The following is a 134,265-nucleotide window of genomic DNA, read 5'->3' on the forward strand; positions in this document are numbered from 1 at the left end:
CACTTGCCAGGGGTCAAGGTGGCCCCCAGGGACCAAAACAAAGAAGTAGGAGTCTCACCTGCATGGATGGCATCCTGCTGGTGGAGATGCAGGTGGGAGTGGATGTGGGAGTGCTGGTGGTGATGGGGGGTCACATTGAGCATCTGCAGCCGGGCCAGCGGGTCATTGCCCAGGGCTGCCACCCTTTCTGCATGCTGCCTCTCAGCTGCCAGTCGCTCCGCGTAGGACATATCAGGCCGCAGGGCTGGCCCAGCTGCCAGCGCTAGACGTTCTCTCTCCAGGGGCCCCAGACTCGGATGAAAGGGAAAAGGGTGCAGGCCAGGTGGGCCAGGCTGCAGAGCCAGGCCCCCATGTCGCGGGAAGGGATCCAGGCCCGGCCCAGGGACCCCGTGTAGGGGTTCCAGCTCACTGGGCTTCACCTCAAAGCCAGGCTTGAGGCGGTCACGGAGGTCTCGTTCACGGGCTTCCCGCTCCCTCTCCCGGGCTGCTGGGTCACTGCTGTACAAGGCCGGGACATTGTAACCCAGGAGCCCCGGGTCCACTGCCCCTAGGGGCACGTAGAACGGGTGGTTGCGATTGCCAGGAGACATGACGTGGGGCCGGGCATATTCACTGAGCGTGCGCAGGGCCGGAGTGTCAGGACCCAGGTAGGGGGGCACTGTAGCCACAGCGCTGCCCGGCTCAAATGGAGGGCGATGGGGCACCGGGCCAAGAGATGGGCACTCCACCGGCGCCCGGCCCTCCTGAGCCAACTTCTGTGGGATACAGGGAGAAACAGAGTCAAAAGGGCAGGTCTGGAAAAAGACGGCTGGTCCAGAGCTGCTCATTTGTCTCACCAGCTGAAGGCCAAAATGCCTCATCTTACTTGAATTTCCCTAACCCTTTCTCCTGGATGTTGGCTCTCCCTACCATCCATAGGCACTCGGATCTGAATTTGCCTTCCCCCAACCCAAGAATGCAAGGATTTCTCCCGCTGGAATCCTTCCGTCTCGATTTCCCGGGCTGCCGTGCTTCCTCCTCTCCGATAGGGGGCGCAATGACACCCACCCCACCAACCCCCACCCCCACCCCCCCGCCGCCCCGGCCCTCCCTGCGCGGCGCAGAGGGCCAGACAGGCGGGTGGGTGGCGCATGTGGTGACGCACTCACCACGCTGCGTTCCAGCTCGCGCTCCTTCTCGCGTTCCCGCTCCTTCTCGCGTTCCCGCTCGCGCTCGCGCTCCTTCTCTTCGCGCGCGCGCTGCTCGGCCTCGCGCCGCACCTTCTCCACCAGGTCGGCCCGCTTCTTGGCCAACTTGGAGCCCTCCAGCGGCACGAAGTACAGGTCGCTGCGCGCGCACGAGTTAAAGCCGCGGTCCAGGTGTTTGTTGAACCTGCCGGGCGCGAGGGCGGCGCGCGCTTAGCCCCTGCGAGCTGCCGGAGCGCCCCGCGGTGACCCTGCCCCCAGACCCGCCTGCGCAGACTGTGAGGGCGAGGCGAGGTTCTGGAGTACTTCAAAAAGCACCACGAGAACGCAAGGTTCCCTCTTGCGCCTGCACCGGTCTCTCCGTTACCCCCTCCGTCGTTCCCCATTCCAGGCCCAACCGCACCCCGCCCAGGGCGGCTCACCTGGCTGACTGGCTGGCATGGCTGGGCACGTCTACCACCTTGGGAGGGGGCGAGGGGCTACGGGCCGGGGGCACTGGGCTCTCGGGGGTCTCATACTCTTCAGCTGGCTCTTGCTTGATCTGCGTGGCGTTCAGGGGCGGCCCTGAGGCGGGGGCTGCAGGCGGTGGTGGCAGGGATGACAGGCCTGAGGGCCCGGCAGGTGGCAGGGGCCCTGGCCCCACAGTGGGCGAGCCCGGCTTGAAGGTCCCTGGGCCCGCGGGCGGCGAGGCGCCTCGGTAGCCGGGTGGGGTCCCTGTTCGGAAGGAGGGAGGCGACCCCGGCTTGTATCCCGGCGGGGTGGCTGTCTTGTAGGCCCCTGGGGACGGGGCTCTCTTTCCATACGGCGGGGGCCCAGGTGGGGAAGCTGTTTTGTAGCCTGCTGGCGAGGAAGCCACTGTGGCAATGACCGTGGAAAGCGTAGCCGAGGAAGTGGTGACCGGAGGCACCGGTGGGAACGGGTAGGGCGCTCCTTGGGGGCCCTGGGAAGGGGAGGGGTGTGAACATGGGTAGGATCCTTGAGAGGAAGAAGAGGAAGAGGAGTTGGAAGAGGAGGAAGAGGCAGGAGGGCCGCTGGAGCCTGCTTGGCTGTAGGACACCTGGCTGTGAGGTGGGGGCAGGTGTGCTGGCCCTGGCGGGTAGGGCCTCAGAGACCCCAGAGAGGGAGACATGGCGTAAGGATGGGCATGGTGGGAGCTACTGCTCTCCAGGGGGTGGGGATATGCTCCAGGTGGAGGGGGCCCAGAGCTCCCATGATGCTGCTGCTGCTGGTGGTGATGGTGATGTGTCGGCGCTGGTGGGTGGCCTGTGGACTGGCCTCCAGTAGGAGGGAAGGGGCCTGGGTGGGCATTGCTGTTGGCTAAGAGACGGCCATAGGGCGGAGGTGGTGGGGGTCCCTGGCTCCACACAGCCTGGGATGGAAGGGAAGGCTGAGTATACTTGGGCGGTTGATTGGAGACAGACAGGCTTGTCGGGGGAGGGAAGGAGTGGGGATAACTAGGCAGTGCCTGGGAAGCTGGGTACTGGGAGGCAGAGGCAGAGGCAGAAGAACTGGAAGAGGAGGCTGCTGCAGAGCTACCAGCAGAGGACGAATACGGATACCTCATTGGAGGGGCTGGGGCAGAAGAGGAGGAAGCTGGTGGCAGAGGATGGGGTGAGGGAGCAAGAGTGGGGCCCTTCTCTGGGCCAGGAGGAAGTCCACCCATACCCTGCCCCATGGCATGGGGAGACGGCAGATGCCCAGGTAGTGGCTGGGCCCCCAGGCCAGGAGGAGAGGCTGAGGCATTGTTAAGGGGTCTCAGAGCAGGTGGGGGAGGCAGGTTTGGTGTCACATGGGGGAAGGTGGCTGGTGGTGGAGCAGAGGGTAGGTTTCCACCACCCACTGGAGTGTTAGGTGGCTTTGTTGGGGGAGCACCACCAGCCCCAGAGCTTGATATTGAAATGGGGGTGGTGGGTGGGGGATGCTGTTTACCCCCAGTAGGGGCCCCTACTGAAGAGGCAGCCCCTCCCCCCTTGGGACCCATTGGGGGTCCAGACAAAACTCCTCCACCAGTGCCCCCAGGGTAGAGCTGTGGATGAGCGGGAGGGGCCCCAGGAGGAGCCTGGAACATTCGAGATGGGGGGGGCTCCATGGGAGCATGATATCCAGTGGGTGTCACAGAAGGGTGGGGTTCAAAGCCAGGCTCTGGCTGTCGGGGGGTGCTGTCTGGCGGTGGAGGGGAGGGAGGAAAGAGTGGAGGTGGGTGGTAGGGGCGGGCTGGGCCCTGGGACAGGCCGGAAGATGAGTCGGAGTCATTCTCCACGCTTCCAGGGCTGTAGATGCTGGGAGACGTGCTTCGGTTATCCTGGTCAATATCCCTAGGGTCACTGCTGCCATCATCATTGAGGCTCCGCCCATCTAAACTATCCAGATCGGAGGGAGACTGTGGCCGAGGGAGCTCCTGCTGCAGAAAAAGGAGGACCATTTTTTTCTCTTTTCTTTTTCCTTGCTTCCCCTACATTTGGGGCCTCCCTTGCACAAAATCCTTTTCCCCTCCCGCACACCACTGTACCATGTGATGAATACTCTTGCTCAAGCCCACCTCCCTGCCATGTCGGGGTTCCCCCTCTCTCCCCACATTCTCAGCGGCTCCCTAGCAGCCAGTCTTGTTTCCCTCCCTGGAAAACTCCATTCCTTCCTCAAGTGTTCATCTCAAGCACCTTCTCCCCATCCACAGCTAAACCCAAATCCCTGTCTTCCACCAGCTCACATCCACGCCTCCCATCTCCTTTTACCCCATTAACTACATGTGCCAGAAACCCTTGGTTCTTAAAAAGACCACTCCTGCATTCTCCTTATGATTTATTTGTTCCTTCCACTAAGACCTCTCACCTTTAACCTCCTCCCCAGCCCCTTCATGAAAACCAGGATGTGGAAAAGGAGAGGCTTAGAATCCCCCACATTCCCAGTCCCCTCTGGCCCTGTGTGGTCATCTAGTGGTCTGGCTACAGCCCTAAAGATCTGACATATTATAGACAGGACTCCTTTAATAAGCACCAGGATATGACTTTTCACTCATATCCCAGGCGAGATTAAAGTAGGAATTGTGAATGAAAGGAAGTTTTTGGGTAAGAGTGGTCAGAAAATGGGTCAGGACAGCTGCTAGGGTCTCCCACCTCAGTTTTGGTCTTTTTTGGTGCATTGGCCTCCTCACTTTCACTCTCTGAGATCTCCTCACTCCGGCCCTGCTTGCTGACCTTTGGGGTGGAGGCTTCCTCTACGCGGGCCTTCTGTTAGAGAGAAAAGAGAAAATTCCTGTCTTCTACTTCCCAAGCCTCCACTGTTACCCTCCGCCAGACAGGAAGTTCCCCCACAACACACAGACATACACCCTCAGCCCCAGTGCCTGGGCATCCTGTGGGAGGACTTGAGGACAGAATACCTTGGCCGTCTGCCTAGACTTCTCGGCTTTGCCATCACTGCTGGATGTGCTGACCCCTCCAGGGGAGGCCCGGCCCCTCGATCTCAGTTCTTCCCGGGGCCCAGGGGCCTCTTTCTTCCGTCCACTCCTCATTGACATCTGAGGGAGAAGGAAGGAAGCAGGTAGTATAAGGGGTTTTTTTTTCACACAGCACCTAACCTTATGGTGTGCCTTATTTCTGTTCTTCCTCTCCAGGCCCTCACCCCTAGTTTCTCTGCCCCTCATCTTTCATGTTTCTCATCTCAGCTATTACTCACTGAGTCTTTATTCTGTCGTGTCTTCATTCTTCAGGCTGTGGAGACCCCATTCTCCTCTGCCTGGGCAGCTGAATACAGAAACTTCTCTGCTTCACCCCAAGTTCCCCACAGCTGTGGTCTGGGAAGCAGGAAGCAGGATCTCCAAGTTTCCAGTGCAGGCACCTGGAACTTGCAGAATCTGTTTTCAGTGAAGCCTGTTAGGAAAGACCATCAGAGTCTCCAAATGGGGGAATAGCGTCTGAAGGGGATACCACTGTGCTTATCCAGGGGTTAAGTAAGCGGTCCAGCCCTAGGCCTTTGGGCCAAGAAGCACGAGCTGCATAAGACATTGCTGGCTGGCCCCACGGGCTGCCCCCGCTATCTATAGGTGAAGGAGCCTCTGCTTGCAACATCATCTCTTTCATCTCTGGAGAAGGCAGAAAATTCAGATGTACCTATGAGCTCACATTATTTACCCTTCACAATACCTAGGAAATACCTGTGTGTCCACGAGTTCCACCAGAGCCTTACCAGGGAGCATAAAGAAATGTAGCTGAGGTATTAAGTAATTTATTGAGTGTGGTCTTAGGTCAAGCCCTTACATCCAATTTCATTGAATACTTACAACCAACCCTGCAGAGTAGGTATGTATTCTTATTTCCATTATATAGGTGGGGAAACTGAGGCTCAAAGATTGAGATTGTGACTTGCCCAACTTCGTGTGATGAATACACAGTGACCACACCAGAATCAAACCCACGTCTCCCTGACTTCAAAGCCCATGCTATTTCTTCTAGACTTTGCTACAGTCTCATCAGAAGCTGGTGGGGAGAATTCTCAGAAGGCCTAGATCAGTCCGAGATAGGAAAAGAATCTTTTCACATCAGAGTAGGTGGGAGAAGAACGTCCCATGCTGTAACACAAATGCACACAATCCTACCAATCCCAAGCCCAAACCTGGGTAGCCCCCAAGTGCAGAACTTCATTTTTGAGAGCCCCATAGAGGCCCCCTCTCCAGTGCCTGGGTTCCCTAAGGCTAGAAAGTCAGGACTTTCACTTTGAAAGTCAGGACTTTCACTTTACCAACCAAATCAGTGAGTATCAGTGAGCACATAACACAAAGTTACACATTTCTGAGCCCTCACTTGGCTTAGACAGAGACACGCACCTCAGGGCCTGTCTATATCTGTATCTATATCCATAGTCAGCTATTTTCATTTGCACTGGTTTGTATTTCTTGCTAAGTGTCACGTCTCTCCAGATTACTGACCATGAGATCTTCTGCAAGCAAAAACGGTATCTTCCCACTGTTTTCTTCCTTTCTGTATCTCCCACTGATGTCACGTATATATGCGTGCTCTGTTCTGTCCTTGTCATTGACCTGTAAGCCCACTCACTTCAGTAGGTCTTTTTGAATAAAATGCTGCTGGCTTTGGTGGGAACAGGGTAAACTTAGCCACCTATTCTGAGGTAGGAGGCCTGGCTACGTAAATGGCATTTCCACAGTCGACAGCATGTTTTTCCCAAAGAATACAGAGTAATTATTTCTCACTCATCTCCACTGAACCCTACTGAGACAGGTGGTGAAGAGTGAACCTGACCTTTCCAGGAAACTTAAATAATAATTTACTTAGAGTCACAAAGAGCTGAGACACAGCTCCAGGTCTTCTGAACTTAGAACCAATGCTCTGTGCAGCAAATCAGCCATTTTTCTTCAACCTCAACTATTACCACATTTTGGAATTGTTGTGTAGATGGGTTTTAAAACATTGTCAACCCTCCCCAACTCCAAAGAACAAAATCCAATATAACAGAAGGGGAAAACAATCTCAACGAAAGCACAGCAAAGATGACTATTTGTGACTGGCGTGTCTTTGCCAGCCCCTGTAGAGAAGAGTGCCCATGTCTCATCCCAATCTCAGAATCCGTCCACCAAGTCAGTTAGAGTGAGGAGATCCAAAAGGTCAGAGAAATGCATGAATGGAACTGAAAAACACAGCAATCAGTATGCCCCTCTCCCTCCCCCTCCCGCAACTGTTTTAAACAGCTGAAATCTGATAAAATTATCAGTGAGTAGCTTTGAAGGAGAAAAGCAGTCATAAAAGCATAGGTAATCCTGGGAGAAAGGAGTGGCAAGGGGGAGAGGAGTTAGGGTTGGGCTGTACATACGTTTCTGAACTCGGAGCATGTTTTAGCATCAACAAGGTGAGCTATGCTCCATCTTGCCCTAATAGCCAGTCACTGCAACTAATACTGCTAGAGCACCTACTGTGTATCTGGCAACACACTAAGCACATACCCCTTCACAGCCTTACTGCAAAAGAAAAAGGACAAAAGACCAGAATGGGGCGATGCAAAAGTGAAAAACAGGGAAAGAGTCTCTAAGAACAGGAAAAGAAGGGAGAAATATGAGAAGGACGTCAGAGGGAATACACAATCGAGGCACAAGGCTTTCTGGGAAAGGCTTGCAGGGTGAATTTCAGGATCGCGGCCCAGCCCCCATCGTCATTCCAGACCTGCCAGACTAACCAACCAGTCCAAAGTGACTCCTAGATAACAATGCAGCCCAGACCAGCAGATAACAATGCACCAGTCTAAGCCTTCTGAGAATCGCGGGTTGTCAGAGGAGCCTCAGAAATCATCTTATCTATAACCCCTTCATCTTACAATGAAGCCGAGACTCAAAGAGAAGTGACTGGCCCAAGGCCACAATTAGAGGTACAGCCAGGACTAGACCCAGGTATCCTGGCTTCTGTTCCAGAGTATTTCCACAGCCTTCTCCCCTGGGCCGCCCTCACGAGGAATGGGCTTGCTGGAGAGCCCAGCTACTCCCACAAGGTCAGGGAAATAGAAGGTCGAAGGTTAGCTGAGGGAAGGGGTCACTGTCGCTATAGTCTGGGAAAGAGGGAAAGGGAGACTCAGGAAGGGAGACTCAAGCTTAAGAAAATGGAAGAATATCAGTGCAAAGAAGCAAAAGGACTACCATATACAAAAAGTTCCTAATAATAAGGGAGGTAGAGGCCAGAAAGAACTGCCAAAAGATGGTGTGACCTGAACAGGAACATTTCCATGCTCTCTCAGGCCTAGGGGGAGAAACTTGGAGCAACATCTATGACCTGCAAATAACATGTCTACCTGTTCCAACAGACTGCTGGATGGAAGGCGGGTGGAACCCCTGGGGAACCTCCTATCCGCCAGCAGCACCAGAAACACCTTTCAGAACCCAGCCAAGAGTCCCAAGGACATAGCCAAAGGCTGAGGTCCAATCAAGATTCTGAACCCCCACCTATAGGACATCCCACTGGATCATTGCTATGGCAACAAAATGGTAGAACCTGCCCCTCAAGAGTCTATCCCAGGAGTCCATCTGCCAGCCACTCCCCCTCCAGTTGCCAAAGCAACTCCTACCCTCCTCCAGCACTCTCAGGGAAGGGAGCTTGAGAGTACCTACCCCCGTGGAAATAAGCCCATGCACAAAGGGAAATCTTTGAGCCCAAAACAGAAATGAAGATATAACACCCCCTCCACAGAAACCGCAGCTAGAGGGGCAGCAGGGTGCTCTAGGGATTTGAGGGAGGAGGTCACAACTTGCCTGGAGTGCCTATACGATCTTCCAATTCTCTCCTCCTCTTCCACCCTCCCAGAAGCCCTTTCTCCCTAACTCTCCCTTCAATGTTCCCATCTTCCTCCTCAGTAGTTTTAGGGAGACCACACTCTTCGGCCCCAGTGTGCCCCTCTCCAAGAAGTAACTATGGCTGGGATTGAAAAAACAAGGTCAGAGGTGGCCTGAAGTAGGCGAAAGACAATCCAGTCACAAAGGCAGCCACTTCCCACTTCCACCCTGTAACACCTCTGGTTCTTCTTCTCAAAGGTGGATCTCTCCTTGGCCTTTTAGAGCCTCCCTTTCCCCAGGTTCCATTCTCACTCATCAGCCTACAATCCCTCTCCTTCCACCTACCACACCCCTTCCCCATTTCCCACTTCCCTTCGAAACCTCGCACCCCCGACCCCGAGTTCTGAAACCCGGGCTCTGGGCCTTTTCCTGGAGCCCTAATGCCCCACCTCGCTGCCATATCTCCATTCCTTTTTTGCCTTCGCCCGAAGCCCCCTCGCGAGCAGCCCCCCTTTTCTTCTGCCAGCCCTCCACCTCGGGGCTCCGCTTTTGGTCCCGGGGTCCTGGCTACCCTCTTGCCCCATCAGCCCTCCTTCTGAGACCCTCCCACCTCCCTCCACCTTCCCGATCCTCCGGGTGCCCTGGCCCCCATCCCTCCTCCGGGGCCGGCCCCACCCCCGGAACCCCCCACCCCCAGCCTCAGGCCGGGGCAGAGCCCGCAGTGGGGGTACCGGATCGGGAAAATAACAAATGGAGGCGGCGGCGGCGGGAGGGGGAACTGGGAGGGGTGGGGGTGGGGAGCCGCGGGGCCAGAACCCGGGCGGGCCCGAGGCCCCGGGCGGCAGCAGATCTTACCTGGTCCTAGCTCGGGACGGCTGGCTGGCTCCGAGCGGGATTCGGGGCTCCGGAGCCTCCGGGGGGCGGCGGCGGCCGCTCCCCCGCCCCCCTCTCCTCTTCCCGGCTTCAGTCGCCGCCGCGACGGCGGCGGCGGCGGCCCCGACCCCCCCGGAGGGCGGCCCCCATCCCCCCTCTTTTCCCCCCAACCTGGCCCCGATCGCCCGCCTGCCCCCGGAGCAGATCCCGATCCCCGCTCGCGTTCAGCCCCTCCCCAGGCCCGCCACCTCCCCCCGGCCGCCGGGAATGCCCGGGCCGCGCCGCCCGCCCCCGCCGCGCCGCTCGCCCCCGCGGCCCGGCCGGCCCTCCGCGCGGCTCTGACCCGCCGGCTCCCGCCCGCCGCCCGCGCCCGCCCCGCGCAGCCCGCACTCGCGCGATCCCCGGCCCCCTAGGCGGCCTCCGCCCGCGGCCCCCGCCCCTTCCCGGGCGGTCGTCCCCCCTCGCCCCCTCCTAGCCCTCTTGGAGGCCAGCGGTTCCCCCCTAAATGGGTCCCGGCCCGAGGCCCCGGCCCGACGCCGGGCTGCGGGCGGGCTGGGCGGCGCGTCCGGCGACTCGCACAGGAAAGCGGACGGCGAAGGGAGGGAGCTTGGGAGAGGGGGATGGGAGAAGGGAGGAAGAGGGAGAAGGAGGGAGCGCGGAGGAACGGAGGAGAGAGGGGCCAGGAGGGAGACGCGAGGGAGGGAGCGCGAGGCAAGCTGCGAGGGGGGAGAGAGGGGGATCCGGAGAGGGGGAGGCGCTGTGCGAGTTGGCCGAGGCCGGCCGAGGGGGCTGGGGCGCGGGGAGGGGTTCGCCGAGGCGGAATGTGGGGAACCGGAGAGGGCTAGGTAGGAGGGGCTGCCGGTTGTAAGGGCAGAGAAGGGGGAGACTGGAGAAGTTTGGGGGCAGGGGGGTCTGAGGCAGAGAGGAAGTGGGAGTTTGTGAGTGTGTGGCAGAGACTGGTCTAATGGGGGTACATTGCGAAAATGGAGCTACGTGGGGGCTTTGGGGGCAGTGAGGTATGTGACAGGGAGGGGTGACTAAAGCTTAGGGTGACAGCGTCTGTGGCAGACACGTAGCGGGAGAGGTGGGGGCGATGATGAGGGAGAATGGAATGGAAGCGTGGGGTCATGGGGAGGGGAAGAAACTGAAAAGATGTAGACATATATATGTGGATGGGGTTTCTGGATGAGAGTAGTTTGGAGGTGATTGGTGTTGGGAAAAGAATAGGGAACATAAGAATTGGGGGGGGGGGGATGATGGAAACCTGGAGAGAGTCCAGAGATGTCAGCATGGAGAAAAGGGGAAAGGTGAGGAACCTTAAAAAGGGATTAAGGAGGTGGGGCCAGAGGCATATTCTAGGAGACCTGGGGTGCTGGGTGGGAAAGGAGTGAGGATACACGGGATGGCTGGATTCTGGAGGTGGGGGGCTTCCAAGAGAACTGAGGAGGGTTTAGACAAAGGTGGATAGAATGGGGTGGGGGCGGCAGGCGAAGTGGGTAAATAAGATTGGAAGGAAATGTAAGATAAACAAGGCCTTTGGTGGCAGTATGGAGGAGGGACGTCAGAGATGGGAAAGACAAGAGTGGAGATGGGAAGGGAAAGCAGTAGAAGGAAATGATGGAAGTGGGAGAGGGCAAACCCCCGTGTAGGGAAGGGATTAATTTATAGGAGTGGGACACCATCTTCAGGCCCTTCTGTCTGGTGGTGTCTCCATTTTCCTTCTCAAACCTGTTTGAAGTCATCACAGACAGTACTCTGGGCCACAGGGAAGGGGTCCGGTGGGGATTAGGCTCAAGGTAGAGCCAAATCCCTAGGTGCCCTAGTTCCCCAATCCCAATCCTTCTACTATGGAGTCAATCCCCACCCTACCCCCAGACCACAGGTTCTTCCTTCAACCCTCCCCGCTCTCCAGGAAGCCAGATTGTCAGCCAGCCAGCCATTTCCAGTCTTCAGCCTGAAGCCAGCACCCCCACCAGTCCACCACCATTGTCTTCTTCTGGGCTGTCTCCCTGGCCCCACACCAAGCAGCAACATCTCCCAGGACAAAGGACACCAAGACACTGGGTGATTTTTGGCAGCTGAGATTGGGAAGGCCAGAGAATGGGAGGGAGGCAGGCTGGGAAACTGGAAGAGCTGGAGCTGGAGCCTGGATTGGGAGCCCTTACTTAGCTCTCCAGATTGAGGGTGGGAGTAGGGCATGTTGGGGCCAAGCCAGCTAGAGGCCAAGGATGGTCCCTGAATGGCAGGATCCCACCCAGGCTTCTGGGAAAGAAGGAGGTTGGATTTGTGGCAACTAAGTGGGTTTTGCTTCATTATTTTCTTGGGCCAGGCTCAACCAAGTTCTGGGACTACCCAAAAGCTCTAACAGATTCTAAAGCACTGGAGAACCTGAGCAAGAAGGCTTCCTTGGCCTAGCAATGAATCACCACTCTTTGTAGCCTCTGAATTGGTTGGCCACACACTTTTCTACCCCATGCCCACCTTTTTTATCCCTAGGGGCCCTCCAGAGACCTGGCCAGCTCCCTGTCCCCCTCTCCCTGGTGATCCCTGCCCTCCCTTCCTCAGTGCCCTAGAATGGCCCCTGCTCCTCCTCCCCACCCCCCCACTCCCCCAGCCCTGCAACTTTGTTCCAAGACTCCTCCTCCTCACTCCCCATTGCATTTCCTCTCCTTCTGCACTTCTCAGTTTAGTCTCCCACTGGGGCCCCGGGCCCAGGCCCTTCCCAGCTCCCTTCTAGGCTGAGCTGCTCTCTCTGTTTTTTAACCACTGAGGGATGGGCTAGGATGGTGACATGCCTGAACCTAAAAGAAAAATTTAACCATAGGTAGGAACAGAAGATAAGGAGAGTCAGAGAAGCCAGGGCCTACCCCCTCCAGTTCCTCCCCGACCTGAGGACCAGGCTCACCATTCGGCTTTGGGGTGCATCACACACACACACCCCACCATCCCACACCCCAGCTCCATTTATGGCCCAGCCCCCCGCAACCCACTGGTCTCCAGGCAACGGCACAAAGAGAAAGTGGAGAGAGGGGCCTGGGAGGCCCAGACAGAGCTAGCTGTAACCCAATCCCCCCCAGTACCTGGGGGGCAGGGGGGTGGGGGTGGGCATGGCTGCCAGAGAAGGCCACCGAGCAAGGAGGGAGGAAAGGGCAGAGGGTAGGAAATGTGGCTCCAACCAAAACAGTCTTGGTCAGTCCAGGAGTTGGGAGAAGAAAGATGGCTATCGTGGACCCCAGGGAAAAGTACAGTGTGCCCCAAGGGGAATGGAAAGGGGTGCCAGGAGACAGGAGACAAGGAAGGGAAAGATGAGATGCCCACACTGAAATTAAGAGGCATAGAGGAGCGGGGGCAAGCAGCTCTTTGAACTGAAAATGGCTGAAGTGTCAGTGACACAGGAAGAGCAGAGAAAGGAGTCCTGCCCATACAGGATGCAAATCCTCTTCTAGTCCTGGAGCTGGGCACGGTGGCAGAGAGCCCAGGACCAGAACTCAGAGTAGAAACGGTTGAGGAGGCCCACAGAGGGGACAACCTTGAAATTCCTCCCATCCTGCCCCTAGCTCGGGGTGAGTCTGGTGTCCCGCGGAACCTTGCTTCCCTCTAGTGGCCACAGCTCCCCATGTGTAGCCCCTACCTGCTGGGCTCTGCTCTGTATCCCAGCCCTATGAGAGAGGGTCCCCCCCCCCCCGTGGGGGCTGGTTCTTGGGCCCCCACGTCAAAGTCAGTCGGGGCTCCACTGGAGCTGAAGAGTGATGGTGGGTCTCCAGCCGCACACGGGGGCCCTACTTGCAGGCCAACCCAGCACTTGTGGTTCCGACTCTCCAGTTTTCCTGGAAGACTCTGTTTCCTCAGACCCTAATCTATGTGCCCTGGTTCCACGCTTTGCTCCCTGGTTCCCCATCTCGCAGGAGGGGATGCCCACGCAGTGCTGCTACAGCCCAGAACGGCCAAGACAGTGTTGGGGAGAGGCCTAGATGGGGGCTGCTCCAGTTCACAGCTTTATCCCCTCTTTGCTCAAGGCCCTACGGGAATCTGAGAACGCTTTGAACCCCTCTTCCTAAAAATGCACACACACAAAATCTTTGACTCTTCTAGGAATTCTCAGACTCCAGGCTGAGGTCCCGGGGCCAGGCTTGCTGCTGAGAAGGCAGGGGCAACAGGGTCCCCCACCTGGCCAGGGAGGGGTAGGCAATGCCATCGTCTTAGCCATACTTGCTCAGCTTCTTCCTCTTTTTGTGTTCTCCCCAGCTCTGCTGTCCAGGTTCACCAACTTCCTGGTGCTCCATCTTCTCTCCCCTCACACGGACTACAGTAAGACTCTTCAGACACAACAACGCACTGTGATTCAGACTTTAATGGTGGTGCTCATTTCCACGCCACAGAGGGGGTGGCAACTGTGGAACCCGGCACAGGGGAGTGAGCCATTGCTCTGGTGCAGCTGGAGGAGGAACAGGGGAGCCGGGGGCTGAGGAGAGAGTTAGGGGGAAGCGTCCCCAGGGAACACAGCCCCGCCTCTGGACCGAGCGGCTTCGGTTAAGGGCTGGTAGACGCAAGGGGGCCGATGGGCAAGGCCCTTTTCTGTCACCCTTCCCGTTCCAGCAAGAGCTCCCAGCCCCAGGCCATCTCCGATCTCCGGCCACGTCACACACACACACACACACACACACACACACACACTCACTCACTCACTCACTCACTTCCGGTCAGGCCAGGTTTACACTCTGGAGTTATGGAGAAATGATGAATTAATTAAGAGGAATGAACAATAAATAACTGAATAAATAACCCACTAAAGGCCCAGGCCTGGCACGCGCACGCAGCCGGCACGCCCTCCACCTCGGGGCGCCGCTCATGGGCAACACGGAAAACAGGAAAACAGACGCACGGCCCCCCGGACACGCCTCGCCAACCAACCCTGATGCACCTGTCCCAGACCCTGACTGTTCTTCCATGGACTCCCTTGTAATCCTCAGTCCCATGGCCGGTGTTTGAGGAGACAGAATAGAAAGGACAGAGAAGTGGAGAGTGTGGAACCCAGAGAGGGGAGAGCACACAGCAGGGGCTGGACAAGCCAAGGAACAGCGCAGCAGGTCAGCTGGGGGGGGTAGGGGGGCAGGGGGGCGGCTGGCAGGGTGAGATGTCACAGAGCAGGACAGGAAGAAAGAGGTTCCAGGAGGATGGGAGAGGGGTTCCAAGTCTCCGGGTAAGGAGAGGGATCACAGCACGCTGGGATTGCGGAAATTATGTCCGGCGAAGCGGGCTTCGTCCCCCAGCTCTTCTTCAATTCTGAGAAAGAGGAGCCAGAGAGGAAAGAGTCAGGGAAGCGGGGAGGATCCTGCTTCTCTTTCCGGGAGGCCCCTATCCTCCAAACCCGTCACACCAGCTGCTTCGATGTCCTGGCCCAAGCGTGGGCATGCCCTGGCGTTCCCACGTGACCTATGGGAGCCCTGGATCAGGCCATCGGTAAAGCTGTCGTTCAAAAACAAGTATTTTCTGGATAGCTACTGTTTTCCAGGCCCTGGGTATCGGAGATGGGATGGTGGGCCAACAGAGCTTTTAACCCTCTGGGCCCTGGGCTCCTATCCCCCAGGTGTCCTCACCTCATGAGCTGGTTGTACTTAGCCAGACGCTCCGAACGGCACGGGGCTCCAGTCTTGATCTGAAACATGCCCAAAGATAAGCAGCTCAGTGGCTGCCCCTTCATCTCCTAAAAGAAAACTTACATTCCTTTGACATTCTCCTGACACCCGCAAACACCCGGAAAGAGAGACCCACCCACCTGACCAGAACCCAATTACACAAAGATCTCCCTTGCACTCACCTGGCCTGTGCACAGCCCCACCACCAGGTCGGCGATGAATGTGTCCTCGGTCTCTCCTGAGCGATGACTCACCATGACCCCCCAGCCATTCTCCTGGGCCAGTTTGCACCTGCAGCCACACACCAGCACTGACCCCCAGCCCCTCACACCAGGCACTCCCTTCCCAGCCCCCACACTGGTCTATGTTGAGAAACACCCGGCACGAAGCTCCCTGGGAGGAGCAAAGGGCATGGGGTGAAGGGGGACAGAGCCAAAAGAGCCGGGAAAGTGATGCAGGTTCCCCGCTCTCTTCAGCATCTGTGCCAGGAGGAGGTTGGGAGCACTTGCCGGAGGTGTCCTGTAGAAACAGGCTGGGTCGGGGACAGCCAGGGGATACTCACGCTTGGATAGCTTCAGTGACCGAACCGATCTGGTTGACCTTGAGCAGCAGACAGTTGCAGGCCTTTTCCTCCACTGCCCGCTCAATACGCTTTGGGTTGGTCACTGTCAGGTCATCACCCACAATCTGGATCCCTACATTGGCTGTGAACTTCGACCAGGCAGCCCAATCATCCTGGTCAAAGGGGTCCTCAATGGAGACCACTAGAAGGAGAGCAGGAGGGGCTGCTGACCCTCCCTGGGGCTCTGCATCAGGCAGGAACACCTCCTGGGTGGACAGATCCCCTGGCTAACTAAGCCTGCCCATCCTTGCTTCCCTGCCTCCAAGATAAGCCTGCCCCAATTCTTATTTCAGTTCTTTCAGAAAACCTACCGGGGGCGCCTGGGTGGCTCAGTAGGTTGAGTGTCCAACTCTTGGTTTCGGCTCAGGTCATGATCTCGGGGTTGTGGGATCGAGTCCTGCGTCAAGCTCCATACTCAGCATGGAGTCTGCTTGGGATTCTTTCCCCCTCCCTCCCCATCTGTTCCCCGCTGCCCCGCCGCCCCCCCCCCCCCGTGCTCTCTCCCTCTCAAATAAATAAAATCTTGAAAAGAAAGGGAAAAAAGAAAATCTTCCAAAAACCAAGGGTTCACAGTCTTTCTCAAAACTACTTTTGCATTTTCCCACTTTCACTACTGGGAGGCCTTTCCTCAGTGCTATTCTACATCCTATTTATATGCTATTCTGTATTTATATCTACTTTCTCTTGCTCTGTCTCAGGGAAATGGAAACCAGCTTCCTCCATGCAGGGGTCCCAGCCCTCGGTAAGCTTGGAGAGGGTAATTCGGCTCCTCGTCAGCCTTCCTATTCTACTCCCACAGCGCTTGCAGCTCCACTCAGCATCCACAACTTCATCAGTCAAAAACACTGATATGTACAAGTTCCCTGCTGGGCCCCATCACTCTCTCACCATCGCTGCTTCCTTCAAAAGCCCTCCCCGTGATCCCCATAGCTTTGGAACACATGACTTTAATTAGGACAGAAGTAGATAAAACAGATTCACTATGGGTACCTGCACATTTAAACTACCTACAAAGCTTGTCTCTGCAGGAGGCTCCTCCCCCTGCCCCGCCACCTCCCCGCTCCCCCCTCTCATCCTGATTCTCAGGCTCTTCTTAGACCTCTACCTGGCACCTGAGTCAGCACCCCATATGGTCCAGAGTTGCCCCACACGCCCCTGCCTGCCCCTTGACCCTCGCGCTGCCCTCCCTCCCACACCCCTTGTTCTCACCAGGATAGTCCCTGACAAAGTCCTGGTAGAGGGCCCCTAGCTGGTCCCCAGTGATGTATCGGGAAGGATCAGCAGGAGACTTGAAGTCCAAGTCATATTTGCTGTCACGATGAAACTCCGAGGCAGCGACATCCATGCCAATGACAATCTTTTCTGTGTAGCCAGCCTTGTCGATGGCTTCCTTCACCAGCTCCAAGGCTGGGGATGGAATACAGTGAGATTACCAGCAGAAAGGGTGGGCAAAGAGGAAGGAGAGTAAGAAAGAAATTCAGAGGCCAGGTGGAGGGCAGTTGCTGGGGAGAAGCCTGACTACAGTTGCTGGTGGGGTTTTCCCCAGGGCTGGGAAGAGCAGACCATCTTCTAAGAGGGCAGAGGAATGCAATTCTGTTCATAACAGGTTGTTCATAAATAGCTATCATTTATTGACGCCTAACTATGTCACCTAAGTACAATGATGCTAAGAGGTAGATACTGTTATTATTCCCATTTTACAGATAAGAAGGACAAGCACAGAGAAGTTAAGTAAGAAAGATCACCAGCCAGTAACTCTTCAAGTCAAGGTTCAAATAGAGGCAATTTGGCCCCAGAACCTGAACTCTCAGCCACTTCCTGTTATTGTTTTTTTTCTTTTTTCTTTTTTTAAGATTTTTTTTATTTGACAGAGAGAGTACAAGCAGAGGGAGAGAGAGAGAGAAGCAGGCTCCCTGTTCAGCAAGGAGCCCGATGTGGGACTCGATCCCAAGACCCTGGGATCACGACCTGGGCCGAAGGCAGCCGCTCAACCGACTGAGCCACCCAGGCGTCCCCCTGTTATTGTTTTTATTCATCATACAGCTCCTGCCAAGGCAGAGAAAAATTAGGGATCTTAGAGGCCTGAGAGGTTGGGGTGGAAATGGGATTGACTTAGAATAGAATCCCTAGAGTACGGTATATCTCATCAAACTGAGAGTCCTATCAAGTTCAAGTCCAGGATGGATCCTACAAGTCACGTAGACCACTTCCCCGCATTCCCAGGGGCTCCAGTAAGAACGTATAGTTGCTAACAAGGGGCACCTGGGTGGCTCAGTCAGTTAAATGTCTGCCTTCAGCTCAGGTCATGATCTTGGGGTCCTGGGATCGAGCCCCACGTCCTCAGGCTCCCTGATCGGCGGGGGAGTCTGCCTCTCCCTTTTCCTCTGCCCCTCCCACTGCTCATGCATATACTCTCTCTCTCTCAAATAAATAAAATCTTAATATATATATAGTGCTAACAAATCTGGCTGGGCAGGTGAAGACTGTCCTCTTAGGCCTGCATGTGAATGTGGCAGGCCTTCTGGGATCCGGTCCCAGTACTGGTACCTCTTTGAGCTAGCTCAAGGGCCTCCCACCCATACTCCTCAGGACCTGGTGAAGTGTGTGGCCCTTCCTGATGTCCCAGGACAGAGCGAGACTTAAAGCAGGGAGTGAGGTTCCCGGTCTCACCCTCACTGTTCTCCAGGATGTTGGGGGCAAAGCCACCTTCATCTCCCACATTGGTGGCATCCTTGCCGTACTTGTCCTTGATGACCCCCTTGAGTGTGTGGTAGACCTCCGCCCCGAGTCGCATGGCATCCCGAAAGCTCTCAGCGCCCACTGGGAGGATCATAAATTCCTGCATGGCCAGCTTATTCCCAGCATGAGAGCCACCATTGATCACGTTGAAGGCCTGGGGGCCACAGGACAGAAAAGTCACAGAGCACTTCCCCCCTCCACCCCCAGGAGCGTTAACCCAAGAGCCCAAATCTGCCCCAGCTTCCCAGACTCAAAGTCTCCTGTCCCCATCCTTTCTCTGTAGCTGCCTCAATGCACTTTCCCCCCATCATTCCTCACAAGGTTTCATGCTCCCCACCCCCCACCCCTGGGAGAGGCCCAGGCAGGGCAGACAAGGCTCACCGGCACGGGCAGGATGAGGTCGGAGTTTCCGGCCAGCTGAGCAATGTGGCGATATAGAGGCAATTCCCTCTCGGCCGCCCCTGCCTTACACACGGCCAGGGACACACCCAGGATGGCATTGGCCCCAAACTTGGCTGGGAGATGATAGAGGAAGGCACTGAGCAAAAATTTCCCCCATCTGTTCGAGCCCTGGCCTCTACCTGTACTCCCCAGAAGGAGCCAGTAAAGGAGACCCCCTCCTCCCTCTCCACTCCTGCAACACCTCATCAGTGCTCTCCTGAAAATAGCAGGGACACGCACGCACACACGCACGACATGATGGGAAAGGGCAGAGAGCTCCACTTATTTCTAAACATCCTGAGACCATAGACTATCTCTCTTGCCAGATCACCCTCTTCGTGCTGCAAAGTTCTTCCTTCTGTCTATCTAATGTCACTCCCTCCCCTGCAGTTAAATTCATCTTCTCTTATTCTGGCTCTGGGAGGGGAACGGAAGATGGGCTAAGTCCCGACAGTCCTTCCTAAGGAAGCCCCCACGGCACTCCATGCTGTCTGCTCCACGCGTCCTCCCCCTCCCGCCTCCCCACGTTCTCCCAGACCCGGCTTACATTTGTTCTCAGTCCCATCGAGCTCCAGCATCAGGTTGTCCAGCTTCTCCTGCTCCACCACAGAGAGACCCTGTGGGCAGAGCCGCCATCACCACAGGCAGAGGCTGGGCCTCAGGGCAGAGGGCCCCACCCAATTCCCACACAGGGTCCCCTTTGGCCAGGGTTCCTGGGAGAGCAGCCGGTCTGGATGAGGGGACCTGAACCCCATAGGAGCAGGGGGCAGTAAAGGAGTCTTCCCTTGGTAACCATGATTCCCAAGAGGTGGACCTTTCTCCCTTTGCTCCCTCCTCCCCTAATCCAGGATTCCTTCCAGGACCCTGGTCCTGCCCACCAGCACCCCTGCCCACCCGCCCCCTCCCGGCCCCCAGCAAAGAGTGGGCCTCACTGAGCTGATGAGGGCAGGAGCGATGGTGGTGTTGATGTGGTCCACTGCCTTCAGGACACCTGGGGAGAGGCAGGGAGGCCAGACAGGGTGAGGGTGGAAGGCGCCAGAAGTGGGGGGCATGCAAGAAGGGGGCTGAGGACTGGTGTAAGGTATGAGTATAAAGCTGAGGGATGGGAGTGCCTGGAAAAGAGAAAGGGCCTCACCTTTGCCTAAGTAACGCTGTTTGTCCCCATCCCTCAGCTCCAGGGCCTCATAGATACCAGTGGAGGCTCCACTGGGCACCGCAGCCCGGAAAAGACCTGGAAGAGGAACATGAAATAAGGAGGGGCATAGAAGGATACTACAGGGCCAGGGATTCCTTCAGCCTTCCCGCTCCAAACTGCCTGCCACAACCAGTCCCATCCCCACAGTGCTCTCTAACACACACACACACACACACACACACACACACAGATGCCCAGGCAGTGGCCTCCTCATGCGCCCAGCTGAGGTCCCACATACACAACGAGGAACCCACACACATGAAGCTACGCAGGCAGCACACACATGCACACATGCACGCAGGTGCACACACAGACGTGCAGAGGCACGGTGTAGCCCATACACTAAAATAGGACACAGAGATTGGCCTATCCTGGCTCCCCTGGACAAAGAGGACCCAACCCCCATAATCCAGGCTTGGAAGCCTGGCCCAGCACCCCATCCCCACTGGGAATGAAGGCAGCTGCCCCTCCCGGGCCAGGGGAAAGCCCGCCCGAGGGCTGTGGGAAGCCCCCTGCCCTGCTCGCTACCTTTGGCAGTGTGGAGATCCACCTCCACCGTGGGATTCCCACGGGAGTCCAGAATCTCCCGGGCCCAGATCTTCTCTATCGACATGATGGCTGAGATCTTGGGTGGAAGGGAAGGAAGGAGAAAGATAAGAGGTTTAGAGAGGCGGAGCCTGATCAGTGGGAGGGGCTAGAGGCTGGGAGCGATGGGAAAGAGGTTACTGCAGTGGGTGGGGGTTGGGGAGGAGGTGGCTGCAGTCCTGGCTTTAGAAGGGATCCCCCCACCCCACGGGGAGAGAAGGTCAATGCAGTGAGGAAGGGGAGGTCACTGCAGTGGGGGGAAGGGGAGGATCAAAAGGTGAGAAGGGAGGACACCGCAGTGAGGAGGGAGGGGCACCGGCAGAGGTTGCGTTGCCCCCCCCCCCCCTCAGTAGCTCCGGCAGCTGACTGGTGGGGTTTCCCCAGATCTCAGAGTATAATGGCTCAGGCTTGCATTTCTCCTTGGAGCCAAGAAGAGGATGGGCTGTCTGGGCAGCTGGGGCCTCTCCTCCGGAGCCCCCATCCCACGCCAACTTAACACCCCAACCCCCACTCCAAGGTCCCAGTTCCTCTCCCAAACATACGTCCCCCTTCTTCCCAAGAGATGTACAGTAGAGAAGTCTGGGGCGAGGGTCCTGGGGAAGCCCTCAGTCCCTGGGGGTTGAGCGGGGAGGGAGAAGAGATCTGGGGGGAGAGGCAAGGCTGGGCCCATGCTCCCCCCCCCCCCCCCCCCCGCTTCTAGACAAATTCTCCCCTACTCCCATCCCTCCCCCGTGCAGCCGCGGGAGGTAATGTAAAAGGAGAGAGGCAATGTGGGGGAGGAGTGGGAAAGAAGGGAGTCTAGAAGTCTAGGGATGCTGAGGAATGGGAAGAGAAGACATTTCCCCAGATGCAAAGCCAGGGGACGTGCCAGGATAAAAATGCACCGCTGGGGGAGACCCCGAACTTAACATCGACAGAACCCGAGGCGAAGAGGGGCGTGGGGAGAGGGTCAGGCAAGGGTAGAGAAAGGCGCAGTTAGAGAGAAACAGGTGCGGAGAGACCTGGCGCCCCAATGAGGAGGGGGCGACAGCCAGAAACCGAGAGGAGCGGTCCCAGAAGGCCGGGGAGGGAGGGTGCCCGGGGGAGGTGCGGATGACGGAGCAGGTGCGCAGCGCCGGGGGGCGAGGGATGCGCGCAGGCCGGGGGAGAGGGCGGGGGGCGCGGCGGCTAGGGGAGGGGGCCGGAGGGGCGCAGGGGCCGGCCGGGGCTTCACCTCGGGGCTGCAGACTCAGCCTGTGGCGGCGGCGGCAGCGGCGGCGGCGGCGGAGCAGAGAGAGCGGGAGTGGTGGCGGCGGCGGCGGCGGCTGCGGCTCCCTGGCGGCGGGTGGGGGGCGGGGGGCGGGCGGGGGGAGGCGCCGATAGGGCCGGGCGGGCGCATGTGACCCGGAGCCCCCGATGAGTCAGGAGCCTCCGGCGGAGGAGCACGTAGGAGCGCGGGTGGGGGGCCGATGGGGGGGTAGGGGAGTGGGGGGGGCCGGGAGGAGAGCGATGGGGGAGGGGCTGGGGGCGACCCAGGACCTGAGGCCCGGCACCCACGCGCGCTCACACCCACGCCCCGCTCCCCTGGAAAGTAACAGGCACAGCCTCACACCAGTGAAGCCCATGACAGACTTGGACTCTCACAACCCCGATCAGACACAAGAGTATCAAAATGTCTCTTTATTTGAAAACCAAACTGTTCCTAACACACCCAGCCGCCTCCGCAGCTCTTCAGCAGCCAACTCTGCAAGCATCCTCTGGGCCCATCCGGGCCTGATTCCCCTACACCTGCCTGAGGGCGCCCCCCCACCAGCGCGCGCGCGGGCGCGCGCGCACACACACACACACACACACACAGGTTCCAGGCAGGGCTCAGGCCCACCCAGACGCTGCCCAGGTGCCCATCACAGAGCCTGGGCGGCAGGCAGGCTGTGATGAATTCCCAGGTCTGGGGCAAGAGAAGGCATGCTCTGACTCAGGATGAGGGATGTGAATGTGGCAGCACCACTACCTGGAAGTCTTCTCAGGTCTTGGGGCCAGTGTCTTTGATCTCCTGGAGGAAGAGGGCAGAAGTAAAGCCCCTGGACATTATTGCATTCCCCTTGCTGCCTGTGCCCCCATCCAGAGTGCCCAGCTGCCACACTCCCCTGGGCTGGTCTCCCCAGTCTTCTCTTTCTGCCTTATCCTGCCCTCCTTTCTTCCCCCCACCCGTTTCCCGTTATTTTTAGCTTCAGATTTTTAGTGCAAGATCTTCCTCCCCTGCCTCCTCTTCTAGGCCCTGCTTCCATCCTCAACCACCTCCTCCACCCTCCACCCCCACCTCCCACACCACACCCCAGACCTGTCCTTTCCAGCTGATCTTCACCGCGTGTCGCCCTACGCCAGCATCTCTGCCTGCCACCCCAATTCTCCTCCTTAGTTTTCCTCTCCTAATGTATTCTCCTAAGCCTTTTCTCAGCTCCTCCCAGGCCCTTCTGGTCCTTTCTCCTCACCCTGAGACACCCCCTGACTCCTAAGCCCAGTGTCTCCAAGGGTTCTCCTCGCCGTATCCCTTCCTCAGCCACCTCCTCCTAGAGCAAATTCTCTTGCCCCATCTGACAGACCCTTGGCCTCCTCTTCCTGCTTCTCTGTCAGCTTCCTTACTGTCCCCAGAGGCTTGAAGAGCTACATGGATGGCAGCTCCAGTTCGGAGTCGTGCTCAGCCTCAGCCTCCTGCTCCTGGGTCTCCTTCAACCTCTGACGGATCTCGTCAGCCTCGGCCCGCTCCTCCTCCTCGTAGAAATCTTTATCCAGGCGCTCGAGGTGTGCTATCTGCACCAGGGCCTCCTGGCGGTAGTCATTCTCATCTGTGCACGGGTTGTCCAACAGCACCAAGGCTCGCAGCTTGGGCAGGTCCCGAAGCTTGGCTAGCTCCCCAAGGTGGGTCACCATGTTGCCCCTGCCAGGTGTGGTCAGGAGGGATTCACACAGGGGAATAATGGGCTTTGGGGGCCCCACTTCCAGGAAGAAGGCCCCTGGGGGAATCTCCTGCTGGGTTCCAGTTTCACTGCCTCTGTGGATTGGCTTGCTCGGCACAGCCATATAGCCTAGCCGAGCCAGGGCGGTCCAACCCTACTCCAGTCCTGCCTCTGGCCTTCCAGGGCACCGTGAGGGCCACAGTCTGTTCTGTAACATGCTGGTCGTATTTCTCCTTTTGGAGCAACAAAGCTAGGTCACCAACCCTGTCGTGTAGCTGGAGAGAAGGGGGGAATCCCCCTTGCAGGGTCAAACTTCTTATGTGTCAGTCGTACCTAATCAAAGGTTAGAAAGGACCACCCAGGCCAGTGCAGAAGGAACTGGGATCTGAGCTCATGGAGGTGGGTGCTAGGTTGGTGCTCCCCCCAGGAAGGAGCCTAGAGCTAGGGATGGTCTGGGGCCTCCTGGCCTGAAGAACAAGCTTCATCTAATGTGCTTCATTGTATAGTATGTTTCTTTTCAGGTTCTTGCCTCATGCCTTTGAAATCAGGTTTAATTGTTTCCGCCTTAGCCTCAGTGGAGGTGACTAAACCTCACATAGAGTTTCTCACTGAGAGCACTCCATGCACTTTGTGCTGGACTGTCCTGTGCATTTCCCGGGGGTGGGGGGTGGGGGCTTAGCATCTTTGGCCCCAGAGGCATTTCCCAGTCATTGAGAAACTTCTCCCCACCCTTACTTCCAAACAACCCCAGTTAGTAGCCATTGAGGAGCGTCTATTATCTCTGTCTAGACCATTAACAGGAAAAGAGCACCACCACCCCAATCCTACCAGACTAACAAGGAAGAACTAATTAGCAAGAGATTTCTCCAGGAGCCATGGCAGGAATTGGGAGCTCCAAGGTGCAACCATCTCTCCCTACTTGGAGGTTGTCTTTCCATTACCAGCTTTGAGGATTTGGCCGTGTTGACTAAGGAGGCAGTTACCTTACATCTTGCTTAAAGAAACAAGCATAAAATCCTCCATCAGACAAGGGTTGCTGAAAGAAAATATCCCTCCCTCCCCCATCAATCCCCACTGCCTTTCAATCTAGAGATTTTCTTTCAAATACTCTTCTCTCCTCAAATATGAGCACATCTTGCATTTTTAAATCAGTAAAGAAGCCATCCCTTACAGGTGGGGCTCAGGAGAAGAGAGGCAGGAAATGGGAAGGGAAATGGGGGTCCAGGAGATGGAGAAGGGCAGAGGAAATTTACATGGAATAGGACCAAGAAAAGAGAATTGGAGCCAGACTGTGAGTCCCTTGAGAACAGGGACCAACTCTGATTCCTCTAGATGTTACCAAAATACAGCACCAAGCCTGGCACCTAGCACATTCTCAATAACTGTGGATTGAGTGAATAAAGATTCAGGGGCCCCAGGCTATATACAGTAAGGAAAGGGGGGGTAAAGATCAGGATGGAGGATGAAGGGAGCATCTAGGAACAGACTAGGATTGGGAGTTTGGGGCCAGGGAAGAACATGGGGTCAGAAGCTGCTCCTGGTCCAGGGTAGGGACAACGTAGGATGTGGAAGGGTGCATACCTCAGGTTGAGATACTGCAGCGATGTCATTTCCTTGGAGAAGCCACTCAGAGTTTCAATCTGGTTGTCTCGAAGATGCAAGGTAGTGAGATTGCTTAGGTGCTCCAAGCCCTCCACCTTCTTCAGCATGTTCTGGGCCTAGCCCCCAGGGTACAGCACATAGATCAGGAGAAGGTAGCAGGGACAGGGAAGAGAAGTCAGAGATGCAGGAAACATAAGAGTGGAGACAGAGGGGTGCAGGAGGGGAGTGGAGGTGGGGAGAGATGGGTGTAGACAGTAAAGAAGTCTAGGAGAAGCTACCAGTCCAGAGAAAGGTCAACAGGAACCCCCTGCTGCTCATCCTACCAAAGCCACCGCTGATTCAGGAGGAGATGATTCAACCCACCCAAGGTCCATAAGCCCCCACTGCTCCACTGAGGAGAAATGGCTTCAGCACCATCCTAGAATGAAGAAGCTCAAGAGCCAAAAAGACTTAACATTCAAGTGGCTTCCTTAGCCTGATATCTGTCCCTCATTTACAGCAAATTATGCTACTACCTGTATTAAAGCAAATTGTCTCTATTCCCATGTATTATGTATTATCAGTCCTGCGAGGTAGGAAGGGCTCAATAAATGATACTAAATGCTCATGATGATGATGAGGTTAGTAGTTGCCCTCTTCCCCGCACCAACCACCCTCTAACCCAGTGAGCTACCAGGAAGAGGTTCTTCAGCTTAGGAAGGTTGATTCCCAGGGTGCTGTCCAGCTGGTTCCCCCGAAGCTCCAGTGTGTGCAGGCTGATCAGCTTTTGGGGGTCCAGACCGGTCACCCTGCGGATGCGGTTCCCTGAGGAGCAGGAGGGTGGTAAGAGCTCAAAGGCTACTCCAAATGTTCAACAGTAGAGCCTGAATGTCGGGAGTCTCTGCATCATCCTCTCACTCTAATGCGAGGTGGCGATGAGGGACAGCTAAAGACTTGACACCTCTGGGGCCCTGGGAGTCCAAGGGCCAAATGGACATGTCCGTCCAAGCCTTTGAGGAGTGAATGAAGAGTGCCCAGCATCCAACATGCTTAACTCCTTCTCCTCCCTCAAATCTTTGCTCAGATGTCAGCTTCTCACTGATGCTTGTCCTAACCAACCTGTTTGAAGTTACCACCTGTGCCTCTACCTAGTCCCTTTATCCTAATCTGTTTTCCACAGCACATATCTCCTCTTCACATCGTACATAAATTTACTTATTTATTATGTCTATTGGTAGCTGTCTGTCTCCCCTGAAGAGAATGTAAGCTACATGAGACTAGGGATTTTGTTTTGTTCAGTGCTACCTCTCCATCCAGCACATAGAAATGTCATAATGAATCATAGGGACTGTCTGAATGAATGACTGAATGAATGAATGAATGGAGATCTCTGTGTGGCACAGCCAAAGACCACACTGCCCATTCTGTTGCTCCAAGCTAAGAAGGAGAGAATCTTGTGTAACCTGACCTAAGGACCCACCTTTGAGATCCAGGCTGCCCAGACGAGGGTGAGAGATGCCCTCAGTGTCAGTGATCTGGTTATAGGCAAAACTGGCAATCTGCAGGTAGGGCAGTTCATTCAGGTGGGCGCTCCGCAGATTGTTGCCATCAGCCTTGAGCCAGAGCAGGTGGGTAAGGTAATTGAGTGGGGACAAGTCTGTCAGGTGGTTCTCAGAAACATCCACATAGCGCAGATGGATGTAGGACCGCAACAAGTAGATGTCTGTCAGATCCCTAGGAGATGGCAGAGGCCAGAGGTAGGGTTAAGAATCCAGCAAGTAGGGGCACCCGGGTGGCTCAGTCAGTTAAGCAGCTGCCTTCGGCTCGGGTCGTGATCCCAGGGTCCTGGGATCGAGCCCCAAGTTGGGCTCCCGGCTCAACAGAGAGCCTGCTTCTCCCTCTCCCTCTCCCTGCCTGCCTCTCTGCCTACTTGTGCTCTATCTCTATCTCTCTGTCAAATAAATTAAAAAAAAAAAAAAAAAAAAAGAACCCAGCAAGGACTTTTAGAGATGCTAAAGCAGAGGGCAATGTGGAGATGGCTTGTAATGGAGAGAAGAATGGGTGACTGATGGGAGTGGTGAGGAAGGGGGAGAGAAGGTAGGTGGGTTCTTCACAGGGAGCAGGGACTTCCGTCTGCGGAAGCTGAGAACTGACCCTCTGAAGGACAAGAGGAGGAGTCCAGTAGGAATCCCCCTGACAGACCCTCATAGGCTCCAGTTCCCCAGGCCAGCTCTGATGCAGGGAATCACAGGCCTCCTGAAAAGTAAATTCTATCCTTCCCTCCACTGGCCAAGGTAAGAGAGATCCAAACTCCCCGCGGCAACAGCCAGGCATGAGGGTGAGAGAGGAGATTGGGCCCTACAACCTCAGCCCTCTTCTGGTCCCCCATAAGCGCACCTCTCTTTAACCTCCAGCTTGACATAAGCGTGAGCCAGTCCATTGCCCGTCTTACAGAGCAAAGAAAGTCCTTCCTTCATCATGTCCTCCGTGAGGGGGCTGGGCATCCACTGCAAGAATAAGTGGAGTCAGGCATCCCTTTCCTGCCCAACCCCCTCCCTTAGCCTTAGGACCCCACTGTTTCCACGCTCTCACTTCCTCTGAGTACTCTTCTCCCTCCTTCCTGTAGTTCTCCCACTCCTCTGTCTCCTTCTCATCATCTTCCTTTTCCAGATCATCCTGGTCTGGCTCGAAGTCTTCCAGCTCTTCATCTGACATCTTTCTTCCCTGCTGAAGGCTCTGGAGTGAGAGATCAAGCTCAGTGACCCTCCCAAAAAAGAATGTGTCCTCAGCTCTGGCCAACCCTCAGCTCCCTCGCCTCCATCGACAGGGTACCCTTCCCATCACCCCTGACCTCTTCCCAACCGCGCTTCCCTCCTTAGCCCTGTGAGCATCTCATTTTGACTCCCAGCCTCCACTTCTGACGTCCCACCAAGGACCTCTCTCCCTTCAGGATGCCTTCCCAGGCCTTTCCTGCCCTTCACAGGGGCTCCAACGGTCTTCTAGCAGCTCCGCCTCCCTGCAGGTCTTCCCACCTCCCCCTTCAGCCACGTTCTCCTACCAACCTCCTACACCCCTCCCCTCCCCGCCATCCCTAACCCCTGCTCCACTCATTTCTTCCCCCCTTCCCACCCTGTCTAGTCCCATTTCCCCGTCCCCTCTGGGGCACCAGACTGACGCCGTCTCCAACCCACCCACCCAATCCTTCGCAACGGGGCGCAGACCCTGGTTCTGCTCTACTAAAAATGAGGTTCCGGAGAGGGTCTTGGCCCCGACAGGGAAAGAGTGTTTTGGAAGAGGGGAAAGGCGCAAGGAGGCGTTGTGTACTGCTGTTATGGCAACGAGGGGGCGGGACACTTGGCTGCTTCTGCGGCGCAACCGCTGAGGGGGGCCGCGAGGAGACCGCGACAAACTGACGCGACAATCCGCCTCGGAGAAGCGGACCCCTAGTGTCCCCGTAAGGAGGCCAGCTTCCCAATCCTAGTAAGTAAGTGCGTTAACTGGCCACGGGCCAAAGGCAGTGGGTGGGGCTTGGAACTCCGCAGTGGGGAGGGGAGATGGGTGGGGCTAGGCGGAAGTCACTCAAAACGTTAAAGGGACCGCACATCCTTAAAGCCAAAGTATTGGGACTTCAGAAGAAACATGCTCTGAAGCTGAAGGAGGATGAGGAGCAAGAAATACCAAGGTATGCGGTCTGGTTTCTACCCCCACCCCAGCCTTGCACTTAGCTGACCTCTGGAAGGTGACTTGGTGGAGTGGAAGGAGCCCAGGCCAATGTATCTTAAGACCTGGGTTGGAGGCTTGGCAGATCTGCAGTGTACTAGCAACTTACCTGAGACTCTACTTTCTCGTCTGTAAAATAGGCTTAGCTACACCAACTGACGGGTTTCGAGTATGTGTGTAATCTATGCTAATACACTGTAAATTGCTAAACCCAGTTTGGAACATTTCCCTTTTCCTCATATCCTGGACTGGTTTGATGCAAACCTTTTAGGGGCTAGTAAGGGAGAACATCCAACAAGTGCCCACTGAAAATACTCCTCATCCAACGTTGTTATGTAGACAAGAAGACCTGATTGAGCCATACCCAGGCACTCCTGACTTGCGGAAGGAGATGGAAAAGAAGTTAAGATTCAACAAGTATTTCCGGACAGTTTGTGCCAGATACTGTGTGAGATGCCTTCACAAGTGATTTAATGTTCACACCAGTCCTGTGGGGAGATAGATATTTGAAAGAAGAGGAAATTAAGGCTCAGGGCAGTTAATATTTATGACACAATACCTGCCAGGAGAGAGATAGTACCAAATCTTATGGGATCTAGTATAAATAAAACAGGCAACAAGGTAAGATACCATGATTAATTATGAAATTGTGTGTTACAGACCTTATATAACATGCAAAGTGATCCGATGGAAGATGTGGCGGGCTGGAAATCAGGACCTGTTACCTCCTGCCCTGTCCAGCTTGGATAATACAGTTACTAGGCAAATCTGGTCGCTTGATGTCATGGAACTAGCAGGGGATGCAGAGGCAGAGACACCAGGTTCAAAACCCACTCTACCGTTTAATCGCAATGTGTTCCTCGGCAGGTTATATAATTTTCCTGAGGTTTAATTTTCACATTTGTGAAATGGGGATAAAGACATCCACTTCCATAAGAATTCTTAGAAGGTTAAAAGAGACAATGTGGGTAAATTGCCTCACACTTAGTTGACCTTCAGTCAGGATCTCCCTGCCCCTCCCCACCTCTTGCCTGTTTCCCCGGTTCTGGGATTGCCATGAGGAATAAGAAAGAAAATGTGAAGGTTAGAAATGGGAGGCCAATGAACCGGACTGTATTGTTGGAGTGGGAAAGGAAAATTCCAGGTGGTTTGATGTAACCAGAGGGAAAGGCTGTGATTTTCCTTGGCCCAGAAGAAAGAAGAAGACATATTAGGTGGGAAGAAAAGACATGACAGAAGGATTAGGGAAGTATCATTGAGCCTACTTTTATTAAGGGCTTACTCTGTGCCAGGCTGTAAGTGCTGGGCACTCAAGAACAGTAAAACAGTTCCTATCATCTGGAGCCTCACAATCCACTGACAGGGTTAAGTAAACGAGTAATTCAATATAATGAGACAGATGTTATACTAATGATACCCGACACTTGCCTAGCTTTTACTGAGTGTCAGGGGATAATTTTATAGTACACGTATCTAGATAATATCATATATTCAGGGCAGAGATTCCAGACAGAGGAAGCACCTTTGGTAAGGTCTGGACGAGAGAGAGCCCAATCAGTACCTGTGCAAAGAAAATAGATAGTTCGGGGCACCTGGGTGTCTCAGTGGGTTAAGCAGCTGACTATTGATTTCGACTCAGGTCATGATCTCAGGGTCGTGGGATCGAGCCCTGTTGGGCTCCGCACTCAGTGTGGAGTTTCCTTGTCCCTCTCCCTCTGCTCCTCCCCCTGCTCTCTTTCTCAAATAAATAAATACATAAATAAAATGTTAAAAAGAAAGAAAGTAGGTAGTTCTGCTGGATGGAACAGTAGGTGCACTTAGGGGAATGAGGTGGGAGCCGCAAACAGAGCTGATCACACTAAGGAATCTGGACTTTATCCTAAAAACTGGGAGGAACCACTAGAGGTTTTATTTTGTGTTTCGTTGACAAGCACTGAATCTACCCTGTGTAATGATAGCTAGATACTCCATGTCATCTCTGATGACATCCTTCCCTCTAGAATGGTCTAGATAGAATCTCCTGGAATTATAAAAGTAATATTTAATTAAACATAAAATGCAATAGAGAAGTGTATATAGAGAAACATACAAGTTCATGAACTCAGCATCACTCTCATTTATGAGTAAAGATACAGATTTTTGGGAGTGTGGGTGGCCCAGTCAATTAAGCATCTGCCTTTGGCTCAGGTCATGATCCCAGGACCCTGGGATCAAGCCCCACATGGGGCTCCCTGCTCAGCGGGGAGCCTGCTTCTCCCTTTCCCGCTCCCCCTGCTTGTGCTTTCTCCCTCACCCTGTCAAATAAATAAAATAAAATAAATTTTAAAAAGGTACAGATTTTTATTTTTATTTTTTATATTTTTTATTTTATTTTATTTTTTTAAAGATTTTATCCATTTATTTGACAGAAAGAGAGAGCACAAGCAGGGGGGAGTGGCAGGCGGAGGGACAGGGAAAAGCAGGAAGCCGGATGTGGGACTCCATCCCAGGATCCTGGGACCATGACCTGAGCTGAAGGCAGATGCTTAACGGACTGAGCCACCCAGGCGCCCCAAGGTATAGATTTTTTAAAAACAAAAATGCCGGGGTACTTCTTCCTCTCCCACTCCCCCCTGCCTGTGTTCCCTCTCTCGCAGTGTCTCTGTCAAATAAATAAATAAAAATCTTAAAAAAAACACACAAAAAACCAAAAATGCTATCAATCATACACACTGCTCACCAACTGGATTATTTTCATTTAATAATATGTCTTGGACATCTTTCATATCACTAAACATAGACCTACCTCTTTCTTTTTGATAGTTGTCTAGCCTTCCATTATATGGCTATATGGTAATTTTTAACTGTTCCCTATTGATGGATATTAACCTTAAAAAATTGTCAACAGTGGGGCACCTGGCTGGCTCAGTCAGTAAAGCATGAGACTCTTGATCTCAGGGTTGTGAGTTCGAGCCCCACATTGGGTGTAGAGTTTACTTTGAAAAAATCGTTTCAAATCGTTTTTCATGTTCCTGCAAAGTCATTAATTTTTTAATTGATTTTTAGGAGCTCTTTATTAAAGATTTGGAGATTAACTGTGGCAAAAACTGCTAGTTGCCTACCTGATATTCAGTCTACCCTTCTTCCTTACTAACGGAACTGTTTTTGAATAGTGTTATTTTATTTTTTTAAAAGATTTTATTTACCTCTGCTCCTGGCAACCACTAATTTACTCCCTGTCTCTATAGATTTGCCTATTTGGCATATTTTATATAAGCGAAATCATATAACGCATGGTCCTTTATGACTACCTTCTTTCACCTTAGCATCATATTTTCTTTTTTTTAAGATTTTATTTATTTGACAGCGAGAGAGGGAACACAAGCAGAGGGGAGCGGGAGAGGGAGAAGCAGGCTTCCTGCTGAGCAGGGAGCCTGATGTGGGGCTCGATGTGGGGCTCGATCCCAGGACCCCGGGATCATGACCTGAGCTAACAACTGAGCCACCCAGGTGCCCCGCCTTAGCATCATATTTTCAAGGTTCATCTAATTGTAGCATCTATCAGTACTTCGTCCCTTTTGGTTGCTGAGCAATGTTCCATTGTATGGTTTATGCCACATTTTATTTTATTCATCAGTTGATGGATATTTGGGTTGTTTCCATTTTTTGGCTATTATGAGTAATGCTGCTGTGAACATTCATGTACAAATTTTTGTGTGGCCATATGTTTTCATTTCTCTTGCTTACATACCCAATTAATATCAATACAAAAATAATACTCTTAGTATCAAAATACTGAATTCTTGGGGCACCTGGGTGGCTCAGTTGTTAAGCATCTGCCTTTGGCTCAGGTCATGATCCCAGGGTCCTGGGATCGAGCCCCCCATCGTGCTCCCTGCTCCATGGGGAGTCTGCTTCTCCCTCTCCAACTCCCCCTGCTTGTGTTCCCTCTCTTGCTGTCTCTCTCTCTCTCAAATAAATAAATAAAATCTTTAAAAATATATATTGAATTCTGTGCTATAATGAAAGGATTTCAAAGGAGGACATGATCCTTTGCCACATGGAGATTTCATTCTAAAAAATTTACAGTATCAACATATTCATTCATTTAGTCAAGTATATATATTGAGCACTTGCTATGTATTAAGCCTTTTGCTAAGAGCCTAATAAAACAATATATGCAAATTCTCAGAAGGAAACTATTTTCATTTGAAAAATCTATTACAGGGGCACCTGGCTGTCTCAGTCAGTGGAACATGTGACTCTTGATCTTGGGGTTGTGAATTTGAGCCCCACATTGGGTGTAGAGATTACTTAAAAATAAAAAATCTTTAAAAACTGAAAAAATCGATTACAATTACAACCTGACCTCAGACATTTCAATTTAGTTTATTTGCAAATTTTTCCTTATAAGTGAAATTGTAAGGAGTGGAATTGCTGTATCATATGGTAACTTTATATTTAACCTTTTAAGGAACTGCCACACTGTTTTCCAAAGTGGTTGCACTATTTGACATTTCCACCAGCATTGTTTGAGAGTTCTAATTTCGCCACATCCTGGCTAACAGTTGTTATTATCTGTGTTCTTGATTATAGCCATCCCAGCGGATGTGACGTGGTATTTTGTTGTGGTTTTGATTTTCATTTCTCTGATGGCTAAAGATGTTGAGCATTTTTATGTGTTTATTAGCCATTTGTGTATCCTCTTTGGAGAACTGTCTATTCCAGCTGTTGGAAGGGGCTACAGTTATCTGAATGCTTGACTGAGGCTGGAAACTGCCTCCAAGAAGGCTCACTGCTATGACTGCTAGCAGGATAGTTCCTTGCCATATGGGCTTTTCTATAGGGCCACCTGAGTGTCTTCACAATATGGCAGCTGGCTTCCCCGACAGCAAGCAATCCAAGAAAGATACCAAGAGCGAGCCACTGTGCCTTTTGGAACTTAGTCTCCAAAGTCATGTGCCCCTTCCACTTTATTCTATTCTTTAGGAGCTAGATGTTAAATCCGGCGCCCACACTCAGATGGAGGGGAACTAGGTTTCACCTTTTGAATGGAGAATTTGTGGGCATATTTTAAAACTTTACACAGTGTTTTGTCTTTTTTACATGCTGAAAATCTTTTCCTAATTGTCCTTATACTTGGTTTATAGTGCTGCCTTACAGAAATTTGATATTTGTATGTACTCTTTACTGTCCATCTCTTCAGTAAGGCTTCTGAATTGTGTGTCTGGTTTAGGAAACCCTTTCTCACCCCCCAGGTTATGAAAATATTCTCTTGTATATTCTTCTGGCATTTATATTTTTTAAAGATTTTTGTTTAATTATTTGAGAGAGCGAGCTAGCAAGAGAGAGCAGGAGCAGGGGGTGGGGAGAGGGAAAAACAGGGTCCCTGCTGAGCAGGGAGCCCAGTGCAGGGCGGTATTTACATTTTTTGAAGTCTTTAATTCATCTGTAATAATTTTTTTAATGTTTTATTTATTTATTCATGAGAGTCAGAGAGAGAGAGGGAGGCAGAGGCAGAGGGAGAAGCAGGCTCCCTGCCTAGCAGGGAGCCCGATGCGGGACTCGATCCCAGGACCCTGGGATCATGACCTGAGCCGAAGGCAGATGCTTAACCATCTGAGCCACCCAGGCGCCCCATCTGTAATAATTTTTGTGTAGAATGTAAGGTAGGGATATAACATTTTGCCAAAAGGGCAGCCAAATTTCTCAGCATCAGTCATTGATTAATCCCATCTTTCCCTACTGATTTGGAATGCCATCTTTATCATATATCTATGTTATATATGATATATATGTTATATATATTGTTTCTGGACTATACATATTTTCCATTAATATATATCATATGATATATATCTCACTATTTCAGCTCACACTGTCATAACTATTGATTTTTCTCTATATGTCACATATCCTGCTACCTTATGAGTTCTAATAATACAACAGTCTGTCTATTGAACAGAGAAGTGGAGGAATTCAGTGAATTTGAAGATAGTAAGTTCTTAAAACAGAAAATACAGATTTTATATATATATACACATATATGTATATATATGAGCTATATGTAGTTTATCATACACCATACACCATATATATATATACATACATATGTATACATATACATATATATGTTTCCCATTTTTCAGATTCAAATTACACTCTAGAGACTAAGTAACCCATATAGTTGTGATGTGTGCCTTCCAAATGTTGAACAACAGGCACTCCAGGGAGAACAAAAAGCCCTCATTTTTACCATTTGCTGATTTCTCTGGTATAAATACTCCCGCCATGACTGATTTCAAGAGGTAAATAACTTCAAGAGCATAGATAATAGTAAAATTGTTAGAGGCTGAATCTGCCCCCCTCCCATCCATATTTTGAAGCTTTAACTCCCAGTACCTCAGAATGTGACTGTATTTGGAAATAGGCCCTTTAAAGTGATGATTAAGTTAAAATGAGGCCATTAGGGTGGGCCCAAATCCAGTCTGACTGGTGTCAGTTTGGGAAGAGGAAATTTGGACACAGGAGTGCAGTGCATAGAGAGAAGGACTATGTGGACACAATGAGAAGGCAGTCATCTGCAGGAAAGGCCTCCGAAGAAACCAAACCTACTGACACCTTGCTCTTGGACTTCTTGCCTCCAGAACTGTGAGAAAATGAATTTCTGTTGTTAAAATACCCAGTGTTTTGTTATGGCAGTCCTCAGCAAGCTAATTTAAAAATAGAGTAAAAATAATTAGAAAGTGATGACTTGTATTTTTTATTTTTAAAAATTATAATTTATTTAGGGGTGCCTGGCTGGCTCAGTCGGTAGAGTGTGCGACTCTTGATGTCGGGGTTGTGGATTCGAGCCTTATGTTGGTTGTGGAGATTACTTAAAAAATAAAATCTTAGGGGCGCCTGGGTGGCTCAGTTGGTTAAGCGACTGCCTTCGGCTCAGGTCATGATCCTGGAGTCCCACGTCGGGCTCCCTGCTCAGCAGGGAGTCTGCCTCTCTCTCTGACCCTCCCCCCTCTCATGCTCTCTATCTCATTCTCTCTCTCAAATAAATAAATAAAATCTTTAAAAAAAAAAAATCTTAGGGGCGCCTGGGTGGCTCAGTCGTTAAGCGTCTGCCTTCGGCTCAGGTCATGATCCCAGGGTCCTGGGATCGAGCCCCGCATCAGGCTCCCTGCTCAGCGGGAAGCCTGCTTCTCCCTCTCCCACTCCCCCTGCTTGTGTTCCCTCTCTCGCTGTCTCTCTGTCAAATAAATAAACAAAATCTTTAAAAAAATAAATAAAATCTTAAAGAAATAAAATAAAATTTATTTAAATTATGTCTAAGCAATTAAAAAAAAATGGCTGCCTTTAACAACTGGCTTACAGAATTCATGAAAAATTATCCGCTCTCACAAGCCCGTGCACCCCAGCTTCAGCATATACCCAGTGCTTGTTCTGCTGAATTCCAAATTTCTATTTTCAACCAAGAACTCTTTCTCAGTGCCAGGCTCATACAGCTAACCTCCTACTTCTCCATTTATGTGACTCACAGACATCTCAAACTTAACATATCCAAAAACAAGTCCTGTATCTTTTCCCCTAACTCTGCTTTTCTTTAGTGCTCCCTATGTCACCATTCGGATGTTCAAACCAGAAACCATGGGGTCATCCTTGTCATTTTTTTCTCCCTCAATAACACTTTTCCCCACTGGCCTCCTAAGGAGGAATGTGACCCATCCACTTCTCTCCATCTCTTATGACACCTCTCTTTCACTATTGGCCCCGAGCCACACTTGGACCAGATAGCCCTCTTTTCAAAAGTCTTCCCACCATGAAGCCCCTTCCTTCTTCGGGGGATCTCACTCTTCTGTGTGGAAGCCCTGCTCATCATCCCGGCCTCAGTTAAATGTGACTTCCTCAGAACGGCCTTTCCTGATCTGGAATTTAAATTAGGATCCCCTCTTACAGTTCCCTGCCTTTCTCTGATAGCGGTAAACACAGTCTGTCTTTGTATAAGAATTTGTGGATCCTCGGGTTTGCTCCCTTCTAGATGTCATCAAGGACTCCTATGTTGGCTTCTTCTAGCTCCGACAGACCTTGAGTCTCACGCCGCTTCCTACAGCCTGGCACAGTGCATGCCACATAGTCAGTGCTTAACAAAAACTGAATGAACTTCAGATGTGCTTTTAAAAAGTAATCGGGGACACTCTCCCCTCGGTTTGGATGTGCCCATCTAGATAGAACGTCCTTCCCTCCTCCCTGCACTTTGAGAATCACTAAGGAGGAAGGAACCGAGGATAAGCCAGGGAGATACCTCATTAGGATTCACTAGAAGGAGTGGAGGCCCTGAAGGAAATAAAGGTGGACAGAAAAACTGGAAAAACTCGAGTCCGTCTTTTTAAAAATTAGCAAGGATAAACAAAAGCGTATTAGATTTGGCAAGCAAGACATTTGATGACTAATGTAGGTGAGGTTTGCAGAGCTAAAGGGGTTGTGGTTATTATAATAGGTGTGTGCGCTCCTTTATACTAGTTCCTGACATAACAGGGGTGTCTCCTACTTCCGGCCTCCCTCCTCCAAGGCGAACAAAAAGATTCTCTTCCTGCAGAGGGTCCCTAGACCTCCACCCTGATAGCGGAAGAAAACAGATGGGGAAGCAAGGCAAACTTTTTGAGGCACGGACGAAGGGGACCCTTTACATGTAAAGAAACTGGGGATGTAAGCCTGGATTCGGAAACTGGCAGAAGCACTAGTCCCTTCCACTCCCTTCTAGAGCCCTGGACCAGAACCGCCCCTCGGCAACCGGGTTAAGAGGCCCTCGCCTCCAAGCACGTCTTTCAGCTTCGGACCCTCGCTTCCGCCCTGGGGCCTTTGTTCCGGCGCAGAACGTTCCAGACGCGCCGGAAGGCGGTTGGCGGGGGCGGGAGCTGCCGTGCAGGGGTGGGCCCTAGCTTGAGGGCTCCTGCCTCGGAGGTGGCCCGCGGGTGGGACCGGCTGCGAGCAGCCCCCGGCCACGAATGCGGCCGCTGGGGGGCGCGCGAGGCCCGGCTCAGGCCGCCGGGCTCCCCCGCTACCCCCGCGCGCCCGCTCACGTGACCGGGCACGTGACCGCGGCGCGGCCGCGTGTCCGCGTCCCCGCCCGCCGCGGGCTCTGCCCGGGTGACGAAACGAGCGCCCGGGGCGGCTGCGCGGGGCGGGGCGTGTCGCCCAGGCGGGCCGAGTTTCTGCAGTCGCCATTTCGTCGCCGCCCTTGTGTTTTGCGAGTGGCTTCTCTCTTTTTTTTTTAAAGATTTTATTTATTTGTTTGCTAGAGAAACAGCAAGAGAGGGAACCCAAGCAGGGGGAGTGGGAGAGGGAGAAGCAGGCTTCCTGCAGAGCAGGGAGCCCGATGCGGGGCTCGATCCCAGGACCCTGGGATCATGACCTGAGCCGAAGGCAGTCGCTTAACGACTGAGCCACCCAGGCGCCCCTGGCCTCTCGTTTTTAAGTCCTGATTTTGCCCTTTACCAGCTCTGTAGTCTTGGGCGGCCGCGGTTTATGAATCTGTAAAAATTGGGATATCTTGGTCTGGAGGACTTAATGAGATACAGTGGGAGTTTCGTCGTAGACGCACTTAACGTGAACTTGTTAAATAGGGCAGAAGGTTGCCAGCCACCATTCCGTGCGAGTGTCAGACGGGAGACTAGAGCAGGTCCCCTTTGGCTCCAGTTCTCGGCCTCTCAGTGCCTTGTATCTTACGAGGCTGACTGCGATTCTAACACTGTGTTTTTAAAACTAGGTTCTAGAGTTCCAGATGCCTCTTGTGTAACACGACCCATGTGAAGGCAATCCACCCATTTTATCAAGGGGTGGTATGTCCGCCTCCAACGTGGCATATAAATAGGACCTCAAGAAATCCACAGGTGCAGGGCGCCTGGGTGGCTCAGTCGGCTAAGTGTCTCCCAGGGTCCTGGGATCAGCCCACGGGACTTCCTGCTCAGTGGGGAGCCTGCTTCTCTCTCTCCCTCTGCTGCTTCCCCTGCTTGTGCTCGCTCTGTCGCGCGCGCGCCCTGTCAAATAAATTAAAATCTTTAAAAAAAGAAAAAAAGAAAATCCACAGGTGCAGTCAAGATTCAAAAAACTTGGGAAGCCGGGTCATCAATTTCTCCGATAACTGCTATAGTGGCAGCAAAGTACATGTCATAAACCTTCAATGAAGACCGAAAGAGCACTAAAACTTACTCCTGGAAGAGAGGGACCAGGTATGTGAGCCTAACAATGGCAGTACATGGCGGAAAAAGAAAAACTCTAGGTCTCAAGTCAGAGTTCGAGCCTCCTGCCAGAGAAGACAGCTTCAGATGGAAGGATTTCAAAACCAGCCAAGGATGGCATAACGTTTAGAAACCACTTCAGCTTTTAAAATGTGCAAACCATTGGTGGGCCTGTATCTGTGGAGAACAGGGAGTTAAACCCACCCAGAGCTACTAAAAACAGTTATCGACCAATGGCTATTTTCTAGAATATGATGAGGCTGGTATCTTGGGGGGGGGGGGGGGGGCGGGGCGGAGAATGCCAAACTGCTTTTATGTTTCCAAACTAGAAATGCAAGGCCCTGGATTGAAAACAATTAATGAGCTTGTGATCACTTCTCCTCTTCCATGGTGGCAGTGTAGCTCTGTATTTAATAAAGCCAGACAAGTTCTACGGGAATACAAATGCCAGTGTCCCAAAAAACAAAAACAAAAAATCTGCTTTTACTGCAGCAATTAAATGCAAAGTGCTAGGTGAATACAGCACTTTCCACGATTGGGATTTATAGTTCTACATTCTAGAAGTCAAGTAGGACCTCACACAGAAAGGCCTTGGCTTTAGTGTGGATCACAGACTGCAATACCATCTGAAGTACCACACTCTTTAGGAATGTGCTCCTAAAGACATCCAAGGCTACCTCTCCCCAACATCACCCCTGTCCTTCACTTTGCTGACCTAAGCAGGATTTGCTGTTTCCAAGCCACATACAGGAGGCTGAGTGAGATTCCTCCCTGACTCCCAGAGCCATGAGTGCTGACCCTAATCTAAATGTGGTAATGAGTTGGAAGAGTCGGACATTGTTCAGTATTGCCAGTTACATCACTTATAGTGAATAGTTATGGCAACAATCAAGCTTAAAACAGTCCATGCATATGGAGAAGAATGTGTTTAGGATTTTAAGGGTTTTCTGTTAACAAAGAAGTGAAACACATTTGTTCAAGTGGCCTAGCAAGTGGATCGTGTTGGCTTTGTGGGAGAAATTGAAGAACTTCTTGAGAGCCACAGAGAAACACTAATAAAAAAGATGAGGAACTGATAAAATCATCCCAGAATACAAAGATGTGAGAAACTGGAAGGGAAGACCAGATCACATCTTCATAAATATGTTAACATTTCTGCAAAAATGCTGAAATACCTGATTTAATTCCTTTTTTTTTTTTTTAAGTAGGCTCCACACCCAACATGGAGCTGGGGTTGAACTCACAACCCTGAGATCAAGATGTGAGCTGAGGGGCGCCTGGGTTTCAGTTGGTTAAGCGTCTGCCTTCAGCTAAGGTCATGATCTCAGGATCCGGGGATCAAGCCCCATGTTGGGCTCTCTGCTCAGCGGGGAGTTTGCTTCTCCCTCTGTACTCTCCCCTCCCCCCGGCCAATAAATTAAAAAAAAAAAAGACCTGAGCTGAAATCAAGAGTTGGATGCTTAAGTGACCGAGCCACCCAGGCACCCCTGAGTGACTTAATTTGTGAATACAATCTCTCCGTGGAGAGAAACCAGAAAATTAAATGTGGTTCACACTGTATCTTTATAACTCAGCAATTCTCCATATAAGTATGCACCCAACAGAAATGCGTGCCTAGGTCTGCTAAAAGACTTGTATAATACTGTATGTACATAGTAGCTTTCTCTATAACAGCTAACAAACGAAAACAACTCAAATGGCCATCAACAGTAGAATAAATTGTGGTATGTCCATACAATGGAGTAATGTAAAACAATGAAAATAGGGGCACCTGGGTGGCTCAGTTGGTTAAGCGACTGCCTTCGGCTCGGGTCATGATCCTGGAGTCCCGGGATCGAGTCCCGCTTCGGGCTCCCTGCTCTGCAGGAAGTCTGCTCCTCCCTCTGACCCTCCCCCCTCTCATGTGCTCTCTCTCTCTCATTCTCTGTCTCAAATAAAAATAAATAAAATCTTTAAATAAAAAAAAAAACAATGAAAATAATGAGCTACCATTTCATGCAACAAGATAGATGACTCACAGTCCTAATGCTGAGAAAAATAAGTCAGGCACAAAAGAATATATGCTGTATGGTATCCTATGAAATTGAACAGGCAAAGCTAATCTATACTGACAAGAGGTCAAATAGGAGTTCCCGTTAAGGATGTAGTGTCAGGGAAAGGGCAAGAAGGAGCCTCTGGGGATGCTAGAAATGTTCTGGATCTTTTTGGTGATGATCACACAGCATACGTAAATATTCATTGAACAATCTAAGATGAATTTACTGTATAGTGGCTACATCTCAAAAAGTAGTAAGATAAAACTACTTGTAGCATTATGTAACATTTGAGCAAGTATCAACAAATGTTTGAGCAGTTCAAGATTTAGTGGTAACAACTGGTGAATACCATGTTTTAAACAACCAGCAGCTGGGCAGGTGCACTTCTCAATCTTGAACTAGAGTTGGCCATGGCTGAGGCTTGCTCTTTGTCCCCTAAGCCTTCACCCACTCGGTTATCATACAGCTCCTGCACTAATATTCATCATAGGCCACTATCTACAGTCATGATGTCATTTTTGTTGTCACACTGGCAAGAATGTCCAGGTTGGGGGGTGCGTGGGTGGCTCAGTTGTTTAAGCGACTGCCTTCGGCTCAGGTCATGATCCTGGAGTGCCAGGATCGAGTCCCACATCGGGCTCCCTGCTCAGCGGGGAGTCTGCTTCTCCCTCTGCTTCTCCCTCCTCCCGCTCATGCTCTCTCTCTAATAAATAAAAAATAAATTAAAAAAAAAAAAAGAATATCCAGGTTGGGTGGATGACAGGTTTTAAGGCTTACATCTTTCTTTTTGTTATGTTTTCTTCTTTGTCTTCAATTAAAATTATGAAATTTTATTCACCCATCATTGAATGATACTGCTGCATATTGTAATTTACACAAAACATATGCTGTATCTAATAGATAGTGTCAGTAAAGGATTTTCAAGGGTAATTTTGACTATGAGCATGGTTGTCACCTTATCTCTCCCAACTCTCTATTGTCCCAAAATGTAAAGCTCGTAGCATAGTGTCTGCCATACAGAAACTGCCAGTTCAGCCCCTTTAGCCTAGACTCCCACCTCCCACAACCCACATGTGCTCTCCCACCAAAGTTGCCAATGACCAAAAAAATCTTAAGTAGTCAAACTTGTATTTTCTGCTCACTGTGTCCTCCTTAACTTCTTATTCTACACGCTCTCTCTGATTCTCATAGTTCAGCTTCTGACTAAAGAATGTCACACTTCCCAAATTTCTATCTCCAGCCCAGGCCTCTTACTACCCCCGCAGACCTGCAATTTTCATGTGTGTTCTCGATGATTTCATCAGGTTGTTGCTCAGGCACCTCAAAAACATGTCCTAAAGTGAATTCACCATCCCTCCCCCACTCCCCTGCCCCTTTCCAGTGGCTTGTCTTTCTGTCACCTCCATCGTCATTAACATAGCACCTTCCAACAGTGTTCCAGGCTAAACCTCCTTTTCTGTCACCTCAGCCTCTAATCAGTCACCATATCTTGCAGTTTCATCAGCGTTTCTTGAATTTTTTTCTTCCTTATTTCAGGCTCTTGACACTGGTCCCTCGGGCTGCTGTAATAAGTCTCTTTGCTTCTAGTCCTATTCCCCTTGAAACCTCCTTGATGTTGTTGTGCCAGGATGGTATTTCCAATTTTCTTTTTTTTTAAATAATCTCTACACCCAACGTGGATCTCTAACTCATGATTCCCAGATCAAGTGTCGCATGCTCTACCGACTGAGCCAGCCAGGTACCCCCAGGGTGGTTTTTCTGAGATGAGTATCTGACCATGTTTCTCTCCTGTTTCCTTCGTATGTGTCTCCCCATTACTGGCCTGTCCTACAGGAGAACATCTGCATTCCTTAACTTGGCCAACAAGGCCACTGTCATCTAGAACTCACTTCTCTAGGCTTGTCTCTCGTGCTTCCTTTCTAGCTGCAGGAACCCTGAAGTCTTCAAACTTCCCCAAACCCAGCTCCTGCTTCTGCCTTTTTTCATGCTGACTCCACCGTCTGGAATGTTTTCTTCATGTAGCAACCCTACCCCAACCCCCATCCTGCAGAACTACCTCACAGGCCAATTCCTAATCATTCTTTAAGATTCAGCCCAGTGTTACCTCCTCCAGGACACCTGCCTAACTGCTTGATCCCTGGTTAGGAGTCCCATTCTTTTGACTCCCATAAGACTTTCTTTATCTCTCCATAATTTCATCTACTACATGATAAACTGTTTTATAAATGTCCTCGTAACCTCCTTGGGGATTCACTGTTGTATCATCCGTGGTTAGCACAAATGATTAAATTTGAACCCGAAACTGCTCTGAGTTCACGTGTATATAACCTCACTGAATCCTCACTATATCCTATGCAGTAGGTCCCAACAGTATCTCCACTTTAAAGAGGAAGAAACAGGTATTGGGGAAGTTAAGTAATTTGCTCAAGGTCACACGCATACTGGCCTTCAGGTATTCACACCCAGTTAGCCTGGCTCCACATTTGACATCCTTCATCACTATATTACATTGCCTTTCTATAGAACGGACACCTAGTAAATGTTAACAATAATAGTTATGCTTAGTGATTGTATAATAGGTACCAGACTCTGTGCTAAGTGCTTTACCTAGATTATTTCAATTCCACAACAATCCTATGAGTTAAGTACCATCATTATTCCCATTTTACATAAAAGAAAATGGGTTTGGGGCGCTTGAGTGGCTCAGTGGGTTGAGCGTCTGACTCTTGATTTTGGCTCAGGTCATCATCTCAGGGTCCTAGGTTGGAGCCCCCAGTCCGGGGGCAGTGTCTGTGCTCAGCAGGGTTGAGGTTCTCTCCCTCACCCTTTGCCCCTCTCCCCGTCTCTCTCTAAAATAAATAAATAACTCTTAAAAAAAAAGAGAGAAAACAGGTTTAGAGAAGTTTGTCGAACCCTCCCCCAAGGTCATAGAGCTTCACTCACAACCAAAGTCTAACCACTGTACTCCACCATATGAGACCAACGGCTCGGGAATGGACTGACACCCAAGATGAAGACTAGCACAGCATGGAGCCTCAGGACACCTACCTCCAAAAACAGAGTTCAGAACCTCAGGCATAGAACAGACCGACTCACAAGTGGGGCAGAAAGAGACCAGTCCAGAAACAGTCGCCCAGAATCAAAGGGACATAGAGATAGATTTCAGCACAGTGGAAGCCCCTCCTTGACCCCATGCCCTTCGTCTCTAGGAGCTCAGGGGTTGGTTGCCCAAGCGGCTCAAAGGTCTTGACGATGGAGAACACACTTCCTGGGATCCCAAAGAGGTGATACTACCAAAGAGTTCATTCTGAGCCTCAACAGCCCGGTGCAGACTCCGTGGCCGTCAAGAAGGGTTAACCAGCCGGGAGGGCCCCCACGCGGGGCTGAGACCTCGAGTCGGGGGCCACAGGTTAACCGTCCGGGAATGGGCTCTAGGGGGGCGGGTCTTCGGGGCGGGGCGTGCCCTCCACAGCAGCGATCGGACTGGGGTGTTAACCGCCCGCGAGGAGCCCCCCGTGGGGGCGTGGCCACGGGGCGGGGCGCGACCTAGGGCGGCGACGAGAGGGTTAACCGCCCCGGCGGGCCCCCGTGGGGGCGGGGCCCGGGGCGGGGCGAGACCGGGGGAGGTGCTGGAGGCGGAAGCTGCCGGCAGTCTGCGCCCGGCGCGGCTCGGCTACCCTCGGCTGAGCTCCTGCTGAGGGCCGGTGACCTCCGGGCCTGGGAAGCCAAGCGAGGTTCGGGAGCGGTGACGGGGCACGGGGTGGGGAAAGGGGATGGCCTGGAGAGGTCCAAAGGGGGCGAACTCGTGAGAGTCTCGGGAGACCGGGACAGATGGGCGAGGGCAAGGTGATGGGCCTAAGAGCTTTCGGGGAGCCAAGAGGGAGGGGAGGGGAGAAGTGGTGGGCAAACATGCGTGAAAGGATGGGGGCGCCTGGGCGAGGACCCGCCGCCAGGATCCCGCACTTGAAACCCTCTTTTCTCCCAACTCCTCTCTAGGTCAATCCCGAGCCGGAGCTCAACTTTGAGAAGAGAGGCGCCCCAGCAAGACTCGGGGATTCCTTCAGCTCCTCACCTCCATGGGCCAGACGGCCCTGGCAGGGGGCAGCAGCAGCACCCCCACCCCACAGACCCTGTACCCTGACCTCTCTTGTCCCGAGGGCTTGGAGGAGCTACTGTCTGCTCCCCGTCCTGATCTGGGAGCCCAACAGCGGCACGGCTGGAACCCCAAGGACTGCTCAGAGAACATCGAGGTCAAGGAAGGGGGGTTATGCTTTGAGCGGCGGCCCGTGGCCCAGAGCACTGACGGGGCCCGGGGTAAGAAAGGCTACTCGAGGGGCCTGCACGCCTGGGAGATCAGCTGGCCCCGGGAACAGAGGGGGACCCACGCCGTGGTGGGCGTGGCCACGGCCCTCGCCCCGCTGCAGGCTGACCACTATGCGGCGCTGCTGGGCAGCAACAGCGAGTCGTGGGGCTGGGACATTGGGCGGGGGAAGCTGTATCATCAGAGCAAGGGGCCCGGGGCCCCCCAGTATCCAGCCAGACCTCATGGTGAGCAGCTGGAGGTGCCGGAGAGGCTGCTGGTGGTTCTGGACATGGAGGAGGGAACTCTAGGCTACGCTATCGGGGGCACCTACCTGGGGCCAGCCTTCCGCGGACTGAAGGGCAGGACCCTGTATCCGGCAGTAAGCGCTGTCTGGGGCCAGTGCCAGGTCCGCATCAGCTACCTGGGCGGAAGGAGAGGTGAGCCGTGGGGCAGGTGTGGGGAGAATGTTCTGTTACTGGTGGCTGTGGTTTGGGATGGAAGCTCGCTCGACACCTTATAAGAGCAGAGGGAATGGGCCTTCAGGTCACCTGCCTCCTACTTCTATTCAGTGCGGGGAACGGCGAAAGGGCTTCACAGCTGTTACTTAACTATCTTCCCAGCAGCAGTGGAGACGAGAGTGAGGCTCGGAAAAGCCATTTGCTACTTAGAGGGAGGCACTCCAGGGATGAGGGCTTTTACAGCAGGTATCAGCTCCTGGAGCAAGAGATGGCACAGGGTTAAATGGGTACTGGGCGAGGTGTAGGAAGAGGATGGGCAGTGCCAAGCACCCAGGGTGTGGACCAGATCCCCTGGGCTCTGACCTGTCTGTGCTACTTCCGTCCTTGGACCCCAGGAAGGGGCCTTTGAGGCCCTGGGCATCTGGAAGGAGAGTAGGCAAGGAGGCAGGGCCTTCGGGTGGGGCCTCTTCTAGAAAGGATGGGGCCAGGGCTCCGGACTGATGGAACTTCACTGTGCCCTGCAGTTGCAGTCTTCAGCAGAGGGTGGGTACCTCTCCTTCCCTCCTCCGTGGTGAGCTATTTGAATGAGGAGCACCATCATTCCTTTCACCTCATCAGCCCCCCAGCTCCAAGGCTCTATGGAATCAAAGCCTGGACTAGCTCTGCCGCAGTCCAAGCTTCCTTGGCCTGTTGCTTAGTGGGGAGCCTTAGCTAGAGCTTCACCCCCAGCGGACTGGGGATGTGTGCAATCTGTGACGCCTCCCACCGCAAGAACAGGTGCAGAGCTTCAGGGTGCCTTAGATCTCCCCCTCAACCAAGACTCAGAGCAGGAAAGCAGAAGGGAACTCGGGCAGGACCCTGTAGTGTGAGGAGGTCTGGCTGGTGGCTGCACCCCAACTTACCTTCCCCTCCTTCTCTCCCCGCCAGCGGAGCCACACTCCCTTCTGCACCTGAGCCGCCTGTGTGTGCGCCACGCCCTGGGGGATACCCGGCTTGGCCAGGTGTCTGCTCTCCCCTTGCCCCCCGCCATGAAGCGTTACCTGCTCTACCAGTGACTCCTGTGAAGGCAGATGGTGCTGGGGCCTCAAGGCCACCGCTCCCCTGGGGGCTGGGGAGGAGCCACCGCCAGCCTGGACCAGCTGCTTAAAGCCAGGGAGGCGGGGCCCCTACCCCAACCCAGGCTCTGGGGATCCAACAGCCCCCGAGCCGCCCAGAGTGGGGGGCAGGAGGGAGCCCCTATTCGAGGCTATGGCCGCCTGGTACGCAAGACATTTTTTCAAGTAAAAACAGTAAGAGATGTGCTATTGTAGAAACCTGTTTGTGCTATTTTTCTGTGCAAGTGTCCTGGGGCTGCCTCAAAAAGGACAAAGAGGATATGGGCAAGTACAGCGAAGGAGGACACGCCACAAGGCTCAGTGCCAGGTGTTTATTTCCCCCCACACGCGGGATTGCTCACACACACACACCACACATGGGCGCTGGTACCATGGGAGAAAGCAGCCCCTCTGGCCTCTGAGGGGAGGACAGGGTTTTCTCTCAGCCCCCGGCCTCAGGGAGTGAGATGGGAGAAGAGGATGGCTTCTCTCCTGCCCTCACTGGGGACGCTGAGGGGGCTCACGAGCAAATTCCACCCCTTCTGCCTCTCAGCCAAGGAGAAGCCACCTTGGTGACATGTTTCGTTCTGACCATTACAGTTCTGTAGAGAAGGGATGGGCCTGGTCCCAACATTACAGGGCAAGGTGTAAACGGTGAGGAAGACGTATACTTTGGCCACAAAGGGGGCAGGTGACACCATCAGAAGCAAGTGCGGGGTAGGGGGTGGAGGGGAACACAGTTACTGAGCTTCTGAGCTACTAGTCCCTGACTTAGGAAGAACAGGGGAGATGGACGGGCTTATTGTTTGGCATTGATGATCTCCACAAACTCGGGCTTGAGAGAAGCCCCGCCCACGAGGAAGCCATCCACATCAGGCTGGCTTGCCAGCTCCTTGCAGGTTGCTCCAGTCACAGAACCTGGGAAGGGAGGAGAGAGAGGAAATGGGCAGGGATGGGATAGGAGGGCCGAGTCCACCCCTATCTCAGGCGGGAGCCAAACCCACTTACCTCCATAAATGATACGGGTGCTCTGAGCCACCGCGTCAGAGACGTTGGACTTAAGCCATCCCCGGAGCTTCTCGTGTACTTCCTGGGCCTAGAAGAAGCCAGATGAAGTAAGCCTTTTCCTGCCTCTCTCACTCAAAGGCTAAAAGACCCTGGGCCCCAGTGAAGAGAGGCAGTGTGGTTTTGGGGCAAGAACCCTGAGATCTGAGTCAGAATACCATAGCTCCAGTCCCATCTAGACCCTGGAATGGATGTCCTTGGACAAGTCACTCTCCTTGTGCATGGGGCTCCCCTGAGTGCGGGTTCTCGCCCCCTCCCAAAGCCAGGCAATGAGGCCGAAGCGCCTGAGCCCCCAGACGCCCCTGGAACGTTGCTACAATCAGGGGGGTCACTGATTATAGGTCACTGCATGCCTGGGTGATCAGCTGGCCCCGGGAACAGAAGGGGACCCACGCCGTGGTGGGCGTGGCCATGGCCCTCGCCCCGCTGCAGGCTGACCACTATATTATTATTATTGTTTTTAGGTATTTTATTTTTTATCTTAAAGTAATCTCTACACCCAACATGGGGCTCGGACTCCCGACCCCAAGATCAAGAGTCACATGCTCTACCTACTGAGCCAGACAGGTGCCCTGGGGGCTCCGGTCTTTAAAATTAGGGGTTGGCTCAGATGATCTGTGTTGCAGTCCAGTCCTACCGAGGCAGGTAGGGGAGAGGCAGAGCTCCTGGGCTCGGTTACCTGTTGGGGTGTTGCAGTCTTGCCAGTCCCAATGGCCCATACAGGCTCATAGGCCAGGACAACCTTGCTCCAGTCCTTCACATTATCTGTGGGACAGATCACAGATGAATGGTGAACTAGGAGGAGCTAGCCAGCCCATTGCCCACGGAATGAAGAACGATGGTGGCCTAATGCCCCCTGGTGGCTGTGGGAGGAACTCCAAGTGGCATCTATACCATCTGGGCAGGAACAGATGTGATATGAAGGATGCAAGGGTCCTCCCCCTCCCCCTTCCTTTCCTGTATCAGCACAGGATGGGGATCAAGTCAGGCTGCAGGGCATCTGACCCCACCCTCTGTGCCCCCGTAGCCCTGGCCAGGCTCAAAGGTCCCCTTCTCCAGAGTTACCTGCGATGACCTTGGTTTGCTCGAAAACAACCTTCTCAGTGATGCCAGCTTCCCTCTCATCTAGCTTCTCCCCAATGCAGGCGATTACTCCAAGTCCCTCTGCCAGGGCATGGGCCACTTTCTGTCCAATCAGCTGTGGACGAACAGATTTGGTGAGCCACCCCTCTTGGAGTAAGGCAGCATTTACCTCCCCTCCTGGTTACTAACCTCATCTGACTCTCCAAAGACATGCCTTCTTTCTGAGTGCCCCAGGACTACCCATGTGGCTCCACAGTCTTTGATCATGCCAGGGCTAAAGGATGAGAGAAAGCCAGGCTTCAGCAGAGAGCCCACCCTGTGACTTTCCCCTCAATGAGGGAAGCGAGGGCAGGGTCCCCACGCGCACCCCTCCTGCCTGCATCTCACCTGATCTCCCCAGTAAAGGCCCCATTCGTCACTTTGTAGCAGTTCTGCGCGGCCACAGCAATCTTGGCATCCAGCTTCTGCCGGGCAAAGTCGATGTAGGCGGTGGGGGGTGCACAAACCACTTCTGGAGAGGAGACATGATGGCGCAAGGGGATGAGGTCACAAGGAAGTCATTCTCCAGACTCCCTCCAGTGTTCTGGAGTCCCCTCGCCTTCACCTGATTTCTCAGTTCTGCCTTCCACCCCTTTTCACTCCAGCAAGATCATCTTTGTCCACTTCCCAGCCCAGGCTGGGCCTGTACCCAACTCCTTGAGCCTTCCAAGTGTCCCTGGGAGGCCATGGCCCTCGCCCTGCCCTCTGCTCTTTAACAGTTGTGGTTCTGATTTCCCCAGGCTATTCTGGGCCTGGGCACCTCCTAGACTCAGCATTCTCTTGGAGCCAACAACGCCTCCCTTTCTAAAATAGCCCATTCCTACCACCCCCAGGCAAGGCTTTTTAGCAAAAGCAGAAGGAGCCAACTCCTGGGGTTTGTATTGGGGTCTTTGGGGGAATAAACCAGGGCCTCTTTGGATCAGGCCGGTGTTTCTGTGATTTAGGGGGGTGGGAGGGTTAAGGGGAGAGGACAGCACTCTTTGCCTGTGGGTGGCAGGGAGCTGACCAGCTCAACGAAGCCTTGCGCTTTCCCGTTTCCAGCCTGCAGCTCCTCATTCCCCAATAGACCATCTTGTTTGACACCTGCTCAGCCCCTTCGTCGGAAGGCAGGCGCCATCCGGGCCGGCGACGGTAAAGGATAGAGCCGGGGAGCTCAGGAGACCACCGCCGCCCGGCTGGGGGACTCGGCCCGCCCAGCGAGGCGCGGGGAGGAGTCGCGGGCTACGTGCGGCGGCGCACGGAGCAGACGGCCGAGGGGGCAGGTAGCTGGATCCCCGCACGCAGGCTCAGCCTCCTCCCCCACACGCCGGGGCTGTCGCCGGCCTCCCGTGATCGTCCGCAGGGGCTCCGCTCCCATGCCCGGCTCCTGTCGGGTGCGGCCCCGGTCCGTGCCCCGGGGCCATCTTCGCCCACGGTGACCCAAGAAATCCTCCCCCGCCCCATGGCCGGAGGGCACCATTACATGTGGCCCCGCCTTCCCCCCCCGACACACCCCGGGTATTGCGGCTGCGAGGCCCCGGCGCGGCGGGGTCAAAGTCCCGAACCCCAGCAGCCCTCGTGCCCAGCCCTGCATCCAGGTCCGCGCGGACGCCCGGCTAAGAGGGCTCGGGAGAGGGCGCCGCCACGCCCGACCTCCCCCCACCCCCGGCCGCGGCCCCGGCCCCGGCCCCGCGAGGGCTTACCGGTGTCGGCCGGCACCTTGGCCGCGTTCAGAGTGGTGATGAGTTCCCCCAGGTTCTTCTTCCGCCCGTTCATCTTCCAGTTTCCCCCGACGAAGAACTTCCTGGAGGGCGCCATGGCGCTGGAGCCGACACACTGAAGGTCAGACGCACCGCGCAGCCGCTGCCACTGGCCGCTTATGTAGAGCGCGGTGAGGCAGAACTCCGCCTCCTCCCCGCCCTCGGCCATGGTTAGCCCGGCCCCCCGCCTGGCAGCCCCGCCCGCCGCCCGCCTGGCAGCCCCGCCCGGCGCTCCCGCCCGCCGCCGCTGCAGCAATGCTCTGACGTGACCCCCGCGATTGTAGCAACGTTCCAGGGGCGTCCAGGGCTCAGGCGCTTCGGCCCCATGGCCTGGCTTTTGGGAGGGGGCGAGAACCCGCACTCAGGGGAGCCCCACTTCACGACCACAGACCCCCAGAGGGCCAGGGGTACTTCCAAGGGGAGCTTGGGCTCCGACTGCGTGGCCTGAGATGGCACGGGACCGAGGGAGCTCTGAGGGGGCATCTCCAGCTGAGAAAAGGACCTCCCTTCCCCCGTCGGAGCAGCTGCATCCCTGACTGCCGGGCGGGCACCTTTGACCTACCGGGGGAGGGCGGTCCCACAGTTACGGGCCGGTCGCAGGGTTCAGAGGGGGAGGACGGCCCGCACTGGCTCGAACTGTGCAGGCAGTTCGGACCCCCCGCACGCCCCCCGCCCCGGGGTGTCCCACTCTCCGCTCCAGCTGGCCCACCCGAGAGGGTGGCTGCAGGGCCTAGGGCACCCGAGACAGTTGGGAAATACCCCCTTGGGACCCCTCCGGGGCGACTGCTGCAGGGAAGACAGAGTTCTCCACCCCCATCTTTGCTCTGTGTCACCCTACTCCACTGCCCCTGGTCTGACAGCCCCCACCCTTCAGCTTTTTTCTACTGCCCCAGTGCTGGCCCCACCTCATCTCACAGCCCATTTCCCAAGAGCTCTACAACTGGTGAAAGTAGAGAACTGCCCAGGGAGGGGGCAGAGACAGGCAAGGGGCAGAGGCCGCTCTCCTGCTAGCCCCAGGCAAGATCAGTCTCCCTCAGGGTACCAAACAGGACACGACTTAGCCATTGTATTTTATTCACATCGTGTATTTTGGCATTTTCCAGAGAAGGGCAGGGAAGAGACAGGGTGGGGGAAAGACAGGCTGGAGGGCGAGGGGGATCCCCATTTCCCTCACAGCCCTCCTTGCCTGACCACACAGGGAGCAAACACAAAGAGGGAGGGGAGGCCCGGACGCCCCCTCCTGTGGAAGAGGCCGCACAAAGCTACACCCGCACGCACACACAAACAAGCCCCCCTCCACACCAGGGGCGGGCAGGATTACACAGAGAAGCAGAGCACTGTGGGTTCAAGGGGCGGGGAAAGCAACAATGTCTCCTCACAGACAGGTGGCCAGCCCCTCCCATCCCCTTCCTGCTCTATCCCCAAAGTCTCTCGAGTGTCCCCCGCTTTGCTTGGCCATTCTCCTATGGCCTCTAGCCTCTTCCCTGCTGCTGAGGACAAAAAGAAAAAGGGTACAGAGCAGGGGAGGGGGTGGCTGAAGTCCATCCCTCAGCCCCTGTCCCTCATGCCAGATGGTCCGTCCCCTGTCCTCAGCGGTAAGGGGTCAGGGCAGGCTCTTAGCTGGCCACTCTCTGGTAGAAGTAGATGTAGCCCAGGTCCTTAGGTGGCTTCTCGGAGGCACACACTTTCTGGTCATTGTAGATCACCCATCTGGGGAAGAGGGGAGGGGGAGGGTAGAGAAGGAAGAACAGACTGGGCAACCACTTTGCATCAACTTAGTCTCTGACATAGCCCCTGGAGTTGATCCCGGTGATTCCGGGCCAAAGGTTCCCAATGTTCTCAGCCTGGGCCCCCACACCTACAGGCTAGCTGCTACCTGCCTCAAGGGAGCATCCCAATCCCATTCCCTGCTCGAGTCTTCAAATCCTCCAGTCCCTCTACGGCCACCCCCACCCATTCCTGTCAGGCCCCGGTCCGCAAACTTTTTCTGGAAAGGGCCAGGCAGTAAGTAGTTTAGGTTTTGCAGGCCATCCGGTCTCTGACACAATTACTCAACTTTCCTGTTGCAGCGTGAAAACAGCCACGGACGATACATATATGAGTAAGTGTGGTTATGCTCGTTGAAACTTTACTTAGAAAAGCAGGTGGCCTTGGGCTGTCTGTCGTTTGCCGATCCCTGCTGTCAGGCGTTCTATCACTTTCTGCTGTCTCTACGCGCCCCCATCCAGCAGGCCTTTACCTTCTCCCGCAAATATTCTAAGGACTCCCAGGATGCCCCCACTCATCCCCACCAGCACTCCCCGGTTCAGAACGTACCCTGCCAGCCCCTCACCTGCCTTCCTTCTTGATGTGGCAGACATAGTGACCACACATGGTAGAGGTGCCCATGTGACTGATGAAGGCAAAGAGCTGATACTCTAGAGGAGACAAAGAGAGGGATCCCTGAGCGCCAGTGCAAAGATGCATCTAACAGCCCAAACTCAGGACACCAATCTCAGGGACTGGGGGGCAGCAACTGGGTCACAAGTCTGTCTCGGCCTCCTAGCAGCCCACCTTCCAAAGCCACGCCAGTGGAAAGAAGCTTCTGCCCCCTCTGCCCCCTGAGGGAAGCAGAGCTGCCTTGGAATGAGGAGCTGGTAGCAGACTGGCTAGATTCCGCCGGCCCATCCTGTTTCCCAGGGACACTCACTTCCAGGCCCATCCCGGACTTTAGGTCCTACTGGCACAGACTCGGAGATGGAGTCGGCAGCTGAGCGGCCCTCCGAGATGTCCATGGCGGCTTCTGCATCCAGGTCATCGATGTGACTGAAGATCCAGTCCACGGCCCTTTCTAAGCTATTGTTCTTGGAGAGGAGGGAAACATTACTCTTTCCAACAAGTTCAGGGCCAGAAAGACCACCAGTGAAGGCCTCCACTCCTTCAACACAGCCATAAAAGGGTGGAGCCCGAGCCTCGGCCGTCCCACACCAGTGGTCCTGGGTCTGGCTCACAAAGGATGGACCCTCACCCCCACCCGGTTCTTCCCCACCGGCCCCCGGTCCTCAGCCAGGGGCAGCCCATACCGTGGCCCGAAGAGCTTTCAGGGCCTGGTCCCGGGAGAAGCCCATGGAAACGATGGTGCTCACGCAGTCCTCCGGTGGGGGGTCAGCTGCTGCACTCGTGGAGCCAGGCCCGCTGGAGCCAGGCAGGATGAGGGGGTTTGCAAAATCTGCGGGGGTGAAGGGGTTGAAGTGTGTGTGGGAGGACAGGGGCCCCGTTCCACCCTGCCGCCCACCCCAGCCTACCTGGGTCGTCCATGTGTGACATGACCCAGTTCATGGCGGCCTCAGCCCCACTGTTGCCCGTGTAGTAGACAGCCTTGCGGCAGGCATCCATAGGGAAGCCCATCTCCACCAGCTGGATGATGACCGATTCGTCCAACATGGGTGCTGTGGGGGGAGAAGTGAGGGCACAGTGACCCAACTCCTTGGGCCACTATCTGCTCCTTCTGCCTCCCACAGTTCAGCCCTCTGGCCCTCTCCCAACACCCCCCCCCCAACCCCGGTTCCATGCATTTCCTTTCCAAGGCCTGGCACCTTACTCCAGAACTAAAATGGCGACACGCCATAATGTGGGGGCCGCAGGACTACAGACACAGAACTGAGGCTAAAGCTCTCCCGTGGATCCCCTCCTCGCCCATTCTCACAGAATGGGCCCCGTTTCTGGAGTATGCTGCCTCTCCCCACCCCCATGCACTGAGGTGACAAGGGCAGAGAAGCAAGCGGCCAGGGCTACTGCCATCCACACAGAGAAAGTGGCGGGGAGTGCCCTAGTCGGCCCTCACGTCCATCAAGAGGGCAGGGGAAATTTGAAAGGGAGGACAGGAGAAACACGAAGGACAGGGTCAAGGGGAGGCAGGCAGAGAAGACCCCCATCAGCAAAGGAGAGAGACAGGCAGGAAGAAGAGTCACTAACATGTCGGAGAGGAGAAGTGAGGGGAGCAGAAGGAGTCTTCGTCTTCGTTGCCATAGAAACCAAGGCTACCTTTGGGCTCATCCGGAGTGACCAGGGGTGGGGCAATGTCAGGCAGCTCCTCCTCCCCAGGCTGCAGCCCTGTACCCCTCAACTGGGAGATGTCTAGCTCCTCTGGCATCTCAATGGACACATCTGTAATTGGAACGGTGGGAAAAGGGTCACCTCCCCAGCTCCCTGGGGCCCTCCCTGAGAAAGCACTTGGGGATCCTCAAGGCCCTGCCCCACACCTTGGCACTGCTCTGGAATAAGGAGCTGCTCAGAGCGGTACCAATCGCAGGGGTCCCCGTGTAATGTAATGGTGGGCCTGGGAATCAGGAGGCCTGGATTCTAGTCCTAGATCTGCCTCAGGTGCACTACGGACAAGGACGGGGGCCTCCAACTTGTACAACACAATGATCTCATACCTCTGTGGGTCTCGACTTATCTAGGACACGAAGTGAAATCAGGAGTTCTCAAAGTCATCAGGGGCTGTAAGACTCACGAGAACCGTTTCAAGATTATCTAAATGAGAACCTCTTACCAAGTACAAAAGTAAAACTATGAAAACCGCTTTTGGTTGTAATCATCACTGTAAAATCAAGTGTCTTAATATTTTTAGTCCGTGCTTTTCAAACTCGGCTCATTTTGAAACATTTAGGGTTATGTTTTCCTCCTTTGGAGAAAAGGTGGAGAATCACTAGTTTACACACGGTAAGGCCCCTTCTTTTTCTCGCATTTTCTGCGTAACCTCCCTCACTCGTCCCAGCCACCATACCCAGTTTCTTGGGCACCCAGTCTAAGCCGAAGGTGAACTTCTTGATCTGGATGACCAGGTAGTCAGGGAAAGAGGCAAATCGTGTGGTCCTAGGGAAGAGAGAATGTCCTGGTACCCAAAGAATCCCAAAGTTCTCCTCGCCTGAGACCCCCACCCTGGGGTTCAGCCTCTCGTGGGTAGAAGACCTGATAGCCCAGAAGATACTCCATATTCTTATCTTGCCCTGGGCAGGCATCAGAGCATCTGCAGACAAGGAGCGGCAGAAGCCGGGGTCCTGTCAAAGGTGGGGGAGGAGGGGAAATGGCTGAAATCCCTTGAGACCAAGTACTCTTTCAGATCTCAAGCTTATGCCAACGACAGAATGAGGCCCAAACTCAGGCCGTTTGCTAGAAATCCAAATTCTGTCCAAAACGGAGACTATGTGCCTTTGTTCTGCCAAGATTGAGGGCACGAGTGGACAGAAGCTGCACGAAAACGTGACCCTGTCCCACAGGAGGAGATGGGGTGATCGGGGCAGGACAAGGGAATGTGGCAATCATCCACGTCGACTGCTGTTGGGAACTCTCCCTTCCCTCGGGGCCAGATGATGAGCAGCCCCAACGGACATGGCCCTGAGACTCCAAACACGAAGGGCCGAAAGACTGAGAACGAGGCAGAGAGTATCTTTGGGGTCACCCTGAGAGCGGCCCGAAGCCTGAGGCGCAGACCAACAGGACTTACTTGACAGCTACTGATTTGGCCTGCAGGGCCGTGCTCCAGAAGTCGTCCACCTGCTCCGGGGCCCCATAGGCCTCCAGGCAGGAGCTGAAGGGCACCTGGGCCCGGACCAGCTCCGGTAGTGGTAACTTCTCCTCCTCGGCTTGCCGCCTCTTCTCCTCATACTCCAGAAGCTCCTCTGGTGGCAGAATTGGTGGGTGAGGCCTTCAGAGGCCACTGCCCCTTGCCCTCCTTAGTCTTGCCAGGCTGGCCCGATGGCCGTTGACTACGTCAGCTGCCCCGCCCCCTCCAAACCCCTGTGACACACACCCACGTATGATCTCGCCTCTCGTCCTCAGCACAGCGCTGACAAGCAAGGGTGACCCTACCTCCCCGAGATGGCCCCCGCTCCAGAACTCTGGCTGGGGGAGCAGGGCACACTGTGGGCTCTGCTCCCATAAGGTGTCCTAGCACCCCGCCTAGGCCTCACAGTCCCCCTGCACCCAGGCCTCGCCGAGAGCAACCTGCCTTTGTTAAGGGCTGCGTCCATGCGCACAGGCAGCTGCATGATGTAGTCCACTCGCTGGGTGTACTTCACCTTCTCTGTGGCCAGGCACTTGATCTTTTCCTCCACCAAGAAGCGGAACACCTCGTTAGGGTTTTCAGAGCTCCGACAATTCCTCTGTGGGAAAGAGGCAGTGTGGGGAGATCGGCACGGCCAGGAAAGGGGATGGGGGCCTGAAAGGGCCACTAGGGGGTCAGGGAGAGAGAGGAGAGGAAGGGAGTCTGCCCCTAGGAGGCATGCGGGTGCAAGAGTAGATCCTTCCCTAATCAACTCCCCCCCCCAGCCCCGGTGCCATCACGGCACTGGGAGACCGTGGGGGAACGTGTTGGTATTTTTCTCTATAGGCAATAAGCATCTTCATCTCATTTGCTCTGGGTGTACCCTTCATTGGGCTGCAAGCCCATCAGGTATAAGGATCACTGCTTAGCTTTCTCCTCAGGGAAGGCCCAGTGCACGCAGACCCCCGGGGCCCAGCTGCGGGGCTGGTTGGGGCTGACCGGACGGAATGGGCAGGGGGGAGAAGGGCGAGAGCTGCAGGCAGATGGAGGGAGTGCGGAGTGCCCTCCTTGCCGTCTGCCCAGCCCTTACCTCCACCATGTTGATGAGGTGAAGAAAGAACTCTTGGGCATCCTGCTGCCGGTTGGTGGAGAACTCAGGGTGACCCTTGCCAATGAGGGCCTTGAACATCCGAGGGGCAATGCCATCTTGAACTTCCTAGGCAGAGAGCCAGGGCAGCGATTCAGCTGGGGCTCAAGAGGCCACCAAGGGGCCTTGTTTAGACATCTCCCAGACCTGTCTCCCCTTAATTCCAGAGCCTGAAAGGGATAGCGTCCCAGACTCACCTTCTGTTCTGACACCTGCTCCCCATCGCCTGATTCCGGTGCTGGCTTGGAATATTCTCCTGAGAGCAGGCCATGGCCCAGTTTGGCCCTGCGTTAACATCCAAGAGAACCATTTAGCTTCAGCCCACTAATGATCATCTGACCTCTCTCTGTGCCTTTTCCGCCCCAACTCAACCCCTGCTTACAGCCCTTAGGCAACTCTCTACAGTGTGAAAAACCGCAGAGCCCCCAGGAGCCCAACTCAAGGCAGACAGCAGGGCCCGAGGCAAACATCCTACGCTGCTGCCCTCTCCAGGCGATCATGGAGAAGAGAAGGCATACAGGCTGCGAGGCTCTCGAGAAGCTTTGTACACGGGATCTGGCTACATACACCTGGGTGCTGAAGTCCTGGGTAGGGTCCGTCGGGGCATTCTGGAAGATCTTCTCCAGCTTATCCACATACCTAAGAGCCAAGGGAAGCATAATTGAAGGCGCGATGGCCTGGGATCCAAGGGAAAGGGGAGGGAGTATTATCCACTTGCTCAGGGAACGGACTCCCTCCAGAGTGGGGAGTTACGTGGTTCAACCACGAAGTCCCATTCCTTCCCATTTCTTCCCGGCCACCTGTCCTTCCTCCCCTTCTCAACTATGCCAGCATGTGGTGCACTCCACTGCCTTCTCTCCCGGCCTCCTTCCCAGGAGCGAGCCAGGGGAGGGGAGAAGGCAGCCTGGGAGAAGGGCAAGGACAGTTCCCATTCTGTGGGACGGAATGGGTCAACATGTTGTTAAGTTTCCACATATGCATGGAGTCATTCTCAGTTAGAAGGCAGACTCCTTTCTGCTCAGAATGGGCCTTTTCTCTCTCCTGGTGTCCCAGGCCTTCCCCTCCCCTCCAAGGGCTACATGGCCACGGTAGGTCCTCATCTGCTGTCACTGGCCTGAAGTGAAGAGCACCTCCTCCCCCGCTGAGTCAGTCAGGAGGCCAGGGAGTGCCCTGGGGTTCAGTGTTCTGCCCTCGCTGGGGCCCATGGGGCCGGGGAACCGGGGCTGCTCTAACTGATGGGAGTACGCCAGCCACGGCGTCACAGGAACGAAGACCGAGCCAGAACACAGAAGTCCTGACGGTGGCTGAAGGAGGATTGTGCCAAAAGGCTGGCTACCGGCAGAGCTGTGGGGTCAGGGGTCCAGTCACCGGGAGGGGGTGCCACTCACTTCCTCTGGAAGTCGGGGATGCTGAAGAGCACCTGGACCACCGAGTTGAGGTAGCAGCTGTTACCCAGGTTCCGGATGCCCGTGTAGCCAGGCCCGAACAGGGGCTTCAGTGGCACACCTGACTCCTGGATCAGCTCCCATTCGCCAATCCGCTGGTTCATATCGATCTCCAGCTCTGTCATCGTCTTGTCCGTCTGCAAGGGAAGGGGCACTTCAGACACAGTGGGAAACTCAGTCCTGGATTTTTCACACCGATCCCTCACAGGGTCCAGGACAGTCCCCAGCTGGAGCTTCGAATGTGTTCAATTACGGACTCTCACACGGGAGACACACTGGATATCCCCAGTCCCAGTCCTGGAAGGCCACGAGTGATCGTCCCCGAGGCCTGTGAGCCATCAGGCCTCCGCTCTGGTGACAAGAAGAAATGAATGCGATTCCCTCTGCTTGAAGTGTTTTTCTCATTCCTTCTCACCCCTCAGCTCTGCACTCAAGCATCACTTCCTTCATCCCCTCGACCAGCCAGGTCCTCCTGCTGTATACCACTCCTGCAGCACCTGTCTCTGTCTCTCCCTTTTTTTTATTGAGTAGGCTCCACGCTGGGCGTGGAGCCCAACACGGGGCTTGAACTCACAACTCTGACATCAAGACCTGAGCTGAGATCAGAAGTCAGACGCTTAACCCACTGAGCCACCCAGACGCCCCTCTATATCTCTCTCACAGCACCCATCGGTTTGTGGTTATTCACTCATTTACCTGAGCACATGATAAATGTCCCTTTCCATCTAGACTGTAAGTCTCTGTCTTAGTCACACCGTGACTAGCACATAGTAGGTACTCAGCAGTATTCAGTGAATGAATAAATTATTCTAGAAGGTTTTTCAAAGGAAGCGCAAATGTCTCGGGGACTGGGATAACTGTGGCAGCTGCTGTGGACACGCTGCTTCAGCCTCAGGCGGGAAGCGCCCAGTGGGTGGGGATGAGGAGAATCTGAAGCTGGAGGGGACCTCACCTTCTGCATCTTTAGCATGTCGATGCCAAAGTGGGACAGGTGCTCAGCCAGGCTGGGGTCCAGGACCATGTCATCCTCGTCATAGGAGTACACGTCTAGGGCAGGAGGCAGGAGCAGGGTCAGAAGGGGTGGCTCTGGCCCGGCCTGGCCACCAATCCCACTCCCTGCCCCGAGGGGGCGCTGGTGGGACAGAAGGATGAGCCCGTAAAGGTAACCCTCTTGGCTGCCCTGAGTAGCAGCGAAGTCATGGGCCCTTCGGAGACTGGCTGGCTGGGAAGATGGGGTGAAAGAGCGCGGGGGCTGGAGTTACTTGTGACTCTACCACGCAGGGTAAGGTGCTAGGGTCCGATGGGTTTGGAAGGATACTCGCTAAACAGATAATGCTGGTTATGTAACCTCTAAAAAAGGGACTGGATTTCGGGGGTTAACTGAAGATTTAGTCTCATCTGCGGTATTTTCATTGTTTATCAAGAGAATGTACTGACGTGTTACTTGGGTCATACACAGTGAGTAACAGTTCAGACACACTTCAGCATGGAGGGAGCTGGAGGAGGGGAGGGGAGGGAGTACCAGCTCCGTCGGGTGTGATGGTGCCCAGCTTGACAGCTAACGGGTAGCCCGTCTCCCTGTAATGCTCCACAGCATGGTTGTTGCCCCCACTGCCATCGAAGTAGCGTCGGCCGCAGAGAATGGAGCCATCTGTCAGGTTGAGCCACAGGTTCTCTCTCATGTCACACTTGGAACACTTCCAGCCACTAACCCAGGAAGAAGAAAGTCAGCTGAGATAGGGGTCAGGGGTCATGGGATTGGCCCCCTGCCAGTCCAAGAGCTCTCTCTTCTCCTCTCCTCTAGACATCCCTTTGCTGAGTTCATCTTCCCTAGTCCCCCTCCTTAGCCTGCTCCTGACCCTCTCCCCACCAGAACCCCCTGTTCTGGGGGTTGTACCCCAAGGTGGAAGGGCCAGGCCTCACCAGGGAGGGATTCGAGAAGGGTTGTCCAGCTGCTTGAGGTTGAAGGCATGCTTAGACACCTGCCGTACTTCCCCATCCCAGGCCTGCACCTCCTGCTTGCGGAAGGCTGAGTCAGCCGACAGTAGGGCCTCCACCGCACTGGTCACCTGGGGGAAGCAGAGGGTCAGAGACGGTACCCAGCCCTCCCCTGTCCCCTGCCCCTCTAGCCCCTCAGTCTCCAGCTCTCCCGGGGCTTGCCCAAGACATCACTGCTCGGGCCCCACTTGCCCTAGAGACCCTGGTAGGGTGGGAAAGTATTCGTACCCGATCTCTGACGATGTCAGGCAGTCCCCCCAACCCATCCCGGGCAATCTCCAGGTAATCCGGCAAAATAACAATCTTCACATCCTCATCATATTCAAACTTCTCCTCGCTGAGGTCAAACCCGCCTTCCATGCCTGGTGAAACAGGGAAGAGGAGGGAGGGTAGGACAACCACCACAGGTAAATGTCCCTCCTCTGATACAGCATCTCACTGTGGGCCACTGATCAGGTCCATTCTTTTGGGGCTTTCCTAGAACGTCTAAGAGCGGGGAAGACCAGCTCAGGAAGAACAGGACTGTGATGGTGCTCACCAATAGCCAGCCGGGTGGGCTTCTTGCGGGGGGGGTCTCCCGTGCTTGTAGTGGTGTCCTCCTCTTTCTGCAATGACGCAGGAAGGGCCGGGATCAGCAAATGGGGAGGACAGATAGGACAGAGTGGGTTAATCTTAGAAGGGAACGGAGCTAAAAAAAATGGGTGCTGAGTTCTAATGATACCAACAGAAATAGGTGAGGGGGAAATTGAGGCCAATCGGAGGTCAGAACAGAAGAGACAGATTCAAAATGGAGGCCCAGGGGCCTGTGCCTGAATATCCCCAGGCCCTGCCCCAGCCCTGTCCCTACCGGGCGCCGGGTCCTCCGAAGGTGCAGGTAGACTCGCTGGCCTGTCTTGTTGAAATGTCTCTCCACATACTGTTTCCCAAAGCCCAGGAATGTGTTCATGCAGATGTAGAGGCCACCCTCAGACTCCTGCAGTACAAGAAGAAGCAGGGGAGAAAACACAGGGAGGATGAAGCCTGGTGGGGAAACCAAGACCTAGGGCCAGACACTGCTGGTTTCCAAAAGAAAAGCTCTGTTCTTCAACACCATGTGGCTCTTGGCAGTCATTTAGCCTTTTAGGACCCAGTACATGGCAAAAATTTTCCCCATTCTCCTATGACTTTGATAACAACCAAAGATACCAGGGGCTGAGCAACACCTGTCAGTCACCACTCCTCTTCCTTCTTGTTCCTTCTTTGGGCTTTGGAGCCTTCCAATCAATTATAGAGAACTCCCTTTATCTCTTTTTTTTAAGATTTTATTTACTTGAGAGAGAGAGAGTGCGAGCACACAAGCAGAGGGAGTGGGAGAGAGAGGGCAGGCTCCCCACTGAGCAGGTAGCCCAACAAAGGACTCGATCCCAGGACTCCGGGATCATGACCTGAGCCAAAGGCAGACTGAGTCATCCAGGCACCCCCCTTTACCTCTCTCCTTGAGGTAAATGGGAATCAAATACCATGGACTTCCAGTGCCAGTGATTATATTCAGAGGGAAAAGGGGTCCTTTCCTTGGAGAAGAAAGGCCTGCATGTCAGACACAGAACCTAAACCAGGGACACAATGACAAACCCTGCCTCATCTCCAGGACTCAGAAAACTTTCCGGACTGGAGGAGCCGAGATTCTAAAACTTGAACAATACACCCAGCTCCTGAGCTTGCCAGCAAGCCCAGACTTTTCCTTTACCACACCCTACTAGGTCGTCAAACCTTGGTCCACGCTGAGGCTTCTCCCTCCTTTCCTGCTAAAGCCTGGCTCCAGGGTAACAATGCCTTGTCTGGGGGCTCCTGGGTGGCTCAGTCGGTTAAGTGTCTGCCTTCGGCTCAGGTCAGGATCCCAGGGTCCTGGGATTGAGCCCCGCATCGGGCTCCCTGCTCCGTGGGAAGCCTGCTTCTCCTTTCCCACTCCCCCTGCTTGTGTTCCCTCTCTCGCTGTGTCTCTGTCAAATAAATAAATAATCTTAAAAACAAACAAACAAACAAACAAAACACTGCTATACCTGGGGCTGGGGCTCACTGCTATACCTGGGCCTAGTTTGACAGAGACATGAAGACCAGCATTCTCCAGCCACTACCCTGCTGCCTCCCTTCTGACCAATAACTAAATCCCCACTGACGTCCATCAACTGCCAACCTCAAAGCCATTCCCTCTGTAGAATAATCTAGCAACACCTGCTAAGACAGCTAAAATACATATAACCCAGGAAGAAAACAGGGAAAGACAAGGGTCCACCCTTAATCACGGCTAAGGAGGGAGGATGAGCTTCTCTAAAACAGAACAAGTCTGCCAGTGCCTTTGTGAATAGTGATGGATAAGGTGGAGGAGATAAGTGGAGAAAACAAGAGTCTTCCCTCAGATCCAAGCAACGACAGGCATCTTCTTCCTTGAATAAACGTCTCAGTGGCCTTGACAAATTCTCTGCTGTGATATGAAAAATAGGGCACTGTCTAAGGCAGTTAGTCCTTGGTCCCATAGATTGCTCTGTACCATTCCCTAGAACAGTGTGGATTACAATGTTGATGAGCAAATGGAACATTTTTCATCAGGGAAGTCAAATAAGCTCTCTTCCACCATGAACCCAATTTGAAGATAATCAAACACGCTGGTAGTTGGTTAAGAAAGCAACTAAGCCACACTGGAGATCTCCTGACTTGGGATGAGAGAAGGAAAGTATAACAAGCTTACAAAAACACCATTTGGATTATTCGAAGCAGTTACCAAGGAGAGACAGACAGGAATGTGAAGAGGGAGCCACTGACTTCTACCATCTGTTGGTAATTAAGAAAAACCTTTCCCTCCTGAGGAAGACAGTGCTTCACCAAGCCCTGCACTTGATGAACTGGGTGGCATGTGGGAGCTCCGCGGTAACCGAACTCCTCTGTTGGAAATAAACGCTGGTTTCCCCAAGGCTTGGGAACCCTGGAGCTCTGCTCTGAGCCATCCTCTTTCAGCTCTGCCAAAGCCAGACTCCAGAGAAGCAGCACATTGTCTGAGGCTCAGATCAAAGCCTAGCAAACCAAGCAAACCACAAATCACAGTGATGATCCTGAACTGGGCCTTAGATCATGCTGCTATACTCAGCACTGGCGATGCATTAATGAAGCCTTTCCACTCTGACTTGCAGTTTTCCCAGCCATGAGCTGTTCTGGCTGAATACCCTGGGCAGGGCCCAGCGGCCGCTGGTCGGGAGGGGTAGAGAGGGGGGCGGATCCCAACCAGGCTGCTGCCCTCTCAGTTAAGACTCTGGCCAGGCCAAAGGCTAGTCTCCGCTTGAGGGTGACACAGGAAGGCAGAACTGCAGGAAGAGAGGTTCCGGGTGGAGCCTGCAAAACGTGAAGCATGGTGTGGGTGGAGGCTTTGTCTAACTAGTCAAGGGTGGGACCGGGATGGGAAAGGGGTCTTAGTATCCTTCACGAAAGACACCGTCTCTCTGGGAATACTTTTAAAAGGGTTCCCTCTGCTCTCTGTGATGGGCGGGAAAAAGAGAGGGGGCTGCAGTCACAGGTCACCTCAAAGGAGAAAAGACTAGAGCTTTCCTCCCTTCTTTCCTCTCCTCCCTACCACCAATGACCCACCTCCCCGCCCCCTGTCCACATTAACCATGGGTGGAGTCTCTCTAACTTGGCCCTTCTCAGAACTGGCCTTCTTCACGGTCCCTTCCAGACTACTAGGCGCCTACGAACTGCAGTCCCCACCCTCCAACCCTAACACCGGCCCCGAACAGTGCGGGGTCGCCCCATCCCTCCGGCACGAGACTACAAAACCCGGAGAGCCGTGCGCGGCAGGCAAGGCCAACTCCCAGGCTTTCGCAGGGGTCCACTTGGGGGATGTAGTCCGACGATCGGGATACGCCTCTGCCTTGGAACGGCAATGAGGGGAGAGAGAGACTACGATCCCCACAGTGCTCCACGAGACGGGGAACGGGTGAGGCGGGCGCGGTGCCTTCCGGGGGCGGTAGTCATACGACAGCTCCAGCTAATTGAATGCAACGGCAGGGAGGAGCGTGGAAGACTACAAGTCCCATGGTGCATCGCAGGGAGGCGGTAGCCCAAGCCTTGCAGGCCCCGGCAGAATGACCAGGGCGATGGAAGGAAGTCGTGCTCGCTGCGGGCGTGGGGAATGGGCTTACCGGTGTGTCGAAGGAGAAGGCGCACTCGTCTTTGTGGACCCGGTCTCCAGCCTTAGGAACCCGGATCGTCGGTAATACTGACAGCAGCGCCTCCTCACTCAGCTCCGCCATGACACCGGCAGCAGCTCCTCCACACACAGCGGCTCCCACCGTTCCCAGTCCCCCACCCCCTAGGCTTGCCGTCCAATGAGCGCTACTCGTTAGGTGCATGCGCTAAAGGGAGGACGCGCGAGAATGGCAGTTGGACGCAGCCTGCCTACTAGTGCTCCGCCCTCTGCCCTACTCTTGGCTAACGCCAATGAAAAGCCCTTCTAATGCAACCGATGGTCGAAAGAACCAATCCCACGCTCCCAAGGGCAGAGCGCATGTAGAGCAGCGAGGTGGGTCCCCGAGTTTTGGATGCTCGGACTCTGGGAGCCCTACAGTCCCTTCGCGTGCCTTCTATCAAAGAGCAGAAACTGACGGTTGTTTAAACCAATCAATCCCAGAAACTTTCCTGGGTCCTGTCCAATCGGAAAATAGAAGGCCAGTTGTACTCCTGGTATTTGAAAAGGGGCTGTCCAATGAGGCGGAGTTTGAGAGGGTTGGTGTCGAGTGATTGATAACTCCGTCAACCAATAAGCACTACTATCTCTGTCGCCTCAGAAAAACCTTCACAACTTCGTCTCCAGCTGGATCTGTACAAAATCGCGTAAAATTTCACGACTCTATTTTTTTAATAAGATCATTTGGCTTAGAAACTGAAGGTCGTAAAAGCGAAGACTGGCACTCCTCAAAGTCACGACGGACAACTCGGAACCCGTTGCGGGACAAAAGTCCCCTTATCGGGGCGGTGTCAGCCCTGGACAAGCCGAGCCGCTGCTCATTGGCCCAATGGTCCTCATGATAGACGTCGTCCCAGCCCAATGGCTTCCTGCACTGGAGGCGGGTCTCACAAGGAGGCCTATAGGACCCTGCGTCGGCTCCACCAATAGGGTCAAAGCAGGGGGCGTGGCGGGAGGTTTGAAACTCGGCGTCGGGAGTTGAGGCTCGAGCTGCTGTGCACCCAAGAGAGGAATCGGGGCCTGGTAAGTGATTTGAATTAATTACTGAGTAAGTTAGAGGGACCAGCGGGCCCGGAACGAGCTGGCCTGTCAGCTGCACCAGTCATTATCTCCACAGAGGCCTCTGGCCCAGCGGCCGGACGGCTCCTCGACTGGGAACCGGGAAGATCGGGTGGTCTGCAGTCAGAGGTCAGACGTGGTCGCGGCAATGGCTGAGACCTGAGTCATTTCTCACAGGCGTCCCCTCCTCGCCCCGGGCCGGGCTCTGCCCCACCTTATTCTCCCTGGTTGAGATGGGCTCAGCCAAGAGCTTCCCAGTCACTCCGGCGCGGCCTCCGCCGCACAACAAGCTTCTGGCCCGAGTGGCGGACCCCCGTTCACCTAGTGCCGGCATCCTGCGCACTCCCATCCAGGTACTCCGGGCCGGGGTGGGGGAGGCAGAGTCGGAATTCTTGGGCTTCTGCCTAACCTGATTCTGAGAAAGCCCTCACGCCCTCCTCCTCTTTCTATTTGAGGCCTTGTTTTCCACTTTCTTAATCCGGATGGGGTAGGCGGAATGCCTGAGGGGCGTTGGCAGTGCCTGCCTGGAATATCCACCTGGGGCTAGAGACCTGGGACGGAAGAAAGAGTCAGGGTCCAGACTTGTTGTAGCCTTTGGTTCTACCAGGTGGAGAGCTCTCCACAGCCAAACGTACCAGCAGGGGAGCCGCTGGAGGGTCCCAATCAGGCCCAAGACTCAGATCCCCGCTCTCCTACCCTTGGCATTGCACGGACACCTATGAAGACCAGCAGCGGAGGTAAATGGTGGGCCCAGGGAATTTTGGTAAGGCTGTCACCTAGCGTCCGTGGGTTAGGCCAATGAAGCCATCTTCTGAGAGCTCCTTCTTAAAGGAGCCTCCATCCTCTTGCTTTGAACCAATCTCACTCTTATCTCAACATTTCTCCTCTCACCTTGATTTCTCTCTTCCCAATCCCTCACCCACCAGGGCATGAATCCTAAAGTTCCTGTATCTTTTCCTCTTTGCTGAATGGTTTGTATCATTGCGTCACTATCTCACTTGACTTCTCCCCTCTAGAACCCCCAAGCCCACTGGTGAAACAGCTGAGTGAAGTATTTGAGACCGAAGCCCCCAGATCGAATCTGCCCCCAGAGCCTGTTCTGCCCTTAGAGGCAACTTCATCTTCTGAATTGGACTTGCCTCTGGGCACCCAGTTTTCCCTTGAAGACCAGATGCCACCCTGGAGGCAGACTGAGCTCCCCTCCAAGCAGGTGTTCTCCAAGGAGGAAGCAGGACAACCCTCAGAAACCCCCATGGCCAGCCAGGGCTCGGACAAGCCCTTGAGAGACCCTGAGACTCCCCGATCTTCAGGTACAGAATCTAAGGGCAAGGTAGAGGGAAGAGAAATCGGGATAATGTCCACGGATGAGTGTAGGAGGAATAAACTGTAAGCCCCTAATTTTGGCTTTTGGCTTTATCTCCTTACCCACCCTAGGTTCTAAGCACAATAGACGGAAAGCAAATGGCAAGGTACTAGGGAGATCTCCCCTCGCAATCCTACAGGATGACAACTCCCCTGGAACTCTGACACCACGACAGGTAACGGGAGACAGGGTGAAAACCGTTACTAAGAAATCCAGGGTAGAGGGTGGGAAGCCTTTTTACCCAATCTTCGCTCTCTTGAACAACGTCCCTCCCTGCTCCAACTCACACACTGCTTTTGGCAGGGTAAGCGGCCTTCTCCCCTGAGTGACAATGCTAGGGAGCTAAAGGAAGGGGCCGTTCTGGGAACTGGACGACTTCTGAAAACTGGAGGCCGAGTGTGGGAGCAGGGCCAGGATCAGGACAAGGAAAATCAGCACTTTCCAAACTTGGTGGAGAACTAGGCCGAGTATGGCCCCAGCACTGGCTTCACCCGGGGCCTAGTGATGTTGCGTCCCCTCAACCCCATCTTTCCCTGGGAGACTGGAAAGGCTTGTTGTCTTCAACGCCCCCCTAAACTCCCAGCTCGGGGACTGAGCGCTTTCTTGGGCTGTCTTTGTGTCTCATGTGTTTCTTGTATATTAAAGAACATGGTTTTAAATGATGTTTTCAAGTGTTCTACCTAAACCTTGCAGTGGGCTTCTGTATGTAGAAAAGCAGCCTGAGGAACTTGGGTTCCCTGTCCTCCAAGCCTCTTTCACATGCTTCCCTTAAATCCTGGGGTTCCCCAGAGGTCTGTCCTTGGCGTTCTCTTGCTCTCCCTAGGTGTTCACTTCTAGGGCTTTAGCTATCATTCACTTATATTCTGGTAACTTCCAGGTCCCTCCAACTAGCCCTGACCTTTATCCAGCTGCCCTGTAGGCACTACAGAGTCAGTTTACCTAAAATTGAATTTCTGCTCTTTCCCCCAGAGCTATTCCTCATCCCATATTCTCTATCCCTGATTATACCCCCTGTTATCCAAACCTGAACTTTGGGCATTATCTTGAATGCCTCCCTTTTAATATCCCATACCCTAGCACTAAATTCTGGTGATTCTATATCTTTCATCTCTTCCCCATCCCTTTCCTTGGCTCCCTGTCCTACCGCTCTTGATTTTTTTTTTTTTTTTTTTAAGATTTTATTTATTTGTCAGAGAGAGCAAGTGAGCACACAAGCTTGGGGAGCGGCAGGCAGAGAGAGAAGCAGGCTCCCGCTGAGCAAGGAGCCCAGTGCGGGACTCGATCCCAGGACCCTGGGATCATGACCCAAGCCGAAGGCAGTCGCTTAACCAACTGAACCACCCAGGCGTCCCTCCCGCTCTTGATTTCTTGCCATCTCCCTCCTACCTTGTTTCCTTCCAGTCTCCCTTCCCACCATTTCATCAACCTACACCCGCCGCTAGGGTGACTTTTCTGAGAAGCACAACTGACCATGTGACTCCGCCGCTTAGAACTCTTCAGTGGTTCCCCATTGCCCTTAGGATAAAGTCTCCGCTGGTATTCAAGGTCTTCTGTAATCTGATTCTTTCTCAACATAACCTTCCTATACATACGCATACATACGCAGATGGGGCGTATGCCCTGCTGGCCACCTGGTGAATATCTTCTGATCTGTCTCAGGCCTTCTCCATGAGGCCTAGGCTTTCATCTCCACCCTACTTTCTGCCCCCAAGCTCTTTGGTACCCAGCCTTTATCACTGCACCTGTAATATCTTATTACTTAAGTTGGGCCTGTGTCTTTTTGGAATAGAAGTGGGGCAGAAGCCAAACATCACAGACATACCGGGGCACTACACTTTATTGCAGGTCCTTTAGGAGGGAAATAAAGAAGGTAGAAAGGGGAGAAATCATGAAGAAAGGGGCCAGGATCCTAGTGGTGCCAGAGCCATAGTCACAGGATGGAGCACCCTCTGCCACCCAGGTCTGGACAAAGGTAGTGGCTCTGGGGGAGGAATTCCAGGGCCTGGGGCCTCAGACTGGAAGCCTGGTAGGCCTGCCAAGGGCTAGGGGAGAGGTCAGTTGTCCTTGCCCAGTGAGGAAGAAGCTGCAGGACGATGGAGAGGGGAGGCTATGGGAGGAGATGGGGCAGTTCTTTGCCCCTGTGTCCCTGCTGCTGCCTCCCATAGGCATACCCCCATTTTCCCTGCTGCCCTCAAAGGACAAAGCTGGGTGGGAGTGGCAGCTGGGGTGTAGAAGAAGAAAACCTTAAAAGAAATCTTAAAAGAAAATTGGGCAGGGGAGGGGGCAACTGAGTGTCTTCATGGCCTTTTACCTCCCCTCCTCCAGCCTCCTTAGTTCCAGACTTTGAGGAAGCTGTCCCAGGAGCCAGTGGCCACAGCCATCCCATCAGCTGTGACCCCCAGGCAGCTGACCCTGTTGTCATGGCCAGAAAGGATGCCTGAGGAAGAGAGAGAGGAGTCAGCCTGTTTGCCTGTGCTGCTTTGGCAGAGAGCGCATGTGCATCTGCAGGAATCCTAGGTTAGATTGGCCATGGACTCAGCCTCTGGTGGGGACTCAACGAGGATTACCCTAAGGGGCAGGGTTTCTCTTGAGGCCAATCTCTGTGGAGGGCGGGGTGGGGGGCCAGGAGGGACAGGAAAGGTCGGCAGTGTCGGTGTGCTATGAAAAAAGCAAGGAGCACCTTGATGGGCACTAGAAAATGGGGAGGTTGCTCTTTAGTCTCATTCCTGAGTCTCCAAATGAAGAGACTGAGGCCCCAAGAGAAGTGACTTGCCCAAGGGCTCTCAGATCCTAAGCAACAGAATTCAGATTTGGATCCTGACTCTCTGGCCAGTGTTATTTTCATTCAGCACCTGGCCTCTCCCAAGAGAAGCCACACTATCTGATTCAGCTTCAGACCAGGGTGGTTCTAGTTAAGTCCCAAGGTTGGGGTCACGCTAGATCTCCTTGATTCTGCTTATTACAGTTCCCTGAGATTGCCCTTTTCTCCAGTGGATGCCCCTGACACTTCAGAGGCCCTGGAAATCCAGAAGAGACTGGACATCCCCAGATCTCGGGTGACACCGGAGCTCCTTTGGCAGGAAGCAGCTAGAGCATTGGGCGGTGGAGAAGGGCCACTAGAGATGATGGTCTAGGTTGGGAACCAAGGAGGACTGGATTCTAGGGGCAGAGCTCAGAGTCATCCAGCAATTAGGAGCAGTAGAAAGAGGGTCCCCAAAAGGGGAGCTAGTAGGAAGGTCCTTCCAGCCGAGGTGGTGGCGGGGTAGGGGGGGGTGTTGCTGGCCGGCCCTTACCCACACGCTCGCACTTCATGGAGTCCCAGATGTTGCAATTGAAGTCGTCGTAGCCTGCAAAGAGCAGACGGCCGCTGAGGGAGAAGGCCACGGATGTGATACCACAGATGATGCTCTCATGGGAGTAGGCAGTCAGCTCCTGGTCTGCCCGCAGGTCAAACAGGCGGCAGGAGGCGTCGTCCGAGCCTGTGCAGATGGCCTCTCCGTTGGGGAAGAACTGAGAGTACAGGTGGCAAGGGGGTCAGGACTCAGCCCCGGGCGCCTGCTACCTCTCCCGCCCTCTCCCTGGCTCCCGCCCTGGTGGCTCCAGCGCAAGCGCTTTCCCTCAGGCTCTCTGCCCGGCCCTTCCCCAGCACTCTTCATTTCTGACATTTATCCCAGCCAGCTGCATGCCAGTTGGCCACCCGACACCCATCGCTCGGCCCCTCGCCACCCCGCAAGCAGGCAGGCATTATTTGCACGCTGCGAGGCTGAGGGAGGGCGGGCGGCTTGCCCAGGGTCACATGGCTAGAAGGGCGGCGGCTGTCCCTGACTCCGGGCTCAGGGCTGGATCAGGATGTGGACGTGCAGGGCCAAGTGTAAATGCGTGACCTGAATCTCATCACGAGGAAATGTCAGATAAACTCAAAGGGATGGAAAGCCTAAAGAAAATTGAGTGGCACTCTTCAAAGATGTCAAGGCCCCGAAAGACAAAGAAAGATAGAAAAAAGGTTCCAGTTTAAAGGAAACTGAAAAGATACGGCAAGGAAATGTGATGCATGTTCCTAGACAGAAAAAAACACGGCTATTAAGGACATTCGTGAGATAATTGGTGAAATGTGAATATAGGCTATAGACTATATTGTGTCATTGTTCAATCTGATTTTAAGAATTATACTGTGACTACGTTAGAGAATGGCCTTGTTTTTAAGAAATACACACTGAAGTATTTAAGGGGTAAAGAGGCATGATATCTGCAACTTACTCTCCAAAGAGGAAAAGAAAAGGTAATAAAACATATCTATGTCCACATCTAGGTGTATGTGTCTGTCTTTCCATCCGTCCCTCCCTCCATCTACAGAGAGAGAATGCTAAAGCAAACGTGGTAAAAACGTCAGCAGTGAATATGGGCGAAGGGTAGATGGAAGCTGATTGGGTTACTCTCGCAGCCTTTCTGTAAGGTGAAATCATTCCAACCAGGAAAGTTACAAAGAGGGGGTGAGGGAGCTGGGGAAGGGATGAAGGATGGGGGGGCTGGTGAGGAGGTCCCGGGAGTTGGGGCACAGAGGGGGGCTCACGCAGATAGCGTTGATGTCCGACTCGTGGCCAGTGAAAGTCTGCCGACAGGTTCCCTCCCGCACGTCCCAGAGCTTAGCGCTGGCGTCACAAGCGCCCGAAATGAAGAGTTTGAAGTCAGGAGAGACGGCCAGACTCATGCAGTCCCCCGTGTGCCCCACAAACACGGTCTTCTGCTGCCCAGTCTCGATATCCCACAGAGCACTGCCGGGAGGAGGGGCGGCTGTCACCCTGTCACGGAAAGCCCAGGACAGAGCCACGCCCGAGCCCCGGCACCCACAGGGTTCAGTCCTCACCAAGTGGTGTCCCCGGAGCTGGTCACGATGTTGTTGTCATCCAGGAAGCGGCAGCAGGAGAGATAACCTGGGGGTGGGTGAGGACAGCGGCTGGGCTGCAGGGCCACATCCCTGGGCCTCTCACAACAGGGACGGGAAGAGAGGGTCTCTCACTCACCTGTGTGAGCAGAGAGCTCCCGGCTGACCTTGACATTGCCCTCACGGGACTTGAGGCTGTAGATGGAGCACATGTTGTCCAGCCCCCCACATGCCACAAAGTTCCCTGATGGGGCATAGGCACACGTCATGACCCAGGAGGAGCGCAGCGGGATGGCGTGCACCTGCAGGAGGGTGGGAGGCAGGACCTGAGCTGAGCTCCCAGGTGGGGAGAGCACTGGAGGGGAGGCACAAAGCCCCCAAGGAATCACAGGGTGATGGGAGGGCTGGGGAGGCAGCTACCTTATTGGTGGTATAGGTGTCCCAAACGATCAGCTTCCCGTCTTGCGAGGCACTTACCAGCAGCCTGGGGAGAGGGCACGCCACGTCACCCAAGCCTCTCCTTCCTGCCTGTCCCCCCACCCCTGGGTGCCCCTCAAGCCTCACTTGGAGTCGGTGGCCCAGTGCATGGCATAGATCTTGGCCAGGTGTCCCCTTAACGTCCGCCGCGTCCGCATCTGGACTCTTCCCACGACCTCGAGGCCCGACACCAGCTGCAGAAAAGGGGGCACTAGAAATCAGGGTGAGTAGGGTACATGCCTAGATGTCAGCATCACAGCCACCGATCTGGACCAGTTTCTGTTCTGTGCCAGGCTCTGGGGTCAGGCTCCCAGCCTTAGAGAAATAAGTCCCTGCCCTGCGGCGGCTTAAACTGAGGTGGGAGAGACCGGGCATGGCCAGTGGCACGTTGCCAAGTGTTGAACAAGCATCTCTCCAGCGCGGGCTAGCGGCGGAGGTGGGGGCGGGAGAGTGATGTCCATCGTGGAAATACTCCCACCTTGACCAATTTCAAGCTGCCAGTGTGAAGTCACTGAACACGGACTTGGGAAGAGAGGGGCACATCCGCTGTCCTGAGCCGCTAGGAGCCCGGCCCCCCACGACACTGCCGCATGTCTGTCTCTTCCACTGGCTACCCGGGGCAGCCCCGTGACCCTGAACTGCACCTCCTGAAATTTGCGGTCCTATGTCCCTTACACTCCATCCAGCCTCTCGATTTTGGCTGGGGCTCAAGTCAATGGCCTTGACTTGTCATTTACTTGCTTTGTTGTCCTGGGCAAGTTGCTTACCCTCTCTGAGCCTGTTTGCTCATCTGTAAAACAAGGTTTATAGCATCAACTTCTGGGGTTGTTGTGAAAATTAAATGAAATTATGTATTGAAGCAGCTTAGCCCAGTGTTGGGCTCACGGCAAGCGTTCAATGTTCACTCTAACTATTAACGTATTTAATCCAACATAAGATGACACCAACTCTATGAAGCACCATGCTTTTAAGTATCACTGAGAAAGAAAAAAAAATGCTGCCAATTATAATTGTAAGGCATCGTCTATTTTGGGCTGCATCTTGATCTCAGAGATGTCAAAATGTGAAAAGATGTGACTTTAGAATTGATGACATACACTATTAGAAAACTAGAAACTGCTCTATAAGGGCTTTATGATTTACAAAGTGCCATCCCTCTTCATCCTCGCCACACCGTGAGGGGGTATAACCGTTCTCACTTTACGGTTGAGGACTGAGACAGCATCTGCATCCTTAGCTTCCAATAAGGTGCCTGGCCCACAGCAGATCTCACTAAATGTTTGTTGAATGAATTAATTAATGCCGTTCCTCATTCCAAGGACATGCTGTACTAAAGCTCAGGCGCCAGGCTCTTGCTGGTCGGGGAGCTCCCCTCCCCTCCACTCCCCTCCACACTCCCCTCTGGCCCTGCCTCGGCGGGGGGGGGGGGGGGGGGACAGGAGGTCTCACCTCTGCCAGAGTAATGTCCGCACAGGCTTTCCGGGCATCCTGGGGGGGGAAAGCAGTCATCAGGGGGTCATAAGGGCAAGGTGGGGGTAGTGGCTGCATGGGCCTCTGAGGTAGGTGGGCTTGGGGCTCTAGGGTTTGGGGGGCACCTCAAATATGAGATCCAAGTTCAGGAAGTCTCTGGTCCCTGCCAGGTCAGGGGTCTCTAAGGTTTCACTCAAGAGCAAAGCCGGCCTCCTTCCTGCCCCCACCCACCACCCTGGTCCACACTCCCTCATGTCCTGGGTTCCATGTTTTCTGGGGTCCCCCAGTGGGAGAGTTGTGGGGTTACTGCAATCTGCTTCTTGAGCTGCTCTGCTTCCTGCCGCAGCTGCTCCATCTCCCCCATGGCTGACAGGTTGAGGGGTAGTTCCGGCTCCTGTCAGGAACATGGGGTAGGTGTAGGGGGTCCCCACCAGGCCATGTTCCTGTCCCTCACACCCGCACCAGACTCCAGGCCTGCAGCCCACTACAAGAAGTAGAGAGATGCCTGGGGGAGGGGGCCCGCACCAGCTCCCCACGAGCCCCTCCGCGTGCGGAGTCCTGTGCGCCAAGCCCGGCCCTGCCCGAGCCCTCCCTGCAGCCCCGGCCCCGGGCAGCAGAGCCGCGCCAGCTCCCTCTTACTTGGACTCTGACTGGACCTCTCCTGGGTTTCCAGCTCCGGTGCCCAGGCGCCTCTCTACTCCCTCAGCTGCGACGCCAGCCCGTCACCTGCCCCGGCTCTGCTGCCAGAGGAGCTGGCCTGGCCTGGCCCCAGCTCCGGGGGGGTTGGGGGGGGCACTGACAGAGAAGGTAGGGCCAACGACGACAACATCAGGCAAATGAAATCAGCTGGCAACGGCGGGGGCCGAGGCAGGGAGCGAGAGAGGGCAGGAAGGGAGGTGTGTGGCTTCCAGACAGACTTGGGCCCAGCCCGGGGCGGGGGGGGGGCTTAGGTGGGAGCAAGAGTTTGGGGCTATAGAGAGGAGCAGCCCCCCACAAGCCCCGGGGGGAGGAGGGGTGGAAGGGGGTGCTTCCCTGGCCAGTCTCCCTGTAGGCAGAGATAAGAGCATCAGGCCCCTTGGGATTAGAGCAAAGCTGTGAGGATTAAAGGTTGGGGTTTGGGAGGGGTACAGAAGAGAAGCAACCACAGCCCAGTGCCCCCACCCCCCACCCCAGCCCCCACCAATGCTGATGATCGTGGCAGTCAGGGCGTGCCTAGCAACCAGCCCAGGAGCCAGAATATGAGGGTGAGAGGTAGCCCATTATCAACACCCAAGATTTCGTCCCTAAGTTCAGGGTTGCGGGGAAGGAGGTTCAGGTGAATATGGGGAGGGTACAGGCAGGAGCTGAGATTAGATGGGACTGATCTGGATAATCCTTCTTCTCAACAAACCCCAACCAGCTGCCCCTGGGTCTGATCTGGGGGCGGGGAAGGTACAGGGGATCCAGAGAAAAAGACTGGACAGGGTGGCCCCTGCTTTGAGTGGACAAAGGGTGGGAAGTGGGGCTCAACCCCGACCTGGCTTCCATCTGGGATTTGGCCCACTCCTTGCCCCCATGACTCACAGGGTCCTGCTGGGGTTGTGAAGGCTGGAACCCGAGGGATCAGGCGGCCCTACGTCTTGGCCAAGCTGGGAGAGGGAAGACAGGGCTTAGAGTTGGAGGCCCAGGGAGCAGCTGTCTGGGTCTGGGTCCATTTGCATATGGGGAGCAGGTGGCTGGGAGTTCCCTGACAAATCACAGGCTTTGAGCGGCCCCGCCTCTGGGAGGCCCAAAGACACCTGTCTCCTCCCAGGCCAGCCACAGGCACTGCCCACTGCAGACACCACAGAAACCGTGATACCCTTGTCTGGGCCCTTGACTGAGGGATCTTCAGTTCTTTATTACAGGCTGGGACAGGGCACTGGGGTTAGCCTCCCTCTCATCCTCCACACGTGAAGCAGTCAGGCCCTCTCCCCTGCCATTTCTTTCCAGGGAGGCATCGTGTCCTCGGTCTGTCCTCGGGCTGGAGGTCCATCAGCCAGGCCTGGTGAGCTCTAGGCTAGTCTGTGCAGTGTCCTCTGAGTCCAGGGCTGGACAGCCCTTGTGGTCCCCAAGGTAGTAGGGGTGCAGGGACAGACAGCTCACTGTTCTGCTCCCAGCACATGGGGGTTTCCTGTGGGTCCTGGCATCAAGGCGGCCCTTCACAAGTCAAGGGGCCACATCCCCAAGGAGCTGGCTCAGTCCCTCACAGTTCCTCTCGGAGCCGAGGCGGTTTCCCAGCCTTGTCCTGGACCCGCGGAAGCCTGCGGCTGGGGGGTTCCGGGGAAGGGTCTTTGCTGGGCATTTCTTCCTCCTCCTCCTCCTCCTCCTCCGGCTCCTTCAGCAGCTCTTTGGCTTCTGTCCACTCCTGGGGAGTAGAGCGGAGAGTCTGGCCCAACCTCCTGCATCACCTTGCCCCCAAGGACCCTCCCTGGGACGTCTCGGCCCCTGCCCCTCATCCTTCACACACCAGGAGAGACAGCCCTTCCTACTCCAGCTGCTGCTCACCTGCTCCCTGTGCTCAGGCGCCCACGTGTGCCACAGTGCCAGGGCGCAGCGCCGTCCCCGCGTCACGGCCCACACACCGTGGGGGTTCTCCCCACCGGAGCTGAAGGCCACGAGGCGTCCACAGCGAGGACGAACCTGAGCCTGAGGGGTGAGGGCAGGTTCAGCGCCACAGATGGGTGCTCTCAGAGCACTTGGCCCTGACTCCCTACGGCAGGTGGCAGGCCGGGGCGCAAAGAGTTCAGCTCTCCTGCCCCTCACTTCCCATTCCTTAATTCAGGGACCATCCTGGGGGGAAATGGGAAGTTGGCCTCAACTTGGGGAGCACAAATGCCAGACTGAGGCTAGAGGAGTCAGAGCCAAAGGAAAGGGGGCTCCGTGGAGGGCCTCCCCACCCCCTGCCCAGGCCTTGACTTTTCCTGCTCAACCTTTGAATCCCAGGTGTGAAGCAATCGGAGGGTATGAATGCAGTACCAGACTCTGGGTACTGGGGATAAGGATCTTGGGGATATTTTTCTACCTCAGAGAGGCCATGCATCATCGGTAGCTGGTGGCAGTTAGCAGAGAAGGAGGTAACTGGGTAAGACAGAGCAGCAGATGACGCAAAATCACTGTCCCTCTCCTTCTGCCCAATTCCAGCCCCTGGTTTCTACCTGGACTAGGGCCTTGGGGACCTGCGCTTTATCCACCCTCCTTGAGGGAGTGAGGCAAACACTGAAGGCAGGGTTTGGAAGGGCCACAAGAGATCTCCCGGGGAGGTGTAATCAACCTTTACTAGAACCCCCGAAACCCAGACACATGGTAGAGAGGGCAGGGGAAGCCAGAAAGGAAAGAAAGGGTTAAGGGGGCCCCAGCCATTTCCCTGCATTTGTCTCTGGGAAGCTCCTGTTTTGAATTCAGAGCCCACAGCTGGGGTCCCCGCCACACCCCCACGCCCCCCACCCGGCTTACTGTGACCGTGAGCGCATTGGGCTCTGTGAAGAACAGGTCCCCACCGCGGAAGTCTTCGTTGAGGTAGAGAAGCCCACTGCAAAGGGAGGAAGGCGCAGGCAGTGAGACCGCAACCCAGGCCCACCCACCTGACCCCTGGGGGGGCTGCCCACCTGTAGTCTCGATAGGTGTAGGCTGGGGGCTCCCGCCAGCACTCCCCGGTGTCGGGGTCCAGGACACAATTGTCTGCATGCACCGGGTGACTCAGGTCCATGCGCTGGTCTTGCTCTCCTGGGAAGCATAGGGGCCTGGTGCATGCCCCTGTGCCCATCCACTGCAGCCCACACTCCCCCTGCAGCTTCGGGGAATCACGGCTGGACAGAGGAGCCAAGCCCTCACCCGGGCAGGGGAGTCAGAAAGCCCACCAGGTTTGGGGATGCGGAGGGGGTGCAGTGCCCAACAGAGGCCCGGGGTTGGGGAGGAACAGCTAGGCTCCCTGGTGGTTACCTTCTATGGCACTCCGGCACACCAGGTGGGTGAAGGAAAGATGCAGGGGCCGCTCCGGGGAGAAGTAGGCCTGTGTCAAGGTCCTCACGCGCTCACTCACCTCCAGAAGCAGCTTAGCCCCCTGACTGCCCACGGCCCCAGCCTGAGCCAGCTGCAAGCAGGGAAAGGAAGGGTGGGAAAGGAGGGGGCAACAGAAGGGTGGCCCTGCCCCAGCCCCTGCCCTACTTCCATTGCTCTCCACCCATGGATTTGGTCTCAGCAGCCAGCTCTGTCCATCAGCCCAAACTGCTCCTTCCATTGGCTCCGTGACCATCACCCAGGTCCCGAGGTCTCAGAACACCTCCCCTCCCACTGCCCTCAACTCTAGGCAGGGGACTCAGGTGCTCTCAGTCCACGGGAGAGGCCCAGGCGCGGGCACCCAGCCTCCTGCGTACCCTCTTCTCTGGTTCTGGGCATCAGACCAGAGCATGGGAGCCTCCTCTTACCTGTGCAGCCTTGAGCACTGTGAGCCCCTCGAAGCGCTCATGGGGGGTGTGAGGGGAGCGGCGGCCACGATAGCCAGACCTGGCTCCGGCCTCAGTGGCGTCCTATGGAGGGAGAGAGGTGGCTGGGGAATCTCACTCCCCGGGTCCCAGCCATCCCCCACCTCACTGCCCACAGGGCTGCAAGACCTTCCTCCAATCCTCCCACTCCCCGGAAGAGGCTAGAAGCCCCCAGGGTTCCATGCTGGCTCCCTTCCCTGAGCTGCTGCCCCTTCCCACAGAACGACTATCTTCAGGTCTACATTGTCACTCTCTGGTAAAGATCTGGAATCCCACTGGCTGAGGGGGCTGTGCCCAGAGCTCTGGAGAGCTTCCTAGAGTGGGGAAAGGGCCTCTGAGAGGGTAAGGGCCGTTGGGGAAAGGGGGCAGGAAGGGCTTGATCATTCGTTCCTGATGAGCCAAGGATAGAGGAGTCTCTCCAGAAACAGGGCGCTAGCAGGAAGTTTGAGAGTCAGCTGGGTCCCGGCTGGCTCGACATGGGGAGAGAGCCGAGGTGCCTCTCTCTGACACCCTTGACACACTCTTGGAGAATGTGACAACCCTTGATGCTGAGCCCCAACTACCCAACCACCTCCACGAGTCTCATTACCTGGGGGTCTCCTGGTATTTGGATGTCCCTTTCCTGACACCTATTCTTTTGTCTGCTTTCTGCAACCCCTACCCAGTTACCCTGTGTATAAACCCTATCTCTGAGAGACCACCTACTCACCCAAGCCATCTAACCTTCCATGCTTGTATTTATTTATTCAACAAATCTGTACTGAGCACTTCCTATATTCTAGGCACTGAGGATACAACCATGAACATGAAAAGGTCCCTGCTCTCATGTGGTTTATATTTTGAGTAAACAAACAAACAAACAAACAAACCAGATCGATTCAGATGGGGATAAAGGGTATTTAAAAAATTAAAATAGAGCTACAACCTTGAGAGTGCCCAGGCAGTGGTTAGGGGACAACTAATTGATGAGTGAAGTGACATCTAAATTGAAAGCAAATGATATAAAGAAGCCACTTGAATATGTGAGAGAAAAAAATGTTCCAGGCAGCAGAAACCACAGTGCAAAGGTCCTGAGGCCAGAATGAATCCAGTGCGATGGAGGAACAGAAAGAAGGGCTGATACTTGGGAGTTATCCCTGACTCCATCCTTTCATCCATTGTCTCCCACATAGATTTAGTGCTGAACTTCTCTATCTTTGACTTTCTAAATATTTCTCATCTGTCCGCCTCTCTTCATTTCCTTGAAATGAGGACCTAACCTAAGGCAGTAGCACTCCGGCATCACCCCAGAAGCCTCCCCTCCTTGCTTTCCTCTCCCAGTGCATTTCCACAGTGCCTCTAGAGGGATCTACCGGTTCTGCAGGATGGTGACTCCAGACCCTGCTCCTGCTAATGCATGGGGACTTAAAACCTAACCCCTCCTTAAATTCTCCGATAAGTTGTCCACGGTCCACAAACTCTTTGGCAGGGGACAGAAGGCCCTTCGCCATCTCGCCCGTGCCTCCACCTCCGGCTTCTCTCCCCTCTACCTCCTCTGGATAACATACAGCCAGATGACACAGCGCCAGCTAATCGTGAGGGCTTTTTATATTCTTCCAACAGCCTTACCAAGTACTACCAGGGTCCTCACAACAACCCTAAAAGAACCCACTGTATTTAGCCCCATTTTATAGATGAAGAAACAAGGCTCAGAGACATTAAAATACATTGCACGTGGGGCGCCTGGGTGGCTCAGATCGTTAAGCGTCTGCCTTCGGCTCAGGTCATGATCCCAGGGTTCTGGGATCAAGCCCCACATCGGGCTCCTGGCTCAGCGAGGAGCCTGCTTCTCCCTCTCCCTCTGCCTCTCTCCCTGCTCATGCTTTCTCCCTCTCTCTCTCTGTATCTCTGTGTCTCAAATGAATAAATAAAATCTTTAAAAAAATAAAATAAAATAAAATACATTGCATGAGGTCACCCAGCTAACCACTGTTGGGGCTGGCCCAAGCCCTTAGCTCCTGTATTCTACTGCAGGTGTCAGAGACCCCCCCCCCATTCTTCTTCCTTACGGCCTGGCTCTCCTCCCCTTCTCTGCCTTGTTAACTCATCCTTAAGACTGAGCTCAAGGGGCGCCTGGGTAGCTCAGGCGGTTAAGCATCTGCCTTGGGCTCAGGTCATGATCCTGGGGTCCTGGAATCACGTCTTGGGATCAAGTGCCTGTGGCCAGCTCCCCGCTAAATCGGCAGTCTGCTTCTCCCTCTGCCCCTCCCCTGCCGTGTGCACGCACCGCACATGGGCGTGTGCGCACCCTCTCTCTCAAATAAATAAATAAATAAATAATTTTTAAAAAAAGACTGAGCTCAAATGACCCCCCCAAATGCCCCCCCCCCCCCCCCGGTAAGCCTTCTGTGATTTGGCATTTCAGCGTTCCTATTTGGATGGGTACATGCTTCTTGTAGCAAACTTAGCCCTCGCTCTAGTGATGTGTCTCCACGTCTGATTCCTTCTCTGTACAGTGAGCTCCTGAATGCACATCTGTGCTCATCTCCCTCTCCCTGGAACCTAGTAGTTCTGAGTACGCAGCAGATACTCAGTGAGTGTGTGTAGAAGGAAGGTTAACCTAGAATGAAGATGGAAGCTTCCCCAAATGGCGGGCTTCACCTGGTGAATATGGAACATTCAACCCAAACCAGCAGGGGATGCAACGGATGGGGAAAGTAGCCTCTATGTCCACTCCACCACTGGCCAAGCCGATAATTAAACTCTTGGCTAACCAGGGAATTCTCACCTGCACACTCACCCTTTTTTATGCCTTTACGTTTTTTGGTTTGTTCTTCCTACCAATTTCTAGCAAAATTCCTTTGTAAAGAGTATCCATCCACCCCAGGCCGGCTAAGTTGAGAGAAACGGGACGTGTCCACCGCCATGCGGGGTAGGGGACAAGGGCAGTGCCTCTGGAGAACCAGAGAGGGCAGAACAGGGGGCAGGCGGGCTGTGCCTGAGGTCCCTAACTAGCCGACGGTGCCACCTACTCACAGGTCTTCTTACCTTGGCCAGCTGCAGCAGCACCCCACACTCGGCCGGGGTGAGCAGCCCGTCCAACACCACCCGCTCGGACCCATTCAGCTGTCTTGCATCCTGGGTCAGGGTTACCCCCTCCAGGAGAAGCACATCTGCGGGGGAAGGGACAGGGCAGAGGGGACTGAGCTCCCCCTGAGGGCAGGCCCAGCCACGTGGCTGGCGGCCCCCCAGGCCCTCGGGGCTCCTGCTTCCTGCTCTCCCAGAAACCTACCCTTCCAGTGAGTCAAGGGCTTTGGCTGTGACGGCTCATGGTCCCAAGGCCTCTTCTCTTGATCCTCTCTCAGGGGTGAGAGACATGCTCAGTGCATGTGCCCGCCAGTCCGGACCCATCTTCCCCGGACCTCCCAAGATGCCCTCCCCCACCTTCCAGCTCCAGCCAGGCCCCTCCTACCACAGGGCGTCTCCTACCTGAGCTTTTCTCTCAGTGCCTCGGGGATGACAGCTGCTGGGGTCCAGGGATCCTGGGAGAGTCAGGAAAAGCGCAGTCACCCAAGTCCAGCCCAAATCCCTGACATTATTAGACTCTGATCTACATTAAAGTCCTCCTGCTTCCAGAGAGGAAGGCAGAGGTGGGACAAGCCCCGGACTCGTTGTCGGGAGCCCCAGGAGTTGGGCCAAACTCTACCAACAACTGCTCACGAAGCACTATTTGTCAGGTGCTTTTCTAACAGCTTCATCCACTGAAGTGGAGTGCATGGAGATTCATCATGTAATGTTCACGATAGTTTTAATGAAACACATTGTATTAATGTGCCCATTTTGCAGTTGAAGACTCTAAGACACAGAGAGGTAAAGTAACATGCCCAAGATCACACGGCTAGTAAGCGACAGATTTGGGATTCTTTAGAGGGGCACCTCGTGGCTCAGTTGTACAGCATGTGACTCTTGATTTTGGGGTCCCGAGTTCCAGCCCCATGTTGGGTGTGGAGCCTACTTAACATACATACATACTGAACTAGCTTTAGAGCCCACGCTTTGAGCCAGCAGTTCTCAACCAGGGAGATTTTGCACCCCCCCCCCAGGGGATATTAGGCGACGTCTGGAAACATTTTTGATTGTCATGACTCAGAGAATTGACATCTACTGGGCAGAGGCCAGGGAAGCTGCTGAACATCCCACGATGCCTAGGCAAGCCCCCTTCCTCTCCCCTACAAAGAATGATCAGGTAAAAAATGTCAATGGTGCCAAGCCGGTTGAGAAAATGCCTTACGTTATTGTCCTAGCAGTGAACAAACCCTCTGCCCTTCAGTTTCCTCATAACTACCACAAAAGAACAGTAACCAAAGCAGCAGCAAGAGCAGAGCCTTCTCTACCATGTAGCAAATGATACGGCGTCAAGCACTCTATGAGATAGATCTGATGTGCCCATTTTACAGGTAAGGAAATTGAGGCTGAGGCAAGTGAAGGTCCAGAGCTTGTTTATGGCAGAGAAGAGACCAACACTTAGGCCTGCATGACCCCAAAGTGGCCCTCTCCTACAGGTACCTGCCTCTGTCCCTGAGACACTGCAAACGCCTCTCCAAGCCTCCCAGGGGTGTGGGAAATGGGAAGCCTTGTTGCAAACCAGAGTGACACAAATGTAGGGCATCACTGTTCTCTTCCTCCTGGGGGAGCACTGAGTGGCAGGATAGGGACAAGGGGAGATACTCACAGGATCCTTGAAGCTGGTTCCCAGGTGCTCCATGGCATAGTAGAGCTGTCTCTTCTCCCCCAAGGATCGAAGGATGAAGTGCTGGATGTCCTGAGGCAGGGTGGGAGCAGGGAGAAAGGGGTGAGACGAGGAGAAGTAGAGTGGGGCAGGGAAGTTAAGGCTGGAGGAGAGCCTGGCAGCCCCCGGTTCTAGAGGACAGCCTGCATGCTCCTAAACCCTTCCATGTGCCTTCCTGTTCAACAGCTTTAGGGCATCTGGGCTCAAGGTGGGGGGCGGGGGGGGGGTTATGCGCATATGACTGTGGCACAGGAGGGCACATAAGGGGGGTGAGGTGAAGGCAACGGCGGATGGGCTGCCACCTGGACTCAGAAAGTCGAGTCTGCAGTGGGGAGCAGGGAGGGGAGACAAATCAGATGCTGGACTTGGGGTTGCCTGCGGTGACTAAAAGGGGGTACAGAGTCCAGGTTACTTCTCAGGTCTATTTGATTTAGGGTAAGTATGGAGCAGAGGGTTACCTCTCTTGGCCTGAGACCAGGTCTCGGCTCTCCCAGCTGGGCCTGGTACTCGTTCAGAGCCTTCTTGGCAGGCTCATCCTCCGGGTAGAAGAGCAGAACACTCAGGACATTTTCCATAGCCTGGGACAGATTCCCCACTGGAGATACAGTAATAGGGCAGGGTGGGGCACGGAGACTGAGAAAGACAGTGGTCCCTGGGCAGAGCCAGAGAAGGTGGTCTCCCGATGCCAAACAACTCCAAAGCCCCCATCCCAACTGGCAGGCACACTCATCCATTGCTTCTTTCCAAAGCTTACTCAAACATACCTGAGCTGGATAGGCAGAGTTCAAAGGGGAGGAAGAGAGAAGGGAGTTAAAGGAAGGTGAGAAGCCGCAAGGGCAGAAGGAGCCCTGGGACCCATCTCCTGAGCTTTCCACAACGGCACCAAAGGAGAGCAAATGAGAGTCCTCCTGACCAACTACAGATCCAGAGACAGACAGGAGGGACGGAGAGATGGGGCTCAGGATACCATCAGAGACAAACCTTCACTTCCCCTGTTTCCAACCCACGTCACCCCCAGCGCCCAGCCTTCCCCAACTGACCCTGAGCATGAGCCTCGTGAAGCCGCCTCAGCTGGCTGGGAAGGAAGTCAGGGACAGGGAAGCTGCGTCCAGGACGCGTGGCCGTGTCCCCTACACAGCGCTGCCGGCACTGCAGGACCCGAATCCAGTGCCCTGCAGACAACACACGTCACCCATTGAGCTTGTGACGCTCCTCTCTGTGGGGCCGGGAATCCCCATTACCCGCATCCCCATTACCTGCAATGGTCTCATAGAGGCCCCCCTGGCTCCCGGCCCCTTCCTCCTCCTCTTCCTCCCTCTGCTGCTCCTCGGGCCCCTCACAGCCAGCCCGGCAGCTCTCCATCTGGGCCAGGCTCTCCCGCAGGGCCTCCTCTAGCCTGGGCAGTGCCAGTCCTGCCTCCTGGCGCCCCAGTAGCTCCAGGCCATCGTCATAGGCTGCCTATGGGGGAGGGGAGTGGGCAGTCACCTGAGCTCCTGGAGGCAGGGTGCCAGACAAGATTGGGAGGCAGAAAGAAGGGGAGGGGTGTTGGTCTCATCTGGGGTGTGGGCTCCAGGTCCCACTTCACCTTGGGGAATATAGGGTGGGCCTCGGGATCAGAATGGTTGAACAAGGGACTTTAGTGTAGTGATCCTCGGGAAGAAAACCAAGCCCCAGAGAGGGACTCTCCATCCAGGCTTACTGAGGACAGGACCCAGGTCTCCTGATGCCTGAGCCACACAGGTCCCAGTCCAGGGAACCCTGTGTATCTGGCCAAGGGGTCTCACCCAGTGTGGCGGTGTCTCCAGGTCCCGGAAGCTCTGGGGCCGCACCCGAGACATGCGTCTGTACTTAGCCATGTCCTCCCGCATCTGCAGGTGTGCTGGGTTTGCTACAAAGAAGGTGTGTGCTGCCGCAGCGGCCAGGTCCAACTTCTTCAGCTGAGAAGCACGAAGGAGGAGGGAGTCAGGGCCCTCAGGTAGGGGTGTTGGACCTCTGCTGGCTCACTCGCCCCCCCCCCCGCCACACACACACACACACACACACACACACACACACACCTGGAACTGCGCCAGGGCTTTCTGGAAGACTTGTCAGTCAGAACTGCCCACTTCCCAACCTCCAGCGCCCCTAGAAACCAGTATGCCGGGGGAGCTCAGAGAAGAGGGGTCTGAAGACTTTGGAGTGGGTGCGGTATTGACAGAGGGACCTCAGGGCCTCCGTTTGGGAGACAAGGTGCAATGGATGGCTAAGTGAGGTGGGGAAGTGGGGGAGCCCTGAGCCACCAGCAAAACCCGCTGGTCTCTAGGACCCTGGGCTGAGGTGTGTGTGGCCACCCCCCCCCCCCCCCCCGCAGCCACGTAGGCTATAGCTACCGAACTGGTAGCTGCGCAGCGTCCACTGCCCGCCCCCCCCCCCCACGCCCGGCCTCCCGGCTCCTCAGCCTTGGCCCTGCCCTGCAAAGGCTCACACTCAATTCCCCCCCCGCGCCGTGCTTCCTGTGCAGCGGCGGGCTTCCCCCCATCCCCTCCGCTTCACTATCATCCCACGTAGGTCTCAGTAAGACCTAACGTTTCAGGCCCCTTCCCTCCATCTCCGATCTCCTTCCACCCCGCCTCAGGAACCCATCCAGCCCTGCTCCAGCTTTGCTCCCAATCTCCCTTAGGCTGTCCCTCGGCGACCTCAATGGGTATTTGGCGTGGTTTGGATGGGACAGACTCAAAAGGAGAGGTCCGCCGACCGCCCCCGAGCGCTCCCCCCCCCACCGCCCCGGAGTCCCGGGCGCCGACATTCCGCCCTCTCCCGGCGAGCTCCAAGTAGCGGCGCAGCGTGGGTCGGGGCGGGATCCCCGAAGGGGCCCGGGCGGCTCCCGCACCTGATAGTAGGCCCTCTGCAGGTAGTTGTAGGGCTCCCGGCGGCGGAAGGCGTCCCGCAGCGCGCTCCCCACGCGGAGCCGCGCCGCGCCCCCGGGGCCCAGCCTCTGCGCCCCGCACTGGGTCAGGCACTCGGCCCGGCGGAGCGCCGCGCGGAGCAGCAGCCGCTCCCAGGTCCCTCGCGCCGGGCCCGGCCCGGAGCCAGGCCCCGGGGCGTCAAGCAGCACGGCGGGGAGCGCGGCCCCCGGCTCGGCCGCACAGCGCGCCCCACAGTCGTGGCGCGCGCGGCCCAGCGCCGCCTGGCTCCGCAGCGCCTCCCGCAGCAGTGCCACGGCCGGCGCCCAAGCCCCGGCCGCGTAGGCGCGCAGCCCGTCGGCGTAGAGCAAGTCCGGGGCCTGCGGGGGCGCCCCCGGGGACAGCGGGGCCAGGCCCGGGGGCTCGGGGGACCCCGGCGGGGGCAGCAGCAGCAGCAGCAGCAGCAACCGGAGGAGCCGGAGCATGGTGCCAGGGGCGCCGGCCGGCTGCCGAAGCGGAATGCGGGAGCCGAGAGGGGGAGAGAGAGAGAGGGAAGGGGGAAGGGAGAGGGAGGGGAAAGGAAGGAGAGATGGAGAGGAGGGAGGAGAGGAAGAGAGAAGGAATGAGCGCGAGCCAAGGAGAGCCGATGCGGCCCAGGCTCAGCCCTGGGAGAGGCCAATACGAGAGCCAGAGACGTCGGGAAGCCTGGCAGAAAGTGGAGACAGCAGTCTTTAAGACGAGGGACGGTGTGGGACGAAAAACAGGCCCTGAAGAGCAGATGGCAAACGGCTGGCACTGGAGCGGGACTGGTGCTTTGGAAAACAGCATGGGGAGCCTCTTCGGACCCTTGACTCCAACCCCTGGGGCCCCCGGTCTCAGAGTAACTACTGTAGCTCTGTTCCCCTCCGCTCTGTGCCTCCCCCACCCCCACTCTTGGGTCCAGGACAAGGAGAGTGGATGCCTCCCACACATCTACCCACACCCACTTTTGCAAAATGAGCCTTAGAATGCAGCATGGGATGCGGGCCTGTGACACCAACTCAGGCCCAAATCCTTTCCTGCCCAGAAAGTGAGGCCTAGGTGGATTTGGGGGAAGGAGAGTTGGGGCATGGCACATGGAATCACACTCTGAAACTACTTCCACAAATCCGGACAGAGATCCTTCACACCCCAAAGCAGCAAACTCGATTGTCTCCCCATGCCCATGCCCAGCACAAGATGCTCTGTGTGTGTGTGTGTGTGTGTAAAGTGACAGAAGTTTATTAATCAAGGATACAGAAAAAGCTCTCAGGAGTGAGAGGGGTCCCGACAGGGTTGCCACAAGATGCTCTTATTATAAGCCTGTCCCTCTGTATGTCTTCATGTTTGAGTTTGTCTTTTTCCACGTGTATTTCTGGGCCTCTGGTCACTGCCCCTGCTCTATTTTGTCCTTTATGAGCCTTTCCACCCCCGAGCCTCCCACCATACCCTCTGCCACCCTAGCACACAGGACACCGAGGTTTCCATGGTAACACTTCAGGCTTTAATACGGTTTGCTAAGGGTGATGGAAGGTGAGTTAGGGCATCTGGTCATTGAGATGGGAGACAGCAGGGGGCTCCAGGCCCCAGATCCAGTGCCCACCTCCACGGAGTCTGGAGGCAGCTGCCCTAGGCTTAGGGCCAGAACTGGTGTTACTCAGGGCCCCTCCCCTGAGTCCTGCAGGCCCACTTGGGCTCACAGGGTCAGCTGGGGGAAAATGGGGTTACCTGGGCCCCAGGATCCTCCCCAAGGTCTTGCACTCCCTTCACCTCCTGTCAGGGAGCAGCGTCTCCCTGCACTTAACCCCAAAGGAAGTCCAACGGCTCTGCTGTCAGGGGACCCAAGGGAGAGCCTGCGGGGTGAGAGGCCCAGGGGCCTGGGCCGGCGAGGAGAGGGCCCTGGCGAAGCAGTCGGAGAAGGCAGAGGTGTCTCATCAATGAAGGTGGTGATCTCTTCCCGGAAGAAGCCAGGACCCCGTGGGGGTCCCCCACCTGACCCCAACATCCCACCCTCCAAGAATTGGCGAAGGCTGGCTAGCCCCCCACCTTCAGCTTCCTCCTCATCCTCCTCATCCTCCAGCCTTTGTCTTCGTCCCAGGTACTCAGGAGGGCCCCCGAGGGCTCGGCTCTGGGCCGGGAGGACCCGGATGTCATCAGAGGATGACCACTTATGCAGGATGGAGCCTGGTGCCCGAGGAGTAGAGAAGATGTTGGTCTCATCGTGGGACAGACGGCGGGACAGAGGGACCTGGGGAGAGGAGCCGGCAGACCCAGAGGTGCTATAGGGAGCAAGCAGGGGTAGAGGCAGGAACCGAAGTAGGGACTCGGTAAGATGGTCCCACCCCCTTAAACTTTTGGAAAACATCCTGTGATGGGCAAACCTGGTTCTGAGAGGTCTGAAGGGGAGCCTCTCTTGCCACACGTTTCTTTCACCTACCCCTTAGGTGCCCTGCAGGCCAGGGCTAGGGAGTGGGGAGTCAGGATGGTCAGCAGAGATTGGAGACAGGTAGTAATGGGGTACCCAGAACAGGAGGTGCACTCCCTAGCCCCATACCTGTAAGTAGTGGACCCTCTCAAGAGGAGGAAAGAGCATGTGCCTTCCAGGCAGCAGCTTCACCTGGGAGGGGTCCCTGCCCCCTGGTCCTGCGGCACCATTAGCATCAAAGCGCACTTTGCACACTCGGCCGTCTGCATAGTCATCACAGCCCCCATCTAGGAGAGAAAAGGGGCAGGGTGGTTACAGACAGGAAATGCCCACTCCCCTCTCCACCCCCACCCCCTTTCAAACCTCCTGCCCCCTTTACAAGCTCCCAGGAGAATCCTGTTCCCACGAGCCTGTAAGCTCCAAGAGGAAAAGCAAGAGTGTCTAACGTCTGTTGCATTCATTGCTAAGTCCCTAGTGCTCCATACGTATAGACATGTTTATTGAAACAGCTGCAACCCCACCCCAAGAACTGTCCCTATAGCTGGGGGTCTCTCTCAGGGAGCTTAGCGTCCCCTTAGTTCCACAGCCTTCCTTGACGGTTGCGTTAGGACTCTGGACTGTTTCTCAGGCATTCGGCCTGGAGAGTGGAGGCAGAGCTGGGTAGTGTGGGCTTCCAGAGGGAAGCCGCCGCCGGGTGGAGGGAGCCCTCGGCGCAGAAGGAAGCGATGGGTGTACCTCGGGGTGCGGGATTAGGGAAAGGGAGTCAGCCCACGGGCGGCGCCGGTTCCGTCCAGCAGGGGGCACTCCAGGGCAGCCCGTCCCCACACAGGGAAGGGCCGGCAGAAAAGGGAGCCGAAGCCCGGGAAAGCCAAAGCCCAGTCCCTCCTCTGACCGTCGTCGCCTTCCTCCTCGGACATGATGGCCACGCACTGCTCCCACACCGTGCGCACGTCGGCCCGGTAGCGCTCGCAGGACCAGATGAAGGAGGGCAGGAGCAGCGTCTGTGCCATGGAGCACCACAGCACAGCCAGCACCATCCACGGCGGGGCCGAGTCCGACTTAAGGGAGAAGAAGCTCACCACCTAGCGGGAGGATGGGGAATGGCGCGGGGTCACGACCCAGCGCCCAGAGGTCCCCCTGGGCCCCGGATCCAGGGTTCTAGTGCAGTGGCTGGGCAAGAAGGAAGGGATGGCCCAGTTCACAGAGGCTCAGGACAGAGGCAAAGTCGGAGGTGGTGATGGGACGAACAGAGGGCAAGGGCCTGATTCAGAGGAAGGTCGGGGGCAAGGACTGGAGACAAAGCCCTGAGGTCCAGAGGGACAGAAACAGACGTGGTACAGAAAAGTTGAACACAGAGAGAAATTTGGGAATCGGGACTAGATGGGGATGCAAAAAGCGGGGGTGGTGGGGTGAGCTCTCTGGGCTTTCCACCGGAGTGCTCAGAGACCCTGTGGTATATCCCAAGAGTGTTAGGGAATGGAGACTGGAGCTGGGCTGCTGGATGGTAGGGCTGGGGGCCGAAGCGTGGAGCCACAGGATAGATGGTGGAGCTGGAGGATGGGTGGTGGAGTTGAGTAGTAGAAACTGGAAAACACAACGAGGCTGGGGGTAATGGGAACGAGGAGATGGATGATGGAGGTGGGGGGCTCACAGATCTAGCGGGGGTGGGCAGAAGAGAGGAAGGTGGATGGCAGAGCTGCTGTATGGCGGATGGACTTGGAGGTCAGGTGATTGTGCTGGGGCCTGGATATTGGGAACAGCAGGCGGGGGACCCCAATCTCACCAAGATGGGCACCCCTGTGAGTGAGTCATAGAGAAAGACGATGGCGCTGACCAAGTTGGTGACCTGCAGGGATGTCTTGGCCGACTCGGAGCCGTCCAGCGAGGACCGCCGCTTCCCTCTGGCATCCTCCACCACAATGGCTGGCACCTCAAAGGCTGGCCGGGTACCCAACGCCCCTGGCCCACCCCCCTTGGCCCCGCCCCCCACCCCTGCTCGCCGGGCCAGCCGAGCCCTCCGGGGCCGGGCCCACAACGTCTGGTAGAAGGTGATGGCCACACAGACCAACCCCATGACAATGCCCCCAAGTAGCAAGAGGCTGAAGCAGACGCCAAAGCCCAGGCCAATCTTGGAGACTATGAACTGGCAGCCGCGGGCGTAGTAGCGCTCGCCATTGTTGTGCCAGCCAATGGAGGGCAGCGTAGAGAGGATGAAGCTGACCATCCAGATGCCCATGACGGCGTGCAGCGCCTGCTTCTTGGCGTTGCTGAGACGGTAGTTGACGGGCCAACGCACCATCCACATGCGATGGTAGGAGAGGGAGGCGACTGTGAAGCAGGTGGCCAGGGCCAGTGTGTAGTAGGTGGACACAAACACCTTGCAGATGCTCTCGTTCCAGTCATAGTCGGAGGAGGCCTGGCGCCGGAGCTGCACCACGGCGAAGGTGGTGAGGGGCACGGCCGCCATGAGTATGTGTGTGCCCGCCAGGAAGCAGAGCAGCAACTCCAGCGGCTTGTGCTTCTGCTGCTTGGCCGAGATGCTGAGGATGATCCAGGCATTGGCCAGCAGTGCCAGGAGCCCACAGGCCAGCCAGGACAATGCGTTTGAGCGCAGGGAGGCCTCCTCTGCCCCTGCCCCTCCCCGAGCCATCCTATATTCTCGGCCCCCCCACCCCCCTTGAACTCCTGGGGGTGGGGGCTAGGTCTCACCCAGGAGCCCCACTCACACACACACCCATGATGCGCCCGATCTCTGCCCTGTGGTGGAGCAGGCCGCCCAGCGGCCTACCCTACTGCTCAGCATTGCATGACTGACCCAGCTAAGGTGCGGTGCGGAGGGCAGGGGAGGAGACTGAGGGTCAGCAGAGGTGGTCCTCAGCCTCCATATTGGGTGGGAACCTTCCCGAAGTATCCCTGTGGTTGATAGGGGAGGCAAGCAGAATGCTTTCCCAACTACAAGGCTGGCTGAGGAGCTCTGGTCCCCATGCCGGGACTTCCGGGTCTCTTCTTCCTCTGGTTCTTGACCAGTCAGGGATCTTCTGGGTGCCCCAAGGGGTGTGTGTGTCGGGTGAGGCTCAGCCACCTGGACAAACTGCAAGGGAGAAATGACATGTGGGAGGGGGAGGGCAAAAGGTAGGGCCTAGGCTGTTCTCCAACTGACTTCTCGCACCCCCTTCTCTTGAAACTATAGAAATAACTGACTACTAGGGGTCATGAGGTCATTTAGAAAATTCTCTTGCCTTAAATCAGAAGGACAGTCACACAGCCCACACAGGTAAGAGCCCTGCTTTCTTGACTGTCAGGAAAGAAGGTGTTCTGACCTCCTGTCTCCTATCCCTTTCAGCCCTTTTTCCTCCCTCTGCATTCCCAGGTCCCTTCTTAAGTGCCCTGCTCAGTACTATTCGATCCCCAGCTTCATGTCCCTGAATCTCTCTTCAGAGCTATTGCTGCCAGGTGCACGACTTGTTTCTTTTTTGAGGGTTCAGGGTAAACTGGGATATGTATGCTATCTCAGCTCCTCCCCAGCATTCTGGCTCCTGGGCCCAGGGGGTCTTGGTGCTCAGCCCCATTTCCCCAAGCCCGTGTGATCCCCCTCTAGTTCACCAGGGATCTGGGAAGATGGGAGAAAGGAGGCTGGGACCAAGGGGAGGGGGGGCTAGGGAACCCGAAGGCGGGGAAACCGCTGACATCAGAAGCATCCAGAAATGGAAAGATGGGGAACTAGGGGGAAGGAGGAGAGTTTGAGCAGAAGAGAAAGAAAGAGGGGGCAAAGTGATAGTATCTGAAAATAGAAGGAAACCTCCAGAGACCCCTGGAAAGGAGGCTTGAGAGCCAAGAGGGGTGGTATGGAAGGAGGGAGCAGGAAACAGAGAGGCTGAGAAGAAAAGCCCCATGTTCAATAAGGTGCTGACTCCCACTGGTAGACCTCCACTCTTTCCTCTCCTGCCCCAGCCTCAGTTTCCCTCTGATGGGAAGGCGGGTAATCCTGAATTTCGAGAAGCTGAGCTTCAGTGAGCCCTGGGGAGGGGGCTAAGAGGAAATCAGGGGAAGCCCTGAACTGAGTGGAGGCAAGAAGGATGAGCTAACGGCTTGGGGAGGGGGGGGAACAAGGGTAAAAATGGGGCACAGCAGTGAGAGGGTCTACTTCCTGTGGAAGAACCTCAGATTCTTGCCCTCCCTGAGAGGTCCTAGTCCACCCCCACCTTTGTTCCCTCCGGAGCCCAGTACACCCTAGTTGCCATGGCAATGGCCAGCCAGAGGGAGGTGGAAGGAATTGGTCAGAAGCGCCCCCCCCACTACTCTCCCCTACAGCCTTGCACCCCTTCCCACCTACCCCCACCCAGGCCCAGCGGGTGGGCTGTGGAAGAAAGAGATGGGGAGTCAGAGAGGGAGGGAGGCAGGAAGGATGTGAAGGACAGAGGAGGAGGTGAAGGGCAGAGAAAGATCAGAGGAAGGTGGGAGAGGGGATCTGGGGGACTCCACCGCGGACAGGGGTCCCTCGCCCTTCGGGGTGACGGGTTAAGGTCAGGCGGCTCCTCCCTCCCACCACCCACCGTGTTCTCCGGGGCAGTGACAGCAGGTGGCTGGGGAGGAGGGGCTGGCCGGAGGGGAGAGGAGGCGGCTGGGGGGGGAAGGGGGGAGGCGGAGAGGGGGCCGCATGGGGGACAGGGCCGGGGTCGTCTTACCTCTGGCTGCGCCCGGCACTGCCATGGAGACCGCACTCCCGACGCCGCTCGCCCGGGCTCCCGCCGCCTGCCGGCTCCAGCTCGCCCGCCCTCCTCCTTCCCTCCCTCCTTCCCTCCGGGCCTCCCTCCCCCCCACCCTCGGTCCCAGCCTCCCGGGCTCGGCCCGCCGCTCACTCAGTCTCTGCCCCCCACCCCAGGTCTGTGGGAGCCCCCGTCTCCCGGAGGCGCGCCTCCCGTGAGCCCCGGGTCAGGGGCCGGCCGGGAGCGGCTGGGGTGGGGGGGCGCGGGGGCGAGTGCGGGGCGGGGAACTGGACGGCGGCGACTTGGAGGGGGAGGGGCGGGGAAGGCGCCGGCAGGGAGGGGGCGAGGACGCTGGTGGGGAACCGGCTTCATTGGTGAGACGGTTCGTGTCCTGCCTCCACCCCACCCCGGTTTTCCACACGAACACCAGCTCAGAGAGGCAGCTGGTGGTGTTCGGGGAGGAGGAAGCGTGTGTCACTGTGTGTATCCGCGAGGGCTGCGCCCCGCCCGGGGGTGCAGCTCAGACGGGCAAGTGCTGGAGGTTGTGCTGAAGCTGGGGCTTCTGGGGGGTGGGGGGACACAGGTCTCAATGCACCTCCCCCATACACATATCGCTTCCTCCTCCTCCTGGAACACAAACTCACACTTGTGTTGGGGATGCACACAATTGGCAGGCACACATTACAGTTTCTCTTGGTCCTTTTTCTCTCCCGCACACACAACCCTGCAGCCTCGCCCTCGGTACAGCCCCAGCGCAGGATTACAAAGTCTGGGGCCCCAGCACACACAGGGCCCTGTGGGGTGGGCAGGTGGGTAATCAGCCCCCAAAGAATCCCCCTTTCCCTAACCGCCCCCCCCCCCCCCCCGCGGGGAAACTTCATCTCCTTCCCCTGGCAAGCCTGGCAACCTCTCCTCTGGGTCTGATCCAGAAGATCCAGGTCCCCAGAGAAGAGTCTGTCTGTCTGCCTGTCTGTCACATACACACACGGACACACGAAGAAGATCATCTTCTTTACAGTAAGTTTATTGTATTTTTCTGTCAGCTCAGGGACGCAGGGGCAGGAGTGGGCAGGAATACCAAGCAAGCAGTGGAGAGTCCTCCTGGAAGGGGCAAGCTGGAAAGAGAAGACTAGGGAGAGGGGGTAGGGACTGAGACAGGTGGTGAGAAAGGGAAGGAAGGAGAGGCAGAGGAGGCTGGGGATCCTGAGAGAAATGGATCAAAAAGAGGAGGAAGAAGACTACTTGTAACCCCAATTTTCTTGTATCCTGGATGGTTTGGGGGAGGGATGAAGGAAAATACAGGGCAGGGGGACTGAAGCCCGGCTCTGTCACCCTTCACAAGACGTCCCCTCAGAGGGTTCCCTCTCCAGCCATTTCCCCAGCCCCTCCCCCTGGCAAAGCTCACCTTCCAGAAGGTTCTGCAACAGGGTGAGTGGTAGGTCACTGGGCACTGTCTCCCACAGGGCCCGTGCTCCCAGCCTGTGCTCTGATTAGGAGGACTGACAGTTTTGTCCTCTGGCAACAGGCTTCTGTCTGTGTTTCTGAACTCTCTGAGGCAGGCCCTGCCTGGGGTGGTGTGCTCTTAGGAATGCAGAGGTGGGTCCTGGGCAGCAGTGACTAATCAGCTACAGAGATCTGCGTGGTACTTGTGTCTGTGTTCAGGGTACGGCCCTGGAACTAGGGGTTAGGAGACCTGGGCTAGTCCTCTGGCACTGACGAGCTGTGTGACTTGGGCAATCAGCTGACCTCTCTGAGTTCCATTTCTGGCCTATAAATTGGAGATGCTAATCTCGGTCCTGACACTACTAAGCTCTGTAAGATCTTCTTAAGGTTTAAACAGACAAAGGATGTGAAACTGGCTCATAAACTGACACGTACTGCTTGGATAAGGAATCATGTCTGTGCACAAGTGTGCACTCTGTACATGGGTGTGGGTCCAGGGTTGCCTGTTTGTACACAGGTCACGATGTGAGTGTGTCCTGCCAGCTCAGAGTGAGGAGCAGGCCAAATGGAGCCATGGAGGCAGCTGAGTCAGCAGCCTTTGGATCTGGATCTACCCTCCTCTAGCTGTGTGATCTTGGGCTGGTCCCTGCCTCCTCTGGTCCCAAGGTCCCGTCCAGTAAAATGACAGTCCTGTGCTTCATGCTTCCGACACCCAGCCTTGCCCTCCAAGCCAGGCAGGGCTGGGCCCACGTGATTCCCCAGGGACCAGTGGGCCGTGGGGGAGAGAGCTGGGAAGAAATCATCGATAGGGTTAGGCTTGATGCAAAGGAAATGGGGAAGAAATGATGTAGGCCTCTGCAAGAGGAGGACCAAGGGCCAAGTGTGGACAAAGGAGAGCAGGAGTGGGCCGGAAGTGCTGGGGTCTTCTACATTCATCTGGTCCACAGGCCCAGGAGCCCAGCAGGAAAAGCAGGGGAAAGACAGCTGGGGAGGCTGCAAGCGGGAACTCCCCTGGACCTGCGCCTCAAATGAGATTGCATGTCTTCTGGAACCGGCTGGAGGAACAAAGAAGAGCAAGTTTATTCTTTTCCAAACTCCTTTGCATCCTCGAAGCTCCATGTCTCCCAGTCCGCACTCTCCCTTCTTGGGCAGTGGCGGCCTCTGGGCCACAGCTGCAGGGTGGTATCCAGAAATATTCCAGGCCTGCTGCTGCCTCGCCTCTGCTCTCCACTCTCTTCCTGCTTCCTACTTCCTAAGACATCCCTTTGCACCCTTCTTTGCCCTCCACCATCTCCCTTGAGCCCCTGTTTTTCTCACCTCCATCCCACCTCCCTTCCCTCTGTTCTCCCACCCCCCCCACCCCCACTCGCCACCCTCCTCTTCCCCTTCCCACTCTCTGCACCCCCACCAGTTCCTTACTGGGAGCACTGGCAGGTCTTCTTCTCACTGAGGAGTCTCTTGATCTGAGACATCCGCTCTGCCTGGCGCTGTCCAGGAAGAAGGAAGGGAGTCGTGAGGGTCCCAGGCCTCCAGAAGGGGGTGTCCCTTGGAAGGGGGAGTGGGAAGAGCTGGGAGAGGAGAAGCAGTCACTGTGGCTGAGGCCATCTGTCCCAGAATTAACTCTTTGCTCTTTCCAGTCTCTCCCTCTGCATGCGGCCTGGGACAGGGCCCAGTCGGCCGTGAGGGAACGGGGTGGGCGGGCGGGCAAAGAGCCTGAGCAGAAGCAGCTCACATATACGGGATACCTTTGTTGCTCTACTGGCCCCAGGGGCTCGGATGCCCTGTGGGGAGTGAAAGGGGAGGTCTGGGGCAGCTCACTCACCCTGCGGTGCCAGCACTTAACACAGCAGAAGATGCAGAGCCCAATGAAAAGCAGAAGGCCTAAGATCCCGCCCAGCACAATGGCCAAGAGCTTTGGCCAGGCCTTGGTGAACACTGGGGACAAAACTGCAAGCAAGAGAGAGAGATGTTTCAGCTCACTGCCCTCCATCAGGGTGCCGGGCATTCTGGAGGGCCCCAGGAAGGCCTTGCTGCCCAGCTACACTTGGGGTTCAGCCTTGGGCCGGGAGAGCAGGGCAGGGTGCACAGGGCTCTCACGGGCCACCAGGGCTGAACGGGAAAGGCTGGGGCAGGGGCTTTAAGGTTTAGAGACTACAGGGCACTCCGGGGAACTGGAAGCAGCGGTTTCAGGCTGTGCACAGGGCATGCGTGTGTGCATGTGTGAGTGTGTGTGTGTCCAGGTTCCGAAAGGAGCCAAGAGAGGCGGCTCTTGGTCAGCTAGGCCCCATTCCTGGACTGTAGACCTCAAGGAGGTGGGAACTTGTGGGGTTACAGATAAGAACCACACCTCGCCTTACCTCATTCCCCATGTATGTCCAGGCAGCAGGAGAATAACCCACCCCTCTCAGAGGAATTGGGAGGCTGGGACTCTGGGTGGTCTCCTCCAACCCAGGGAAGGTCCCACAGCTGAAGAGGGAGGGGCTTGGAGTTAGGCCGTGGAACCTGGATGCTCACTCACCCTTGACGTTGGAGGCCAGCAGGACTTTGTCCTTGTCACTCAGTAGACACTGCCATGTTCCCCCCTCAGGGTCCACCACCGATACCAGCTTCTGCTGCTTTGAGACCTTGGCAGCCCGCTCTTCCAGATTCAAGCTCAGAGTCAGCTCAGGGGAGGTGGGTCCCAGCACCTCGCAGGTCAAATTGTTCTGAGACTTAGTCACTGCAGGGGGAGAAGAACCTGAGGCTGGGAGCCTGGATCTTTGAGCTCCTGGCACCTCCATGCTCTAAGGGGCTTCAGTAGAACAATCAAAATGCTTCACACAGATGATCCTCTTTGAGCCTCTTGGAGCACATTTTCAAGCAGTTATATAAACAAAACACAGCTTTTGAGGCCCAGGGTTTTGGACTTGAATCTTAGCCCCACTGCTTACTATCTGTGTGTCCCTGCAAGTTACTTGACAACCCAAGCCCCAGACATTAATTAAATACACAGTAAATTCACAGATACATGTAAAGCTCTTGAATGAGTCTGGCACGTTCGAAGAAGCATCAAGTATTAGCCATTATTATTTGTGGAGTTATGACAATGGGGGAGATAAGGAAGTGAAGAGCTCAGTGTGGAGCCTGATATTACCTTTATCGCTATCATACTAAGAGCAGATTTTGTTATCCTCATTAGGAGAAAGAGGCCCACAGAGGTAGGGGGCTTAGTCAGGGCCATAGAGGGTTGCGTGGAGGCAGAATTAGAGCCTGGTTCTCAGCTCACACCCTTTGGGAATTCTTTTTTTTTTTTTAAGATTTTATTTATTTGACAGAGAGAGACACAGCAAGAGAGGGAACCCAAGCAGGGGGAGGGGAAGAGGGAGAAGCAGGCTTCCCGCAGAGCAGGGAGCCCGATGTGGGGCTTGATCCCAGGACCCTGGGATCATGACCCGAGCTGAAGACAGACGCTGAACGACTGAGCCACCCAGGCGCCCCCACCCTTTGGGGATTCTCAGCAGAGCCCACCCCAGGCTGGCTCATGGATGTCAAAGAAGGACAAGTGGATTCCAGTCTCAGTTCAAAACCAGCCCCAAACCAGAAGGCCCTGGATCATCTCCATCAGGAAACTAGGGCCAGGGCCGAGGCATCCCTTTTGGGGCCAATCCCACCTCAGAGCCCTGGACCACGCCCCTCCACCTCCCGCCCCCGCCCTCCCCTTCTCGGCCTACCTCCTCACCTCTCATCACCACAAGATTCACTTCCTGCTGCAATGTCCCCTTGGCAAGACTCAGGGTCAGGGTTCCAGAACCAGCATACTGAGACAAAGCCTGGGGCAGGATAAAGCTGAGCGGGAGAAAAGTCTTCATCTGGAGTTTGGGGTGGTGGACCTCTTTCACAGATAGCTTCTTGTTCTCCAAGGTGAAGGAGATCCAGAGCAGGGAGGAGGGAGCCCCCTCTGCCCGCCACCTCAGCTCCCCGCTCAGGTTTTCATCTTTGAAGTTAAGCGGAAAGGAGAACTCCACCTGCTCCCCTTCTTTTGTATAGACTGTGTTAGAGACCTTCTGGAAAGCTGGAGGCGGGAAGAGAGAGAAGCTGGGTCAGGAGAAAGGAAGATGAGGGTGTATGGGGTAGGGTGGGCATGGGCAGGGGGCGGCAAGGAGATGGAAGGGGAGGGACCAGGTGAGTCCAAACCCTTAGGTTGCCACTTCAGGCCCTTAAATTCCCTCTCCAGTCTCTCCACCCCAGCACGTTCCCAAGGCAGCGCCTCCTCCCCCTGGAAGCCCTCAGAGAACAGCCCAGCCCAGGAGGCCTCTCCCTCCCCAGGATCCCTGGAGCACAGAGGCCATTTGGCATGCACTACTTAGGTGCATAATTTATCAGCCTTTGTAAGATAAGAGCAAATGCCTGCCTCGGGCTTACTATGTGCCGTGCATTATACACATTCATTCTCGCAGTAACACTACAAGGTAGGTACTGTCACAGTGAGCTTCATCCCTGAAACCAAGGCACGGAGAGATTCGGTAACCGGCCCAAGGTCTTGTGGTTAAGTCAGAGCCGGGATTTCCTTGGGACAGATTTCAGCTCCGGGGGACTGGCCCCAGCCGCCCTCTGTTGGCCTGCAGCGGACCCAGGAGCCAAGCAGTGAGAGCGGAGGGCGGGTCTGTCTGCCACTGAGGCAGAGGGGAGACTGCAGGGGGGAGGCACCCCTCTTACCCAGCACCAAGATGTTTATGTTGAACACCACTGTCTTCTGGTTCTGGGAGATAGTGCATGTCCAGGTACCGCTCTCCTGCGGCTCCAGCCCAGGCAGTGAGAGGCTTTGGCCACTGCTCTTGCTTTTATTCCCTGGACCTTTCCATTGCACGGAGCGGTTACTACCAGAGGGGCCCTCCACGGTCAGGGTCAGCTGCTGCCCTTGCAGCAGGCGGATGTTGCTGCCGCCGCCACTGCCGGTGTCCCACTTGGCAGTCACTGTGGAGGAGCAGGCCCGTGTCACACACATGCTATCCCCAAGGGGAAGGAAGAAGCCAGGACACCAAGAGTGTCTCTCCATTACCCCCGCCAAGACCCAGCAACCCAGCAACCCAGCCCGAGGCAGAGTTACCCTCTCTCCTCCTCCTGCCGCCTCCCCTCCTCTCTGCCTCTGTTGCTCTCCCTCCTTCCTCCGGCTCCTGCCCTTCTCTCCCCGCCCCCCACCCCCCAGGTTTCTTCCCTTCCCACTGAGCAACCAGAGGCCTGAGGAGGGTTTGAGGAGACGTGGGGGCCCATCTGAGCCGTCTCGGGACTGTGGAGGGACCACAAGCTCAGGGCTGGGCTTTGGTGCATGAACGGGAGTCAGGGAGGAAGGCAGGTTGGTTGGAGGGATCCTCATCTACTCACAGTTGAACACCATCAACTCCACCTCTTGCATCTTGCCTTCTACCTCACAGAAGTAAACCCCTGAGTCTGCTACTTCAAGATCCTTGATGATCAGAGGAAAGGATCCTTGGTCCCACAGGTTTTTTTTCGATTCAACGCGATGCTTCAGCCTGGAGACACCTGGGAGCAGAAACCATATGGAGGAGGTTGGGGTAGCCTGAAGGCATGGCATCCCTGGGGAGGGCAAAGCCCACAACTCTTCTGATCTCAGTCCCTAACTTCCTGCAGAATCTGCCCCCAGTTAGAAAACCCCAGACTGGTGAGGCGGTCCCATCACACTCACGTAATTGGCCAGGACAATATCTTGTTAATCAGAAATAAAATAATATCCTTATTTCAAGAGCACCAACTCCTACAGTGCCCAATCCTTGACACGCATCATCTCAAGTGATCTTCACAACAATTCCAGGAAGTAGGTACTGTTTGGCCTGTTTGGCCTACTTTGTAGTTGCCCGCCTCGTACTTACGCATTGGTGGCAGGAACATAAACCAGTACGATTTCTTTGGAAGGTAATTTACAATATCTACCACGATTACAAATGCACATACAAAAATACCTGTCCATCAAGAAAGAATAGGTCAAGTAAATTATAGTTTGCCCCTTCAGTGGAATGCTGTACGAGAAGGAAGCTATCTACTGAATGGAAGAATAGCTAAGAAACATCATTAACTGAACAAAGCAAGATATTAGACAGGCTAACCATTTGTCTACAAAGGAGGGAGAAATTTATCTATCTATATCTATCTCTCTGCAGATGCCGTGTATAGGAACACATATTTCTAGAAGTAAACAGAAAAACATGGTAACTTTGGTTGCCCCCGGGACAGGTGTGGGAGGGGGGATTCTCACTACATACCCTTTCCTACCTTTTGAATTTGACTCCAGTAAGTGGCAGAGTCAGGATTAAAATCCAGGCCTATTAGGTATACTATGCAGTACTGTGTCTGGAAAGTTCCTCAGGCAGGGCCATGTGGCCTCCTCCAGTCTCCTCCCTTCATACCTAACAACCATCACCAGGAGAAAGTTCTTCTCTTTAGCTAATCACTTTCTGGGTGTGGCGGCAGCCCCAGAATTCCTGTAGAGGGAGGGTTTTAAAGGCTAATCTTACACAGCAAATGCACAATTTTTACTTAGAATACGTATTTGGTGGGATGAGGTGAAGGTGGCTGAGAGCAAAACCCCACCCTCAATCCCTTGGGCTCCACTTCCGTCCCCCTGAGCAGTCACGGACCCTCTCCCTGTTTTCGCCTGGGTGCGGGAGCCTGGGGGTCATGCCAGCGAGCATTCTCCCCCACTTCCTGCTGCCCCCACTGCCCAGGCTCATCCTCCGCGGGAGACCTTTCCAGATGAGCTGTAACCCTGGGCTCTCCCTCAGCACTGCCCCAGGGGCCCTGTACTTGATTCTGGGAGTCCCTGCCCTCTGGCTCTTTCCCTGGCTCTGCACTTTGCGTAGCTCCCCTGTGGCTCGGGAATCCTGTTGCATTCTTTTCACAACTTACCAAGCTTCTTAGACTAGTAGCTCCCTTGGGTTCTACCCCCCTTTCTACCTTTTTGGTCCTCTCCTCCTTCGTGAGCACCATTTCCTTTTCTTCATCTTGGGCTCTTGTTCTGAAGACTGCATTTAAGTGTTACCCAGACTCTGTCTCACGTCCTCTTCCCCATTTCCACAGACATTCTAAATCCCAGGGCAACGCCTGTCAGCATTGTGAATGACTCCCAAATTGATATTCCCGGCCTCAACCTCTCTCAGTTCTGGGCCCACATTTCCAATGGCCCAAGGCATAACTTTATCTGAAAATCCTGCCATCCCCCAAAACTCACTTGGTTGAAAATGAAGTGGGTCACCCTTTCCCTAAAATAACTCTTCCTCCTTGCTTTCCTTTCCCTCCCTGTCACTTGGGCAGGCTGTCACATACTTTGTAGAAGAGATCGCAAGGTGGTACAAAAGGTCTAAGAGTAGGAGTGAGTCTGGGATAAATCGTGGAGAAGACCCGTGTTGCACCAAGCCTCAAAAGAAGAATAGGCAGCGGGCCAGAATGAAGGGGGAGGAATGAGCACATCCAGGAAGTGGAAAGTCTCCAGGAAAGCAGTATAAGCAACCACCTCAAAGCAATGAGGAAACCACAAGGGTGTCTAGGTTTCCAGCTGGGAAGCTGTGGGAAGTGATGGCCAGGTGGTGAATGTCCAGCAGAGGCTTCTGGGCCCGGTCCAATGGACTAGGGGTGACGTGTACAAGGCATTGCTTTGGAAGTCATACAGAAGCGGTGGAAGAGAAATCAAAGTAGGAGGGACCAGGAACAGAGAGAATTGCCCAGAAGCTTCCTCTGTAATCCAGGTGGGGGAGTTCTGTGGTCATGGCTAATGACGGTGCCATTCTCACAGGAACAAAGAAGACTGTTAAATAACAAAAATTCAACTGAGTGAATTGTAGGGATCTAATTGGCCTTATTAATGGATTCATGAATTGGGCAGCATCCTATCTAGCAAGTAAAGGGGAGCTCTGAAGGGCTACAGAGAAGGAAAGTATTTGCTTGTTTTAAGGTATTTATTTATTTATTTGAGAGATAAAGAGAGGGAGAGCATGGAGGGGGGAGGGGCAGAGGGACAAGCAGACTCCCTCCTGAGTGCAGAGCTCGACTCGGCTGGATCCCAGGACCCTGAGATCATGACCTGAGCTGAAGTCAGATGCTAAAGCTTAACTGACTGAACCACTCAGGTACCCCAGAAAAGGAAAGGTTATTAAAGGTAGAGAGGAAGTGGAGAAAAGGAAATTATTAGCAAAGACTCCATTGTTTTAAGCATGATCACTCTCCTAAGGGAACGAGAAGGGGTCCATCAGTAAATTTCCTAGTGCTGACCAGGAAATTCCCATGTTGACTAGTTAAAGGTCACATTTCTGGGGGTTGAAACTGCAGTTAGTTTAGGTATTAAGTCTTGGTTTACTGACTTGGGGCCTTACCCTAAGCGACACCATTTTGGGCCTGTCACTTTCATTTTAATAAGATGAAACAGAGAAACATTTTCAAAGGAAGGAATGGTCATCATGGGTGACTGATGGGAAACCAGGGATTGAAGTAGAGAAAAAAAAAAATCCTGACTCTCTGGTTCAGAAACTGGGGGAATCACGAGAGAGAAACTGCCCTCATCAGAGATCAGGAAGTTGAGAAGGCAAGCTGTTCTGGAGGAAAATCAAATCCTAAAACAGAACAAAAGCACTGACACAAAAGACGAGAATTTTTAGAAAGGAGCACATTGTTTCAACCTCACAGGCAATCAAAAAAATGCAAACTAAAACAATGATATATTTTTCAACTATCAAATTAGCAAAAAAAGAAAAAGAAAGAAAGAAAGAGAAGTGTTAAGTAATACTATTCAGTGCTGGCAAGGGTACTAGTAGAAAAGGCATGGTCAGCTAGACTTAGGGTAAACGGATGGGACCTTTCTGGAAGCAGTCTTGCAGCATATACTATCTATTATTAAAAGTTTATGTCCTTAATTTCATTTCTAGAATGTTATCCTTAATACAATAATTTAAAAATGCAAACCAAAATGTAGATACAAAAATAATAGTGTTGTTGGGCGCCTGGGTGGCTCAGTTGGTTAAGCGACTGCCTTCGGCTCAGGTCATGATCCTGGAGTCCTGTGATCAAGTCCTGCATCAGGCTCCCTGCTCAGCGAGGAGCCTGCTTCTCCCTCTGACCCTCCCCCCTTCTCATGTACTCTCTCTCATTCTCGCTCTCTCAAATAAATAAATAAATCTTAAAAAAAAAGAAAGAAAGAATTATCTGTGTTTTGGGTGTTGAGTTGTATCAGTTCTTTATATATTTTGGATACTAACCCTTAATCGGATATGTCATTTGCAAAAATCTTCTCCCATTCCATAGGCTGCCTTTTAGTTTTGTTGATTGTTTCCTTCACTGTGCAGAAACTTTTTATTTTGATGTAGTCCCAATGGTTTAATTTTGTTTTTATTTCTCTTGCCCCAGGAGACATTTTTGAAAGAATTTGCTACAGCTGATGTCAAAGAAGTTACTGCCTGTGCTCTCTTCTAGGATTTTTATGGTTTCAGGTCTCACATTTAAGTCTTCAAGCCATTTTGAGTTTACTTTTCTGTATGGCGTAAGAAAGAGGTCCAGTGTCATTCTTCTGCATGTTGCTATCCAGTTTACCAGCACCGTTTTTTGAAGAGACTGTCTTTTTCCCACTGGATATTCTTGCCTTCTTTATCAAAGATCAGTAGACCATATGTGAGTTTATTTCTGGGTTTTCTATTCTGTTCTATTGATCTATGTGTCTATTTTTATGCCAGTACCATACTGTTTTGATTACTAATGCTTTGTAATATAACTTGAAGTCTGGAATTGTGATGCCTCTGGCTTTGGTTTTCTTTTTCAAGGTTGCTTTGGCTAGTCAAGGTCTTTCATGGTCCCATACAAATTTTAGGATTGTTTGTTCTAGTTCTGTGAAAACTGCTGTTGGTACCTTTTTTTTAAAGATTTTTATTTCTTTTTTGACAGAAAGAGAGAGACAGCGAGAGAGGGAACACAAGCAGGGGGAGTGGGAGAAGAAGAAGCAGGCTTCCCGCTGAACAGGGAGCCCGAGAAGGGCTCAATCCCAGACCCTGGGATCATGCCCTGAGCCGAAGGCAGACGCTAAATGGCTGAGCCACCCAGGCACCCCTGCTGTTGGTATTTGGATAAGGATTGCCTTAGATCTGCAGATTACTTTGGGTAGTATAGACATCTTAACAATATTTGTTCTTCCCATCCGTGAGTATGGAATGTTTTTCCATTTCTTTGTGTCATCTACAATTTCTTTATCGGTGTTTTATGTTTTCCAGAGTACAGGTCTTTCACCACTTTGGTTAGGTTTATTCCTAGGTATCTTTTTATTTTGGGGGCAATTATATTAAAACAATTTTTAATGAAATGAAAAATATTCATAATAACACATTTTTTTTTAAAGATTTTTTATTTATTTATCTGAGAGAGAGAATGGGAGACAGAGAGCATGAGAGGCGGAGGATCAGAGGGAGAAGCAGACTCCCCGCCGAGCAGGGAGCCCGATGCTGGACTCGATCCCGGGACTCCAGGATCATGACCTGAGCTGAAGGCAGTTGCTTAATCAACTGAGCCACCCAGGTGCCCCCATAATAACACATTTTAAAAGTTGCATTAGAGTAGTCTTTACTTTTTAGTTTTGAATTACAGAATTTATACAGACTCAGCACTTCCCTTTTCCTTTGCCTACCCTTCTAATATTACTATAAATAGTTTGGTGTGGATTCCTCCATACTTTTTTCTTTGCTCATGCAAACATATATTCACACACATTGAATTTTTAAATTAGAATGGGATTATTCTGGGGTGCCCGGGTGGCTCAGTTGGTTAAGCATCTGATTCTTGGTTTCAGCTCAGGTCATGATCACATGGGTCATGGGACTGAGCCCCACATTGGGCTCCACGCTCAACAGGGAGTCTGCTTGAAGATTCTCTCCCTCTGCCCCCTTGCCCCACTTTCTCTCTCTCTCTCTCAAATAAATAAATAAATCTTTAAAATGGGATTATAGGGGCGCCTGGGTGGCTCAGTCATTAAGTGTCTGCCTTTGGCTCAGGTCGTGATCCCAGGGTCCTGGAATCGAGCCCTGCATCGGGCTCCCTGCTCTGCGGGAAGCCTGCTTCTCCCTCTCCCACTCCCCCTGCTTGTGTTCCCTCTCTTGCTGTGTCTCTATCTGTCAAATACATAATCTTTGGGCGCCTGGGTGGCTCAGTTGGTTGGGCAACTGCCTTTGGCTCAGGTCATGATCCTGGAGTCCCAGGATCGAGTCCTGCACTGGGCTCCCTGCTCACTGGGGAGTCTGCTTCTCCCTCTGACCTTACCCCCTCTTGTGCTCTCTCTCTCTCTCTCAAATAAAGTAAAATCTTAAAAAAAATCCCAAATAATCTTTAAAAAAATGGGATTATATTAACATACACTTACTCTTTCCACTTAAAATATGCTAGACATCGTTCTAAGCATATATACGTGGAGCCTTTTCATTTTTTTGGTTTTATTTTGAAATTATGAGAGCTAATCTTTTTATTCTCTTGATTTTTTAAATCAAAATTTTAATTTCAATATAACTATAAGAAATAATAGGGAAATCTTGAGTACGCTTTACCTATGTCACCCCAATGGTAACAGCTTGCAAAACTGTAGAATATCACAGCTGGGATATTGGCATTGACACAGTCAAGATACAGAACATTTCCAACACCACAAGGATGTTACCCTTTTCTAGCCATATCTCCTTCCTTCCAGACCCTTCCTTCCCAGACCCCTCCCTCCCTTAACCTCTGGTAATCACTAATCTGTTCTCCATTTCTATAATCTGTCATTTCAAGAATGTTATATAAATAAAATTATACAGTATGTTACCTTTTGGGATTGACTTTTTTTTTCAGGTTGCTGTATATATCTATAGTTCATTCTTTTTACTGCTGAAAAGTATTCCATTGTATAGATATAGCCAGTCATCCACTGAAGGACATTTGAGTTGATTCTACTTGTTGGCTTTTATGAGTAAATTTGCTGTAAACAATTGTATACAAACTTCTGGGTCAACAAAAATCTTCATTTCATTTCTCTGGGATAAATGCCTATGAGTGCATTTGCTGGGTTGTTGCATGTTTAGTTTTTAAGAAACTGCCAAACTTTTTTTCCAGAATGGCTGTACCATTATATACTCCCACCAACAATGCCAGGGTAAACCAGTTTCTCTTCATCTTCACCAGCATTTAGTATTGTTACTATTTTTTTTTATTTTGGCCATTCTGATAGGTGTGTAATGATATCTCATTGTGGTGCTGATTTGCATTTCCCTAATGACTAATGATGTTGAACATCTTTTCATGGGCTTTTTGCCATCTCTATATCCTCTGTGGTAAAATATCTGTTCATATCTTTTGCCCATTTTCTAATTGGATTGGGGTTTTTTTGGGGGGGGTTGGTATTGAGTTTTGAGAGTTGTTTACATATTCTAGGTACTAGTCCTTTGTTGGATAGGTAGTTTGCATGTATTTTCTTACTTTTTTTTTTTAAGATTCTATTTATTTATTTGACAGAGAGAGACACAGCGAGAGAGGGAACACAAGTGGGGGGAGTGGGAGAGGGAGAAGAAGGCCTCCCACTGAGCAGGGAACCCAATGTGGGGCTCGATCCCAGGACCCTGAGATCATGACCCGAGCCGAAGGCAGTCGCTTAACCGACTGACCACCCAGATGCCCCAATTTTCTTACATTTTATAAATTGTCTTCTCCTCTTTCTAGTAGACTTCTGCAGAGCAAAGTTTTTAATTTTGATGAAGACCAATTTATGCATGTTTCTTTTTAGGGATTGTGCTTTTGGTATCAAGTTTAAGAACTCTTTGCCCAGTCTAGGTCCTGAAAATTCTCTCGTATGGGTTATAATTTTACATTGAAGTTCATAGTCCATTTTGAGTTAGTTTTTAAATAAGGTGTGAGAATTAGGTCAAGGGTTTGTTGTTGCTGATGATCGCTTTTACCTACAGATGTCCAATTATTCTAGCACCATTTATTGAAAAGGCTATCTTTCCTTCAATGCACCATTGTAAAAAAAAAAAAAAAAGTCCATTGGACATATTTATGAGCATCTATTTATGGGTTCTCTATTTTGTTCCATTGATCTATGTGTCTAACCCCTCCACCAATACCACACAAATTTGATTAGAATAATTATATAGTAAGTCTTGGAAGCAGATAGACTGAGCTCTCCTACTTTATTCTCCTTTTTCAAAATTGGTTTAGTTCTTTGAGTTCTTTGGCTTTCCCTAAACATTTTTGAATAATCTTATTTACAAAAAAAAGTCTTGCTGGGACTTTGATAGGAATTGTGTTAAACATGTATATCAATTTGGGGAGAACTGACAACTTTACAATTGAGTCTTCACTTATAAACATGGAATGTCTCTCTGTTTATTTAGATCTTCTTTGACTACTTTCATCAGTATGGTGTAGTTTTTAGCATACAAATCTTGTGCATGTTTGTTACATTTACCTAAGTATTTTTTTGAGCATTTGTAAATGGCATTATCTTTTTAATTTCTGTATATACATATTCATTGCTAGGATATATGAAAACAATAGATTTTTGTATGTTTCTCTTATCTTCTGTAACCTTACTAAACTCACAAATTGATTCTAAGAGGTTTTTAAAAATATAGAATCTTTTAAGATTATCTAAATAAATAATCATGTCATTTGCAAATAGGAACAGTTTTACTTCTTCTTTTCTAATCAGTATTTCTTTTGTAACCTTTTCTGGCCTTATTGTGCCTGCTAGGGGTTGCAGTACTATGTTGAATATAGGTAGTAAAGCAGATATCTTTGCTCTGTTCCTGATCTTAAGGGAAAGCATTCAGTCTTTCATTATTAAGCATAAAAGTTGTAAGATTTTTTTTAGATGCTTTTTAAATTTTCACTCAATTTGGGGCACCCGAGAGGCTCAGTTGCTTAAGCATCTGACTCTTGATTTTGGCTCAGGTCATGATCTCAGGGTTGTGTGATCGAGCCTTGCATTGGGCTCCACTCTGTGCATGGAGCCTACTTAAGATTCTCTCTCTCTCCCTCTCCCTCTCCCTCTGCCCCTCCCCACCCCCTCCCTGCTCTCTAAAAGGTAAATAAATAAAATCTTAAAAAAATTTTTTTCGCTCAATTTGATGTACTGTTTTTCTCTCTCTCTTTTTTAAAGATTTTATTTATTTATTCATGAGAGACAGAGAGAGAGAGAGAGAGAGGCAGAGGGAGAAGCAGGCTCCCAAGGAGCAGGGAGCCCGATGCGGGACTCGATCCCAGGACCCTGAGATCATGACCTGAGCCAAAGGCAGACGCTTAACCATCTGAGCCACCCAGGCGCCCCTGATGTACTTTTTCTCTTGAGACTTCATTGTTGACCCAGAGAATACTGAAAAGCTGTTTTCAAGTGTATGGAGATTTTCCTGTTATATTTCTGTTATTGATTTCTGGTTTGATTCCATGTGGTCAAAGAACACACTGCACAATTTCAATTATTTTAAGTTTGTTGAGGTTTAGGGTGCCTGGGTGGTTCTGTCAGTTAAGCGTCTGCCTTCAGCTCAAGTCATGATCCTGGAGTCCCAAGATTGAGCCCCACATTGGGCTCCCTGCTCAGCGGGGAATCTGTTTCTCCCTCTGCCCCTCACCCTACTCATATGCTCTCTCTCTCTCAAATAAATGAATAAAATATTTTAAAAATTTGTTGAGGTTTGTTTTATGGCTCAAGATATGGACCATCTTGGTATATGTTCTGTGGACATTTGAAAGGGATGAGCATTCTGCTGCTGTAGGGTAGAGTGTTCTATAAACATCAATTAGATCCTGTTGATTGATGGTGTTGTTGAGTTCTTCTATACCTTTGCTGATTTTCTGTGTAGTTGTTTTGTCAATTGTTGGGAGAGGGGTGTTGAAGACTCTAACTATCAATGTGGATTTGTCCATTTTTCCTTTTAGTTCTATCAGTTTTCCTTCACGTATTTTGCAGCCCGCTTGGTGCATACCTATTTAGGATTACTACGTCTTCTTGAGGGATTAACATCGTCATTATTATATAATGTCCTTATCTGACTCTGCTAGTTTTTTTGCTCTAACATTGACTTTATCTGATATTAATATATCCATTCTTGCTTTCTGTTGATTAATGCTTGCATAGCATACCTTTTCTCCATCCTTTTACTTGTCAACCTTCCTGTGTCATTATATTTAAAGTGAGTTTCTTATAGACAACATATTGTTGGGTTTTGCTTTTTAATCTACTCTGTCAAATATTTAGACCATTGACATTTAATGTAATTATTGATAAGTTAGAGCTTAAGTCTGCTTGTTCTGTTTTCTTTTCTTTTCTTTTCTTTTCTTTTTAAGATTTTATTTATTTATTTGACAGAGAGAGACACAGTGAGAGAGGGAACACAAGCAGGGGGAGTGGGAGAGGGAGAAGCAGGCTTCCCACCAAACAGGGAGCCCAACATGGGACTCGATCCCAGGACCCTGGGATCATGACCTGAGCTGAAGGCAGACGCTTAACGACTGAGCCGCCTAGGTGCCCTAAATTTTATTTTTATTTAAGTAATCTCTATACCCAATGTGGGGCTTGAACTGACGACCCTGAGATCAAGAATCACATGCTCTTTTGACTGAGCCAGCCAGGTGCCCCTTAAACATCTTTTTGTAACACATTTTTTTAGAATAGTTTTAGATTTACAGAAATATTATGAAAATGGTAGAGTTTCCATATACTCTATACCAAATTTCTCCTCTTATTAACATCTTATATTAGTGTTGAACATTTGTTATAAGTAATAAATCAATATTAACACATTGTTATTAACTAGTCCATACTTTACTCAGATTTCTTTAGTTTTTATCTAATGTCCGTTTTTCACTCCAAGATCCCATCTAGGAGATACTACACTCAGTTGTCATGTCTCCTTTGGGTCTCCTTGGCTGTGACAGTTTATCAGACTTTCCTTATTTTTGATGACTTTGACATTTTTGAGGAATACTGGTCAGTTATTTTGTAGAATGTCTCTCTACTGAGGGGGATTAGTCTAATGTTTTTCTCTCGATTAGACTGGGTTTATGGGTCTGAGGGGGGAAGATCACAGAGATAAAGTGCCATTTTCATTATGTATCAAGGGTACATACTATCCACATGACTTATGAGTGTTGTTGATTTTGATCACCTGGCTAAGTTAGTATTCTTCAGCTTTCTTCACTGTAAAGTTATTCTTACTCCCCTTTCCATGCTGTACTCTTTGGAAATTAATAACTATGCACAACCCACACTTAAAGAGTGAGGAGTTATGCTCCACCTCCTTGAGAGGAGATTATCTACATAAATTATTTGGAATTCTTCTACATAGGAGATTTGTCTCTTTTCCCCATTTATTTACTTATTCAATCAGTTATTATATCAGTATGGACTCATAGATATTTTTTTTATACTTTGGGATGTAAACATTTTTAAATGTGTTTTAGAATCCATTTTATTTTACCTGTGGTAATTTTGAGTGTATCTCTTTGTATATTTTTAGTGATTACTGTAGGTACTATATTATATGTATATATAACCTATCATAGTCTACTTTTGTTATCATTTTACCTTACCTGCTTTTACATTCTTTTAACCTCCCCATTTATTATTTTATTTTATTTTAAAGATTTATTTATTTATTTGAGAGAGAGAGAGCATAAGTAGGGGGACAGAGGGAGAGGGAGAAGCAGACGCCCCACCCAACAGGGAGCCTGACACAGGGTCCCATCCCAAGACCCTGAAACCACGACCTGAGCCAAAGGCAGATGCTACTGACTGAGCCACTCAGGGGCCCCTAATGTCCCCATTTATAATTAGTTGTCTTAAATATTTCCCCTACGTACATTTAGAAACACACAGATAATGTTTTCATTTTTGCTTTAACTGTCAAACGTAATTTAGAAAACTCAAGAGGAAAAGGAAAGCCTAATATATTTATCCACATATTTGTTTACTTTGTTCTTTCTTCCTGATATTCTCAGATTCCTTCTTCATTATTTCCTTTCTGTTTAAGGAACTTCTTTGAGCCATTCTTTTGGGGTAGGTCTGCTGGCAACAAATTCTTAGTTTTCTTTCATCTGAAAGTGTCTTGACTTCTTCATTCCCAAGGGTATTTTCTCTGGGTATAGAATTCTGGGTTTACTGTTCTCTTCTTTTAGTATTTGAATAATATCATGTCACTTTCTTCAGACTTGCATGGTTTCTGATGAGAAATCTGCTGTCATTTAAAATGTTACCCTGTGGGTAAGATAGTCAATTTTCTCTAGTTGTTTTGAAGATTTTTTTCTTTAGTTCTTTAGTTCTCAGAAATTTAATTATGATAGGTCTTGATATGGATTTCCTTAGGTTTATCCTGCTTAAGGTTTTCTCAGCTTCTTGAATCTATAAACTAATATCTTACCAAATCTGGGACATTTTCAGGCATTATTTTTTCAAGCATTGTTTCAGCCCCATTTTTTCCCCCTCTCCTTCTGGGACTCCATTGATACAGATATTAGATCTTTTGTTATAGTCCCACAGGTCCCAAGGCTTTGTTCATTTTTTTCCAGTTGACTGTCTCTCTGTTGTTCAGATTGCATAATTTCTATTATTCTATTTTGCAATTCACTGGTTCTTTCCTCTGTCCTTTTCATTTTGTTGTTGAGTCCACCCATTGATCTTTGTACTTTGGTTATTATATTTTTCAGTTCTAAAATTTCCATGTGTGTTTTTTTAAATTATATCTTTTACTCTTTTGCTGAGTTTTTTCCATTTTGTTCATTTGTTTCAAGTATGTTTGTAATTGCTTGCTGAAGGACTTTTTACTGTGGCTTCTTTAAAATCTTTGTCACACAATTCTTTTTTTTTTTTTAAGATTTTATTTATTTATTTGACAGAGAGAGAGACACAGTGAGAGAGGGAACACAAGCAGGCAGAGCGAGAGGGAGAAGCAGGCTCCCCGCTGAGCAGGGAGCCCGATGTGGGGCTTGATCTCAAGACCTGGAGATCATGACCTGAGCACAAGGCAGACGCTCAACAAATGAGCCACCCAGGTGCTCCTGTCACATAATTCTAACATCTCTTTCATCTCAGTGTGGGCATGCACTGATTCTTTTTTTTATCCAGCTTGAGATCTTCCTGGTTTTGGGTATCATGAATGATTTTTTTAAAATAGCTTTATTTTTTTAAGTTTATTTTTTAAATAATCTCTACACCCAATGCAGGACTTGAATCCATGGTCCTGAGATCAAGAGTCACATGCTCCTCTGACTGAGCCAGCCAGGTGCCCTTCATGAATGTTTTTTTTACTGGAACCTGGACATTTGAATGTTATGTAATGAGATTTTGGATCTTATTTAAGCCTTCTATTTTAACTGGCTTTCTTTGACATCACTCTGACAAGGGAAGAGAGTGGCACCATCTTACTACTGCCAGGTAGGGACAGAAATCTAGGTTCCCCTCTCATTCTCCATTGCTGCTAGAAGGGGATGCTCCTTATAACTGGACAGGGGTAAAAGTTCCAGCTCCTCACATGGTCTCCATAAACCCTATGGTGGGAGCTTTGTTATTGCTGAGTGATGATGAAAGTCTTGACTCTCCACTAGACCTCCTCTGACAACCACCCAGCAAGGAGGGGTGCCTCATGAATGCTGGGTGGGGGTGGAAATCCAGGTTTCTTATATGATCTTTACAGACAATACAGGGGGTTGAGAACCCTTGCCACTGGCTGATGGGAATCAATGGCCCAGGTTTCTACTGGGGCTGGTGGGGGTATTGGGGTACCTCATTACAACCTCAGGAGGGTGGAAGTTTAGGCTCCCCACTCAGCCTTTTCTGGCATGGGAAGGAGCCACTGTTTTTCTTCTGGTATCTGACAGGAGTAGAGCAGTTATTATCTAAAAGTATTTTGTCTTTCTAGGTTGCTCCTTTCCTGGTCCTTTGGCTAGAGAGAGCAGGCTTTTTGTTGAGTCTTATTTTTGTCTATGTCCATTGAGATTTCCAAGTTGCTGACTTCTTTAGCTCCAAGACTGGGATACACAAGGCAAAAGAAAACTCACCACTATGTTGTTCCTCAGACCCTGGGGTCTCTACCACTCTGCACCTTTCAGAGTCTTCTTATGTTAGTTCTATCTGTAATGTCCAGGGTTTTCTGTTGTACTTAATGTGCTTAGCAAGAAGTATGTTACTATGGATTGAATTGTGTGTCCCACCCCCAAATTCATATGTTGTAGCTCTAACACTCAATGTGATGAGTCTTTGAAAGATAATTAGATTTAGATTTAGATGAGGTCACAAGGTCCCCATGTTGGAATTTGTGCCCTTATAAGAAGAGACACCAGAGAGCTTGCTTCTTCTCTGTCTCTGCCATGTGAGGACACAGCAAGAAGACACTACTCTGGAGAGAAGAGAGTTCTCTCCAGAACCCAACGGTGTTGATACCCTAATCTTGAACTTCTCGCCTACAGTATTATGAAAACATAAATTTCCATTGTTTGAGCCACCTAGTTTATGGGATTTTGTTATGGCAGCCCAAGATGACTAATATATATATGTCTACTCCGTTTTCCTGAAAGCCCTCATTTTTTTTATTACCTGAGTAATTTTTTATCCTTGTACCATAGTTCAATTCTTTCTTCACTAACGGATATTGAGGTTGAATTTTATTCTTGTATAGTATAAGCAACGCTTACAACATCCTTGCACAGATATCATGAAATATTCACAATTTTATTTCTGTCAAGTAAATTTTCCAGAGTAGCTATTACTACATGAAAGAGTTATAATTTTGTTTTTGTTAAACTTTGGCAGATTACTTTTATTTTGTTATTTTTTTAAGATTTTATTTATTTATTTGACAGAGAGAGACAGCAAGAGAGGGAACACAAGCAGGGGGAGTGGGAGAGGGAGAAGCAGGCTCCCCGCAGAGCAGGGAGCCCGATGCGGGACTCGATCCCAGGACCCTGGGATCATAACCTGAGCCGAAGGCAGACACTTAATGACTGAGCCACCCAGGCGCCCCTGGCAGATTACTTTTAAAAATTAGTCTAATAATTAATTGTCTCAACATGATAAAATGTTACGAGGGAGTAAGATAAAAGGTAATACAGCATGATATCATCTATGTAAAAATATATACAGTATATTTTCCACACTAAACAAAGCCTGGAAGGAAATAAATCAAAATGTTAACAGAGGATAGCTCTGAATGGTGGAAGTACGCATGCACTTGATTTTCTTCCTTATTCATTTTTGCATTTGCCAAATATTCTGTAATGAGTATGTAATACTTTTTAAATCTGGAGAAAAAACAGTAACACCAATAAAATCTGCATAAAGGAAGTAATGTATTGGAAGGTGCAAATTAATATATAGTCAAATCTTATAGCAGATGCCACTGGAGAAAAATTTGTATAACAGAAAGATATCTAAATATGAAGCTGAACTGGCCCACCAATTTCACTTCTAGGAATTTATCTTACAAAGACATTTGCATATATGTCCAGAGATACACAGTTTGATTCACCGTTTGTGATAGCAATAAACTGAAAACAGCCTAAGTGTGCGACAATATGGGTTAGTCAAATAAAACATGGTATAGGGCGCCTGGGTGGCTCAGTTGGTTAAGCGACTGCCTTCGGCTCAGGTCATGATCCTGGAGTCCCGGGATCGAGTCCTGCATTGGGCTCTCTGCTCGGCAGGGAGTCTGCTTCTCCCTCTGACCCTCCTCCCTCTCATGCTCTCTGTCTCTCATTCTCTCTGTCTCAAATAAATAAATAAAATCTTTAAAATAAATAAATAAAACATGGTATAATTATGAAAAAGAACTGTGTAGTCACTGAAAAGAAATGAGGTAGAAATATAGACAGATATAGATATATAAACACACACATATGAATATCTGTCTAATTTAAAAGAAAGAAAGCAAGGTTAGAACCACTATCTGAATGTCTCTTTTGTTTTCCACTGTATTATATCCCCAGCGCCTAATGTAGAACATTACCTGGCACTTGTAAGCACTCAATATATACATATACATATGTACATACATATATATGATGAATTTATTATTTTATGTAAGAAAAGAGGGGACTGTATACATATATGCAGAGATCATCTCTTGAAGGAAACACAAAAACTGGTTAAAAGTTGCCTCTGGGGAAGGTAACTGAGAAACGGGATCAACAGTACAGGAAGATTTATTATCATTTATTAAAAATGAGACAATAGGCCCAAAATGGAGTCACTTATGCTAATCCCCACATCTGCAAACCAAGACTCTCCTAGGAATGTAATCTTTAACCAGACAGTCTGGAATGACCTGGTCATCACTAGTGAGGAAGTCTGCCTGATATACCCTTTTTGTCCCCCTTAGGAAGGTGACCTTGCCTGAAATGAGCACTCTTTGCTAATAAACTTTCCTGCCCCCTCTTTGCCTTTAAAACCTTTCATTTTCTACAGCTCCTTGGAACCCCTTTCTATTTGCTGGATAGGATGCTGCCCAATTCATGAATCACTGAATAAAGCCAATTAGATCTTCAAATTTACTGAGTTGAATTTTGTTTTTTCACAGATTTGGCAGCAGTGGTGGGATTGAAGGAAACTTCTGACAGCATTCAGGGACAATGAGAAACACAGGCTTGGTACTTGTGAACCCTTTTGAGTTCTCTGTATTTCTCACCATTTCCAAGGGCCATGGGTAAGCCCCCTTGGTTCTGAGTTCCGCACTCTTTGCATCAAGCTCGTGATCTAATTAGCTTTCCAGTCAGTTCCTCATTTGTCTGGAACCACTAGTTCCATGTTGGGAACTGGTGGTAATTTGGACCACAGTTCACCATTTGATTGGAAAACCCAGTCCTTGGTTCCATCCCCAGATTCCAAACTGGGAACTGCTAGCAATTTAGTCTGCAATTCCGCATTTACTTGGAATTTCCCTAGATTCCACTATAGGAACTGCTATTTGGAATCAGCCCACATTCCTCATTTTGGGGGGTTTGCCAGTACAATCCTTTCTCCAAACCCCAGTTTCACGTTTGGGAATTGCTGGTGGTACACAGCAATGTGTATTTGGCCAGGCCACAGTAATAATATCTCTTGGTTACTGCTGGTATATTAAGATGCAGATGTTTGGTTTGTTTTGTGTAGATAAAGGCTATTGCTACTCAGAAGTAGCTGCAAAATTGTTGGGCACAGGTTGAGCATTTAAAAGTTGTCAGAGCAGTGGCCACCTAACCTAGACTCCCGTGTCAGTATAAGTTGGTCATGGTATGTTTTAGATTGACATTAGGTCACCCACCAATCTCAAGATTGAGATACACTGTAAAAGATCACACAATTCTCTACCCAGCATCACATCCCCTTTAGGCTCAAGAGTCCCAAAGGCTCAGCTTAAAAGATAAATAAATAACGATAAAGATGGGATCCTTAAATTCTAAAAAGTTAAGCATGTCACCTTCTAGCACACATGCTCCTTTGTCTAATCTTAGGTTGTTTTTAATAAGATTTGGTCGTTTTCATTAATATTTATGGCTTCTGGACCATAGGATGTTCACTCTCACCCCCTTTATTCAACATAGTATTGAAAGTCCAAGCCACAGCAATTAGACAACAAAAAGAAATAAAAGGCATCCAAATTGGTAAGGAAGAAGTAAAACTATACACAGATGACATGATACTATCTATAGAAAACCCTAAAGACTCCACCAAAAAAACACTAGAACTGATAAATGAATTCAGTAAAACTGTAGGATACAAAATCAATGCACAGAAATCTATTGCATTCCTATACACTAATAAAGCAGCAGAAAATGAAGTTAAGAAAGCAATCCCATTTACAATTGCACCAAAACCAATAAAATATCTAGGAATAAACTTAACCAAAGAGGTGAAAGACCTGTACTCTGAAAGCTATAAAACACTGATGAAATAAAATTCAAATGATGCAAAGAAATGGAAAGACATTCCATGCTCATGGATTGGAAGAACAAATATTATTAAAATGTCTATACTAGGGCACCTGGCTGGCTCCGTCGGGAGAGCATGCAACTCTTGATCTTGGGGTCATGAGTTTGAGCCCCATGTTGGGTATAGAGATTACTGAAAAATTAAATAAAATTACAACAAAAAAAATTTAAATAAAATAAAATGTCTATACCACCCAAAGCAATCTACAGATTTAAGGCAATCCCTATCAAAATGCCAACAGCAATTTTTACGGAGCTAGAACAAACAATCCTAAAATTTGTGTGAAACCACAAAAGACCTCAAATAGCCAAAGGAATCCTGAAAGAGAAAAACAAAACTGGAGGTATCACAATCCAGATTTCAAGTTATATTACAAACTGGTAGTAATTATAACAGAATGATACTGACATAAAAATAGACACATAGATCAATGGAATAGAACAGAAAACCCAGAAATAAACTGCAATTATATCATCAATTAGGTGGCTCAGTCGGTTGAGCACCTGCCTTTGGCTCAGGTCATGATCCCAGGGTTGAGTCCCACATCAGGCTCCTTGCTCAATGGGGAGCCTGCTTCTCCCTCTGCCTGCAGCTCCCCCTGCTTATGCTCTCTCTCTGACAAATAAATAAATAAAATCTTAAAAAAAAAAAAGACCTAAATGTGAGACTTGAAACCATAAAAACCCTTTCCCCTCCCCAAATTTTAATTTAAATTCTAGTTAGTTAATGTATAGTATAATATTGATTTCAGGAGTAGAATTTAGTGATTCATCACTTATGTGTAACACCCAGTGCTCATCATAACAAGTGCTCTCCTTAATACCCATCACCCATTTAGTCCATCTCCCACCCACCATGAAACCGTAAAAATCCTTGAAGAAAGCACAGTCAGTAATCTCTCTGACATTGGCCATAGCAACAAGACGTCTCTTGAGGCAAGGGAAATAAAAGCAAAAATAAACTATTGAGACTACATCAAAATAAAAAGCTTCTGCACAGCAAAGAAACAATTAACAAAACTAAAAGGCAACCTGCGGAATGGGAGAAGGTATTTACAAAGGACATATTCTGATAAAGGATTAGTGTCCAAAATATATAAAGAACTGATACAACTCAACACCCAAAAACCAAATACTCCAATTAAAAAATGGGCAAAAGACATGAACAGACATTTCTCCAAAGAAGACATACAGTTGGCCAACAGACACATGAAAAGATGCTCGACATCACTCATCATCAGGGAAATGTAAATCAATGCAAATCAAAACTACAATGTGTTATCACTCCCCCCCTCCCCAGAATGGCTAAGTCAAACATCAAAAACACAAGAAACAACCAGTGTTGGTGAGGATGTGGAGGAAAAGGAACCCTCTTGCACTGTTAGTGGGAATGCAACTGGTGCAGACACTGGGGAAAACAGTATGGAGGTTTCTCAAAAAATTAAAAATAGAACTACCCTATGGCCCAGGAATTGCTCTCCTAGGTATTTACCCAAAAAATACAAGAACACGGGGTGCCTGGCTGGCTCAGTTAGAAGAGCATGTGACTCTTGATCTCAGGGTCATGAGTTTGAGCCCCATGTTGGGTGTAGAGATTACTAAAAAAATAAATACAACTTAAAAAAAAAATACAAGAACATTAACTCAAAGGAATACATTCACCCCTATGTTTATTGCAGCATTATTTAGAGTAGCCAAGATATGGAAGCAGCCCCAGTGTCCATAGATGAATGGATAAAGAAGAGGTGGTATACATATAATGGAATACTATTGAGCCACAAAAAAAAGAACGAAATCTTGCCATTTGTAACAACATGGATGGAGCTAAAGAGTATTATGCTAAGCAAAATAAGTCAGTTAGAGAAAGGCAAACACCATATGATCTCACTCATATGTGGAATTTAACAAACAAAACAAACAAGCAAAGAAAAAAAGAGAGAGAGAGAGAGAGAAACCAAGAAGTAGGCTCTTAACTATAGAGAACAAACTGATGGTTACCAGAAGGGAAGGGTTGGGGAGACAGGGGAAATAGGGGATGGGGATTAAAGAGTACACTTATCATGATGGGAAAAAAAAAGGTTTCAAAATTCCAAAATACCTTCATTAAAAGATGCATTGCAAAAAAGCAAATGAAAAATTAAAGACACAGCGGTACCTAAAACAAAACACTATAAGACTGACGTAACTCCACTGCTCCCCTCTATCCTTCTTTATTTGACTACTCATTCCAGTAATCCTCCGCCTGAATTGTCTTTCCACTCTGAAAAGACTACAAGACCGTAAACAAAAGTCTGCCAAACGAGTGACCTTACAGACACACCCATACTATCCTCAAAAGAGAGCCCCTATCTGGACCCCTCCCAGAGTTGATGGGACTCTATGGGATTTTTTGCTAAACTGCTATGTTATTCCCTTCAAGCAGCCAAGGGAAAACTAAAATTAAAGCTAATGGAAAACTTTGCCAAATTCTGGTAGATACCCGAGCTGCATACAGATGGGATCCTGGAAAAACTGGCAGAACCCAGCTCAAGGTGAGAACTCCTACCAGAGTCAGCTCTTCTCTATCTCTGACTGTAGTACCAAGTAGAGAGAGAAAATAAAATATCTTTCGCACCCTCTTTGTGGCTACCTCTTGAGTCCAAGAATATTTACTGTTTGTCCCAGGTGAACACTGACAAGATATTTAAAAGGATTTTTGGGGTGCCTGGGTGGCTCAGATGGTTAAACACCTGCCTTCGGCTCAGGTCATGATCCCGGGGTTCTGGGATCCAGCCCTGCATCGAGCTCCCTGCTCAGCAGGGAACCTCCTCCCTCTCCCTCTGCCTGCCCCTCTGCCTACTTGTGCTCTCTCTCTCTCTGTCAAGTAAATAAAATCTTAAAAAAAAAAAAAAAAGAAATGTAGTAAAAATGAAACCAAACACTTTTCGGGTTCACATGATCTGAGGTAATCTTTAGTAATTAAAAGCTAGTTTACATTTGTTGGTTTAATTAAACTAGATATGTCTTTAGAATTATCAACATTAAAAACAATGCAGACGGGGCGCCTGGGTGGCTCAGTCAGTTAAGAGTTTGCCTTCAGCTCAGGTCAGGGTCTCAGAGTCCTGGGATAGAGCCCCGTGTGGGGGGAGGGGGGCTCCCCTGCTCAGCAGGGAGTCTGCTTCTCCCTCTCCCTTTCCCCGCTCATTCTCTCTCAAATAAATAAATAAAATCTTTAAAAATTTTTTTAAAAATAAAAACAATGCAGACACACAACTTTTATTCTACCTGGGGTTATTAGTCAAATAAGTTCTTGTTATCTCTGTTACAAAACTTCTCCGCAAGAAAAAAATAACTTGGTATGATGAAATTTGTATAATTAATCTAAAAATAATTGTTGAGAACAAGTAAATTAAATAGATATAAGTGAGATAAAAGTTTTTAGGTGAATTTTTGATGGTTCCCCCAAATCTTTTTAGTAACCTGAAACCTTAAAGTTTTGCTAAGTTAAATGATGAATAGTCTAAATATCTGGATCATTTCTAAATAATATAAAGTACTGAAACATTAATTACTGAACATAGGTTTATCTACTTTGGGCTTCCTTTTATAGAGGAACAAAAGATATTTGCATCTGTTAGTAAACCATGTTTTGTGCCACATTAAAAAAATTACTATGAGAAAGCATATGTTTCGGGGTGCCTGGGTGGCTCAGTCGGTTAAGCATCTGCCTTCAGCTCAGGTCATGAACTCAGAGTCCTGTGATTAAGCCCCGCATCCGGCTCCCTGCTAAGTGGGGAGTCTGCCTCTCCCTTTCTCTCTGCCCCTCTCTCCCCCCCGCTTATGCTCTCTCTCTCTCTCTCAAATAAATAAATAAATAAAATCTTTATTTAAAAAAAGAAAGCATGTTTCTAGAAGTTATAAAACATATTTATATGTCTGCCAAGCCACAGAATGCTAATGCAATTGCTCACTTCATAGTTTCCACTAGAAATTAAAGGTTTTTAGGGGCTAAAAAAAGTCTAATATATGTAATTTAAACTACTTGAAATAATAAGGAAAACATTCTCCATATGCAAGGAAAGTAGGATGTGAGTTTTTGGTAAAAGAAGGTATGGTAGGGGCGCCTGGGTGGCTCAGTCAGTTAAGCATCTGACTCTTGATCTCAGCTCAGGTCTTGATCTCAGGGTCGTGAGTTCAGGCCCCGTGACTTAAAAAAAAAAAAAAAAAGTATGGTAAAAGAAAAATGGAAATGCTTTTTTTGGTTGAGGAAAAAGAAAATAATTTTGTCCTAAAGTGAGCCTCCAGTTATCATTTTAAAATATTGTGTTTTGGGGCACCTGGGTGGCTCAGGCAGTTGAGTGTCTGGCTTTTGATTTCAGCTCAGCTCATGATCTCAGATTGAGCCCAGCTCTGCACTGAGTGTGGAGCCTGCTTGGGGTTCTTTCTCTCCCTCTCCCTCTGCCTCTCTGCCCTTGTTCATGCTCTCTCTCTCAAAAAAGTAAAACATGAAATGAAATAATGAAATGAAATGAAATAAAATGTTGTGTTTCACAGAAATAACCAGATTTCCTTGTCAATTTCATTATACTGAACTTTCATCAGATCTTTTTTTTTCTTTCATCAGATCTTTAACACATTTTTTTAAAAGTCTTTTGTCACTTATAGACAGTTCATGTATTACTCTGATGCTTTTGCAAAAGTCCCTACAAAGGTGCTTCATCAAGAAGATTCACTGAGGGCGCCTGGGTGGCTCAGTCGAAGCGTCTGCCTTCAGCTCAGGTCATGATCCCAGGGTCCTGGGATCAAGCCCCGCATCGGGCTCCCTGCTCGGCGGGAAGCCTGCTTCTCCCTCTCCCACTCCCCCTACTTGTGTTCCCTCTCTCGCTGTGTCTCTGTCAAATAAATAAATAAAATCTTTAAAAAAAAAAGATTCATTGAAAGGACTCTAGCAAACACAGGTTTCTGATAACTTTAAGATTAAAAAAAAATGAACAAAGTAAGACTTTCCAGAATTAATGGAAAAAAAAAACTAGATTTAAGCAAGAATTAATAACATGGGACTTAATGAGCTGAGGAGGATGATTATAATTTTTATGACTTCTTGCTTGAAACATTGCTGGTTCTTTAATGTTTTATTTTTCCAGATTGAGGAAACTTTTTCTCTTAAGCCATTTATGACTTATAACAAGTTAGTAAAGTATGCCTCTGTAACCAAAGATGAAACATTTACTTTTTCTCCCTACCTAATCCCTCCAAAATTTGAAAACTCTTGAGTATTCTTATTATGACAAAATAGTTATTCACACAAGTTCAATGAGACAATATTCTCCTTGTAACAGGACACAAATGGAAACATTGGTTATATTACCAAGGCTTTGACTGGAATGTTCTATTTAAGAGAGACAAACATAGATTCAGATATAACCAGACAGCTTTGAAGAAATAAGGTCGACTTTATGGAGCCAATAAAGCCCCTTGGAAAAACTGACCTGGTACCTTGTTCATAATGTTCCAGCAAAGCAGTCTTTAAAAAAAAAAAAAAGAAAGAAAGAAAGAAAGAAAGAAATGCTTATATGGTCAATCACTATTCTTGCTGCACTTATGTAAATAATCAGACCAAGTTTAATGCAGATGAATTAGTTTTATTGTAATTATCTTTGATAAAAATGGGGATAATTATAGAGACAAAAATTATGTTTGCACCTTTGTCCATATTAGATTCTAACCCTGTTAATTGTCTTTGAATTTTTCTTATATACCTGTATACTGGTCTGGGTCCTGAATTCTTCTAGTTCCCTCAAATATCTGGCTGCAACTCTCCAAACTAACATTTCCAATTTTCTTTTCTCCTTTTGATTTGGAATCACTAAGAACAAAGACTGCCTTTGAATTTCCTCGGATGGAACTAAATCAGGTCCTTTTCGCTACCCAGATGGCAGCCAAACTTCAGGAACCTGAGCCTTGGGGACATGTCCTACAGCTGAGGAAGTTGCCACCTGCCATCTGGCCCTGTGCACCTCAAAATCTTTGAGCTGGACACCTGAAAATCAAATTGTCTAAGAAGAGAAGTAGCTGATGTTATGATAAATTGCTTCCACTCAAGGAGCTGGATCAAGACTTCATACTTAAACTGAACATGAAACTCTTTCTTCCTCTCTTTCTTTCCTTTACTCTGGCTTTGGCTTGGAAAGATAACACTATCATCTGGATCTCCCAGGTCATTGTTAAGGCGGGTAACCCTTCAGACTGCTAGATTGGTCATCAAAAATTTTGATCTGTCCATGATGCTAGAGACCCCCTGGTCCATTTCCCTGTCTCTGGTTAACAATCCCAAACCTGGGGAAGGGACACCAGTCAAGGGTAATCAGAAGAAAACCACCTGTGTGGTCTACAGACCCCTAAATTTTACTGGTCTCCATGACTGTCGCCTTTCCAGTCCTGAACCACAGACTCAAACAGGAATTGCCAGGAGGCATTCCTGATTCAAAATTAGCTTGGTAGACCAGTGTTCCCCTGGCTAGTATTAAATGCAAATGAGGCTATGATCAGGAACGTCTTAACTCTTGAAAGTATTGCAGAATCCACTGCTAAAATTATAGCTGCCCGACAAAAATCCTTAGGCTCTCTGGCCAAAGTTATTCTTGATAATAAGACAGACTTTAATTCTCTCTTAGCTGAGCAAGGAAGTGTCTGCCATGACCAACATCACCTGCTGAGCCTGGATTAACACTTCTAGGGAGGTTGAAATTCAGTTACATAAGCTCACCGACCAAGTCACTTGGCTTAAAAAGGTGACTCCTTTAGGGCACCTGGGTGGCTCAGTCATTAAGCGTCTGCCTTCGGCTCAGGTTGTGATCCCAGGGTCCTGGGATCAAGCCCCGCTTCGGGCTCCCTGCTCTGTGGGAAACCTGCTTCTCACTCTCCCACTCCCCCTGCTTGTGTTCCCTCTCTTGCTATGTCTCTCTCTGTCAAATAAATAAATAAAATCTTAAAAAAAAAGTGACTCTTTTAATGGGGTCTTTCTTTGACTTGCTTGATTTTTATTGGTTTGGGTCTTAGGGATCATGACTCCAAAGTGCACTCCAAACATTGGGAATTTTCCTGCTAATAATAATCACACTAGTCTCCCTGGTGCACCGTATCTTCTCAAAGGCTTTATTTTCTTTTTTTAAGGTTTTATTTATTTATTGGAGAGAGAGAAGGCATGAGCAAGGGGAGGGGCAGAGGGAGAGGGAGAAGCAGACTCCCTGCTGAGTCAGGAGCCCAACCCAACTCGGGGCTCGATCCCAGGACCCCAGAATTATGACTTGAGCGGAAGGCAGAAACTTAAGGGACTGAGCCACCCAAGTGCCTCCCTCTCAAAGGTTTTAAACACACTGTTTGCTGCTGTTAACCACCAAGCAAATGATCTCCCTAAGACTGGAACATCAGAAAAGGAACAAAAAGAACCACCAACTTTAAAACTGTAAACTTGAAGTTATAACCTGTGAATGTCACAGAGATTAGGGGGGAAAAGTCATGACCTGTGAGTACCAGACAAAGAATCAACAGAAACTTCAAGAACTTCAGAGCAGTAGCTGGGAGGGGCGCTAATGCCAAGCTCAGTTTAGCTGTGAGCTATGATCAAAAGAGGGGAACTTTGAAACAAGAGCCAACAGGACCAAAATGGAGTCAGTTATGCTAACCCCCACATCAGCAAACCAAGACTTAATACCTAACCTAATTGCAGTTTCAGCTCTTCCCAGGAACAGAAACTTTAATGAGTCAATCTGGAATTACCTGGTCAGCACTAGTGAGGAAATCTGCCTGACAGACCCCTTCTGTCCCCTCAAGCAGGTGGCCTTGCCTGAAACAATGCACTCTTTACTAATAAACTTCCTTTTCCCCACCCCTTTTCTGCCTTTAAAAACCTCTCCTTTCGGGGAGCCTGGGTGGCTCAGTCATTTAGTGTCTGCCTTCGGCTCAGGTCATGATCCCAGGGTCCTGGGATTGAGCCCCGCATCGGGCTCCCTGCTTGGCGGGAAGCCTGCTTCTCCCTCTCCCACTCCCCCTGCTTGTGCTCTCTCTATCAAATAAATAAATAAAATCTTTTAAAAAACCCAAAAACTGATTCTAAAGTTTATATGAAGTGGCATAAGACCCAGAATAGCCAACACAATACTGAAGGAGAACAACAAAGTTGTAGAACTGATATTACCTACCTGACTTTGAGACTTACTATAAATTCTCAGTAATCAAGACGTGGTATTGATGAAAACAATAGACAAATAGATCAATGGGACAGAATCGAGAGCCCAGAAAGACCCACATGAATACAGCTGACTGTGTTTTTACAAAGAAACAAAGGCAACACAGTGGAATAGAGATAGTCCCCTTCTCAACAAATGGTGCCAGAACAACAGGATGTCTGCATGCAGAGAAAAAAATGAATGAATGAATGAACAAATGAAAGAAAGAAAGAAGGAAAAAGAATCCAGTAACAAATCTTATATCTTTCATAAAAATTAACTCAAAATGGATCATAGATCTAAATGTAAAACACAAAGATAATAAACTCCTAGAAGAAAAACTAGACTACCTTGGGTATGGCAATGACTTTTTTAGATGGAACACCAAAGGCACCACCCATGAAAACAATATTTGGTAAGTTGAACTTTATTAAAACTTCTGGAATGCCTGGGTGGCTCAGTTGGTTAAGCGTCTGCCTTCAGCTCAGGTCATGATTTCAGGGTCCTGGGATCAAGCCCCGCATCGGGCTCCCTGCTCAGTGGGGAGCCTGCTTCTCCCTCTGCCCCTCCCCCTGCTTGTACTCTCTCTCTGTCAAATAAATAAAATCTTCTAAAAAAATAAAATTAGGGCACCTGGGTGGCTCAGTCGTTAAGCATCTGCCTTCGGCTCAGGTCATGATCCCAGGGTCCTGGGATTGAGCCCCACATCAGGCTCCCTGCTCGGCAGGAAGCCTGCTTCTCCCTCTCCCACTCCCCCTGCTTGTGTTCCCTCTCTCGCCATGTCTCTCTCTGTCAAATAAATAAATAAAATCTAAAAAAACAAAACAAAACAAAACTTTCCTTTCTACAGCTCTTCAGAGCTCTTTTCTATTTGCTAGTTGGGATGTTACCCAATTTATGAATCACTGAATAAAGCCAGTTAGATCTCCAAATTTACTCAGCTGAATTTTGTTTTCAACACACTGGGTATCATTTGTATGGTTTTAAATGTTTACCATGTACCTGTGTTGCTTTTTCAAATCATTTTAACTTTAAAATTAATAAAAATAAAGAAAGTCTCAGCTGGAAGTCTGCTTATTTCAAGTAATTCAGCAGAATAAAATTCTAGGACAAGAAAAATCACTTGCAGAATTTGTGGGAGTGTTCTGAGCTCTGCCGGGGTGAAAATTACATAATGGGCACTAGGAGCCCACAGGCCAAGAAAGGACACAGGTTAGTTTGATCATAGGGTCCTATTTGTTTGTTTGTTTGTTTATTTTATTTAAAAGACCTTATTTATTTAAGATAGAATGAGAGAGCTCGAGCGTGGGGGAAGAGCAGAGGGAGAAGGAGAAGCAGGCTCTCCACTGAGCAGGGAGCCCAACGCAGGGCTCAATCCCAGGTTCTCCAGATCATGACCTGAGTCGAAGACAGACGCTTAACTGACTGAGCCACCCAGGCGCCCCCATAGGGTCCTCTTTAAACAGCTGTCTGAAGGAAAGGACATGGGCAGGCAAAGGGCAGTTAACCTGCTGATTTCTGCTTTGTGTGCCTTTATCAGAAAGAGATCAGGAATTGGGGGTTTTGTTAATTTTAGGGAATGGCTTTGGGTCAATAAAGATCCAGCCCAATATCCCCCTTTTTCTTCATGTGCAAACATGAAGAGTGGACATGGGTGGGTGTCTGAATTTTCACTCTGGGGCCCCAGCAAGAACCTCCTTGCCAAAAATGGAGGACTTCTCTCCCACTGGACAGAGGCAAGAAGAGGAGACATCCATTTTCAACAAAGATGGTTTTCTATGCACTGTGGCCAATTCAGTTTTGATTGCACTGAGGATAACTTTCTACAAGAGAGCCTAGGGCTGAAAGTTGAAAGACCAAAGCTCTAGCCCCAGCTCTGCCTCTAACTGGGCACAAACTCGGGGCAGGGACTTCTCCTTGGGCCTCAGTTTCCTCACTAGTAAAGTCAGAGTCTTGGACTAAAGCCGTATTTCCCCAGACATCAACCATTCACACATCTTATACATGATTTTGGCCAAATCTACCTATCTTATTAATGTAACATCTTTAAATGCATTCACTTTTTTTAGATTAAATAAATTTATTTTAAAAGGAAAGTTTAGGGGCGCCTGGATGGCTCAGTAGTTTAAGTATTTGACTGTTGATTTTGGCCCAGGTCATGATCTCAGGGTTGTGAGATAGAGCGTCGCATTGGGCTTCTGCACTGAGTGTGGACCCTGCTTAAGATTCTCCCTCTCCCTTTCCCTTTGCCCCTCCCACCCCCAGTTCATGCTCTCTCTCTCTAAAAATAAAAAATAAATGGGTGCCTCAGTGGCTCAGTCAGTCAGGCTTCTGTCTTCGGCTCAGGTCATGATCTCAGGGTCCTGGGATCAAGCCCCACATCAGGCTCCCTGCTTGGTGGGGTGTCTACTTCTCTCTCTGCCTCTCTCTCTGTGCTCCCTCTCTCTCAAATAAATAAAATCTTTAGAAATAATAATAATAAAATAAATAATAAAAATAAATAAAAGGAAAGTTTGTATCACTATAATAAACAGAGAGTCTGTAGCATTTGACATAAATGGAAGGCACTATTAAAAACAAAAAATAATGTTTTTATAATTATCACAGCTAACACTTGAGCCCATCAATTAATCTTAATAGCACAAAAAGAGTTATAGACATCTCATAGCTCCTGATGTGATGAAATTGGTAGTACAAAACACCACCTATGAGGTGTTCTTGTAAAAAAATTACTGGGACACCTGGGTGGCTCAGTCAGTTAAGCATCTGCTCAGGTCATGATCCCAGGGTCCTGGGATCCAGTCCTGCATTGGGCTCCTTGGTCTGCAGGGAGACTGCTTCTCCCTCCGCCTGCCATTCCCCCTGCTTGTGCTCGCTCACTCTCTCTCTCTCTGACAAATGAATAAATAAAATCTTTTAAAAAAATTAAATGTGAACTTAATCAAGTCTCTAGGTTTAACCACCAATCGATAGGAGATTCAAGGGACAGAGGAACATGTTAAATGACACCATAGGAATGCAGCCAGCTCCTATTCAAACGTGTAAAACTTCACAGGACAGTTGCCTCGTTTCTTCAACCAATCAGCGGTAAGAGAAAAAAATCTGGGGGAGCAAATATGTAAATTCAAAGGGATTTAAGGGACATATCAACCAAATACCATGCCTAAATTTTTATCTGGATCCTGATTCATATAAACCAAATGTAAAAATAATATTAGAGGCAATTAGGAAAATTTGAACACTGCCTGGATATTTATCATCATTAAGGGATTATTCTTCATTTTTAATGGGTGACAATGATACTGTGGATATGTTTTTTTAAAGAGTCATTACATTTGGGGCACCTGGGTGGCTCAGTGGGTTGGGTGTCTGCCTTTGGTTCAGGTCATGATCCCGGGGTCCTGGGATCGAGCCCTACATTGGGCTCCCTGTTCGCTGGGGAGCCTGCCTCTTCCTCTCCCTCTACCCCTCCCTTCTCCTCATGCTCTCTCTCTCTCTCTCTCTGTCAAATAAATAAATAAAATCTTAAAAAAAAACGAGTCATTACATTTTAGGAGGGGAAGAAAAAAAGAATCATTACATTTTAGAGATACATATCGAAGTATTTACAGACTAAATAATACAATGCTTGGTATTTGCTATAAAATAATATGGTGGTGGAGGTTTGGGGATGTAGATGAAAGGAAACCATTAATTGACCATGAATCGATAATTGCTGAAGCTGAGTGGGATACATGGGAGTTCATTATCTAATTATTCTACTTTTATATATGTTTAAATTTTTCATAATTAAAAAGTTATTAAAAATAAGCAATGAAGGGCACCTGGTGGGCTCAGTGGTGGAGGGTATGACTCTTGATCTTGGGGTTGTGAATTCAAGCCCCACGTTGAGTGTAGAGATTACTTTAAAATAAAATCTTAAAAAAACCAATAAAAATAAAAATGAGCAATGAAATACAAACAATGGTAAATCTAATAAACTTATAAAATAAAAACATATTTACAAAAACACATTTCATGCTGATGAGGTTTTCTCATATGGTGCTTCTGTTCAACAAGTTGAATATTAGAGGCCATACATACAAGAAAGAAGAATTATTTAAAGAAGAGTATAAGGGCAAACCTCAATGTGACAGTAAAACTCCTTTACTGCAAAATACGTTCCTAAGAAGTATGGAGATCTTAATTCTTTTTACTTTAAAAGCGAGAAAAAATATCATTGTGTTGCTTTTTAATGGAAGTAAAAACGTATCATCCTGGGTCTGTAGCAATAATATCCATGAAATTACAGGTTTTATATGATAGTTATTTCTCTAAGATCCATTAAAATAAGGCCATGAACATTAAAATTCTGAAATTATAATAGACACCAAAAGCCACTCCCTGGGCCACCTGCAGTTGACACAGGGAAACCCTGGACTGGGAGACCACACCTGAGCCTGTCAACCAGACCCCTCTGGGATCTGAGAGTTTACCAGAAGCCGGGCTCTGACACCAGGGATGTTCAGTCCATGGTGTCTTCCTCCCTGGATGGGGAGCTGGGCCACCCTACCTGTAAGCCAGAAGGAGCCCTGACGCCCCAGAATCTTGACCATGGAAGAATGTTTCCAGTTGAAGACTACGGTCTTCCCCGGGGCAGTATGGCAGGGCAGTTCCGCTGTGTCTCCCACCTTCGCCAACACCACCTCTCTTCCCAGAGGGACCGCGGGGAGCATCGCTAGGTGGAAGAAAAGGAGGTCAGGCCTCAAGGCCATCCCCCCACTTTTGCATCTCCCAGGCAGCCCCTCCTCCCACCAGGATCCCAAGGACTGAGCACTCACCCAACTGCAGCACCAGGAGCAGGTGCCTAAAAGCAGCCCCTCGACTCATCGTGGCCTTGCTGAGGCAGGCAGGGACCTGGGCCTTCCCCCACACAAAGGGCAGGGCCTGAGGGAGATACCAGTCATTAGTCAGCAGGCATTTATTGGGCTTGGGGCTCAAAGGGATCCAGGGGGATGATAGGCAATCTCACCCATACAGCCGAGCCAGGGACCTAGACATGCTGACTGCTAAGCAGACATCCATCCGGACGTGCTACACAAGGCTGTGCCCAGGCCAGAGTGGGTTCTCAAAGTGGAATCAGAGAAGGATTCACAGAGAAGGTGGCAGATTGGTGGGGACTGAGACAGGGGCGGCCAGGCCAGGCCAGGCCGTGAAGGTCTTTGACTGCCCTGCTGTGAGGCCGGGCCGTGGCCCTAGGCACCAGGGAGCCAGTAAAGGACTTTATGTCAAGAAGGACATGATTTAGGGGCGCCTGGCTGGCTCCGTCCTTAAGCGCCTGCCGTCGGCTCAGGTCATGATCCCAGGGTCCTGGGATCGAGCCCCACATCGGGCTCCCTGCTCGGCGGGAAGCCTGCTTCTCCCTCTCCCCCTCCCCCTGCTTGTGTTCCCTCTTGCACTGTGTCTCTCTCTGTCAAATAAATAAAATCTTTAAAAAAAAAAAAAAAAGAAGGACATGATTTGGTTTGCAGAGTGGCTCCCTCAGCGGCTCTGTAAAAGGCAAGCTGGAGGAGGCCGAGCCCAGGAAGCAAGGTTGCCACAGTCCTGGTGAGAGAGGACAGGCCCAAACTCAGACAAGTCAGAATTATGGAAATGTGGAAAAAGAGACCGCCCTGAGGGGCATGTCTGAGGGCAAATCCCCAGGACCTGGGGCCAGATACACTGTATGGGGTGAGGGAGAGAAGGAGCAGAGAGTTAACTCCCTGCTCACTCTCAGACCAACCCTGTAAGGCCTCTGAGGGAAGGCAGAAAAATGCTGTTTGGTTTCTGTGAGCTCCGGAGATGGTGGAGGCTGGGGCGGGGGGAGGGGAGGGGGTGTAGAAAGGCTCTGAATGAACCTAGCACAATGGGCGGCCTGAGGTTAGAGCAGCGATTCTCTCTCTCTCTCTTTTTTTTTAAGATTGTATTTATTCAGGGCGCCTGGGTGGCTCAGTTGGTTAAGCAACTGCCTTCGGCTCAGGTCATGATCCTGGAGTCCCGGGATGGAGTCCCGGGATCGAGTCCCGCATCGGGCTCCCTGCTCAGCGAGGAGCCTGCTTCTCCCTCTGACCCTCCCCCCTCTCATGTACTCTCTCTCATTCTCGCTCTCTCAAATAAGTAAATAAAATCTTAAAAAAAAAAAAAGATTGTATTTATTCATTTGAGAGAAAACGAGAGCACAAGCAGGGAGGAGAGGCAGTGGGAGAGGGAGAAGCAGGCTCCCTGATGAGCAGGGAGCCCGAGGCGGGGCTCCACCCTGGGCCCCAGGACCCCGAGTTCCCGACCCAAGCCGAAGACAGATCCCCAACCGACTGAGCCACCCAGGCACCCAGAGCATCGATTCTCAAAGTGTGGTCCTGGATCAGCAGCAGCTGTTAACTTGTTAGAAATGCAAATTCTCAAGCCTCGCCCCAGACCTGCTGAATCAGAAACTGAGGGGGGGAGGGCGGGGAGGGGGGCACCCCACCATGCCACAGCAGTGAGTCAGGCAGCCTGTCGGGGGCAGGGCAGAGATCCCAGCTGGGAGTCTGGAGAGGACTCAGGGAGGGAGGGGGTGGGATGTGGGAAGGCATCTGAGGCTTGGTGGAGAATCTTGACAGGGAGGCTAGAGGGTCAGGGCTGTTTTTTTGTTCTGCAGGCAACTGGCAGGAACTGCTGAGTTTTGAGCAGAAATGGGACATGGTCTGTATAGAGCTTTAGGAAGGGGACCAGATGACATGGAGGGAGTGGGGACTGGAGGAAGGCCACCAGATAATGTCTGGAAAGCAGATGGGAACAGGGCTCGTATCTTTGAGCTCCAGGCTCAGACTGGAAGTAGGCCTCAGAGGGGTGGCTGCCTTGGGGGGCAGTGTCAGCGTGAACTTGGTCCAGAGCTTGGCAAGAAGAGATCCTACATCCAGACTTGTTTCTCTGTCCCCCAGCCCAGTCTTTGATTTGGGCCCCCACCCCCCACCACACCCCACAGCTTGATCTCCTCCAGGATGAAGATGATGCTCCAGCCAGCTCTGCCACCACTGTAGGCCTGGCACCAGCTGGAGCATCGAGAAGAGATTTAGGATGTGTTTGGTTAACTTAAACCAAATCGAATTGAATGGAGGAGGGAAAATCACTGACTTCTTTCTGTACTCAACATATTAATTCTGTTACTAAAGTGGGTCATTTAAGAATGTGTCCACACCTAACCCTGGCCTAGATGAAGCCAAGTCACCCCAATCCATGTTGCCTACTCTTGTGCTCCCCCACCCCCTCTCCCCACCCCCTCCCACCCCTGAGCCATTCTCCAACCTCCTTGCCCTGCTCTCTACAAGGAGGCTGACTTCTGCAGACCGTACCACCCAGCTCCCTTGCCACCACCCGCCCCGCCCCGCTACTAGTTGGGGTTGGCCAGTGGAAGCACCCACAAGATGGGAGGGTCAGGGAAGGAGGCTGGGGTATTTTTCCTAACTCTCTTCCTACTCGGGCACACTTTCCAGCAACAGCTATACTCCCTCCATGCGCTGGCTGGTTCCCTCTTCACGCCTCTGGGAATAACCCCCTTTCTGCAGTCTCTTGAACCATCTAAGGCAGATTCTGTTTCCTGTTGGGCACTGGCCCATGATAGGGATGTAGTCCTCAGATGTGCTGGGGACATGGGCCTCCTAATGAGGTTTGGGGGAAGATATATACATCATATATATTACATATGATATACATGCCATCTCCAGTCACTCCATCTGCCTGAAAGAGGAATGTCCCAGGGCCTAACACAAGGTAGGGGCTTGACAGAATTTTTTTTTTAAGTTTATTTATTTTTTAAGTAATCTCTACAGACCCAACGTGGAGCTCAAACTCATGACCCTGAGATCAAGAGTTGCATGATCTTCCGACTGAGCCAGCCAGATGTCCCTGATAGAATTTTTTTTAACCGGGGAAATAGGAAGTGAAGAGATCAAGAAGGTTTCCAGAAATGGAGGACAGAGGCT

At 51.8% G+C, this 134,265-nt stretch overlaps 11 protein-coding genes and 1 long non-coding RNA gene across 18 annotated transcripts in view; 3 read left to right on the forward strand and 9 right to left on the reverse strand.

Moving 5' to 3' along the window:
* Positions 1-9,437, reverse strand: part of ATN1 (atrophin 1) — an 11,695-nt gene extending 2,258 nt beyond the window's left edge. Inside the window, exons 1-7 of one of the 2 annotated variants that reach the window (XM_035028331.1) lie at positions 9,307-9,437; positions 4,860-5,053; positions 4,564-4,701; positions 4,298-4,411; positions 1,607-3,582; positions 1,149-1,371; positions 59-755 (exon numbers count right to left, since the gene is read on the reverse strand). In XM_035028331.1, coding sequence (XP_034884222.1) covers positions 59-755; positions 1,149-1,371; positions 1,607-3,582; positions 4,298-4,411; positions 4,564-4,701; positions 4,860-4,886 — 3,175 coding nt within the window. In that variant the 5' untranslated portion in view covers positions 4,887-5,053; positions 9,307-9,437. Of the gene's footprint in view, positions 1-58; positions 756-1,148; positions 1,372-1,606; positions 3,586-4,297; positions 4,412-4,563; positions 4,702-4,859; positions 5,054-9,306 lie in introns of both variants that reach the window. The other variant, XM_035028330.1, reaches the window with a different exon arrangement.
* Positions 9,438-10,163: 726 nt separating this feature from the next.
* LOC118025721 lies at positions 10,164-13,979 on the forward strand. Its single transcript, XR_004683383.1, has 3 exons — positions 10,164-10,631; positions 11,237-11,388; positions 13,570-13,979. It is a non-coding gene; the product is annotated as an uncharacterized LOC118025721 (long non-coding RNA).
* Positions 13,980-14,199: 220 nt separating this feature from the next.
* On the reverse strand, positions 14,200-21,844 carry ENO2 (enolase 2). 2 transcript variants are annotated; one of them, XM_035028333.1, is made up of 12 exons: positions 21,756-21,844; positions 20,486-20,582; positions 19,898-19,993; positions 19,695-19,753; positions 19,310-19,379; positions 18,703-18,836; positions 18,253-18,475; positions 16,792-16,989; positions 15,523-15,724; positions 15,143-15,251; positions 14,922-14,980; positions 14,200-14,607 (listed from the first exon to the last, which is right to left on the reverse strand). In XM_035028333.1, exons 2-12 carry the CDS (start codon positions 20,568-20,570, stop codon positions 14,538-14,540), a joined length of 1,305 nt encoding a protein of 434 aa, XP_034884224.1. In that variant the 5' UTR covers positions 20,571-20,582; positions 21,756-21,844; the 3' UTR covers positions 14,200-14,537. The 2 variants fall into 2 exon arrangements, with proteins under 2 accessions (XP_034884224.1, XP_034884225.1); XM_035028334.1 differs by lacking the exon at positions 21,756-21,844 and having other exon boundaries at positions 20,486-20,689.
* Positions 21,845-23,185: 1,341 nt separating this feature from the next.
* On the reverse strand, positions 23,186-27,774 carry LRRC23 (leucine rich repeat containing 23). Its single transcript, XM_035027850.1, has 6 exons — positions 27,652-27,774; positions 27,457-27,566; positions 26,540-26,793; positions 25,754-25,884; positions 25,060-25,196; positions 23,186-23,459 (listed from the first exon to the last, which is right to left on the reverse strand). The coding sequence occupies exons 1-6, from the start codon at positions 27,772-27,774 to the stop codon at positions 23,186-23,188; spliced, it is 1,029 nt and encodes a 342-aa protein (XP_034883741.1).
* Positions 27,775-44,671: 16,897 nt separating this feature from the next.
* SPSB2 (splA/ryanodine receptor domain and SOCS box containing 2) lies at positions 44,672-47,096 on the forward strand. The gene is made up of 3 exons (XM_035028335.1): positions 44,672-44,760; positions 45,023-45,766; positions 46,715-47,096. The coding sequence occupies exons 2-3, from the start codon at positions 45,103-45,105 to the stop codon at positions 46,840-46,842; spliced, it is 792 nt and encodes a 263-aa protein (XP_034884226.1). The 5' UTR covers positions 44,672-44,760; positions 45,023-45,102; the 3' UTR covers positions 46,843-47,096.
* Positions 47,097-47,198: 102 nt separating this feature from the next.
* Positions 47,199-50,991, reverse strand: TPI1 (triosephosphate isomerase 1). Its single transcript, XM_035028336.1, has 7 exons — positions 50,751-50,991; positions 49,417-49,540; positions 49,219-49,303; positions 49,012-49,144; positions 48,626-48,711; positions 47,890-47,977; positions 47,199-47,799 (listed from the first exon to the last, which is right to left on the reverse strand). The coding sequence occupies exons 1-7, from the start codon at positions 50,974-50,976 to the stop codon at positions 47,681-47,683; spliced, it is 861 nt and encodes a 286-aa protein (XP_034884227.1). The 5' UTR covers positions 50,977-50,991; the 3' UTR covers positions 47,199-47,680.
* An 877-nt stretch (positions 50,992-51,868) lies between these two features.
* On the reverse strand, positions 51,869-65,298 carry USP5 (ubiquitin specific peptidase 5). Of its 2 annotated transcripts, none has more exons than XM_035028337.1 (20): positions 65,094-65,298; positions 61,772-61,897; positions 61,463-61,529; positions 61,153-61,286; positions 60,850-60,995; positions 60,449-60,633; positions 59,879-59,973; positions 58,870-59,063; positions 58,049-58,120; positions 57,679-57,766; positions 57,425-57,550; positions 56,800-56,953; positions 56,296-56,470; positions 55,576-55,664; positions 54,762-54,953; positions 54,092-54,235; positions 53,870-54,015; positions 53,497-53,650; positions 53,140-53,224; positions 51,869-52,517 (listed from the first exon to the last, which is right to left on the reverse strand). In XM_035028337.1, exons 1-20 carry the CDS (start codon positions 65,202-65,204, stop codon positions 52,424-52,426), a joined length of 2,577 nt encoding a protein of 858 aa, XP_034884228.1. In that variant the 5' UTR covers positions 65,205-65,298; the 3' UTR covers positions 51,869-52,423. The 2 variants fall into 2 exon arrangements, with proteins under 2 accessions (XP_034884228.1, XP_034884229.1); XM_035028338.1 differs by having other exon boundaries at positions 54,831-54,953; positions 65,094-65,293.
* Positions 65,299-65,536: 238 nt separating this feature from the next.
* CDCA3 (cell division cycle associated 3) lies at positions 65,537-68,255 on the forward strand. Of its 2 annotated transcripts, none has more exons than XM_035028342.1 (6): positions 65,537-66,160; positions 66,255-66,549; positions 66,804-66,933; positions 67,213-67,506; positions 67,631-67,734; positions 67,863-68,255. In XM_035028342.1, the coding sequence occupies exons 2-6, from the start codon at positions 66,430-66,432 to the stop codon at positions 68,019-68,021; spliced, it is 807 nt and encodes a 268-aa protein (XP_034884233.1). In that variant the 5' UTR covers positions 65,537-66,160; positions 66,255-66,429; the 3' UTR covers positions 68,022-68,255. The 2 variants fall into 2 exon arrangements, with proteins under 2 accessions (XP_034884233.1, XP_034884234.1); XM_035028343.1 differs by having other exon boundaries at positions 66,374-66,549.
* Positions 68,256-69,346: 1,091 nt separating this feature from the next.
* GNB3 (G protein subunit beta 3) lies at positions 69,347-75,521 on the reverse strand. Of its 2 annotated transcripts, XM_035028341.1 has the most exons (10): positions 75,028-75,521; positions 74,696-74,782; positions 74,368-74,406; positions 73,006-73,112; positions 72,862-72,925; positions 72,581-72,743; positions 72,424-72,490; positions 72,130-72,331; positions 70,853-71,069; positions 69,347-69,996 (listed from the first exon to the last, which is right to left on the reverse strand). In XM_035028341.1, exons 2-10 carry the CDS (start codon positions 74,750-74,752, stop codon positions 69,890-69,892), a joined length of 1,023 nt encoding a protein of 340 aa, XP_034884232.1. In that variant the 5' UTR covers positions 74,753-74,782; positions 75,028-75,521; the 3' UTR covers positions 69,347-69,889. The 2 variants fall into 2 exon arrangements, with proteins under 2 accessions (XP_034884232.1, XP_034884230.1); XM_035028339.1 differs by having other exon boundaries at positions 74,368-74,782.
* Positions 75,522-76,247: 726 nt separating this feature from the next.
* Positions 76,248-87,028, reverse strand: P3H3 (prolyl 3-hydroxylase 3). The gene is made up of 15 exons (XM_035028344.1): positions 86,531-87,028; positions 85,443-85,595; positions 84,915-85,116; positions 84,699-84,830; positions 84,117-84,253; positions 83,602-83,691; positions 82,359-82,411; positions 82,162-82,229; positions 81,918-82,042; positions 78,834-78,935; positions 78,349-78,499; positions 78,015-78,132; positions 77,863-77,938; positions 76,915-77,055; positions 76,248-76,774 (listed from the first exon to the last, which is right to left on the reverse strand). Exons 1-15 carry the CDS (start codon positions 87,026-87,028, stop codon positions 76,613-76,615), a joined length of 2,208 nt encoding a protein of 735 aa, XP_034884235.1. The 3' UTR covers positions 76,248-76,612.
* Positions 87,029-88,057: 1,029 nt separating this feature from the next.
* Positions 88,058-91,636, reverse strand: GPR162 (G protein-coupled receptor 162). The gene is made up of 4 exons (XM_035027894.1): positions 90,770-91,636; positions 89,879-90,068; positions 89,116-89,273; positions 88,058-88,809 (listed from the first exon to the last, which is right to left on the reverse strand). Exons 1-4 carry the CDS (start codon positions 91,634-91,636, stop codon positions 88,258-88,260), a joined length of 1,767 nt encoding a protein of 588 aa, XP_034883785.1. The 3' UTR covers positions 88,058-88,257.
* Positions 91,637-94,700: 3,064 nt separating this feature from the next.
* Positions 94,701-134,265, reverse strand: part of CD4 (CD4 molecule) — a 43,011-nt gene continuing 3,446 nt past the window's right edge. Inside the window, exons 2-10 of one of the 2 annotated variants that reach the window (XM_035028345.1) lie at positions 131,107-131,212; positions 130,839-131,003; positions 100,497-100,655; positions 99,831-100,088; positions 98,854-99,186; positions 97,654-97,854; positions 96,958-97,082; positions 96,555-96,622; positions 94,701-96,190 (exon numbers count right to left, since the gene is read on the reverse strand). In XM_035028345.1, the coding sequence (XP_034884236.1) occupies positions 96,160-96,190; positions 96,555-96,622; positions 96,958-97,082; positions 97,654-97,854; positions 98,854-99,186; positions 99,831-100,088; positions 100,497-100,655; positions 130,839-131,003; positions 131,107-131,155 (1,389 nt within the window). In that variant the 5' untranslated portion in view covers positions 131,156-131,212 and the 3' untranslated portion in view covers positions 94,701-96,159. The remainder of the gene's footprint in view (positions 96,191-96,554; positions 96,623-96,957; positions 97,083-97,653; positions 97,855-98,853; positions 99,187-99,830; positions 100,089-100,496; positions 100,656-130,838; positions 131,004-131,106; positions 131,213-134,265) is intronic. The other variant, XM_035028346.1, reaches the window with a different exon arrangement.

The sequence above is a fragment of the Mirounga leonina genome, unplaced genomic scaffold (assembly GCF_011800145.1).
Source record: "Mirounga leonina isolate KUSES-001 unplaced genomic scaffold, KU_Mleo_1.0 Mir_201, whole genome shotgun sequence".
NCBI lineage: Eukaryota > Metazoa > Chordata > Mammalia > Carnivora > Phocidae > Mirounga > Mirounga leonina.

What these genes read in the sequence shown, in the direction of transcription:
- GPR162 (XM_035027894.1), bottom strand. Translation starts at nt 91,636, where the DNA reads ATGGCTCGGGGAGGGGCAGGGGCAGAGGAGGCCTCCCTGCGCTCAAAC. An exon ending in TCACAGGGGTGCCCATCTTG is followed by an intron (nt 90,069 to 90,769) that starts GTGAGATTGGGG and finishes TCCTCCCGCTAG; the next exon opens with GTGGTGAGCTTCTTCTCCCT. An exon ending in CGAGGAGGAAGGCGACGACG is followed by an intron (nt 89,274 to 89,878) that starts GTCAGAGGAGGG and finishes TTTCTCTCCTAG; the next exon opens with ATGGGGGCTGTGATGACTAT.
- ENO2 (XM_035028333.1), bottom strand. Translation starts at nt 20,570, where the DNA reads ATGTCGATAGAGAAGATCTGGGCCCGGGAGATTCTGGACTCCCGTGGG. An exon ending in GGATCTCCACACTGCCAAAG is followed by an intron (nt 19,994 to 20,485) that starts GTAGCGAGCAGG and finishes TTCCTCTTCCAG; the next exon opens with GTCTTTTCCGGGCTGCGGTG. An exon ending in CGATGGGACTGAGAACAAAT is followed by an intron (nt 18,837 to 19,309) that starts GTAAGCCGGGTC and finishes ATCATCTCCCAG; the next exon opens with CCAAGTTTGGGGCCAATGCC.
- GNB3 (XM_035028339.1), bottom strand. Translation starts at nt 74,466, where the DNA reads ATGCAGCCACTACCCCCACCTTGCCCTTATGACCCCCTGATGACTGCT. An exon ending in CGGACATTACTCTGGCAGAG is followed by an intron (nt 73,113 to 74,367) that starts GTGAGACCTCCT and finishes CCTTTTCTGCAG; the next exon opens with CTGGTGTCGGGCCTCGAGGT. An exon ending in AGCTCCGGGGACACCACTTG is followed by an intron (nt 72,332 to 72,423) that starts GTGAGGACTGAA and finishes TCCTCCCGGCAG; the next exon opens with TGCTCTGTGGGATATCGAGA.
- LRRC23 (XM_035027850.1), bottom strand. Translation starts at nt 27,774, where the DNA reads ATGTCAGATGAAGAGCTGGAAGACTTCGAGCCAGACCAGGATGATCTG. An exon ending in AAGCTGGAGGTTAAAGAGAG is followed by an intron (nt 26,794 to 27,456) that starts GTGCGCTTATGG and finishes GCCATCTCCTAG; the next exon opens with GGATCTGACAGACATCTACT. An exon ending in CTGCAGTATCTCAACCTGAG is followed by an intron (nt 23,460 to 25,059) that starts GTATGCACCCTT and finishes CACACCTGGCAG; the next exon opens with GGGCAACATGGTGACCCACC.
- P3H3 (XM_035028344.1), bottom strand. Translation starts at nt 87,028, where the DNA reads ATGCTCCGGCTCCTCCGGTTGCTGCTGCTGCTGCTGCTGCTGCCCCCG. An exon ending in CTGGTCTCAGGCCAAGAGAG is followed by an intron (nt 83,692 to 84,116) that starts GTAACCCTCTGC and finishes ACCCTGCCTCAG; the next exon opens with GACATCCAGCACTTCATCCT. An exon ending in CGCCTGAGCACAGGGAGCAG is followed by an intron (nt 76,775 to 76,914) that starts GTGAGCAGCAGC and finishes TCTACTCCCCAG; the next exon opens with GAGTGGACAGAAGCCAAAGA.
- CDCA3 (XM_035028342.1), top strand. Translation starts at nt 66,430, where the DNA reads ATGGGCTCAGCCAAGAGCTTCCCAGTCACTCCGGCGCGGCCTCCGCCG. An exon ending in TCCTGCGCACTCCCATCCAG is followed by an intron (nt 66,550 to 66,803) that starts GTACTCCGGGCC and finishes TGGTTCTACCAG; the next exon opens with GTGGAGAGCTCTCCACAGCC. An exon ending in GAACTCTGACACCACGACAG is followed by an intron (nt 67,735 to 67,862) that starts GTAACGGGAGAC and finishes TGCTTTTGGCAG; the next exon opens with GGTAAGCGGCCTTCTCCCCT.
- USP5 (XM_035028337.1), bottom strand. Translation starts at nt 65,204, where the DNA reads ATGGCGGAGCTGAGTGAGGAGGCGCTGCTGTCAGTATTACCGACGATC. An exon ending in CTGACATCGTCAGAGATCGG is followed by an intron (nt 60,996 to 61,152) that starts GTACGAATACTT and finishes TGCTTCCCCCAG; the next exon opens with GTGACCAGTGCGGTGGAGGC. An exon ending in GCCAAATCAGTAGCTGTCAA is followed by an intron (nt 55,665 to 56,295) that starts GTAAGTCCTGTT and finishes TCTCTTCCCTAG; the next exon opens with GACCACACGATTTGCCTCTT.
- TPI1 (XM_035028336.1), bottom strand. Translation starts at nt 50,976, where the DNA reads ATGGCCGAGGGCGGGGAGGAGGCGGAGTTCTGCCTCACCGCGCTCTAC. An exon ending in CAAGGTGCCGGCCGACACCG is followed by an intron (nt 49,541 to 50,750) that starts GTAAGCCCTCGC and finishes TCTCCTCTCCAG; the next exon opens with AAGTGGTTTGTGCACCCCCC. An exon ending in GCAAACCAAGGTCATCGCAG is followed by an intron (nt 48,712 to 49,011) that starts GTAACTCTGGAG and finishes TCTGTCCCACAG; the next exon opens with ATAATGTGAAGGACTGGAGC.
- SPSB2 (XM_035028335.1), top strand. Translation starts at nt 45,103, where the DNA reads ATGGGCCAGACGGCCCTGGCAGGGGGCAGCAGCAGCACCCCCACCCCA. An exon ending in CTACCTGGGCGGAAGGAGAG is followed by an intron (nt 45,767 to 46,714) that starts GTGAGCCGTGGG and finishes TCTCCCCGCCAG; the next exon opens with CGGAGCCACACTCCCTTCTG.